This window comes from Salmo salar, chromosome ssa04 (assembly GCF_905237065.1).
Source record: "Salmo salar chromosome ssa04, Ssal_v3.1, whole genome shotgun sequence".
Lineage (NCBI taxonomy): Eukaryota > Metazoa > Chordata > Actinopteri > Salmoniformes > Salmonidae > Salmo > Salmo salar.
In genome coordinates, this window is record NC_059445.1 from 49,918,963 (window position 1) to 50,043,160 (window position 124,198).

The 124,198-nt window shown below is 42.5% G+C and overlaps 5 protein-coding genes across 11 annotated transcripts; all 5 read left to right on the forward strand.

Annotated features, from left to right (window-relative positions):
• The first annotated feature begins 14,898 nt into the window (after positions 1 to 14,898).
• Positions 14,899 to 65,230, forward strand: LOC106603335 (transcriptional regulator ATRX). Its single transcript, XM_014196883.2, has 35 exons — positions 14,899 to 15,156; positions 24,082 to 24,191; positions 24,277 to 24,332; positions 24,439 to 24,482; positions 24,789 to 24,910; positions 25,045 to 25,161; positions 36,422 to 36,531; positions 39,002 to 39,069; positions 39,186 to 41,005; positions 41,154 to 41,220; positions 43,979 to 44,130; positions 44,372 to 44,536; positions 44,657 to 44,771; positions 44,898 to 44,997; positions 45,224 to 45,406; positions 47,146 to 47,290; positions 47,399 to 47,508; positions 49,382 to 49,525; positions 50,100 to 50,277; positions 50,389 to 50,526; positions 50,721 to 50,896; positions 51,032 to 51,149; positions 51,272 to 51,402; positions 51,511 to 51,548; positions 55,561 to 55,706; positions 55,868 to 56,024; positions 56,156 to 56,256; positions 56,371 to 56,479; positions 56,686 to 56,863; positions 60,487 to 60,681; positions 62,891 to 63,034; positions 63,274 to 63,396; positions 63,527 to 63,622; positions 63,748 to 63,876; positions 63,982 to 65,230. The coding sequence occupies exons 1-35, from the start codon at positions 15,137 to 15,139 to the stop codon at positions 64,096 to 64,098; spliced, it is 5,922 nt and encodes a 1,973-aa protein (XP_014052358.2). The 5' UTR covers positions 14,899 to 15,136; the 3' UTR covers positions 64,099 to 65,230.
• A 4,822-nt stretch (positions 65,231 to 70,052) lies between these two features.
• Positions 70,053 to 72,103, forward strand: LOC106603409 (cysteinyl leukotriene receptor 2-like). The gene is made up of 2 exons (XM_014197046.2): positions 70,053 to 70,359; positions 70,730 to 72,103. Exons 1-2 carry the CDS (start codon positions 70,323 to 70,325, stop codon positions 71,782 to 71,784), a joined length of 1,092 nt encoding a protein of 363 aa, XP_014052521.1. The 5' UTR covers positions 70,053 to 70,322; the 3' UTR covers positions 71,785 to 72,103.
• A 9,613-nt stretch (positions 72,104 to 81,716) lies between these two features.
• On the forward strand, positions 81,717 to 89,149 carry ccdc61 (coiled-coil domain containing 61). 3 transcript variants are annotated; one of them, XM_014196885.2, is made up of 13 exons: positions 81,717 to 81,909; positions 82,355 to 82,532; positions 82,624 to 82,706; positions 83,134 to 83,294; positions 83,393 to 83,545; positions 85,051 to 85,258; positions 85,512 to 85,612; positions 85,733 to 85,962; positions 86,240 to 86,318; positions 86,565 to 86,768; positions 87,065 to 87,098; positions 87,182 to 87,251; positions 87,415 to 89,149. In XM_014196885.2, the coding sequence occupies exons 2-13, from the start codon at positions 82,385 to 82,387 to the stop codon at positions 87,504 to 87,506; spliced, it is 1,563 nt and encodes a 520-aa protein (XP_014052360.1). In that variant the 5' UTR covers positions 81,717 to 81,909; positions 82,355 to 82,384; the 3' UTR covers positions 87,507 to 89,149. The 3 variants fall into 3 exon arrangements, with proteins under 3 accessions (XP_014052360.1, XP_014052363.1, XP_014052361.1); XM_014196888.2 differs by having other exon boundaries at positions 86,565 to 86,574; XM_014196886.2 differs by having other exon boundaries at positions 85,512 to 85,594.
• A 1,216-nt stretch (positions 89,150 to 90,365) lies between these two features.
• On the forward strand, positions 90,366 to 110,295 carry itpkca (inositol-trisphosphate 3-kinase Ca). Of its 2 annotated transcripts, none has more exons than XM_014196889.2 (7): positions 90,366 to 91,248; positions 93,571 to 93,670; positions 94,088 to 94,301; positions 97,253 to 97,457; positions 108,944 to 109,045; positions 109,394 to 109,465; positions 109,566 to 110,295. In XM_014196889.2, exons 1-7 carry the CDS (start codon positions 90,883 to 90,885, stop codon positions 109,770 to 109,772), a joined length of 1,266 nt encoding a protein of 421 aa, XP_014052364.1. In that variant the 5' UTR covers positions 90,366 to 90,882; the 3' UTR covers positions 109,773 to 110,295. The 2 variants fall into 2 exon arrangements, with proteins under 2 accessions (XP_014052364.1, XP_014052365.1); XM_014196890.2 differs by having other exon boundaries at positions 90,373 to 91,242.
• Positions 110,296 to 116,651: 6,356 nt separating this feature from the next.
• LOC106603339 (signal-induced proliferation-associated 1-like protein 3) lies at positions 116,652 to 123,085 on the forward strand. Of its 4 annotated transcripts, none has more exons than XM_014196894.2 (8): positions 116,652 to 116,935; positions 118,009 to 118,466; positions 118,955 to 119,314; positions 119,570 to 119,729; positions 121,550 to 121,778; positions 121,929 to 122,055; positions 122,336 to 122,411; positions 122,527 to 123,085. In XM_014196894.2, the coding sequence occupies exons 2-8, from the start codon at positions 118,135 to 118,137 to the stop codon at positions 122,683 to 122,685; spliced, it is 1,443 nt and encodes a 480-aa protein (XP_014052369.2). In that variant the 5' UTR covers positions 116,652 to 116,935; positions 118,009 to 118,134; the 3' UTR covers positions 122,686 to 123,085. The 4 variants fall into 4 exon arrangements, with proteins under 4 accessions (XP_014052369.2, XP_014052370.2, XP_014052371.2 ...); XM_014196895.2 differs by having other exon boundaries at positions 118,032 to 118,466; XM_014196896.2 differs by having other exon boundaries at positions 118,085 to 118,466.
• Positions 123,086 to 124,198: the final 1,113 nt, after the last annotated feature.

Sequence of the window (124,198 nt, forward strand, 5' to 3'; positions counted from 1 at the left end):
ATTACTTTTCATTACCTGGGAAATACCTGTTATATTTGATTCAATAAACGAATTTGCATAATTTTGTGGAATGAAATTGGCACGTGTACAGTATATTCATTATGTATCTTATTTATCACAAGCGTACAGAATACAGATAGAGAGCCCTTTGAGCGGAAAATGTGTCAGACAAAGCAAGAGCTGATGCTGGAGTATTTTGTGGGGCTTTCAAGGCAACTGGGAACTTGGAAAAATACGAGGTCAAATCATGACGTCAGTGATCTTCAGGTCGAAAAGTTGGAGCTCTAGAAAGAGTCAGAGATTTCCGAGTTCCCAGTTGTTAACTCAGCATCAAACGGCAACGGAAGGAAGGCTTCATCAGCGTGTCACACACCACTTTGCAATGAGCTGGAGGCAGTACTACTCATTTTGAAAACATATAATTAATTGTTTGAAACCTGAACGTTTGAATACATATTATGAGGCATGTCTTACCTTGCTTCAAAGTAGCCTATTAGAACTCCTCTCCTTCTAAATTTCGAACAGTTATTTTAATCTCTGTCACATGAAACTGCTCGCATGTGCAGTGTCCTTTTGAAAATGCTGTTTTCCTGCTAACTACATTATGGAACGAATATTCGGGCATAGCCTACTGCCTTGTGTGCATTGCTGCGCTTATGTGAAAAAAATTATAGTTTATCAACATTTAAAGTTAAACGTTCTGATCTGTTGCATCAAACTCATTGCTTTTTAAAAAATGGTTTATGTAGCATAGGTTGTACGAATTTGGGATCTATCGCCCGACAACTGTCCCAGAGTCGGTTTGGAATAGGCTAGTTCTTTCTCAACAAGCTGACCAATAAAGTAGGTAGCCTAAACTTTTCTACTATAATAGATTGATATAGGCTAATGATTTTGCTGTTTGTTACTCATCTTATTGGCTGATGAAAAGTAAGTGTGGGCAGTTATTCTAACATGTTTAAAGTACACATTAGAATTCAGTAAGAAGGCCAGCAGATCATTGCATCCATGACTTGCATGTTCTGTTAATATGAATTACGATATTCTAAATGTGATTTTTGTCATTCTTAGCACCGTGGATGGACGCCCTAATCAGGTTACACCCAATGCATATGGCTCCGGTAAATTTCTCAAATGTCTGGTAAATTAAAATGTTGCTGCTCAAATGTCCGGCGCCACATTTTCCTAATTGAAACCCTGCTCCCAAGTGGGAAACTCTGGATCCGACTTCCGCCTAGGTTAGCAAGTCTGACATATTTTCAGAGTTTCCGACATGACGTGAACTCGGCATCAATCTAACCATCATGGCTTTCCGACCCCAGAGCAGCTCAGTGTAAACAAGCGTAATGGTAGGGTCCAAATCTTCTGGCTAGTGAGAGCAAATTAATGGCAGTCTGCCCATCACATAGAAGTCATGTTCCCCTGCTCAGGCCAGGCAAGGCCCCGGGCAAAGATGGTGGAAAAATGAAGTTCACTCAGGCCGTTTACCTTTTTTTTTACGGTAAATTCCGGTCTACTTAAATGGGTGTGTCTCCCATAGACACCAAAGCAATCAAGGGGGTGGTTGTTTAGCAACAAAATCGATGCCTGCACAACTATAGGTCAAAAATACGGGGTTGGCTTCGATTGTTGACAACATGTAAACTATATTTCATCGCCAATGTTTATTGAAAACATAAATAAATCCGCACAATGAGCAATTGTCTCTCAAATACATCATTACAGTTGTTGGTTAGTTAGCTAGCGAATTTTAGCCATATTTGTATAGACATGACATCAGTCAACACACCTCAAAACAAGACATGGTATCAAGAACAAGATCAAACTAGCTGAAACGAGCCACCTTTGAGTCCCCACATGGCAGCTTGTTGTTATTAGCTAGGATTCCATCCATTTGGCGACAGATTTTCATACAAATATTCTAAAATGTGCATAAAGAAAATATGTGTGGTGTTTCCACCAAATGGACTTGGTGCAGATAAAAATGCGTGATGACATAGTACACACAAAAAGTAATTTTCATGTACCGAATAAAAATCTCAAGTTTAATGTGTTTCCATCGCATTTTCAACTCTACCGATAGTTTTGTCTCAAAAACGGTTTCATTAAATAGCAAATGTGCCTACCCTGGTCTTGACATGTGCGCTTTAGCCAAAAGCTTGCAGATACAGTGCGGGTAGGCTATCCTACATGATGAGATTATTATGGATATTTGTATTTGTCAAACGGCAGTCAAGCATCGATCCTCATGCCACCAAAATCAGACCCTCGATATTTATTGGAAAGGAGCATCAAGATCACTGTGCACTTTCATCACCCTGTGAAATTCATCATAAATGATTTAGTCTGTAGCCTAATTAACTGCATGGTTTCCCGAGTGGTAGTGGGAGGACCACACCATCATATCGAATTAAACTTCGAGTCACGCGATGATATATCATCGCGTGACTCGAAGTTTAATTCGATATGATGGTTATTATATCAATATTTACGCATAAAGGCATTTCCACCAACATTTCTGTCATTGTTAATTTTACCGACACAAAAAGACTCCACCATGTCGATCGAACAAATTATCTTTAGGTATTTAGACAATTGTACCAAAACTTCCTGTTTCCATAACTGCTGTCGTGATTTTTATTTCATATGGTATGACTTTACTCGCATAAAAACTGGATGGAAACGTGGTTAAGAGTTGCTAGCTATCTGGCCATCCAGAATCCCAGCAACACAAGGGCTTCTGCCCTATTGAATCGTGCGCCTCGTTTTCGTGACATTGTCAGCTAACCCGTCTATATTGCAGCTGGGTCTGGTCTTCTTCACTGACTTGAATTGAACCAGAAAAAAACAAAGTGGGATGTCTCGCTTCCTCAACCGTCTGGCCCAAGGGTGTAACATTAGTCATAAAAAATATATATTCTGTATTTGGAAGAGATGCCTGCCCTTAGTGACTCAAGTCCACTGCTCCTGCCACCTCTGCACCACCACTGTCCATATCAGGCTCTTAGCCTCTGCCTTGCTAATGGAAACCTCAACATCCTACATCGCTAACGGCCTGCTACGATAGTACATCAGATCTGCCTCATTTCACTCCGTCCCACATGAGCTGGGATCAAAGTAAATCTAGCCTATATATCCATCTATATTAGTCGACCATGGGTTAGGATACTCTCATATAGCCGGTTTTGTCTGCTACATGAGCTAAATGATAACTACTCTGTTTGGCTTGATTTCCTCCACCGACTGCAAAGCCAACCTTACGGCCATCAACTCTGTCGTGTATACAGCCAGGTGGTCTGTCATACCCCAGTCAATACGGTGGGTTCGGAACTATTCCGTTTGAGACCCGGGGGACTCGGCATCGACTCGGACTCGGGGGTGGGGCTTCATACGGACAGAGCTCTTCCCGAGTCCGGGAGATTCATATTACTCTGAGTTCCGGCTAATGGTACTTGGGCCGAGTCCACTTCAGCATATCTGTCTGTCCCGACGAATTTTTTCAGAAGTAGGCCATATGAAGTTTTTATTTTGCAGGTGATAGAAGAATAAAAAAACTAATTAATGTCATAATTTCACCTCGAAAATCTAAAATTGGTCCCATTAAGCTATTAGATGGAGAAGGACCCTATGCTATAAATTAATTAGATTTTACTAGATATTTTTTTTGGAACCCCACTCACACTAATTCTATTCATTTCAGTGCTTTGGCCATTCCTGGCTAAATATAATGTTATTAGCGATATTTATGCATATGCTGGTGGCTATGTTAATTAAAAGACGACTTGGGATAGATGATCCACGACAAACGGCACATCTCAGTGTCATAGGCCTATTTTTCTAAGGTAGACCTATCTGTAAACGACGATACATCATAACAAAATACACCATATGAGTGGCCTAATGTAATTTTCTGGACCTTCTAAACTGTCGAGAATAAACCCATAACTGATACAAATGGTTGTATTATCAGGGCTTTATTTCGGCGTGAAACACAAAAGGCAGTTTGAGTGGTTATTCAAATTAGCCTAAATCGCTGCAGTTTACAGCCTAGACAATAATTGTGTACTAAACGCTCAAAACGTCATGATTGGGTTTGATTCCCGGGTGAACGGAAAATGAATGCATGCATACTGTCGCTTAGGATAAAAGCGTCTGTTGATGTCACATTTATTATTTTTGCACACCTCATATTTGTGATGCATCGAACATTTACCTGCATGGAACTTTTGACATTCTGCACATTCTGAAATTAGAAATTCTCATGTATTGTTTATGTTTATGTTGTTCATAGTTCGGTTGATAGCTGCAATATTACTACCTACGTTTAATATAATATTACTACCTACATTTAATATTCATCTTTTTTTTGGGGGGGGGGGGGTCATTGCTGGGCTGATTCTGTCCCTAAAATTGCAGCTTTGGCTCAGTTCAGGCTGCCAGATCCGGGCCTAGTCTGTACTGTATTTCATTTCGGACTCGGGCTAGCAGTTTTAGATCTGGCATGCCGGAATCAGGCCAGGTGAGGGCCAGACCTTTTGTGCTACCTGGGATGTTTCCTAACTGCAACCCCACTTTCCTAAACAACAAAGGCTATCCCAGTCCGACCGGTCCTTGGGTCTTTTGATCCATCTGTGTATATGGGCATAAAATCCTGATATACAGTATCCAGTCATCTTTTAAATAACTTGGATGGATCAAACCCCTCCCTGTCTTTCGGTAATCTCTCCAACACTTGTAAATCAACTACTGGAGGTGGGAGTAGCCATGGTGGTGGACTCACAGGGATAGGTACCATGGGGCTGAACTCCCTGCCAAACAGTCCCATCTGCCTTGCCTGGGTATCAGCCACCCATCCAAAGCTTGTATTCTGTCCACAACCCATGTCCCTGTAAGTTAACCCAATAGTTAATTGCCAGCTGTTGTTTTCTAATATGTAATGGCGTCTCCCCCATCCCCACCTGTAGAGCTGACTCTGGAGAGGTCTGAAAGGCCTCACTACATATTCTGAATCCTTGCGTCTGTGTGACATCAAGCCTTTTCAGTGATGTCCAGGCTGCCACATCATACACTATACTTCCTTACAGTCTATTACAGATTGAATCAAAGCAACATACATGGTCCTCAGTGAGAAATGCCCAGCCACTAACTCCATCCCTGTCAGACAGTGCATCACATTTAGAACTTTTTTTTACATTTTCCTACTACTCCCTCAATGTGTTCTGCCTACGTCCCGGTTTCCCGATAGCGATGGAATTTAGGCTTAAGAGTGTTTTAAAGAGGCATATTTCCTACAACTGCTGAAGAAATAACATGCATTTATGTCCCAAAACACCACAGAAAGCAGCCTGGTTTCATAGACTAGACGTAACATAGTAGATGTAAAGCCAAGACAATCATATTAGTATGATATGTTACGTTTGGGATGGTTACATAAGACTGAGATTTACTTAGGGTGGTTCCTCAGGATGGAGGGGTGGGTGTATAACTAATGCAAATGTCCAGCAACCCAAAGGTTGTGAGTTCAAATCTCATCATGAACAACTTTAGCATTTTAGCTAATTAGCAACTTTTCAACTACTTACTACTTTGTAACTACTTAGCATGTTAGCTAACCCTAATCCTAACTCTAACACCTAACCCTAACTTTAACCCCTAACCCTAACCTCTAGCCTAGCTAACGTTAGCCAGCTAGCTAGTATTCGTAACATATATGTTTTGCAAATTCGTAACATATAGTACATTTTGCACATTCATATCATACGAAATGAGTGATGAACATCCGCAAATGAATACATACCAGACGAAACATAACATATCATACAAAATGGAGTGTCACGGATTTACATACAGAATAATACGAAATGCTCTGAGACCATTGTACATTTTGTTAATTCATAACATATAATATGAATTGTAATTTGTAACATATTATAACAAATGGTTGATGGACAACCACAAATTAATACATACCAATAAGAAACGCAACATATCATACTAAATGATGGATCTCTGATTTATGTACAGAATGATAGGAAATGTTCTGAGACCAGTGTTGTGCAGAGAGAACGTTCGCTAAGTGCGTCGTTGATGCATGATGTGTCGATACTGATAGGATCGAAAGAAAGGCAGCTCTGGTCTCAGCTTTCTCCTTTAAAATTTTACTTAACATTAGAATTATTCCACAATACTGAGGGCGGATCAGCGCCTACCTGGAGAGATATTATCACCTATGGCTGCAAATATTGTGACAGCTTATTCTATTGCTTACTCTATAATAATGCACTAAATCAAGGTTTAGCACATCATTGCGCCGACTTTTTCCACCCATATCGACTTTCGGTGGCTACAGCAAAGATGCAGATGTCATTTGGTTAGCGTGCAAGAAATGTAAATCACTTTGCTAGATAGCTATGCTGAACTTCGATCGACTATCCACAGTTAGCGTATTTCTTAGTTGTCAATCAAATGTATTTGGCATCGATTAAATGGCTGTTCAGGCAGGCAAGTTCCCACTCCGTTGTCAAAATCTGGGTTGGGAAAAACATGCATTGGCAGACAAGCTGCAGAAGAGTGAGCAGGCTACTATTTCCCATCGTCTATCTGTGCAATTTTGACTGCCAACGACAAACTGAAAAAGTTTGAGAGGGTTTATCTACTGTTCCCTCGTTAGATTACTGTGGTCAAGCCACCCACTCTTACGTTTCCTTCAGAATTGTTACATTTTTTTATCAAAATAATATTTTAAAAAATGTTTCGTCTCCTGAATTTAGTGAGCGAATACACAACACCTTACGGTATCGCGTGTTTTCTGGTAGGGAAACTGAGTCAGATGCACGCAGAGATAGAGTAGAGAAGACAGCTACAAATCATTCGAAGCAAACAGTTTGAATCACACTTATTCAATCATCCATAATAAAAAGTATACTAAATCGTTTATTTCAGCCTAACGGGGGTGCCTTTCAGCAAATGTTAAATTCTTAAAGCAAGATGTAAATACAGTCATGACATACAAACACTACAAACAGCACACAAAGTAGATTTGTTTAAGACTACGAAAAAACACTGTGTGACCCTCATTTAGCCCACTGCAGTAAAAAGGTAATGGATTTTATTGTCATTGTTTGTCAACACTCTACACTTCAAAAATCTTCAAACTCTGCCAAATTGACAGCAGCATATCACCCTGCTGGCTTGCCTCTTAACCTAATCAGGGTTGCTCCTGGTCAGTTGCTGGATGGGAGACCAGCTGCTGCTGGAAGTGGTGTTGGAGGGCCAGTAGGAGGCACTCTTTCCTCTGGTCAAAATAATACAATTACAATATCTGCCCCAGGGCAGTGATTGGGGACATTGCCCTGTGTTGCGGGATATCTTTCGGATGGGAAGTTAAATGGGTTTCCTGACTCTCTGTGGTCGCTAAAGACCCCATGTCACTTATTGTAAGAATAGAGATGTTAACCCTGGTGTCCTGGCTAAATTCCTAATCTGTCCCTCATACCATCATGGCCACCTAATCATCCCCAGCTTCCAATTGGCTCATTCATCGTTGTAACTATTCCCCAAGTCATTGCTATAAATTAGATTGTGCTCTCAGTCAACTTACCTGGTAAAAAAAATGGTCGTTGATCATGGCTAGACAACCATTTTCAAGTCTTGCCATAGATTTTCAAGCAGATTTAAGTCAAAACTGTAACTCGGCCACCACTATGCTTGAAAATATGGAGAGTTGTACTCAGTAATGTGTTGTATTGGATTTGCCCCAAACATAACACTTGCATCAGGACAAAAGTGAATTTGTTTGCTTTACCACATTTATTTGCAGTATTATTATCATTCAATCAATCACATTTATTTACATCAGCCGATGTCACAAAGTGCTATATAGAAACCCAGCATAAAACCCCAAACAGCAAGCAATGCAGATGTAGAAGCACAGTGGATAGGAAAAACTCCCTAGAAAGGCAGAAACCTAGGAAGGAACCTAGAGAGGAAGCAGGCTCTGAGGGGTGGCCAGTCCTCTTCTGGCTGTGCCAGGTTGAGATTATAACAGTACATGGCCAAGATGTTCAAACGTTCATAGATGACCAGCAGGGTCAAATAATAATAATCACAGTGGTTGTAGAGGGTGCAACAGGTCAGCACCTCAGGAGTAAATGTCAATTGGCTTTTCATAGCCAAGCATTCAGAGTTAGAGACAGCAGGTGCGGTAGAGAGAGAGTTTGCCTTGTTGCAAACAGGATGCATGTTTTGGAATCTTTTTATTCTGTTACAGGCTTCCTTCTTTTCACTCTGTCAATTAGTTTAGTATTGTGGAGTAACTACAATGTTGTTGATACATCCTCAGTTTTCTTCTATCACAGACATCAATCTCTGTAACTGTTTTAAAGTCACTATTGGTCTCATGGTGAAATCCTTGAGCAGTTTCCTTCCTCTCCAGCAACTGAGTTAGGAAGGATGCCTGTATCTTTGTTGTGACTGGGTGTATTGGTACACCATCCAACGTGTAAAGGGATATTCAATGTCTGCTTTTTTATTTTTACCCATCTACCAATATGTTCCCTTCTTTGCATGGCATTGGAAAACCTCCCTGGTCTTTGTAGTTGAATCTGTGTTTGAAAATCACTGCTCAACTGAGGGACCTTAGTCATTCAAAAATCATGTTAAACACTATTATTGCACACAGTGTGAGTTCATGCAACTTATGTGACTTGTTAAGCACATTTTTACTCCTGAACTTACCATAAGTGTTTGATTACTTATTGACTCAAGACGTTTCAGCTTTTCATTTTTTTTATAATAAAAAATTATAATAAAACATAATTCCACTTTTATATTATGGGATATTGTGGGTATAGGCCAGTGACAAAAAATATAAATGTAATGAATTTTAATACAGATTTAACACAGTAAAATAGGATGGTAAACACTCCCACTAGTACATCACAGTGAACTTTGAGTGATTTTAATTAATGCATTCATTCATGCAGACATGTGACAATGTTTACCATCCAATTTTACTGTGTTAAAATTAAAATGATAGTCCATCAAATTGCACCGTAATATAAAGTAAACTAGTGTTTTTTCTATCTTGTGGCTGGCATTTGGATTAGTGACAATGGATTAGTGATCTACTAGTTGAAGACGTGTGACCAATTGTTTAACATCCATTTTTACTGTTTTAAAATTGAATTATGTTCCCTCAAAGTTCTCTGTAATATACTGTAAACTAGTGTTTTTCCAATGTTGAAGCTGTCCTAGTATGGGCATGTTATACTGAATCAATAAGGCAGGAAAGGGTGTGATATATGGCCAATATACCAAGGCCAAGGGCTGTTCTTATTCACGATGCAATGCGGAGTGCTTGGACACAGCCCTTAGCCGTGGCATATTGACCACAAATCACAAACACCCAAGGTGCCTTATTGCTATTATAAACTGGTTGCCAACGTAATTTGATCAGTAAAAACAAATATTTTGTCACACCCATGGAATATGGTCTGAAATACCATGGCTGTCAGCCAATCAGCATTCAGGTCTCAAACCACAAAGTTTATAATTTGCAATGTTAATGTCAATGGATTAGTGATGTACTAGTGGCAGACGTGACAAAATGTTTACCATCCATTTGTACTGTTTTCGAATGTATTTGAAATCACTGAAAGTTCACTATAATATACAGTAAACTAGTGTTTTTCCAATGTTGTAGCTGGCATAATATGGGTATGTAATGCTTTGCATTAAAAATGACAATGGATTAGTGATCTACTAGCGGCAGACACAGGGATTGGAACCAAAATTATTTTCCAATCGTTTCGTTCTAAACAGAACCATTATTGTTTTTGTTCCATTCCACTGTTCCAGCAAAATAATGTTCTGAACCGGTTCGAAACCCCCAAAAAGTATCAGTTTATATTGTTCCTTTTTAAACCTGAAATATATTCTTTGACATTAAGCTCAATATTAAATTACTTCACTAATCAGTGCAGATAGAGCAGCTTGCTGTGGCGCGGGTAACCAATTTAATCTGTATAGGAAAGTCATTAAGAACAAATTGTATTTTGCAGTAACTGCATGATTTAATCATAATGAAAGACAAACAATTTTGAGGGTGAGGAGAGAGCGAGTGACAATGGGGGAAGCTTGAGTTGAAGTGCTGGACATCTTGTTATGACATGCATTATTTGAATTAGGCCCCAAAAATTATACCTACGGCGGAGCGGCTTCTATGGAGGAACTTTTAATGTCTATGAACTTCCGAGTTGGTTAAACATTGCACTAGAGAAAATGTTAGCTAGCTAGCGAGCTAACAAGCTTGTGTGTTCAGAGTAGCGCTAGAATAAAAAAAACGTCTTACTAATAAATCCATGTGAACCGTGATAACTATAGGATCCTTAACTTGCATTGAAAAAGTAAATCCATTCTTCTGTAATCTCTCCCTAATTTATGAATTACGCTTTTAACATCCTCAGGAGGCTACAGTAACATATGGTTCAGAGGGGAGGGGCAGGTAGCCTACTCACATGCACACCCACTGGCAAAGATTTCGGTCTGGAAAGCAGACACAGTTGTGGGTGAACAGGGCGTACAGGAGGGGACTAAGCATGCACCCCTGGAGGGCCCCGTGTTGAGGGTCAGCATGGCGGATGTGTTGTTGCCTAACCTCACCACCTGGGGGTGGCCTGTCAGGAAGTCCAGGATCCAATTGCAGAGCGAGGTGTTTAATCCCGGGGGGGGTCCAGTGTGTCTGGGAAGGTTGTGTTGTGAGCCATGACCAGCCTTTCAAAGCTTTTCATGGCTACAGATGTGAGTGCAAGGGGGCGATAGTCATTTAGACAGGTTATCATGGCGTTCTCAGGCACAGGGGCTATGGTGGCCTGCTTGAAACATGTAGGTATTACAGACTGGGTCAGAGAGATGTTGAAATTGTCAGTGAAGACACTTGCCAGCTGGTCAGCCCATGCTCTGAGTACGCTTCCTGGTAATCAGTTTTACCCTGCAGCCTTTTGAATGTTACCTGTTTAAAGGTCTTACATTGGCTATGGAGAGCGTGATCACACAGTCATCCGGAACAGCTGGTGAACTCATGCATAGTTCAGTGTTGCTCGCCTCGAAGCGCACATAGAAGGTATTCAATCAAATCAATCAAATGTATTTATAAAGCCCTTTTTCCATCAGCAGATGTCACAAAGTGTTATACAGAAACCCAGCCTAAAACACCAAACAGCAAGCAATGCAGATGTAGAAGCACGGTGGCTAGGAAAAAGTCCCCAGGAAGGCAGGAACCTAGGAAAAAACCTAGAGAGGAACCAGGCTTTGAGGGGTGGCCAGTCCTCTTCTGGCTGTGCCAGATGGAGATTATAAGAGTACATGGCCATTTAAGGCCAAATTGTTCAAACGTTCATAGATGACCAGCAGGGTCAAATAATAATCAGTGGTTGTAGAGGGTGCAACAGGTCAGTACCTCAGGAGTAAATGTCAGTTGGCTTTCCATAGCCAAGCATTCAGAGGTTGAGGCAGCAGGTGCGGTAGAGAGAGAAAGAGAGTTGAAAACAGCAGGTCCGGAACAAGGTAGCACATCCGGTGAAGAGGTCAGGGTTCCATAGCCACAAGCAGAACAGTTGAAACTGGAGCAGCAGCACAACCAGGTGGACTGGGGACAGCCAGGAGTCATCAGTCCAGGTTGTCCTGAGGCATGATCCTAGGGCTCAGGTCCTCCGGGAAGGAGGGAGAGCGGGAGAGCGAGAGAATTAGAGGGAGCATACTTAAATTCACACAGGACACCAGATAAGACAGGAGAATTACACCAGATAACAGATTTTAGCTCGTCTGGTAGGCTCTTGTCACTGGACAGATCGCGGCTGGGTTTCCCTTTGTAATGCGTAATAGTTTGCAAGCCCTGCCACATCCGACGGGCGTCAGAGACGGTGTAGTAGGATTTGATCTTTGTCCTGTATTGACCAGGTCTAACCTTTAGCTCAGTGTGGGTGTTGCCTGTAATCCATGGTTTCTGGTTGGGATACATACGTATGGTCACTGTAGGGACAATGTCATCTATGCACTTATTAATATAGCCGATGACTGATGTGGTAAACTCCTCAATGCCATCGGATGAGTTCTGGAACATATTCCAGTCTGTGCTAGCAAAACTGTCCAGTAGCTTAGCATCCGCTTCTTGAGCGCGTCACTGGTACTTCCTGATAGAGTTTTTGCTTGTAAGCGGGAATCAGGAGGATAGAGTTATGGTCAGATTTGCCTAATGGAGGGAGAGGGCGAGCTTTTTATGCATCTCTGTGTGTGGAGTAAAAGTGATCTAGAGTTTTTTTGCCTCTAGTTCACAGGTGACATGCTGGTAGAAATGAGGTTAAACAGATTTCAGTTTTCCTGCATTAAAGTCAGTCACCGGCCATTAGGATTGCCACCTGTTGGTTATCATTTTCTTGTTTGCTAATGGCCCTATCACAGCTCTTTGAGTGCAGTCTTAGTGCCAGCATCGGTTTGTGGTGGTAAATAGTCAGCTACAAAAAATATAAACTCTCTTGGTAAATAGTGTGGTTACAATTTATCATGAGGTATTCTAACTCAGGCGAGCAAAACCTCAAGACTTCCTTAATATTAGAGATTGTGCACAAGTTGTTGTTAACAAAGAGACACACACCACCTCTGACCTTCTCCGATGCAGCCGTTCTGTCCTGTTGATATATAAGAAAACCATCTAAATTTACATTTACCATGTCCTTGTTCAGCCACGACTCTGAGAAACATAGGATATTACAGTTCTTCACATCACATCGATAGGATAGTCTCGAACCGAGCTCATGCAGTTTATTCTCCAGTGGTTGCACAGGTGACATGCCAATAGATCGAAGGGTAGAGGCGATTTATCCACTCTCCAACATAGTCTTTTCAGGTATCCCGCACACCGGCCTCTATAGGCCCGCCTCATCCATCCTTATTTGAGTGTCGGGATTTGGGCCTGGTCCACAATAATCAATATGTCTCTGACTCATTGAATTAGAACTCTTTGTCCAAATGGAGGTCAGTGATAGCTGTTCTGATGTCCAGAAGCTCTTTTCGGTCATAGGAAACGATGGCAGAAACATTATGTAGAAACAGGAAAAAGTCTCTGCACACTTCCAGTCAGGTGCAAATGTTTTTAATTATAGCGGAGCTTTCGGTCAGTCGACCTTCATCAGAGCATATCTCCACAAACAATAGTGGGACAGATAAGGCCACACAGCAAGCCAGAGGTAATTGCAGACACCTGTGGTAATTTAAAGTACCCAAAAGGTCCACAAGGTGTCATAATATCACATACAGGATAAAATAGAACATGTTATAGATGTATTTCTACTAGAACAAAAACATATGTACACAGGGAATGTGGTTAGTATAATTAATCCATACTCTGAAAGATAGCAATAAAGGTGAAAAATGACAAAAAAATACAACACTATATACATATGCAGAACCAGGAGAAATCTAGAAAACAACCAGATAAAGGTGAAGGTAACCTGTCGGGGAAGTATCGGGCCACTAGGGCTGTCATGAATACAGGACACCCTAATACCAGGGAGGGTGTGTGTGTGAAGCTAAGATGATGTAAAGATTATGTACAAAAAAGTTAAGATCAGCCCAACACAAAAACACAGAAACCAGGCCCTGATCATGTGCAAGTTAGTAAATTTACATACACAAGCCCATCCCCTTACCAAGATGAACAGTCATTGGTCTATTACAATCAAATCATGTTGTGGGCCAATAGTTCCATCCCACCTGAAATTCCCTTTAAGTGTAGTTTAGTAATTGGTAGCTTGGAAGACTATATTTTCAGAGTAGCTTCCCCAGTGCTAACCACTGCTCCTATAGGGTTAACCCACTTGGGGGGAGATTGTAACCCTAGGCACGGGTTGTTACTTGTTCCACTACCTACCCTCTTCATTCAGGAGAGTGTGGCTGTGGCCACAAACGCCTTTCCAATGGCACCATCCTACTTATGATACCAGTGCAGTGAACAAAGAGCAAGGTGCACTGCCTCTTTCGGGTATTGAACTTGGGTCTCCCAGAGGTTAACCTTAGGTTGTTGCTAACGTGCGCTAATGTGACTAGAATGACGTTGTAAGTAACATTAAACTTTCCAGGACATAGACATGTCTTATATGGGCAGAAAGCTTAAATTCTTGTTAATCTAACTGAAGTGTCTAATTTACAGTAGCTATTTTAGTGAAAAAAGACCATGCTATTGTTTGAGGAGAGTGCATAACAACAAAAACTTTTATCATGGCAACTGGTTTGATACATTCACCTCTGAAGGTAAATAATGTACTTACATTCAGTAATCTTGCTCTGATTAGCAGCATAGTTTTGTTTGATAAAATCCATTTTTATATTCAAATGTAGGAACTGGGTTCTACAGTTTGAACCCCTGCACATACACTGCTGCCATCTGGTGGCCAAAATCTAAATGGCCCCTAAACTCCTATGTGATTTAATGGCCTTTCTCTTGCATTTCAAAGATAATGGAACAAAAACAATATAGAAAACGCATGTTTTTTTGTTTGTATTATCTTTTACCAGATCTAATGTATTATATTCTCCAATCTTAATTTCACATTTCCACAAACTTCAAAGTGTTTCCTTTCAAATGGTATCAAGAATATGCATATCCTTGCTTCAGGTCCTGAGCTACAGGCAGTTCGATTTGGGTGTCATTTTAGTCGAACATTGAAAACAGGGTTCCGATCCTTATTAACCCACTTAGGGGATATGGTAAGGATGACCCAAGGGTCTTTACAATACTAATGTGGCTCCCAGGCGTTGTGACTGAGATCATCTGCGCAACTCGAGTAGCCTACTATAAAAAGATGTCCAGGAAGCAGCCAAATTAACATTTGAACTCAAAATGACTGCAGCTCCGACCACACAGGACAGACTGGAACGCGCCCATTTTCAAATTTGCGCAGTCGCAATGATGAAAGCATTCGAGAAACACCGCCATTATTGCGTAGCTAGTGTGACTATTGCATTGTGTTGGCGACGTAAACAAAAATTACCTGCAATAATGAGGGCAATTGTGGAATTTGGTGGGAGTAAGACCATATAGTGCGCGCCGTTTGCATAGGGTGCCTTTGACCAGCTCAAGATGTCCGCAGAGATGCTCAGGTAACAAACATATCGACCGTTCAGCTGCCTGAGCAAACTACTGTAGCTAGTAGGGCAAGCCGTAGATCGCTAACCATAACTAGCTAGCTTATTTGCTGCCTGCTAGCTTCCTAAAGTCCTAAAGTAGTCAGTCCTCACATTCAAGCTACTAGTCCGACTTGAACTTGTGACATTTACATAATTAGTACATACATCAAGAGAGACCTAGCTATGTTTGCCCAACGTTATTGTTTGATATTTATCTAGCTAGGTAACACACTTTACTGCTAGCTAGCTAGCTATAAATTAGTTGAATGACGTACATTAACGTTAGCGAGCTAGATAGCTAACTAGCTAATTGATGTGTCAATGATCTGAGCCCGGTTTCCCAAAGGCATCTTAAGGCTAAGTTCAACGTTAGGAAAATATGGTGAACTTAGTCTTAAGATACCTTTGGGAAAACAGGCCATGGTATTTTTTTAGTGTAGCTCTCATGAAAAACCTTAAGGGTTTAAATGCAATAATTTCAAAAATGTTACTAAGTTAGTTCATATAAGGAAATCAGTATGGTGAGTTAAATTCATTAGGCCCTGGATTTCACATGACAGGGCAGGGATGGAAGTCATGGGCTGGCGTGGTTGCACATAGTCTGCGCTTGTGAGGCTGGGTGGATGTACTGTCAAATTCTCTGAAATGAAGTTGGAGGTGGCTTATGGTAGAGAACTTAACATTCAATTCTCTAGCAACAGTTCTGTTGGACATTCCTGCAGTCAGCATGCCAATTGCACACTCCCTCAAAGCATGAGATGTCTGTGGCGTTGTGACAAAACTGCACATTTTAGTGTCCTTTTAGTCCCCAGCACAAGGTGCACCAGTGTATTGATCATGTTGTTTAATCATCTATTTGATATGCCACACCAGTCAGGTGGATGGATTATCTTGGAAAAGGAGGAATGTAAACTAATTTTGTGCACAAAATTTGAAAGAAATAAGCTGTGTGTGTATTGAACATTTCTGGGATCTTTTATTTCAGCAGATGAAACATGGGACCAACACTTTACATGTTGCGTTTTATTTTTGTTCAGTATACAATTCCGACACTGTTTTAACGTTTAGAAAAGTCAATCATCGCTCGCGAGACGATTTTCGAAAATGCGTGAGCCTTCCATATCAGCCAGAAAGAAACTTTCAAATAAAAATATATACTTAGCGTAGCAGATTTGTACAGATCATATGCTGTGTGCCTCCAGTTGGAAAACTACACTTCCTCCCCAGTTACTTACACACAGGTGTTTGAGCAGATATCTAATTGGCACAGGTGGTCGCATAGCACAAGTCATTTTTCCAACAATTATTTACAGACAGATTAAACTTATAACTCACTATCACAATTCCAGTGGGTCAGAAGTTTACATACACTAAGTTGACTGTGCCTTTAAACAGCTTGGAAAATTCCAGAAAATGATGTCATGGCTTTAGAAGCTTCTGATAGGCTAATTGACATAATTTGAGTCAATTGGAGGTGTACCTGTGGATATATTTCAAGGCCTACTTTCAAACTCAGTGCCTCTTTGCTTGACATCATGGGAAAATCCAAATAAATTGTAGACCTCCAAGTCTGCTTCATCCTTGGGAGCAATTTCCAAATGCCTGGAGGTACCATGTTCATCTGTAAAAACAATAGTACGCAAGTATAAACACCATGGGACCACGCAGCTGTCATACCGCTCAGGTAGAGATGAATGTACTTTGACGCAAAAAGGGGAAATCAATCCCAGAACAACTGCAAAGGACCTTGTGAAGATGCTGGAGCAAACAGATACAAAGTATCTATGTCCACAGTAAAATGAGTCCTATATCGACATAACCTGAAAGGCTGCTCAGCAAGGAAGAAGCCACTGCTCCAGAACCGCCATAAAAAAGCCAGACTACAGTTTGCAACTGCACATGAGGACAAAATTTGTATTTTTTGTAGAAATGTCCTCTGGTCTGATGAAACAAAAATAGAACTGTTTGACCATAATGACCATTGTTATGTTTGGAGGAAAAAGGGGGGGGGCTTGCAAGCCGAAGAACATCATCCCAACCGTGAAGCACGGGGGTGGCAGCGTCATGTTGTGGGGGTGCTTTGCTGCATGAGGGACTTGTGCACTTCACAAAATAGATGGCATCATGAGGCAGAAAAATTATGTGGATATATTGAAGCAACATCTCAAGACATCAGTCAGGAAGTTAAAGCTTGGTCGGAAATGGGTCTTCCAAATGGACAATGACCCCAAGGATACTTCCAAAGTTGTGGCAAAATGGCTTAAGGACAACAAAGTCAAGGTATTGGACTGGCCATCACAAAGCCCTGCCCTCAATCCTATAGAAAATCTGTGGGCAGTACTAAAGGTGTGTGCGAGCAAGGAGGCCTACAAACCTGACTCCGTTACACCAGCTCTGTCAGGAGGAATGGGCCAAAATTCACAACTTATTGTGGGAAGCTTGTGGAAGGCTACCCAAAACATTTGACCCAAGTTAAACAATTTAAAGGCAATGCTACCAAATACTAATTGAGTGTATGTAAACTTCTGACCCACTGGGAATGTGTTGAAAGAAATAAAAGCTGAAATAAATAATTCTCTCTACTATTATTCTGACATGTCACATTCTTAAAATAAAATGGTGATCCTAACTGACCTAAGACAGGGAATTTTTACTCTGATTAAATGTCAGGAATTGTGAAAAACTGAGTTTAAATGTATTTGGCTAAGGTGTATGTAAACTGCCGACTTCAACTGTATGGCTGTGTGGAAACGCTAACCCTATAAAGGTGCTACACATAGGATGTTTTTGAATATTTGCATTTTAATTTCTGAATTTACATAATATATCTGGCACTAATAGTGGAATGATTGTGTTTCACAGTATTACTTACCCACAATAGTTGTGATATTCGCCTATTGATTTCTCCCTACGGAGCGTCATCTGTTGTCAAACTGGGAAAGCTGTTTTGACTTTGGCTGTGTTATCTAGTGGAAAACTCAAGTTTTCTGGTTTCTAAAATTCTACGCTGTTAGTTCAATTTCAGTTAGAGAACAAGCACTGGGTAATGTTGGGAATCATTGTATCGTCTAAATCGCTGTGAAATACACTACATGACCACCAAAAGTATGTGGACACCTGCTCGTCAACATCTCATTTTAAAATCATGGGCATTAATATAGAGTTGATCCCCTTTGCTGCTATAACAGCCTCAACTCTTCTGGGAGGGCTTTCCCGTAGATGTGGGGACTTGCTTCCATTCAGCCACGAGCGTTAGTGAGGTCAGGCACTGATGTTGGGAAATTAGGCGTGGCTTGCAGTCGGTGCTCCAATTCATCCCAAAGGTTTTCGAAGGGGTTGAGGTCAGGGCTCTGTGCAGGCCAGTCAAGTTCTTCCACGCCGATCTTGACAAACCATTTCTGTATGGACCTCGCTTTGCGCACGGGGGCATTGTCATGCTGAAACAGGAAAGGGCCTTCCCTAAACTGTTGCCACTAAGTGGGAAGCACAGCCACTTCTAGAATGTAATTGTATGCTGTAGCATTTCCCTTCACTGGAACTACGGGGCCTACGACCCATGAAAAACAGCCCTAGTCCATTATTCCTCCTCCACTTTACATTTGGCACTATGCATTGGTGCAGGTAGCATTCTCCTTGTATCCGCCAAACCTAGATTTGTCCATCGGACTGCAAGATAGTGAAGCCAGATGGTGAAGCTTGTTTTTGTTACTCCAGAGAACACGTTTCTACTGCTCCAGAGTCCAATGGCGGCGAGCTTTAACCTCTCCAGCCGACGCTTGGCATTGCACAAGGTGATCTTAGGCTTGTGTGCAGCTGCTCGGCCATGTTCTTGTGCTGACTTTGCTTCCAGAGGTAGTGAGTGTTGCAACTGAGGACAGACAATTTTTGCGCGCTTCAGCACTGTGATCCCATTCTGTAAGCTTGTGTGGCCTACCACTTCGCAGCTGAACTGTTGTTGTTCCTTGACATTTCCACTTCACAGTAACATCACCGCCTGGTATGGCATCTGACCGTAAGGCGCTATAGAGGGTAGTGCGAACGGCCCAGTACATCACTGGGACCAAGCTTCCTGCCATCAAGGATAAATATAATAGGCGGTGTCAGAGGAAAGCCCATAAAATTGTCGGACTCCAGTCACCCAAGTTATAGACTGTTTTCTCTGCTACCGCACGGCAACCGGTACCGGAGTGCCAAGTCTAGGACTAAAAGGCTCCTCAACAGCTTCTACCCCCAATCCATTAGACTGCTGAACAATTCAAAAAAATTTGCCACCGGGCAATTTACATTGACTTCCCCCCCCCCTTTTTGTACACTGCTGCTACTTGCTGTTTGTTTGTTAACTATGCATAGTAGAGGTTGACCGATTATGATTTTTCAATACCGATTTATTGGAGGACCAAAAAAAAGCCGATACCGATTAATCGGCTGGTATTTATTTATTTGTTTGTAATAATGACAATTACAACAATACTGAATGAACACTTTTAACTTAATATAATACATCAAAATCAATTTAGCCTCAAATAAATAATGAAACATGTTCAATTTGGTTTAAATAATGCAAAAAAAAGTGTTGGAGAAGAAAGTAAAAGTGCAATATGTGCCATGTAAAAAAGCTAATGTTTAACTGCCTTGCTCAGAACATGGGAACATATGAAAGCTGGTGGTTCCTTTTAACATGATTCTTCAATATTCCCAGGTAAGAAGTTTTAGGTTGTAGTTATTATAGGACTATTTCTCTCTATACGATTTGTATTTCATATACCTTTCACTATTGGATGTTCTTATAGGCACTTTAGTATTGCCAGTGTAACAGTATAGCTTCCGTCCCTCTCCTCGCTCCTACCTGGGCTCGAACCAGGAACACATCGACAACAGCCACCCTCGAAGCAGCGTTACCCATGTAGAGCAAGGGGAACAACTACTCCAAGTCTCAGAGCGAGTGACGTTTGAAACGCTATTAGCGCGCACCCGCTAACTAGCTAGCCAATTCACATCGGTTACACCAGCCTAATCTTGGGAGTTGACAGGCTTGAAGTCATAAACAGCGCAATGCATTGCGAAGAGCTGCTGGCAAAACGCACAAAAGTGCTGTTTGAATGAATGTTTACGAGCCTGCTGGTGCCTACCACCGCTCAGTCAGACTGCTCTATCAAATCATAGACTTAATTATAATATAATAAACACACAGAAATACGAGCCTTAGGTCATTATTATGGTCGAATCCGGAAACTGTCATCTCGAAAACAAGTTTTTTTCTTTCAGTGAAATACGGAACTGGTCCGTATTTTATCTAACGGGTGGCATCCCTGTCTAAATATTCCTGTTACATTGCACAACCTTTAATGGTATGTCATAATTACGTAAAATTCTGGCAAATTAGTTCGCAACGAGCCAGGCAATGAACGCAAGAGCAGTGACACAATTTCATGTTAGCAGGCAATATTAACTAAATATGCAGGTTTAAAAATATATACTTGTGTATTGATTTTAAAGAAAGGCATTGATGTTTATGGTTAGGTACATTGGTGCAACAACAGTACTTTTTTCGCAAATGCGCTTGTTAAATCATCACCCGTTTGTCGAAGTAGGCTGTGATTTGATGAGAAATTAACAGGCACCGCGTCGATTAAATGCAACGCAGGACACGTTAGATAATCTAGTAATATCATCAACCATATGTAGTTAACTAGTGATTATGTTAAGATTGATAGTTTTTTATAAGGTAAGTTTAATGCTAGCTAGCAACTTACCTTGGCTTCTTGCTGCCTTCGCGTAACAGGTAGTCAGCCTGCCATGCAGGCTCCTCGTGGAGTGCAATGTAAGGCAGGTGGTTAGAGCGTTGGACTAGTAACCAGAAGGTTGCAAAAACGAATCCCCCCTGAACAAGGCAGTTAACCCCCGTTCCTAGGCCGTCATTGAAAATAAGAATGTGTTCTTAATCTGACTTGCCTAGTTAAATAAAGGTGGGAAAAAAATCAAAATCGGCAAATCGGTGGCCAAAAATACCGATTGTTATGAAAACGTGAAATCGGCCCTAATTAATCGGCCATTCCGATTAATCGGTCGACCTCTAATGCATAGTCACTTCGCCCCCACCTACATGTACAGATTACCTCAACTAGCCTGCACACTGACTCGGTACTGGTACCCCCTGTATATAGCCTCGTTATTTTTATTGTATTACTTTATTACTTTTTATTTTAGTCGACTTGATAAATATTTTCTTCTTGAACTGCACTGTTGGTTAAGGGCTTGTAAGTCGGAATTTCATGGTAAAGTCTACACTTGTTGTATTCGGCGCATGTGACACAGTTTGATTTGACTTACAATTGACTTGGGCAGCTCTAACAGGGCAGAAATTCGACAAACTGACTTGTTGGAAAGGTGGCATTCTACGAGGGTGCCATGTTGAAAGTCGCTAAGCTCCTCAGTGAGGCCAATCTACTGTCAATGTTTGTCTATGGAGATTGCATGGCTGTGTGCTCAGCAACGGGTGTGGCTGAAATAGCTGACTCCACTAATTTGAAGGGGTGTCCAGATGCTTTTGTATATAAAGTTTATTCGGAAAGTATTCAGACCCTTTGACTTTTTCCACATTTTGTTACGTTACAGCCTTGTTTTAAAAACAAAGCAAAAATAGGTTATCATTTTTTGAAAATATATAGAAAATATGTAAATGTAATATTTCATTTTTTAAGACCCTTTACTCAGTACTTTGAAGCACCTTTGGCAACGATTACAGCCTCAAGTCTTTTTGGGTACGACACTACAAGCTCTATTTGTGGAGTTTCTCCCATTCTTCTCTGCAGATCCTCTCAAGCTGTCTCAGTTTAGATGGGGAGCGTCACTGCACAGCTATTTGCAGGTCTCTCCAGAGCTGTTTGATCGGGTTCATGTCCAGGCTCTGGCTGAGCCACTCAAGGACATTGAGACTTGTCCCGAAGCCACTCCTGTGTTGTCTTGGCTGTGTGCTTGGTGTCGTTGTCCTGTTGGAAGGTGAACAGTCGCCCCACTCTAAGGTCCTGAGCACTCTGGATTAGGTTTTCACCAAGGATCTCTCTGTACTTTGCACCGTCCATCTTTCCTTCAATCCTGACTAGTCTCCCAGTCCCTGCCACTGAAAAACATGATGCTGCCACCATGCTTCATTGTAGGGATGGTGCAAGTTTTCCTCCAGACATGACGCTTGGCATTCAGGCCAAAGAGTTCAATCTTGGTTTCATCAGACCAGAGAATCTTGTTTCTCATGGTCTGAGAGTCTTTGGTTGCCTTTTGGCAAACTCCAAGTGGGCGGTTATGTGCCTTGTACTGAGGAGTGGCTTCCGTCTGGCCACTTTACCATAAAGGCCTAATTGGTGGAGTGCTGCGGAGAAGGTTGTCCTTCTGGAAGGTTCTCCCATCTCCACAGAAGAACTCTGGAGCTCTTTCAGTGACCATTGGGTTCTTGGTCACCTCCCTGACCAAGGCCCTTCTCCCCCGATTGCTCAGTTTGGCCAGGCGGCCAGCTCTAAGAAGAGTCTTGGTGGTTCCAAACTTCTTCCATTGAAGAATGATGGAGGCCACTGTTCTTGGGGATCTTCAATGCTGCAGAAATGTTTTGGTACTCTTCCCCAGATCTGTGCCTCGACACAATCCTGTCTAGGGGTTCTACGGACAATTCCTTTGACCTCATGGCTTTCTTTTTGCTCTGACATGCACTGTCAACTGTGGGACCTTACATAAACACTTGTGTGCCTTTCGAAATCATGTCCAATCAATTGAATTTACCACACGTGGACTCCAGGTTGTAGAAACATCTCCAGGATGATCATTGGAAACAACATGATGCACTTGAGCTCAGTTTTCGAGTCTCATAGCAAAGGGTCTGAATACTTATGTAAATAAGGTATTTATGTTTTGAATTAATAAATTAGCAAACATTTGTAAACCTGTTTTTGCTTTGTCTTTATGGGGTACTGTGTGTAGATTGGTATTTTTTTTAAAGTCCATTTTAGAATAAGGCTGTAACATAAAATGTGGAAAAGGTCAAGGAGTCTTAATACTTTCCGACTGCACTGTATAGTTTGTTATTGATAAGATACACTATCGTTTTTACAGCTGTTTGAAGCTGGTGGAACAACCTAAAGTAACCAGCATCAAACAGCTGTAAAACTTTTTTTTGTTATTTGTAAGATATTTCACAGCGATTTAGATGGTACAGTGATTCACTACACTATTCAGTGCTTGTTTACACATATACTGAAATTCAGTAGACAATGTAGAATTTTAGCAACCAGGTAATGACAGCGCGATTTCCACTAGATAACGCGGCCACAAAGCCAGAACAGCTTCCCATTTTGACAATAGATGCTGTTCCCGGCGAGAGAAATCAGTCGGCGAATATCACAGCTAGTCACAACACGTGATTTAAGTAATACTTTGAAATACTAGCGCAAGATATATTTGGACATTTTCTGAAATTACAATGCCAAAAGGCAAACTAATCCTACTGTATATGTACCTTTAAAAAAATATATATTTGTCACTGATATGAAATGCGTTCCTTATGTTTCCAAAACGCGTATTGCTTGCGGTTCGCTTAACGTTTAGAGCAAGCGTTGGAGCTCTTAACAAAATTCTTCCAGCAAGAAGATGCCTTCATCAATAGGCACTTAAAGTAGTTAACGTCTATGAATGGGCTAGCATTAGGGTAAAATAGCTAGCTAGCCTATTGAATCGTGACTGTTTCTGAAGTAAAGGGACAGAGCAGGACAAGGACATATGTTCACATCTTACCGGTAGCTATGGCATATCCACATACTTTGGTTAGGAATTTAAACAAAGGTTTATAGCTTTCTAGAAAGAAACTCATGAGGTATGCTGCATTGTTATTAATTTGGCTGTCATTCATCTTAGCATTCCTCTTGGCACGAGCAAGCTCAATGTGTTGGTGACCAAACTGCATGGGTTCTTGGCTCATGCTCCAGAGGAAGATGATGACACACTGGTGACTGAAAGTCCTGAGGGTGAGAACTGTAATAAGTGCACCTTTAACTCAGTTGGTATAGTGGTGTTGTCTGGCCATTATTGTCTGCTGATTTTAATTCACAGGTATAACGAACAAGGACTGTGTGGAGCCACACTCAACAGACCGAAACTCCCTTGAGGTATTGACATGAAAAATATCAGTATTGGCTGTTCTAGACCAAAGAGTATTTAGTATTGATGCAGATCTAGAAGATGTAGTTATTACATATTTCTTGTTGAATACAGACCTCAACAGACGCCTTGAAGCAGTCCAGATGTGGTTCCAGGAGGTGGGCTTTCTTCTGATATGTGACAGTTTGTACATGTTGTTTATGGACAGGAAACACATAAAAACATTATTTATCCTCTAATGCAGAGGTTTTCAAACTTTTTGACTGGGACCCCAAGCCATTCCATATATTTGAACTATTCCTGAGTTAGCATGCCCAATTCAACTTGTCAAGTAATTACACACCATTATTGAGCTCAATCAGGTGAGCTTGTTCAGTGCTACAACAAAATTGTGAAATGTCTGGAGGTCACTGAGGAGGTTTGAAAAACCACTGCTCTAATCGATGTCACTTGTTGTATTACAGAAAACCTTCCGTTGTGATTAAACACAGTGGACTGGATGAATCTGGTGCTTCAAATGAAAGTGATGATGACTGCTTGATCGTCAATTCAAACGGTTATCCTGATGTAACAAGATTGCCTAAAGGTTTGTTTTTCTGCTACTTCTTTCAATACTGTAACGGGATATTAACACTGGAAATGCATAATGTATGACTGGATTTATAAACAGAAAATGCCTTTGTTTCCATGCGTGTGTTTTTACATGTCTTATGCACAAAGGTACTGCACTGGTGAGGCCTGAGCCGGTGGATAATGTCAGAGATGACTTCCGAGGTACAGAATTCCATTGTGGAAAATCTGGTAATCTGAGGAGAGTTTTTTCCAGGAGACGTGGAGGTGAGCTTTCATGAATTAATATGAAAATGCATATCCTTTACCCTAAAATAGTGTGCCGCAGAATGACAATGAATTAAGGTTTGTAATCAATCAAATCAAATTTGTACATGAGCAGATGTCATGAAGTGCTATACAGAAACCCAGCCTAAAACAGCAAGCAATGCAGATGTAGAAGCACGGTGGATAAGGAAAACTCCCTAGGAAGGCAGGAACCTAGGAAAAAACCTAGAGAGGAACAAGGCTCTGAGGGGTGGCCAGTCCTCTTCTGGCTGTGCCAGGTGGAGATTATAAGAGTACATGGCCATTAACCTGTTGAGGACAGACGTTCCGCCTGCGGAACTCCTAGCCAATGGCATCGCACGGCGCAAAATACAAAACCAACTAAAATACCACAATTACATTTTCTCAAACAATCAACTATTTTACACCATTTTAAAGATAAGACTCTCGTTAATCTAACCACATTGTCCGATTTCAAAAAGGCTTTACAGCGAAAGCAAAACATTAGATTATGTTAGGAGGGTACATAGACACAAATAATCACACAGCCATTTTCCAAGCAAGCATATATGTCACATAAACCCAAACCACAGCTAAATGCAGCACTAACCTTTGATCTTCATCAGATGACACTCCTAGGACATTATGTTATACAATACATGCATGTTTTGTTCAATCAAGTTCATATTTATATCAAAACCAGCTTTTTACATTAGCATGTGATGTTCAGAACTAGCATACCCACCGCAAACTTCCGGTGAATTTACTAAATTACTCACGATAAACGTTCACAAAATACATAACAATTATTTTAAGAATTATAGATACAGAACTCCTTTATGCAATCGCGGTGTCAGATTTTAAAATAGCTTTTCGGCGAAAGCACATTTTGCAATATTCTGAGTAGATAGCCCGGCCATCACGGCTAGCTATTTTGACACCCACCAAGTTTGGCCCTCACTAAACTCAGAATTACTATTAGACAAATTGGATTACCTTTGCTGTTCTTCGTCAGAATGCACTCCCAGGACTTCTACTTCAACAACAAATGTTGTTTTGGTTCCAAATAATCCATAGTTATATTCAAATAGCTCCGTTTTGTTCGTGCGTTCAGGTCACTATCCGAAGGGTGACGCGCGAGCGCATTTTGTGACAAAAAAATGCAAAATATTCCATTACCGTACTTAGAAGCATGTCAAACGCTGTTTAAAATCAATTTTTATGCTATTTTTCTCGTAAAATAGCGTTAATATTCCAACCGGGCAACGTTGTATTCATTCAAAGGCTGAAAGAAAAAAATGGAGTTGTCTCGTGAACGCGCATCTCACTCTCACTGTCCCCAGGCTGACCACTTACAAACAGAGCTGTTGTACTTTGCCCAGAGACAGCAGACACCCCATTCCACTTTCTGGCGGCTTTAGAGAGCCAATGGAAGCCTTAGAAAATGTCACGTTACAGCACAGATGCTGTATTTTCAATAGAGATGCAACAGAAGGACAACAAATTGTCAGACAGGGCACTTCCTGTATGGAATCTTCTCAGGTTTTGGCCTGCCATTTGAGTTCTGTTATACGCACAGACACCATTCAAACAGTTTTAGAAACTTTAGAGTGTTTTCTATCCAAATCTACTAATTATATGCATATTCTAGTTTCTGGGCAGGAGTAGTAACCAGATTAAATCGGGTACGTTTTTTTTTTATCCGGCCGTGAAAATACTGCCCCCTATCCCAAAGAAGTTAAGGCCAGATTGTTCTTCAAAATGTTCATCGATGACCAGCAGGGTCAAATAATAATCAGTGGTTGTAGAGGGTGCAACAGGTCGGTACCTCAGGAGTAAATGTCAGTTGGCTTTTCATAGCCAAGCATTCAGAGGTTGAGACAGCAGGTGCAGTAGAGGGCAAGAAAGTTAAAAAAATAAACAGCAGGTCTGGGACAAGGTAGCACGTCCTGTGAAGAGGTCAGGGTTCCATAGCCTCAGGCAGAACAGTTGGAACTGGAGCTGCAGTACGACCAGGTGGACTGGGGACAGCTAGGAGTCATCAGTCCAGGTAGTCCTGAGCCATGGTCCTAGGGCTCAGGTCCTCCAGGAGGGGGGGGGAGAATTAGAGGGAGCGTGCTTAATTTCACACAGGACACTAGATGATAAGGCAGGAGAATTACACCAGATATAACCCTGGCCCCCCCAGCACATAGACTATTGCAGCATAGATAGTGGAGGCTGAGACAGCGGGAAGTCATCCAACAATACCCCCGGACAGGGCCAACCAGGCAGGATATAACCTCACCCACTTTGCCAAAGCACAGCCCTACACCACTAGAGGGATATCAACAGACCACTGACTTACTCAGCCTTGTCTCAGGGTAGTATAGCCCACAAAGATCTCCACCACACAAGCCTGAGGGGATGCCAAACCCAGACAGGAAGATCACATCAGTGACTCAACCCACTCAAGTGATGCACCTCTCCTAGGGACTGCATGGAAGAGCACTAGTGACTCAGCCTCCGTAATAGGGTCAGAGAATCCCAATGGAGAGAAGGGCGCCGGCCAGGCAGAGACGGCAAGGGCGGTTCGTCGCTCCAGTATCTTGCCATTCACCTTCGGATCCCTGGGCCAGGTTAGCTTTGTAGGTTAGTAGTAAAACCTTTAAAATCAGCCCTTGCCTTAACAGGAAGTCAGTGTAGAGACGAAATTCTAGTCAAGCTACAAGCAGCTGTGTGTATCACTAACGGAAGTTTATTTAGTCCTTTAGCCGGGTAATGGGAGAGTAGAGCTTTACAGTCATTTAATCTAGAAGTGACAAAAGCATGGATTAGCTTTTTCTGCATAATCTTTTGACAAAAAGTTATATTTTTGCAATATTACGAAGATGGAAAAAGCTGTCCTATAAATATTCTTGATATGTTCGTCAAAAGAGAGATCAGGTTCTAGAGTAACGCTGAGGTCCTTCAGTTTTAATTGAGACGACTGTACAACCATCAAGATTAATTGTCAGATCCAACAGCAGATCTCTTTGTTTCTTGGGATCTAGAACAAGCATCTCTGTTTTGTCAGAGTTTTAAAGTAAAACATTTGCCGCCATCCACTTCCTTATGTCTAAGACACAGGCTTTCAGGGTAGGCAATTTTGGGGCTTCACCATGTTCCCTCGAAATGTACAGCTGTGTGTTGTCTGCATTGCAGTGAATGATGACATTGGGTGCATCTCCAAGAGGTAGGGGGTGTTTGTGTGTGTGTGTGTATATATATACATATACAGTTGAAGTCGGAAGTTTACATACACCTTAGCCAAATACATTTAACCTGTTAGGGCTAGGGGGCAGTATTGACACGGCCGGATTAAAAACGTACCCGATTTAATCTGGTTACTACTCCTGCCCAGTAACTAGAATATGCATATAATTATTGGCTTTGGATAGAAAACACCCTAAAGTTTCTAAAACTGTTTGAATGGTGTCTGTGAGTATAACAGAACTCATATGGCAGGCCAAAACCTGAGAAGATTCCATGCAGGAAGTGGCCTGTCTGACAAGGTGTTGTTTATCTTGGCTCTTTTTATTGAAGTCTGAGGATCTTTGCTATAACGTGACACTTCCTACGGCTCCCATAGGCTCTCGGAGCCCGGGAAAAGCTGAACGATATCGAGGCAGCCTCTGGCTGAAACACACTATCGCGTTTGGCAAGTGGCCGATCAGAGTACTATTGGCTTAGGCGCGTGCCCGAGTCGACCCCATGCTTTATTTTCTTTCGTCTGTTTACCTAAACGCAGATTCCCGGTTGGAATATTATCGCTTTTTTATGAGAAAAATGGCATAAAAATTGATTTTAAACAGCGGTTGACATGCTTCGAAGGACGGTAATGGAATATTTAGGAAAAAAATTGTCACGAATTGCGCCATGCTCGTCACCCTTATTTACCCTTTCGGATAGTGTCTTGAACGCACGAACAAAACGCCGCTATTTGGATATAACAATGGATTATTTGGGACCAAACCAACATTTGTTATTGAAGTAGAAGTCCTGGGAGTGCATTCTGACGAAGACAGCAAAGTTAATAACATTTTTCTTATAGTAAATCTGACTTTGGTGAGTGCTAAACTTGCTGGGTGTCTAAATAGCTAGCCCTGTGATGCCGGGCTATCTACTGAGAATATTGCAAAATGTGCTTTCACCGAAAAGCTATTTTAAAATCGGACATATCGAGTGCATAGAGGAGTTCTGTATCTATAATTCTTTAAATAATTGTTATGCTTTTTGTGAACGTTTATCGTGAGTAATTTAGTAAATTCACCGGCAGTGTTCGGTGGGAATGCTAGTCACATGCTAGTCACATGCTAATGTAAAAAGCTGGTTTTTGATATAAATATGAACTTGATTGAACAAAACATGCATGTATTGTATAACATAATGTCCTAGGGTTGTCATCTGATGAAGATCATCAAAGGTTAGTGCTGCATTTAGCTGTGGTTTGGGTTTTTGTGACATTATATGCTAGCTTGAAAAATGGGTGTCTGATTATTTCTGGCTGGGTACTCTGCTGACATAATCTAATGTTTTGCTTTCGTTGAAAAGCCTTTTTGAAATCGGACAGTGTGGTTAGATTAACGAGGGTCTTGTCTTTAAAATGGTGTAAAATAGTCATAGGTTTGAAAAATTGAAGTTTTTGCATTTGAGGTATTTGAATAACGCGCCACGGGATTACACTGGCTGTTGAGTAGGCAAGCGTCCCACCTAGCCCATAGAGGTTAAACTCAGTTTTTCACAATTCCTGACATTTAATCCTAGTAAAAATACCTGTCTTAGGTCAGTTAGGATCACCACTTTATTTTAAGAATGTGAAATGTCAGAATAATGGTAGAGAATGATTTATTTCAGCTTTTATTTCTTTCATAACATTCCCAGTGGGTCAGCAGTTTACATACACTCAATTAGTATTTGGTAGCATTGCCTTTAAATTGTTTAACTTGGGTCAAATTTTTTGGGTAGCCTTCCACAAGTTTCCTACAATAAGTTGGGTGAATTATGGCCCATTCCTCCTGACAGAGCTGGTGTAACTGAGTCAGGTTTGTAGACCTCCTTGCTCGCACACGCTTTTTCAGTTCTGCCCACAAATGTTCTATAGGATTGAGGTCAGGGCTTTGTGATGGCCACTCCAATACCTTGACTTTGTTGTCCTTAAGCCATTTTGCCACAACTTTGTAAGTATGCCTGGGGTCATTGTCCATTTGCGACCAAGCTTTAACTTCCTGACTGATGTCTTGAGATGTTGAGTCCCTCCTGCAGCAAAGCACCCCCACAACATGATGCTGCCACCCCCGTGCTTCATGGTTGGGATGGTGTTCTTCGGCTTGCAAGCCTCCCCCTTTTTCCTACCCTTTTCGCACCAAAGTACGTTCACCTCTAGGAGACACGCATCTCCTTCCTGAGCGGTATGACAGCTGCATGGTCCCGTGGTGTTTATACTTGCGTACTATTGTTTGTACAGATGAACATGGTATGTTCAGGCGTTTGGAAATTGCTCCCAAGGATGAAGCAGACTTGTGGAGGTCTACAATTTTTTTTCTGGGGTCTTGGTTGATTTCTTTTGATTTTCCCATGATGACAAGCAAAGAGGCACTGAGTTTGAAGGTAGGCCTTGAAATACATCCACAGGTACACCTCCAATTGACTCAAATGATATCAATTAGCCTATCAGAAGCTTCTAAAGCTGTGACATAATTTTCTGGAATTTTCCAAGCTGTCTGTAAACAATTGTTGAAAAAATTACTTGTCATGCACAAAGTAATGTCCTAACCGACTTGCCAAAACTATAGTTTGTTTACAAGAAATTTGTGGAGTGGTAGAAAAACAAATTTTAATGACTCCAACCTAAGTGTATGTAAACTTCCAACTTCAACTATATGTTTGTGTGCGTGTATGTGGTCCTAAAACAGAACCTTGAGGGACACCGACACGTACAATTGATTTGTCAGAGGACAAACCATTAATAGAGACTAATATCTCTCCGACAAATAAGATCTAAACCTGGCAAGAACTTGTCAGTGTAGACCAATTAGGGGTTTCAATCTCTCAAAAAGAATGTGGTGATCGATGGTGTCAAAAGCAGCACTAAGGTCTAGGAGCATGTGGACAGATGCTATTAAAAGGTAATTTACCACCTTCACGAGTGCAGTCTCAGTGCTTTGATTGGGTCGAAAACCAGACTGAAGCGTTTCCAAGATGGCGTAGCAGTCAGGCGTCTTTTGTCTTGTCGTGTTTCGTGTATATATCTTTTCTCTTAGCATATATTTTTCTTAACCCCAACTTCAACGTACTCTCTTGCAACCCGCCTCACCCAATGTGGTATGGATCTGCTATTTTCTTTACTTCAGAACCGGAACCCCCAACAGAAGCTAGCCAGCTAACTAGCTAGTAGTCAGCTAGCCACTGCTAGCGGTCATCAGCTAAACTTTAGCCCGGACACCTCCTACCAGTCTGCACAACGTGATTCAACCCAGAGCGTATCGGACTTCTTACTCTCCATATCCCTGGATTCCTACTGCATGCTCTGAACCTCTTCACCTGGATCATCATAGCTAGCTATTGGCTTCTCCTGGCTAACCTCTCTGTCCCAAAGAAAGCACCAATTAGCCTGGAGCTAGCCTATGCTAGGCCCATCTCCTGGCTAGCTGAAGAGGTCCATCAGCCACTCCTTGGGCTACAATACCTATTTTGCCAATTGGCCTGGACAATTGGCCCCTTTTATTGCTGATACGGAGCCCCGCCAATCCATCACAACTGGACTACCGACGTAATCTGCCCTAAGGGATTTTAACTGGCTCCCCCATCATGACGTCCCCTCAAGGCCCATCTGCTAGCCTGCTAGCCGTGGCCCACTAGCTCTCTAGAGCACACCGGACTGTTAGCTGAAGAGGTCCAAAAGCCAATTTTCTTGGGCTACAATACCTATTTTGCCAATTGGCCAGGACCCTTTTACTACACGGAGCCCTGCTGATCCGTCACGACGGATCTTGCTGACGTAACCACATGAAGGGGCTACAACTGACTTCTTCCGTACCGACATCCCTCTTAGGCCCTTCTGCTAGCCTGCCAGCCCCAGCCCGCTAGCTGTCTGAATCGCTGTGTCTCCAGCTCGCCCAGTTAGTCACTGGACCCAATGATCACTCCGCTACGCATGCCTCTCCCTAATGTCAATATGCCTCGTCCATTGCTGTTTTGGTTAGTTATTATTGCCTTATTTCACTCTGTAGCCTCTAGCCCTGCTCAATATGCCTTAGATAACCCTTTAGATCCACCTCCCACACTTGCGGTGACCTCACCTGGTTTAAATGATGTTTCTAGAGACACTATCTCATCGTCACTCAATGCCTAGGTTTACCTTCACTGTATTCACATCCTACCATACCCTTGTCTGTACATTATGACTTGAATCTATTCTACTGTGCCCAGAAACCTCCTTTTACTCTCTGTTCCGAACATACTAGACAACCAGTTCTTATAGTCTTTAGCCGTACCCTTATCCTACTCCTCCTCCTTTGTTCCTCTGGTGATGTAGAGGTTAATCCAGGCCCCGCAGTGCCTAGCTCCACTCCCATTCCCCAGGCGCTCTCACTTCTGTAACCGTAAAAGCCTTGGTTTCATGCATGTTTACATTAGAAGCCTCCTCTCTAAGTTTGTTTTATTCACTGCTTTAGCACACTCTGCCAACCCGAATGTCCTAGCCGTGTCTAAATTCTGGCTTAGGAAGACCACCAAAAACCCTGAAATTTCCATCCCTAACTATAACATTTTCCGACAAGATAGAACTGCCAGAGTTCTGTCTTACTATCCAGGTATGTGCCCAAACAATTTGAGCTTCTACTTTAAAAAAATTCACCTTTCCAGAAAAAAGTCTCTCTCTGTTGCCCCCTGCTGTGCTCTGGACACCATATGTGAATTGATTGCCCCCCATCTATGATCAGAGCTTGTACTGTTAGGTGACCTAAACTGTGACATGCTTAACACCCCGGCCATCCTACAATCTATGCTTGATGCCCTCAATCTCACACAAATTATCAATGAACCTACCAGGTACAATCCCAAATCCGTAAACATGGGCACCCTCATATCATCCTAACCAACCTGCCCTCCAAATATACCTCTGCTCTCTTCAACCAGGATCTCAGCGATCACTGCCTCATTGCCTGCGTCCGTGATGGGTCTGCAGTCAAACGACCACCCCTCATCAATGTCAAACGCTCCCTAAAACACTAAAGCGAACAGGCCTTTCTAATCGACCTGGCCCGGGTATCCTGGAAGGATATTGACCTCATTCCGTCAGTAGACGAAGCCTGGTTACTCTTTAAAAGTGCTTTCCTCACCATCTTAAATAAGCATGCCCCATTCAATTTTTTTTAAATGTTTTTTACCAGGAACAGATATAGCCCTTGGTTCACTCCAGACCTGACTGCCCTTGACCAGCACCAAAACATCCTGTGGCGTACTGCATTAGCATCAAAAAGCCCCCAGCAATATGCAACTTTTCAGGAAGTTAGGAACCAATATACACAGGCAGTTAGGAAAGCAAACGCTAGCTTTTTCAAACAAATTTGCATCCTGTAGCACAAACTCCAAAAAGTTCTAGGACACTGTAAAGTCTACAGTAATTGAGAATTTCAATAAGCATTTTTCTACGGCTGGCCATGCTTTCCACCTGGCTACCCCTATCCCGGTCAACAGCCCTGCACCCCCCACAGCAACTTGCCCAAGCCTCCCCATTTTCTCTTTCACCCAAATCCAGACAGCTGATGTTCTGAAAGAGCTGCAAAATCTGGGTCCCAACAAATCAGCCGCGCTAGACAATCTGGACCTTCTCTTTCTAAAATTATCTGCCGAAATTGTTGCAACCCCTATTACTAGCCTATTCAACCCCTCTTTCGTATCGTCTGAGATCCCCAAAGATTGGAATGCTGCCACGGTCATCCCCCTCTTCAAAGGGGGAGACACTCTAGACCCAAACTGTTACCTATATCTATCCTACCCTGCCTTTCTAAGGTCTTCGAAAGTCAAGTTAACAAACAGATCACCGACCATTTCGAATCCCACTGTACCTTCTCCGCTACGCAATCTGATTTCCGAGCTGGTCATGGGTGCACTTCAGCCACGCTCAAGTTCCTAAACGACATCATAACCGCCATTGATAAGAGACAATACTGTGCAGCTGTATTCATCGACTTGGCCAAGGCTTTCGACTCTGTCAATCACCACATTCTTATCGGCAGACTCGACAGCCTTGGTTTCTCAAATGACTGCCTCCCCTGGTTCACAAACTACTTCTGACAGAATTCAGTGTCAAATGGGAGGGCCTGTTTTCCGAACCTCTGGCAGTCTCTATGGGGTTGCCACAGGGTTCAATTCTTAGGCCGACTCTTTTCTCTGTATACATCAACGATGTCGCTCTTGCTGCTGGTGATTTTCTGATCCACCTCTACACAGGCGACACCATTTTGTATACTTCTGGCCCTTCTTTGGACACTGTGTTAACTAACCTCCAGACGAGCTTCAATGCCATACAACTCTCCTTCTGTGGCCTCCAACTGCTCTTAAATGCAAGTAAAACTAAATGCATGCTCTTCAACCGATTGCTGCCCACACCCGCCCGACTAGCATCACTACTCTGGACGGTTCTGACTTAGAATATGTGGACAAATACCTAGGTGTCTGGTTAGACTGTAAACTCTCCTTCTAGATTCACATTAAGCATCTCCAATCCAAAATTAAATCTAGACTCTGCTTCCTATTTCGCAACACAGCATCCTTCACTCATGCTGCCAAACATACCCTCGTAAAGCTGACTATCCTACCGATCCTTGACTTCAGCGATGTCATTTACAAAATAGCCTCCAACACTACTCAGCAAATTGGATGCAGTCTATCACAGTGCCATCCGTTTTGTCACCAAAGCCCCATATACTACACACCACTATGACCTGTATGCTCTCGTTGGCTGGCCCTCGCTTCATATTCGTCGCCAAACCCACTGGCTCCAGGTCATCTATAAGTCTTTGCTAGGTAAAACCCCGCCTTATCTCAGCTCACTGGTCACCATATTAACATCCATCCATAGCACGTGCTCCAGCAGGTATATCTCACTGGTCACCCCCAAAGCAACTCCCCCTTTGGCTGCCTTTCCTTCCAGTTCTCTGCTGCCAATGACTGGAACGAACTGCAAAAATCGCTGAAGCTGGAGACTCATATCTCCCTCACTAACTTTAAGCTCCAGCTGTCAGAGCAGCTCACAGATCACTGCACCTGTAAATAGCCCATCTCTAAATAGCCATCCAACTACCTCATCCCCCATACTGTTTTTTATTTTGCTTTTTTGCACCCCAGTATCTCTGCTTGCACACTCATCTTCTGCACATCCATCTTTCCAGTGTTTAATTGACATTTTGTAATTTTTTTGCCACCATGCCCTATTTATTGCCTTACCCCTCTTATCCTACCTCATTTGCACACACTCTATAGACTTTTTCTATTGTATTATTGACTGCATGTTTGTTTATTCCATGTGTAACTCTGTTGTTTTTGTTGCACTGCTCTGCTTTATCTTGGCCAGGTCACAGTTGTAAATGAGAACTTGTTCTCAACTAGCCTACCTGGTCAAATAAAGGTGAAATAAATAAAAATTAATTAGTTGTCTTCAGGAAGGCAGTGAGTTGCTGCCAACAGCTTTCTCAATCTTTATTTTGAGGAATCGGAGATATAGGCCAATTATTTAATTTGTTTTTTGTGTCAAGATTTGGCTTTTTGTGGAGAGGCTTTATTACTGCCACTTTAAGTGAGTTTGGTACACATCCGGAGGATAGGGTGCAATTTACTATGTTCAACATAGGAGGGCCAAGCTCAGGAAGTAGCTCTTAGTAGTTTAGTTGGAATAGGGTCCAGTATGCAGCTTGATGGTTTAGAGGCCGTTACTATTTTCATGAATGTGTCAAGAGATACAGGATTAAAAAAACTTGAGTGTCTCCTTGATCCTAGGTCCTGGCAGTTCTGTGCAAACAACTGAGCATTAGAGAAATATGCAGATTCAAAGAGGAGTCCATGATTTTCTTTCTAATGATCATGATCTTTTCATGAAAGAAGTTCATGAATTCATCACTGCTGAAGTTGAAAGCCATCCTCTCTTGGGGAATGATGCTTTTTCTTAGCCAGCCTAAAACCCCAAAGAGCAAGCAATGCAGATTTAGAAGCATTGATTGATCGGTTGTGTGTTTCGTAGGAGGTGAACACTTGGAGATTGTCAGCTGTACAGCCTGTGGCCAGCAAGTTAACCACTTCCAGAGGGACTCCTTCAATCAGCATCCGGTACTCAAAGTACTTATTTGCAAGGTGAGGTGATCCTGGGTCTGTCAAAGATTGGGACAATTATAGTGAACACAAATATAAACGCAACATGCAACAATGTCAAAGATTTTACTGCGCTACAGTTCATATAAGGAAATAAGTCAATTTAAATAAATTCATTAAGCCCTAATCTATGGATTTCACATGACTGGGAGTCCGTATGTTGGTCAGAGATACCTTAAAAGAAAATCATGGATCATAAAACCAGTCAGTATCTGGTGTGACCACCACTTTGCGTCATGCAGCGCGACACATCTCCTTCACGTTGAGTTTCAGGCTGTTGATTTTGGCCTGTGGAATGTTGTCCCACTCCTCTTTAATAGCTGTGTGAAGTTCCTGGATATTGGCGTGAAATGGAACACGCTGTCAAACGCGTCAATCCAGAGCATCCCAAACATGCCCAATGTCTGGTGATTATGCAGGCCATGGAAGAACTGGGTCATTTTCAGCTTGCAGGAATCAGGAACAGATCCTTAAGACATGAGGCTGTGCATTATCATGCACGACAGTGGCCCTCAGGATCTTGTCATGGTATCTCTGCATTTAAATTGCTGTCTATAAAATGCTATTGTTTGATGTCCGTAGCTTATACTGCCCATACCATAACGCCACCATGGGGCACTCTGTTCACAACGTTGACATCAGCAAACCGCTCACCCACACAACGCCGTACACGTGGTCTGGTTGTGAGCCAGTTGGACGTACTGCTAAATTCTCTAAAACCACATTGGAGGAGGCTTATGGTAGCGAAATTAACATTCAATTCTCTGGCAACATCTGTTGGACATTCCTGCAGTCAGCATGCCAATTGCACACTCCATCTACTCGAGACATCTGTGGCATTGTGTTGTGTGATAAAACTGCACATTTTAGAGTGGGTTAACTGCCTTGTTCAGGGGCAGAACGACAAATTTGTACCTTTGTCAGCTCGGGGATTTGATCTTGCAACCTTTCGGTTACTAGTCCAATGCTCTAACCACTAGGCTACGCTGCCGCCCCAATATTTCAGTTCAAGTCCAGCACTGACATTTCCACTGGATCACAGAATGACATTTTTCCTTTCACGCTGAGTGGTTATCGAAAGGGAGAGCACTGGAAAGATTTTCAAATATATTGAGGAACTATTGTCATTCTCAATGGATAGAAAAATGGACTTTGCTTGCTGTTTGAGGTGAAGAAAACATTACTTTGAGGAGCTCCGCAGGTCATTAGTGGTGGCGCGTTAAGCCAATCATAAATGTGCCCGTTTGGGGATCCGATAGTATTTCTATACCTGCATTTGTGCGCAGGCCATTTGTGCGCAGGCCACTTCTATTTGTATGCGTCCTTACTCAACATTGACAGGGGTGCTCCAAACAAAAGACGACGACTAAATTGACAGAACTCATAAATGGAATTAAATAAACCAAAAGTTGTTTCTCACAGGTATAGCATAGGTTGTGGACTTTGTATACAATGTGTCCACTCCTACAATGAGAACAAGACTGGAATAATATTGAATGCATTAAAAGAAGTGACCGTATCCAAAGTAACAAACATTAGATTAGGAATTAACGGGAAATTTACTACTGGTGATATGTCATGGGGAATTGATATACACTAATAATCAAACGCAAACAATTCACACAATGAAGTTATGAATCAATGAATGTGCACATATTGGTGGGAGAGTGAATTTTGGAGGGAGAGAAGTGCATTGTGCATCTGGGTGCAGGGTCAGTCACACGTCTGCATTGGCCATGCAGGATTTATGGTGATATGGCCTCAGCAGAAGTCAGGGCATTCATACTTCTTGCGCTTTGCGGAGCAGGATGTGCCCCCTTCACCTACCGTCAACCCATCATGTCAATGGGGAGCTATACAGAGCCCTCCGCATTGTTAAAACATTTGGGAGGCGCATGGCGACGTGGTATAGAGCTTGATTTGGCCTCTGCATGCCTCTGGAGGCTCCGCAATTGCGTCACACCCGCAATATGGAGCCGCCGACCACATTTTCGAATCGAGTATAAATTGGCTTTTAGTCTAAGACTCCAATGGATTAGTTCACTGAGATGGGCGCATATATACATGTGTTACTGCTCGACTAAAACAATCTATGTCGACCAACAGCCTAGCGACCAAACAATCAACCAGTCGACTAATTGGGGTCAACCCTAGTAATGATCATGCTGTTTAATCAGCTTCTTCATATGCCACACGTGTCAAGTGGATGGATTATCTTGGCAAAGGGGAAATGGTCACTAAATGTAAACACATTGGTGCACAACATTTTAGGGAAATAAGCTTTTTGTGTGTGTGGAACATTTCTGGGATATTTTATTTCAGCTCATGAAACATGGGACCAACACTACATGTTGCGTTTAATATTTTTGTTCAGTGTGTCATTTTCCAATAATATTTTGTTGCGCTCAGCTACATTTTTGGAGGCTCTGTCCTTATTGTCTTATTTTCTCAGTCTTGTTTCAAGTATTACTCAAGTGATGACATCAGCAAGGATTGTGATGGCATGGACGAACAGTGCAGGTACGATGGGGTGGTTCTCCTATACAACAAGATGCTGCAAGCAAATCCTGAAACGTTAAGAAACATACAGGTTGTTACGTTAATCATTACTTCAAACTATTATTTGTTTCTTACAGATGGTGTGCAGAGGGGGGAAACCTGATCTGCTGTGACTTTTGTCCCAACGCCTTCTGTAAGAAATGCATTTTGCGCAATCTGGGGCGAAAGGAGCTGTCTGCCATCCTGGATGAGGAGAGTAAGTGGTACTGCTACGTATGCAGCCCAGAGCCTCTTCTGGACCTGGTTGTCGCCTGTGACAACGTCCTTGACAACCTGGGGAGTTTGTGGCAAGACCACCGCAAGAGGGGCAGAGGTGATGGCAAATCTGGACATTGTGACTCCCATCCCAGGCATTCTCAAAACATTCCCACTGGTCATTGGAACCATAGTGGCATGGATGGTCATGTGGTGTTCAACTACAACACCCTTCAAATTCCAGAGGAGATGGCCAAAAAGGCAAAAAACCTTGTGGACTCTACAAACACTGTAAACACAACTTTCGTGAAGTTCATTCAAGGTGGAATGGATTTTAAGCGACAATACTTGAAGACTTTCCAGTCAGTACTGAAGGGTCTAAAGCAGTCCCACACAGCTCTGGAGGAAGCCCTTTGGGAGGAGTTCAAGGAGATTGGTCTGCTAAATGATGGGGGAAACCCCACTTTTGATACTGATGCACCTCAACAAGCACAAGAGGGTTGTGTGGAAATGGACATTGTTGATAAAAATTGCCTGCATTACTTAAAGAAAATTGCAGCTGAACATTTGGAAGAGAATGATTCAGACTCTAAGGGCTTTACGGATGATGAAAGGCCTTCGTCCTCAAGTGAAATGAAAGGTGTCCTTGGCACAGAAATAATGCCCCGTCGAGGTAGAGGCAGGCCACGGAAAAACTCCAAACCCGGAGAAGATCCTTCCAACATGACAAAACAACTGGTGGTGCAACTTACACCTGTCCCTGTTGAAAAACAGCCACCCTCTGGCCCCCCAGAGTTGGAGGTGGAGTTGGAGGAGAAAAAGGAGTTGCAGGAAGAAATAAAAGAAGTGGATGAACGGAAGGGACACTGTGATTCTATTGAACCTGCAACAGAAGGGGAGTATGAATCTGCTGAGGAGGGAAACGAATCTCTGGTGCTGGAACTGGAAGATGAACCAGAGAATAGACGCTCACCTCGGGTAAAGACCACGCCCTTACGCAGGCCAGGTGAGGGCAAGACCAAGCCTACCCCCTCAGGCGCTGACAGTGAGGGTGACTCCGACCCTGACACCAGCCCCAATGTTGAAGTCCCTCAAGGAGCTGATGAGGGAGGGCTTGGGAGAGGAATTGAAGACTCGGACTCCGATGAGGTCCCTGCTGTCCTTCAGCGGGCAGCCATGGCTCGCAGTTCAGACGAAGCCGGGAGTGACAATGGAGACCATCGGAGCGTGACCAAGAAATGCCTCTTCGGCCTGAAGAAGAACACGCCCCTCTCTCCAGAAAGAGTGGTCCGCAAACGCAAGGTGCAAGACCGCTCCTCTGACTCTGACTCCTCCAGTTACAATCCAGACCTGCAGAAGGAGATCAAGATTATGAGCAGGCCCAGGGGGAGGCCTCGGAAGGCTAAGAGAGAGGATGAACCTACCCCCAGCAAGGATAGTCCACAACATAGGCCCCCGGGCAGACCTCGGAAGGTCAAGAAAGAGAATGAATCCGCATCCAGCAAGGAGGGTAATACCCAGATAACCAAGCCTAAAAGCACACCTCGGTCCCAGCAGAGAACAAAGCAGTCGCCATCCTCTTCCAGTCAAGAAGAGGGAGACCAGGATTCTGAGTCTAGCGACGACAGTGGTGACCAGAAGATTAAGCCCATCACTGAGGAGATGGCCTTACTGGGGTCAGCAGCTTTCCACCAGTCATCTGGTGAGTTGGTCTCTCACTTTCTCTGCACTTTTGAGGTAAACCACTGCATTCATGAGCTGTATTTCAACCCTTTTCAGGTAGCCATGTAGATTTCCTCATTGGCAAATGTTGAACTAACCTTTGTTTTTTTTGTACTCTTACCCTGTAGGCGATGAAGAGCAGACCCGGTCTGGGCCTTCTTGGGAAGCAGAAGATGATGACGATCCAGAAAATAGGTATGGTTCCGAACGAACGGACTTAGCGTTTGTAACACACCCTAGGCGCGGGAGAAAGGCCACGCCACGGAACTCTAAGTCGGGTGCTAATAGTGGTGACTCCTCCGTTGTCAAGACCCCTTCACAATCAATCCCGTCTCGTCCAACCCGCAGCTGCAGTAAACCAGCAGCTATCCCATACAATTTCTAGTGTAGAGCAGATGTACCGTGTCAAGCACAGGGAGAAACCCCTCTCACACCTTGCTAAGGCTGTGTTATGAATGATAGGCTATTTATGCCACTGTTTTCATTTACCTTTTTCTTAATTTTTTTTGAAAATGTAATTTAAAGTTAAATGTGAGTTGTCTATTAGCAGAATGTGGCATCATTTGTCCATGTCTGTGCATTTCAAGGTGATTAAGAGGGGAAAATGCTGGTTATCGTATTAGTTTGCTCAAAAGCCTGATGCACTTATTAAAACAGATTAAACAAATTATTTTATACCTCATAGTTTCTCATTGGTCAACAATACTGTAAGTCATCCTTATTTCTTCCACATATAGTATTCTAGTTTTTACCAAAAATAACAGTACACTGTATATTAACTATTTTAAGCCATGTTAAAGGTATTGATTGCGTTATTTGTTAATAGTGTGATTATACTTTTTTTTTTTAATAAAAGCTAATGAACCACACCAGGGTACTGAATACACATCTGAATGTACCCTTAGACTTAATTTACAGGTCTGGATATATTTATCTTTCACTATACTAGGGGTGAATTACATTCCTGTCACTGGGAATTGGTCATCATGGAGTTTGATGTCATTTCTTAAGTGACTGGAATTTGGACCGCAACCCTCATATTATACATCCCCTAATGGTCAGTTCATGATCAGGCTTTCTTTAGGGTGACTGTATTGTACATGACTGCACCCTTGTGGCTGCTGGATGTTGCCCATTTCTCTAAGGCACTGTAAAAGCATACACATTACTGCTAGTATTAGGTAATTGTGTTGGTGTATGGTTACTGTATGGAAGATTTTTTTTCTTGATATATTTGAAGTGCATGTGCAATATGCCAGTGGTGTAGTGGCTGTATTTAGCACTGCTATTCTGACACAGTTGAGTACTAATACGATGGGTTGACTATCCAATGATTCTCTGAACAGACTGGAAAACTCTATATTCTGCTTGATTGAATCTTTAACATTTATATGATTTATTGCTTCTGACCAGGTTGAGGGCTTAGCCGAGAAAGAGGACTTGTGATGCTAAACAGCAGTATACCAAAGACACTGATTATAAGACTGTACTGTATTTGACATACTTTCTTTGTGCCTTTTTTCACCACAGGCACCTAGCTGAATTTCTTGTATGCTTTGTTTGTGATACTAATTGCATAATCATATTTAGAGTATTTTCATGTTTGTTTTGCATGCAAGGCCATATTTATTGGCCATTTACCTAGATTTTAAATTATTTAAAAACTGCTAATTTAATGCATTTGCATTTTACTTTGGAGGAGCTCGATGCCTAAAGGCAACCGCTCTTCAAGCTGGTCCTGTAGAAGGGTTGTAATGCATTTTATTCAACCACCACTTTGTCCTCTTGTGACCTCGGAGGTCAGCCTTACAACATTGCTGTGAGACGAGGAGGCATGTTGTCTTATGTAGTGAGGTGTCTCTTTTTTCTTCCATCTTCTCTCTTCCTAGTTTAAACACTTGCGGTAAGGCCTCAGGCCCAGGCTGTTGCCGGCCACTGCTGTTTGATACTGCCTCATATGAGGGGCCCACCTCATGTACACTTATTTCTCGCTGAGGCTTCATCCGATGCTTCATTCAACTATTATTATCTGCCAAAAGGATTGTTTCTTAAAAACATATTCATGTGTAAGTAGATACATGTATTTCACTGAATATTGAACTTCGTAAAAAGCCCAACAAAACCTTTATTTTTATTTTATTTTTTTTATTTTTTTATCCTTCACAAACTGTTTCCTGCATACCACCTAAAAAAAAAAGTGGTTGTAAGAACTTATTTTCAAATTGAACTAATAATTATGCTGTCATTAGCTCTAAGGTGCTGTAGTGTTAGCCTTGTTAAAGGCCTGTTGTAGAGCATGCGTTAAACCAAGGATATGTTCTTACTTTTGTCATTGACTGAACTCTGTAAGAGAAACTATCCGTTGTAATAAATGAATACCCTTTATAATGTCTCGTATGTCTTCATTATTCTATATAGGACCAGCTTTGTTCATCTTGTGAGTGATACGTCTTAGATGTTTGTTATGGAGGGGAGGGGTTGATTCAAATGTGCTTACAAAGTCGTTAGGTTATCTGGCCTTTGACTCCTCAATGTGTTGCGTTAAGATTAAATTAAGTGAAACTGTCTTTGACAGAGCATTTCAGCTGTCTATTTGGTCACAACAGATATTTACATCAGTAAAAAAAGAAAAACATTCAACCGCTTAATGCAATGGCCTCTTCCCCCTCATAATTACTTTAAAACTGTATTGTCGGTTGTTTACAGGTCAAGAAATGCAAAGCGGTATTAGAATAGCTAGCATGATCATTTTCATTAATTTTTTAGGAAATGTATCTCCTGGTGATATTGCTACGTTTAAGGTGATATCCTGCGTCTTGATTGTAAATTCCTATGTAAGACAAGTTCCTTTAGAGAATAAACCTATTAAGCAGGCAGGGCTTGTTGGATTTGATGTGATGATCATTAAAATGATCCTCCGGTCCCTTTTCCCTCTCTTCCTTGCTTCTGAAAGAATCGCTAAGAAAATGCTCTTGGCCCAAATCAAAGCCAACTACTCATCGGGGGAGGATTTCTCTTCAGACGTGGAGTCATCACAGGATGATGAATCTGACAGGGAAGAGAAGGCGCAGGAAGATGGGAAAGATGAAAGCTCAGATGAGAATGGTAAGTGATCCCTCCTTTCCTCCACTACAATGTCTTTTTTTTTTTTTTTTGTCATTAAGCTGAAATACTGTCCTGACATGACCTGTTTCTTATTAACTGGGCATTTTAAAGTAGGCCCATATTTGAATTGTAGTGATCTAAGACATCGCCATGTGTCACTGCTTATTCGTGTACAGGTTGAATTAACATTTGCTATAGGAATATGATGTCCTCCTAACATTATACCATGTTTCTGCTGCAGGGGAGACCTCCAGTTTGACCTCTGACTCTGAGTCCAGTAAAACTCGTCACAGACACTGTCTGCTACGCCACAAGCTCAGCCTTGACGATGGAAATCCAAGTGATCAGAAAAGAGCTGAAGAAAATGGGAACGCGCTGAAAGTCAAGAAGTCTAGAAGAACCGAAGGTCTGTGTGGGATGGGTTCTGTGGATGACTTTATGATTGGATACCATCAGTGCCCTAGACTAGTTTTGGAGTTGGTCCAATTACTCTGAACTTATTTTCTGCTTTCTTCCATCGCCTCAGGTGAGACATGGGAGAGCCAGAGTAGTGATGATAGCCAATCAGAACAGGAAGAGTCTGGTATGAGTGAAGAGCTGAGCCAATCTGAGAACGAGGGCAATGAACAGAAGCCCAAAAGGTAAGAAGACTCATTTGTTTTGTCAATGCTGCTAACCAGGAAGGAAACCATGTTTTCTGTCATCGTTACATGTAATTGTGGTTGCATTCTTTATTTGTGAAATATTTTGCTCTTTTGTCTCCTTAGCTCATCTACTTCAAGAGTCGAGAGGGAATCAGTCCGTAGTTATCTACAGAAGAAGCAGCAACCCTCATATATTGTGCTGTCTGACTCCAGCGTCGATAAGGTAATAACGAGTGGACGTCACCATCTCACTTTACCTTTGCATTGTCAGTCGCCCTTTTATATTTTTCTTAATAACTTCATGAAGTGCAACTATTTGATTTCTGAGAGGTATGATCATCATTCTGCTATTCTTGTTTACTGTTTGTGTATCAGGTGCTAAATGGTATGTTTTTACTGGTAAAAGCGTTGTTGTGCTGGTGACCTTCCGGATCTGTCTATCTAAACAGAGTGAAGATGACGAGAAGGACAACGAGGAAGGGGACAACAAAGGTACACCTAAGGGCCGCAAGAAGATCCGCAGAATCATCATAGATGAGCACCTTCGCTCAGAGACCCAGAGAGCCCTGAAGGACGAGGAGGATAGATGCAGACGCCTGGCAGAAAGAGAGCAGAGGGAGGACTTCAGAGAGGTACACTACACACAGCTGACCCTCTCATTCACACTCACTGTAGAAACCATGCTCTCTCAGAAATGTCATACTGTTAGTCTATTTTATTTGAATACGTTATATACACTGCTCAAAAAAATAAAGGCAACACTTAAACAACACAATGTAACTCCAAGTTAATCACACTGCTGTGAAATCAAACTGTCCACTTAGGAAGCAACACTGATTGACAATACATTTCACATGCTGTTGTGCAAATGGAATAGACAACAGGTGGAAATTATAGGCAATTAGCAAGACACGCCCAATAAAGGAGTGGTTCTGCAGGTGGGGACCACAGACCACTTCTCAGTTCCTATGCTTCCTGGCTGATGTTTTGGTCACTTTTGAATGCTGGTGGTGCTTTCACTCTAGTGGTAGCATGAGACGGAGTCTACAACCCACACAAGTGGCTCAGGTAGTGCAGCTCATCCAGGATGGCACATCAATGCGAGCTGTGGCAAGAAGGTTTGCTGTGTCTGTCAGCGTAGTGTCCAGAGCATGGAGGCGCTACCAGGAGACAGGCCAGTACATCAGGAGACGTGGAGGAGGCCGTAGGAGGACAACCCAGCAGCAGGACCGCTACCTCCGCCTTTGTGCAAGGAGGAGCAGGAGAAGCACTGCCAGAGCCCTGCAAAATGACCTCCAGCAGGCCACAAATGTTCATGTGTCTGCTCAAACGGTCAGAAACAGACTCCATGAGGGTGGTATGAGGGCCCGACGTTCACAGGTGGGGGTTGTGCTTACTTCCCAACACCGTGCAGGACGTTTAGCATTTGCCAGAGAACACCAAGATTGGCAAATTCGCCACTGGTGCCCTGTGCTCTTCACAGATGAAAGCAGGTTCACACTGAGCACGTGACAGACGTGACAGAGTCTGGAGATGCCGTGGAGAACGTTCTGCTGCCTGCAACATCCTCCAGCATGACCGGTTTGGCGGTGGGTCAGTCATGGTGTGGGGTGGCATTTCTTTGGGGGGGCCGCACAGCCCTCCATGTGCTCGCCAGAGTTAGACTGACTGCCATTAGGTACCGAGATGAGATCCTCAGACCACTTGTGAGACCATATGCTGGTGCGGTTGGCCCTGGGTTCCTCCTAATGCAAGACAATGTTAGACCTCATGTGGCTGGAGTGTGTCAGCAGTTCCTGCAAGAGGAAGGCATTGATGCTATGGACTGGCCCGCCCGTTCCCCAGACCTGAATCCAATTGATCACATCTGGGACATCATGTCTCGTTCCATCCACCAACGCCACGTTGCACCACAGACTGTCCAGGAGTTGGCGGATGCTTTAGTCCAGGTCTGGGAGGAGATCCCTCAGGAGACCATCCGCCACCTCATCAGGAGCATGCCCAGGCGTTGTAGGGAGGTCATACAGGCACGTGGAGGCCACACACATTACTGAGCCTCATTTTGACTTGTTTTAAGGACATTACATCAAAGTTGGATCAGTCTGTAGTGAGGTTTTCCACTTTAATTTTGAGTGTGACTCCAAATCCAGACCTCCATGGGTTGATAAATTGGATTTCCATTGATTATTTTTGTGTGATTTTGTTGTCAGCACATTCAACTATGTAAAGAAAAAAGTATTTAGTAAGATTATTTCTTTCATTCAGATCTAGGATGTGTTATTTAAGTGTTCCCTTTATTTTTTTGAGCAGTATATTATACCTATATATGGTTTATATGATCAGTTTTGGTCTAATGGTGGTTTCCTTGCAGGTGATTGTTATTGACGATGAGGTGTCTCAAGTGGCCTGTCCAATCACCACTAAGCTGGTCTTGGATCAGGATGAGGGGACCAGGGAGCCACTTATTCAGGTGCACAGGAACCTGGTGACCAGGCTCAAGCCTCACCAGGTGGATGGTAAGTCTTGGTTTTTATTTCAGTTGTACAAGTCCAATACATACAATAATTAACAGAGTGGCAAATACAGCAAATCGAAGTGACACTGCTGTATTTCTTTTTTGATAGGTGTGCAGTTTATCTGGGACTGTTGTTGTGAGTCAGTGAAGAAGGCCAATTCAACCCCTGGATCAGGTTGCTTACTGGCCCACTGCATGGGCCTAGGGAAGACACTGCAGGTAAGAGGAAGGGAAGAGAGAACAAAATGAGTGTTTAGGATTTTATATGGATCCCCACTACTCTTCCTGGGGTCCAAAAATAATAATAAAACATGGCATAATACAGAATAATAATAGACATGATCAGCTCAAGAACAGCGCAACGTACCAGTTGTTTGGACACACCTACTCATAAAATGTTTTACATTGTAGAATAATAGTGAAGACATCAAAACTATGAAATAACACATATGGAATCACGTAGTAACCAAAAAAGTGTTAAACAAATCAAAATATATTTTAGATTCTTCAAATTAGCCACCCTTTGCCTTGATGACAGCTTTGCACACTCTTGGCATTCTTTCAACCAGTCTTGAAGGAGTTCCCACATATACTGAGCACTTGTTGGCTGCTTTTCCTTCACTCTGTGGTCTAACTCATCCCAAACCATCTCATTTGGGTTGAGGTCGGGTGATTGTGGAGACCAGGTAATCTGATGTAGCACTCATCACTCTCCTTGGTCAAATAGCCCATATATAGCCTGGAGGTGTGTTCGGTCATTGTCCTGTTGAAAAACAAATGATGGTCCCACTAAGAGCCAACCAGATGGGATGGCGTATTTCTGCAGAATGCTGTGGTAGCCATGCTGGTTAAGTGTGCTTTGAATTCTAAATAAACCACAGTGTCACCAGCAAAGCACCATTACACCTCATCGTCCTTGCTACACTCTGCGTCTCACAAAGATGCGGTGGCTGGAACCCAAAATCTCGAATTTGAACAGATTTCCACCGGTCTAATGTCCATTGCTTGTGTTTCTTGGCCCAAGCAAGTCTCTTCTTCTTATTGGTGTCCTTTAGTCGTGGTTTCTTTGCAGCAATGCGACCTTGAAGGCCTGATTCATGCAGTCTCCTCTGAACAGTTGATGTGTCTGTTACTTGAGCTCTGAAGCATTTATTTGGGCTGCAATTTCTGAGGCTAGTAACTCTAATGAACTTATCCTCTGCAGCAGAGGTAACTCTGGATTTTCCGTTCCTGTGGCGGTCCTCATGGGAGCCAGTTGCATCATAGCGCTTGATGGTTTTTGCGACTGCACTTGAAGAAACTTTCAAAGTACTTCATATTCCGGATTGACTGACCTTCATGTCTTAAAGTAATGGACTGTCGTTTCTCTTTGCTTATTTGATTTGTTCTTGCCATAATATGGACTTGGTCTTTTACCAAATAGGGCTATATTCTGTATACCAACCCTACCTTGTAACAACACAACTGATTGGCTAAAACGCATTAGGAAGGAAAGAAATTCCACAAATTAACTTTTAACAAGGCACACGTTAATTGAAATACATTCCAGGTGACCACCTCGTGAAGCTAGTTGAGAGAATGCCAAGAGTGCAATGCTGTCATCAAGGCAAAGGGTGGCTACTTTGAAGAAACTCAATATAAAATATATTTTGATTTAACACTTTTTTTTGGTTACTACATGATTCCATGTGTTATTTCATAGTTTTGATGTCTTTGCTATTATTCTATTCAAAATAATGAAAAACCCTTGAATGAGGTTGTCCAAACTTTTGCTATACAAGTTATTTAGGTATGGGCGTTGTGCTGTGAGATGTTTTATTCGTTATATATATATATATATATTTAGCTGTTTGCTTTGGTAATTTGAGATGGAAGGGCGTTCCATGTAACCATGGCTCTGTACAATACTATGCGTTGCCTTAAATTTGTTTTGGACTTGGGGATTGTGAAGAGACCCTTGGTGGCATGTCTGGCAGGGTATCTATGTCTGTCAGAGCTGTGACAGACGTGTTGTCGTATGCATGTGTCATTAACAAAACAGTATATTTTGTTAATGATACTAGTCTCTTGCTGAAATATTTTTCTCATTTAGGTGGTGACATTCCTCCACACAATGCTGCAGTCAAGGTGCCTGAACTTCAGGACTGCCTTGGTGGTGTGTCCACTCAACACTATCCTTAACTGGGTCAACGAGTTTGACAAGTGGCAAGTTAACATGGGAGCTGACAAAGTCAAGGTAGTTGGAGATTAGATTGTTTTCTTTGAAGGTAAATACATGCAGAGGTTATTCATATACAATGTAGTATCAAGAAATGGCAATGCCGTCTTTTTGTAGGCACTAACTCTGCCATGGTTCGTTGGACAAAGCCTATGTGGAAATAAATTGTGTTTTTGGATAAACACCGACAATAAGGCTTCAGAGATTTTATACGTTTTCTTCTATGAGATCAGCTAATGTCACTTTTTGTGAATTTTGAGCACATAAAAAAAGCACAAATGCGTCATAATTCATGAAGGCCATGTTGACTGACTGACATCTCATAGAACAAAACATATAAGATCTCGTAAGCTTGTGTTGACCTCGGACCTTGTTTTCGGCGTTTATCCCAAAACCATGTTCTTTCCCCGTTAATTGTCGCCATAGGAATGGCTGAATGAACCAGAGGTAACTAATTTCAGTTTTTTTGGACTACAAGCTGGCGAGCTCTATATTCAAAGTATTTAATGTTTCTTTCATCTCCCTGTCTCGACCTCTTCATTTCTCTCACCATTTTTCTCTCGGTCTCTATACACTAACATACACCTCGTAGGTGACAGAGTTGGCAACACTGAAGCGACCTCAGGAGCGTTATATTGCCCTGCAGAAATGGCAGAAGGATGGTGGTGTTATGATCATGGGCTATGAGATGTACCGCAACCTCACACTAGGCCTCAAAGTCACCCACAGACAATTCAAAAAGACCTTTAACAGCACACTGGTCGATCCAGGTACATCCTCTACTAAATCTATGCATGTAGTGTTGAGAGGTATGCACCATTAATTTGTTTGTTTATTGTGTTGAAACTCTAATACACTCCACTACATTTGTTGTACTCCAGGTCCAGACTTTGTGATCTGCGATGAGGGGCACATCCTTAAGAACGAGGCGTCCAACATCTCCAAAGCTATGAGTGCCATTAAGACCAAACGGAGAGTGGTACTGACAGGCACACCACTGCAGAACAACCTCAATGAGTGTAAGGAGGCCTGTTTCAGTCTATGACAACCTTTCCATTTAAAACTGTACTCTGACCAGTATCCCAACATTTGGCCAAGTTAATTCATATTTCAGTTTTAATATATCTCAAAACTGATTTTAGGAGAACATAATTTGCATGATCATTTCCTTGTTAATGTTCAAGTCTAGTCATATATATTTTGGTTCTTTCAGACCACTGCATGGTGAACTTCATCAAGGAGAACCTTCTGGGTTCAATCAAGGAGTTCCGGAATCGGTTTATCAACCCCATTCAGAATGGCCAGTGTGCAGACTCCACCCCCAGAGATGTCCGCATCATGAAGAATCGCGCCCATGTCCTTCATGCAATGTTGGCGGGATGTGTACAGGTGAGATGGCTCAATTACTAGGAGTGTATGGCACTTTCATTTGTAGTTTCAGAACCACTGACTACTTTTTGCAAGTATTTGTTATTCTTTGTCAGTCTCCAGTGGATACACTTTAGTGTGTTTTTCCTTTCTTAGAGGAGAGACTACTCAGCCTTGACCAAGTTCCTGCCCCCTAAACATGAGTATGTTATGGCGGTGAGGGTGACCCCCCTACAGTACAGACTGTATCGCTACTACCTGGACAACTTCACTGGTAAGAACCTCCATCTTTAGCCAGTTAGCTCAGAAAGCTCTCTAATGAAATGTGTATGATATTTAGAGACATTTTGGCTTTTACTGAGAATATAGGGGGAAAAAAGCTGTGTGTCTCTGTAGGAGCAGGATCCGTAGTTGAGGGAGCCAGGGGCAAAACTGGAACCAGCCTCTTTAAGGACTTCCAGATTCTCAGCCGAATCTGGACGCATCCCTGGTGTCTGCAGCTCAACTATATCAGTAAAGAAAATAAGGTAAAGACCCATCAGATGCAGATTTGACCAAAACCTATTTTCTCATCACCAGACAGATCCTGATGCATCAGTCAAACTGTCACCAACTGAGATTCTCTTTGTTTTCAGGGCCATTTTGATGGAAAGCACCAGGGGAAAGCTGAGAGGTGTGTAAGCATGAATATTCAGGCTACCCCTTGTCACTCTAAAGTAGGCTTGCACCGTATCCGTATTGTCATACCTTCATACTTAACTTGGCCCATACCGGTATATTCCGTAATACCAGCACTGAACACAAGGGGTGCTATTCTCAAACCCCACTGGGCCTCTGTAATCCGGAGGTTAGCAATGCTAACAAGTAAATGTGAAGTCCCATAGAGAATGCTAACTAAATGCTAACGAGTGCATTGCTAACATTTTATACTGTCTCTGACCTAAACTACTTGTAGGACAGACATCCCTGCTCATAAAGATATACAAGTAACTAAAAAATACTACTTACAGTTTGCTGCACGCACAAAATAAATATTAGACAGCGAGGCTCTTGATCCAGGAGGGGATTCTCTGCTGTTACCAAGTGAAGCTTGATTTAGGAAAAAACTAACCACTTATCTAACTAGCTACTAAGTTAGCAAATCAAATGCACAACTGCAGAGCATTAGAGCATTTGACAGTTAACTTATTTGTTAAAAGATATCTAGCTGGAAAACATTTACCATAATTTCTGGACTATTAAGCGCACCTGAATTAAAAAATATATATTATTTTGAACATAAATAAGCCGCACATGTCTATAAGCCGCAGGTGCCTACCGGTACATTGAAACAAATTAACTTTACACAGGCTTTAACGAAACACGGCTTGTAACAAAAATAAATAGGCTTTAACAAAACACGGCTTGTAATAAAAAATTAGCAGGAAGCTTTAGTTCTTTTTGCACTGAGTCAATTCCTCACGCTGCTGTTTCCAACGTCTTATCATCGACTCATTAAGACCAAGCTCCCGTGCAGCAGCTCTATTTCCTTTACCAACAGCCAGATCAATCGCCTTCAACTTGAAAGCTGCATCGTATGCATTTCTCTGTGTCTTTGCCATGATGAGGGTGACAAATGACTACCGTAATCAGAATGATGGGAAGTTTGAGAGTGCTCGGTTTAAACTAAACAGTAAACAAAAAAGTTGTTTGACCTTAACCCGTTCGGCAATTTCATTGGTCTAATGAAAGCTTCATGCCGGCAAAAAACTGAGCACGTCACAGAATGTGTTTTTTGGAAAAAGAAAAAAATTGAAAGCAGATAAAATCCATATATTAGCCGCGTCATTGTTTAAGCCGTGAGTTTCAAAGCCTGGGAAAAAAGTTGCGGCTTATAGTCCGGAATTTACGGTAGTTATGAATTCCATACTGTAACTAGATCACCTGTCACATGCTTCACAATAGTAAGTGACTCAAGGCTACGGTCTCTTGACTGGGAACTACTATGTGACTGGGAACTACTGGTAAGCGCTTGATAATGAAACATTTATGTGACAGGTGAAATTAACACTGTTTCTTTATCTCCTAATGTATTGCGCAAGTTGACTGCAGGTAAAACTTAAACCGTTTCAATGGTATCGACGGTACTGGAAAAACCATCCTGTGGCTATTTCCAAATAGCCCAGTATACGGTATATATGGTATACTGCTAAAGCCTACTCTTAAGCGGTCCTCAAAGTTCATGCGTGTCTATGTACGCTTGGGTGGAGTCCAATTTTTTTATTTCACTTTTAGTTTTTTTTAGCAATGCACACCTTTTGGTAACATAATACCTCGCCTGTCAATTAGTTTCTAGACTCCCAAAAAGCAAATTTCACAAGAAGGCGATAGCAGAGGTTTTCTTTTTGTGGTGAAGGAAAAGAAGAATCACATTGAAAACATCACCGCAAGCTAATTTGAATGAAAACCAACTACATATGTAAATAATACCTACATGTAATGAAAGTTTTTTTTTAAAATATTATTTATTTATTTTATTTAACCTTTTATTTAACTAGGCAAGTCTGTTAAGAACAAATTCTTATTTACAATGACGGCCTAGGAATAGTGGGTTAACTGCCTTGTTTGTGTAGAACGACAGATTTTTACCTTGTCAGCTCAGGGATTCGATCTAGCAACCTTTCGGTTACTGGCCCAACGCTCTAACCACTACCTGCTGTTTTACATTTACTTAGTTTTGTGCCTTCCAGTAGACATCTTGCTAGCTACACTACATGACCAATAGTATGTGGACATCTGCTCGTCAAATCTCATTCCAAAATCATGGGCATTAATATGACATTGGTCCCCCCTTTGCTGCTATAACAGCTTCCACTCTTCTGGGAAGGCTTTCCACTAGATGTTGGAACATTGCTGCGGGGACTTGCTTCCATTCAGCCACAAGAGCATTAGTGAGGTCGGGCACTGATGTTGGCCATTAGGCCTGGCTCGCAGTCTCTGTTCCATTTCACCCCAAAGGTGTTCGATGGGGTTGAGGTCCGGGCTCTGTGCATGCCAGTCCAGTTCTTCCACACCGATCTTGACAAACCATTTCGGTATGGACCTCGCTTTGTAAACGGGGGCGTTGTCATACTGAAACAGGAAAGGGCCTTCCCCAAACTGTTGCCATTAAGTTGGAAGCACAGAATTGTCTAGAATGTCATTGTGTGCTGTAGCGTTAAGATTTTCCTTCACTGGAACGAAGGGGCCTAGCCCGAACCATGAAAAACAGCCCCAGACTATTATTCCTCCACCAAACGTTAGTTGGAACTATGCATTGGGGCAGGTAGCGTTCTTCTGGCATCTGTCAAACCCAGATTCATCCGTCGGACTGCCAGATTGTGAAGCGTGATTCTTCACTCCAGAGAATGCATTTTCACTGCTCCAGAGTCGAATGGCGGGGACCTTTACACCACTCCAGCTGACACTTGGCATTGCATATGGTGATCTTAGGCTTGTGTGTGGCTGCTCGCCCATGGAAACTCATTTCATGAAGCTCCCAATGAACAGTTCTTGTGCTGATGTTCTTTTAGAGGCAGTTTAGAACTCGGTAGTGAGTGTTGCAACCGAGGACAGATTTATACGCTATGCGCTTCAGCACTCGGCGATCCCGTTCTGTGCGCTTGTGTGGCCTATCATCTCGCGGTGAACCGTTGTTGCTCCTAGACGTTTCCACTTCACAATAACAGCACTTAGAGCTGCCCCGGTCAACTGTATCAGGGCAGAAATTTGACGATCTGACTTGTTGGAAAGGTGGCATCCTATGACAGTACCACGTTGAAAGTCCCTGAGCTCTTCAGTAAGGCCATTCTACTGCCTATGTTTGTCTATGGAGATTGCATGGCGGTGTGCTCAATTTTATACACCTGTCATCAACGAGTGTGGCTGAAATAGCCAAATCCACTAATTTGAAGGGGTGTATATATATATCACACACACACACACACACACACGTATCTGGCTAAAAACAGCAAGCAAGCTAGCCTTTTAGCTTCCCACATCAATGTCATGTGAAATAATCTGATTTATAAATAATATGCCCTGGCACATACTTGCCAGTATAATTTATACCAGTTTGATATGCTGCTTGAATGTATTCGCTCCCTTATCAGATAAGCATAGAATGTGCCTATTTACTCCATGAGGAAAAATTACATGGCTACAACTGTTTTCACTGTTTCCAAATGGCCTACAATCACGTAGGTATTACTTCTAAACAAAATACATTTTGCAGGTGTTTCTAATAAGGCTACATCGTTTGAACTGTCGCTGAGATTATATTTGGTTATCGTTGCAAAACAGACTGCTTATTTATTTTTGATGCATAGCCTATTGATCAGCTCAGGAACTAAGCAAGTTGGTTCAGCCTCATCTACACAACACTGCCACCAGCGCAACGTAAGGAATAATACATTGCGTTTAAAAATGTGTGTATCTAGCAACATAGGCGCCAGGACTTCATACTACAAGGAGCTGTTCATTTTGTGACACAAAACAGAATTCACGTACAGCATTGCTTAGCGTTTGCGTTAACTGCGTAACGTCTGCCGAGCTCTTTAATTACTACGACAGTGTGATGCTTGAAGTGGGTTATCTATCACCATCAAAAGGTAATCTCATGCAAATAATAGATTGTTGCCTTTCATCCTTTCCTTTGTCCCACTCAGTAAAGAGAAGGAGAACAAGGGAAAATTGCGTAATGCTGATGAAAAAAGCAATGATGTGGAAGTGATCATGGTGTGGAACAGCTCATCAAAGGGTGTCAATGTGGAAGGAGACCAGCGAGCAGGTCCACTGGTTCCAGTGGTAGATGGTAGTAGTCTCTCTTAAATTAAGGAAATTACTTTACCATGTATTTTACTTTAGCGTCTTGTGTTACAATTGAACATTTTAAATGATTTACAATTAAGTCATTAATATAAGGTGAACATATTAATGTGAGCTCAATGGTGATATTGTATGCTCTGTGTTCAGCGGTGAGAGCGTCCACCAGTTTCAGGCCTGACAGTCCGGCTGCAGACTGGTACAAGGATATGCTGAGTGATTCTGACGCCACCATCCTGGGACACTCAGGGAAGATGGTGCTGCTGTTTGAGATTCTCCGAATGGCAGAGGAACTGGACGACAAACTGTAAGTGTGCTTGAGAAATGCATTCAGGCACCGGGGGGTATTTCAAAAAAGGATCGAGTTAGCCAGAGGTTTATAGAGCAGATTTGTTGAATTAACCTTTTCTTCATCCATTTTTGTTTGTATATTCACAGGTTGGTGTTCAGTCAATCCTTGATCTCATTAGACATGATTGAAGATTTCTTGGACCTCGCTAACAAAGCCAAAGACAACGGACAATCATCCCTATACAAAGGTACCGTTCCCATTGGCTTTTCACATATTCAAACATATGTTATAGTATTACAAAACAATTGTTTTCTTCAGAGAGTCTATAATTGTGTCATTTGTTTCCTTTCCCAAACTGTAGGTGATGGCAGCTGGATCAGAAACATTGACTATTACCGTATTGATGGGTCCACCAGTGCCACATCCAGGAAGAAATGGGCTGAAGAGTTCAATGATGCCACCAATGAGCGGTACGTCTCTGACTGCTGTACTATTCTACATCTCAAATTTCACTGTGCCAAACCTCAACACAGTATGTAGCATAACACTTAGTATTGTATTATTATTCATGACAAAGCATCAGTAATTGTAGACCGTGTGATTTCTTGAGATGGTCTGTTTAAGATTCTACTCACACTCACTCCTTTGATTTCATTTCTTACCAATTTACTTTCAGAGGTCGTCTATTTCTCATCTCGACAAGAGCTGGGTCCCTTGGGATCAACCTGGTAGCAGCTAACAGGGTCATAATTTTTGACGCTTCGTGGAACCCCTCCTATGACATCCAGAGCATCTTCAGGGTGTACCGTTTTGGCCAGCTGAAGGCAGTGTTTGTCTACCGCTTCTTGGCACAGGTAATGACATCTCGTATGCACCCCATCTTCTGTAATATGATTGTGGGACACATTTTGTGTTTTTTACATATACAGTCACATCCAAAATTGTTGATAAGATTAGCAAAAAATACTATTAAATAAGTACAAATACGAGCTATATTGTATGCAAAACATTTTACAAAATAGCTGAGATTCTGTTAATAAAAAAAGGTCAATTATTGGCATCCCTAATGATTCTTATAAATATAATCAAACAATGTGATCTGCATTAACATTCTACTATTTAAAGTTAAAGGCCAGGCACCAGACCCTAATAGGGGATTTTTTTCCCCCCTTAATCATATCACAGTCAACTTTTACCAGTTGAATGTAGATATGCATAATACTTTAAAAATATACATGCAAATGAGGTGATATTTCATTAAATATGCACATTTTGCATATCCCGCCCAAAAAAATTTGGTTCACTGGATTAAGTCGGCGTAAATACTTAAAATGAACAGTTGGATAGAAAGATCGTGGGACTGACAATGCGCTCTGGCACATGCTCAGTTATGTATGACAAGTCAACAGGAAATGGGTGGATAGTGTGCAATAAGCAATGAATTATGAATAGCATGAGGACCGATGTGATGGAGAGTTACTATGGTCATGGCTAATGGCTGTATTCGCCATACAACCAATGAATTCAGTGCCACATTTTAATGTTATTTAACAAAGTTTTTTGTATTATAATAATTACTTGGTCCTGAAACCTTCATACACACGTGAAGGGGAACCAATAGTATCGATTCAAGTTATAAAAAAAAATGAAAATCACCACTTTTTGAGTTACGAGGTTTGCATCCGACATTGACTATTTGCATATCCCGCAAATCCATTTTTCAGGACACTGGATTAAGTCTGCGTAAATATTTTAGTTTCATTTTGTTAAGACACTCCGGTACGTAAAATGCATTTTTGGCAAATTTTTCTAAACAAAATGTTACCTAGAATAACAAATTGACAACATATCAACAATAACATCTGGGAAAGTCTTGAATATATCCAAGGATAACCACACAATCTGGTGAATGTAGATTCTTCTGAAACTGAGGAAAATAAGTTGGCATGTGGGAAGAGTCTGACTTTCGGTAAATGGCAGTTAAAGACAAGTACACTGAATTTAGACGACCAAACATCTATTTAGATCCAATCACTATCTCTTCAAAGTAAGTTACTACATATAGTCCAGTTTGTTACATTCTCTATTCTCTAAAATAAAATATACATTTTCATCAAGATTTTGACATTTTTATGTTCACTTTTTGAAAATACTAATATTTATGGGCCAAAATACCAACAAATCTAAAAATTGATAGGTACTGTAGATGCAAAAATGTCATTTCAGTCTGTGGTGCCTTGCGTCAAGGAACTTTGTGGCCTTTCATGGCTTCCTGTTTCACTGGGATTAAAAATGGGGTAACATGCATGTTGTTAGGTTCTGAACAAACGGAGTAAAAACTAAAACGGACGACTAGATAAAGCTCAAACCAAGTTTATTCACCCACTGGTTCATGCAGCTGCAAAGACGAAGCATGATTACACAAGCACATTTATTTATAACTTCCTCTTTGGCGGGGGTCAACTTCTACACCTCTAGACAGCCAATACATATCTGTTGCTAGGCAGGAACTTAATTGGTTCCTCTCACTGGTGTAGTCATGGCCCTGCCTGATGCTAGAACCTTTGTGGGCGTTGACGTGTACAGTGCATTCGGAAAGATTTCAGACCCCTTGACTTTTTCCAAATTTTGTTACGTTAGTCTCAATTGTTTTGCTAATGTAATTTTTTTTTTTAATGACATTTCACATAAGTATTCAGATCCTTTACTCAGTACATTGTTGAAGCACCTTTGGCAGCGATTACATCCTCGAGTCTTCTTGGGTATGACGCTACAAGCTTGGCACACCTGTATTTGGGGAGTTTCTCCCACTCAACTGCAATCCTCTCAAGCTCTGTCAGGTTAGATGGGGAGTGTCGCTGCACAAGTTATTTTCAGGTCTCTACAGAGAATTTCGATCAGGTTCATGACCCGGCTCTGGCTGGGTCACTAAGGACATTCAGAGATGCGGAGAGATCACTCACTATTAGGGCAAAACATTTTGAAGGTTAAAACCACTGGTACAGTGGTAAACTTTCCTGGTAGAGGACCCAAGTGTATCTTGTCCCCACGCACAGTGAGGAAGATGGTTCCGGAGGCACAGAAAAGTCCAAGGGCCACAGTTGGAGAGCTGAGAACTTGGTTGCATCTTGGGCTCACCATGTCTCCAAATCTACAGTTACACGGCACCTCCATGTCAATAGGCAATTTGGAAGGGTTGTCATAAAAAAGCCCTTTATTGAGGGCAACCAACAAATGTGAACGCTCAGTTAGCTGAACGGCATTGTTCTATTGGAACCAGGTGCTATGGTCAGATGAGACAATATTAGAGCTCATACATATTGTAAAATATGGTGGTGTATATTTGATCTTATGGGGCTGTTTTATTTCCACTGGTCCTGAGGCACTTGTTGTGGCGCCCTCATGCTTCCCAGACGGAACAGTTTGTGCGTATGTTATGACGACATTTTGTGATGTTTTTGTTCGTTATGGACTTCGGCAAGTGTTCTTTAGGCTGTTCGAGCACACATTGTTTTTCTCTAGGCAAGCTGAAGTCGGTAGCCGAAGTCTACGCCCCCTCGTCGGCGATTGGTCAACAGTAGGTATTCTTTAATGAAGTGCCTTTTGTCATTTTTTCACTTGAGAAATATTACACCAAACATCCTAATCAGATGCAAGATTGTGCAGAAGATCTCTTCTGCTTAAACATCAAAATGAATGACAGATTTCTTGAGAGATTAATTCTGATTAATTGTGTATACTGGCTACGGCATCTCAAGATGGACAAATAGTACTATTGCCTGCTGCTTTTTTCTTGTTTTTCATGCAAAGGTTTTTTTAAGGGAATATGTGACCACACTCATTTGGTTTGGCTAGCTGAGGTCGGCTAGGCGCCAGCCGAATTGATGCATGCTGATGCCTTTAAGGTCCACGGCATCATGACATGAACTCTACCAAGTATCAGGACATTTTAGCCAAAAACCTGGTTGCCTCTGCCAGGATGCTGACACTGGGCCGCAAGTGGATCATCCAGCAAGACGATGACCCTAAGCACACACACATCCACAAAGTAATGGCTAATTGACCACAAAATCAACATTTTGCATTGGCCATCTCAAACCTGTGGTTTGAATTGAAGAGGGCAGCCCATAAGCGCAGACCGAAGGTTATCAATAATCTGGAAGGATTCTGTATGGAGGAATGGTCTAAGATCCCTCCCAATGTGTTCTTCAATCTCATAAAACATTATAGAAAAGGTTAAGTGCTGTTATCCTCACAATGGGAGGGTGAACAAAGTATTGAAAATAGGGGTGGCAATAATTTTGACACTCTTTTTCTATTACTTGTTAAAGAAAATATTTTTTGTATTAGTACAATATCACTCAGTATTTGTATAATTTATATATCTATTTTTTTTGTTCATCTTTATCAAGGGTGACAATTTTGGATGTGACTGTAATTCTGTAGTCACTGATATTAAATTGATGTTTCTTTCCAGGGCACCATGGAGGAGAAGATCTACGACCGGCAGGTGGCCAAGCAATCTCTATCGTTCCGGGTGGTGGACCAGCAGCAGATACAGAGACACTTCACTCTGTTTGAACTGACAGAGCTTTACATGTTTGAGCCAGACCTGCTGGATGACCCCAACTCTGAGAAGAAGAGCAAGAGGATCACACCCCTGCTGCCCAAGGTGACCAAAGCTACAAATTAAACACACAAGACCATTACATTCTCAATTGACCCTTTGCTAAGCCCCGCCTCCCTTGGTTAATGTCGCAACCTCTGACAACATTTTCCCGGGAAGCTCAATTCCCCATTCAAGAAATCACCTCACAATATTCCCAAACTGTGTTCCAAAAACACAATGAAATTTAACACAGACTACCCCTTGCTCATCAGGAGACATTGTGTATGTTGTGGTGAACTGTCATGGAAATTGCTTCACGGGAACCTGGTGAAATTATGCTTGTAGTGTAGCTAGCCACTGAATAGCTCTGAATTCACCATCAGCATATACTGCTACAGTTGAAGTCGGAAGTTTACATACACCTTAGCCAAATACATTTAAACTCGGTTTTTCACAATTCCTGACATTTAATCCTAGTAAAAATTCCCTGTCTTAGGTCAGTTAGGATCACCATTTTATTTTAAGAATGTGAAATGTCAGAATAATAGTAGAGTGATTTATTTTAGGGCTTTGGATTTAGGTCAGGGCTTTGTGATGGACACTCCAATACCTTGACTTTGTTGTCCTTAAGCCATTTTGCAACAACTTTGTAAGTATGCTTGGGGTCATTGTCCATTTGGAAGACCCATTTGTGACCAAGCTTTAACTTCCTGACTGATGTCTTGAGATGTTGCTTCAATATATCCACATAATTTTCCTCCCACGTGATGCCATCTATTTTGTGAAGTGCACCAGTCCCTCATGCAGCAAAGCACCCCCACAACATGATGCTTCCACCCCAGTGCTTCATGGTTGGGATGGTGTTCTTCGGGTTGCAAGCCTCCCCCTTTTTCCTCCAAACATAACGATGGTCATTATGGTCAAACAGTTCTATTTTTGTTTCATCAGACCAGAGGACATTTCTACAAAAAGAACAATCTTTGTCCCCATGTGCAGTTGCAAACCGTAGTCTGGCTTTTTTATGGTGGTTTTGGAGCAGTGGCTTCTTCCTTGCTGAGCGGCCTTTCAGGTTATGTTGATATAGGACTTTACTGTGGATATAGATACTTTTGTACCTGTTTCCTCCAGCATCTTCACAAGGTCCTTTGCTGTTGTTCTGGGATTGGTTTGCACTTTTCGCACCAAAGTACCTTCATCTCTAGGAGACAGAATGCGTCTCCTTCATGAGCGGTGTGACGGCTGCGTGGTCCAATGGTGTTTATACTTGCGTACTATTGTTTGTACAGATGAACGTGGTACCTTCAGGCATTTGGAAATTGCTCCCAAGGATGAACCAGACTTGTGGAGGTCTACAATCTTTTTTCTGAGGTCTTGGCTGATTTCTTTTGATTTTCCCATGATGTCAAGCAAAGAGGCACTGAGTTTGAAGGTAGGCCTTGAAATACATCCACAGGTACACCTCCAATTGACTCAAATTATATCAATTGGCCTATCGGAGGTTTCTAAAGCCATGACATAATTTTCTGGAATTTTCCAAGCTGTTTAAAGGCACAGTCAACTTAGTGTATGTAACTTCTGACTCACTGGAATTGTGATAGTGAAATAATCTGTCTGTAAACAATTGTTGGAAAAATTACTTGTCATGCAAAGTAGATGTCCTAACCGACTTGCCAGAATTATAGTTTGTTAACAAGAAATCTGTGGAGTGGTTGAAAAACACGTTTTATTGACTCCAACCTAAGTATGTAAACTTCCAACTTCAACTGTATATACACTTTTGGAGCGAACTAGTGCTCTCAAATTGTATCCTGATGTCAATAGCAATGTTATGAATACCACTCATAACATAGCTTGCTAACAAGGTGTATTAAGTGGCTAGCTAGCTAGCGTTTGAAACGTTTGGTAGTCAATGAGACTGAGAGCTAGCTAACCTGCTGAGCTATCAAACAATATAACACAAGTATAATTTCGGATTCGAAAAATACTCCAACAGGCTCTGCATTTCAGAAATCACCTTACGAAGTACTCCTGGTAAATTGTTCAATTATTTAGCCATAAAAAGTAAATCTATAAAAACTGTTTTTGCCATAGCCCTCATTGGCTTTCATGCGATTTAAACGTGAGCTTGTCTGAGGTGTTGGACACGACGACAGTTTCTGTCCATTGGCGCGCTGTGATTGGTTGACCAAAATTCTAGGGCTTGGCGAAGGGTGAATTAGTATTTTTACTTGAACAGTAGAGTAGGGATTGACATTGTGTGCCTGTTTCCCAGGACATGGTGCTGGCAGAGCTGCTGCAGATCTGTAAGGAGCAGATTGTCCGCTACCATGAACACGAGTCCCTGCTGGACCACAAAGAGGAGGAGGAGCTCAGTGAGGCTGACCGCAAAGCTGCCTGGGCTGAGTACGAGGCAGAGGTAAAGAGGAACTACTACACACATTCTCTGACAAAACGGCTAAATATGTTTTAATAGACCGTGGTGAGCAGCCTCTAGTAATCTCACTCTATCCTGCTCTCGCCTATAAACACTGAGAAAGTATGGTTTTGAATCAATTCAACATCCTTACTTGAATTCTCGTTTATCAAGAAGTAAAGTAGTAATGATATATGCATGATGTGTAAAAACAGGTGTATGTTTATCTCTCCTCTACAAAGGGTGCATTCTTCTTGAATAAGGCAGCACACAACAGCACCAGCACCAACGTTCCCATCTCCTCCACCTCTCGTATGGCCAACAGTCTGTCATCCCTGTACAAGAAGACTAATGAGCAGCTGAAGGTATTAGCCATGTCTCCCACCAGACCTGTGTGGAAATCAGTTGCTTTTCTCTAAAGTTTGTTTGAGATTATCTCTCAATAGATAGATGCCTCTCACATCAACATGTGAATGCGTCTCTCCTGAATGACAGAACATGATTAATGCCAGCCGTGACGAGGTCAGCGAGGCCATCAAGTCCCTGCATTCCTTAAAGAACCTCTCCGTGGATGACTATGTGTTGCGCTTGGTTAGTCCCTCGTATTATATTACATTAATATGATTGTAATCTTTCAAATTACACTTATGTCTCCCTGAAGTGATGTGTGGAAAAAAATGTAATGTGCATTACGATGACATGACTTGTTTTTACAGTGGCACGATAACCCAAGTCTAGATGAGAAGCAGGTGAAAGTCCTGGCCCAGACCTGGAAAACCAGCAATGACAAGGAGCGGGAGCGAAGACGGGCCTTATATCATGACCTTCTCTCAAAACAACAATCAGTAAGTTTCAATTGTCAACAACAACATTGTTCTAATTTTCTTTCTGCTTTTGATATTCCTTTTTAACTACTTAACCCTGCATCTTTCCCTTACTCCCCTTGACAGCTTACAATGTGCATCCAGACCATTTTGACCAGTAGAATAACTGAAGTGACACAGACTGCCACGGTCACCAATCAGTCACCAGCCTTGACAGACTCCGTTAAGAAACCCATGCAGTGAGGCAGCAGAGACGTCTCTAGCCTCAGTCCCGTTCCACTAGAGGACACACTAGTCTAACCGCAGTAACTATAGAGGGTACTTGATCCCCCCTAAGGGGTGATAGATGTAACATTTCCGTTAAGGATTTCCTTTATTTTACATTGAAAATGAATGTATGTGGCGGCAGGTAACCTAGTGGTTAGAGCGTTGGGCCAATAACCGAAAGGTTGCTGGTTCGAATCCCCGTCATCAATGGCTGATCCCTAGCTTTGAACCCACTCTCCGAGGGTGTCTTATGGGGAGTGGGATATGCAAAACAATTACTATGTACATGTGTGAAATAGGACAAATGTAAGCACCCACCCTATTATTATTATGTTCTATAGCAGGGGTGTTAAACCCTTACCCTACGAGGTCCAGAGCCTGCTGGTTTTCTGTTCTACCTGATAATTAATTGCACGCACCTGGTGCGCCAGGTTCTAAATCAGTCCCTGATTAGAGGAAACAATAAAAACAAGCAGTGGAACTGGCTTTGAGGTCCAGAGTTGAGTTTGAGGGTTCTATAGCAAAGATATTATGTTAAAGGGGCAGTGCAGTGAAATTTGATTTTCAAGTTTTTATGTATTTCCACACTGAGGTTGGAAAAACACTCTGAAATTGTGAAAATTATGATAATGCCCTTATACTGTAGTTTAAGAGCTTTTTAAAAGAAAACGTTGAATTTCAGTCTGTTCAGGTGGGATTGAGTTTTTGGTCCACGTCGTGACATCACAATCTGATCTGATTATTCTGCCAATGACCAGTCATCTTTGCATATGTATCCTCCTACTTTAAAAGGGTAAGCGGGGTAGGCTCCAGAGTGTAGACGATCCTATCCGTCAATAAGGGCTGTGTATGTAAATATATTTATATTTGTATCAACACACCCACACGATCAGACTGAGCATTTCAATGGCAAAATGAGGCTCAGGGAAATAAATTATACAAAATATATTTTGGAGTTATTTTCGTGATAAACACAGTGATGATTTATTCCATTTAAAGGCTGCATGGGGGCTTTAAATAAATATTCTGCCTTGGAAAAGGTTTTCCTATGTGATTAATGGTATAATTGTCTGTTTCTCTGATGCTATAATAAAAATCTGTTAATTCGTTTTGTCTAAAATGTTGTGGTTTTTGTTATGGTGAATTTTTTGCATTGGTTATTACACTTTATTTTATGGTTAGTCAGAAATTACCAGGCATATACTTTAAAATGAGATTGTAACAATGATTGGTAGTTTTTGGTACTACATTTAAGTAATTCAAAAAATACTTAATTTGTAACAGATTTGGGTTATAAAAATTGTTTCGGTTATAGAGTTGGAGAGATATTTTTCATGAGAATAAGTGTTTGCGCTCAGCAGTTTTTGTTACTTTAGTGCAGAGCGGAGGCTAAACTCATGCTCTAGAAAGGTTTAATCAAATGGGCGAAAACCGGTTAGAGCCTATAGATGGATATGTTTATTTACACAAATACATGTGCCACAATGGAGCACTTTGGCAGTTTACAATAACTAAAACTGAATTGCAGTGCATCTTACATAAGAACATTAAAAGAGAAACTCAATAAAAAAACTACCGCATCTAGTGTGTTTAAAAGCCTAAATAAGGATGGTTTTGTTTTGTAGCATTCAGTGTTACGTCTGATCTCCAGTAGTTGCTCGTCCTGCCTTTTCCTTACTCCTGGTTGCTTATCCCTTGTAGGTGGCAGCCAGCTGGAGAATTTGTTTGAACCCTGCAGCTTGAGAGGACAATTTCAGACAAAGCTCATCTGTAGGGTTTGGCAGGCCACCGAGTATGTTGAATAGTCAGAACCTAGGATGAACTTGAGGGCTCTCTGGACTCTGTCTGGCAGCACACACACACTTACACGCACCAACTTATTAATGGACTGCTGAATCGTTTTTCCTCTCGCTTTGTTTGCTCTTTTCCATATGTTTATCTCTAAGCTACCCAGGAAAGGGCAAAAAATAGCCCATTTTAATATATGTTGCCTTAGAAATAAGGTTCATAAAATAAATAACTTGCTAACATCAGATTACATTCATATATTAGCCATTTCTGAGACTCGCTTATATAATTCCTTTGATACAGTAGTAGCAATACGAAGATATATAACATATTTTCGACCAGGAAGGCCTGATTCACGCAGTCTCCTTTGAACATTTGATGTTGAGATGTCTGTTACTTAAACTCCAAAGCATTTATTTGGGCTTCTGAAGTGCAGTTACCTCTAATGAACTTATCCTCTGCAGTATAGGTACTCTGAGTCTTTCTTTCCTTTGGCGGTCCTCATGAGAGCATTGCATGTATTTCTTGGCCCAAGCAAGTCTCTTCTTCTTATTGGTGTCCTTTAGTCGTGGTTTCTTTGCAGCAATGCGACCTTGAAGGCCTGATTCATGCAGTCTCCTCTGAACAGTTGATGTGTCTGTTACTTGAGCTCTGAAGCATTTATTTGGGCTGCAATTTTTGAGGCGAGTAACTCTAATGAACTTATCCTCTGCGGCAGAGGTAACTCTGGATTTTCCGTTCCTGTGGCGGTCTTCATGAGAGCCAGTTGCATCATAGCGCTTGATGGTTTTTGCGACTGCACTTGAAGAAACTTTCAAAGTACTTCATATTCCGGTTTGACTGACCTTCATGTCTTAAAGTAATGGGCTGTCGTTTCTCTTTGCTTATTTGTGCTATTCTTGCCGTAATATGGACTTGGTCTTTTACCAAATAGGGATATCTTCTGTATACCACCCCTACCTTGTCACAACACAACTGATTGGCTAAAACGCATTAGGAAGGAAAGAAATTCCACAAATTAACTTCTAACAAGTCACACGTTAATTGAAATCCATTCCAGGTGACTACCTCGTGAAGCTAGTTGAGAGAATGTCAAGAGCATGCAATGCTGTCATCAAGGCAAAGGGTGGCTACTTTGAAGAATCTCAAATATAACATATATTTTGATTTAACACTTTTTTGGTTACTACATGATTCCATGTGTTATTTCATAGTTTTTGATGTCTTCACTATTATTCGACAATGTAGAAAATAGTATAAATAAAGAAAAGCCCTTGAATGAATAGGTGTGTCCAAACTTTTAACTGGTACTATAGACCAGTCAGACGAGTCCCAAGACCCTTGTGGGGGTCGTTGCAAAAACGGAGAACACCATTGTGTTCATGAGCGTCTCATCTTTCAATAGAGAGGTCATAATAGTTTTGTAGGCCAAACCGCTTAGACGATGCAGACAGGATGTCTTATGGTATGATAAACAACACTCTAGCTCTGTCACCTTTCACCGCAGATGCAGAAGGGCGACATCGGCGGATGTGGTGGTTTGAGATGCATCCAATGCAACAAAAAAAAAACATTAAACTGACAGATTTTTATGGGGCTATTTTATTATTATGCAAATTCTATTTTTACGGGGGGGGGCATCGACTCTGGAAATTCCAAATTGTTTGCATAGTCAACTTACACACAGCACTGACACACACACTTACCCCACCAGACATGCCACCAGGGGTCTTTTCAGAGACCCCAGGTCCAGATCAAATTCAAAGAAACGTACAGTATTTTACAGAGCCATGAGTGCATGGAACACCCTTCCATCTCATACAGCGCACGTGAACAGCAAACCTGGTTTCAAAAACAAATAAAGCAACACCTCGCAGCACGCCTCTCCCCCATGGGACCTACTTGTTGTGTGTATGTACTGACATGTTTGTGTAACTGATAGATACACGCACACTACATGTTTTTAAATGTATGTAAAGTATTTTGTCTGTAATGTATTTTTCATTATATGTCGGACCCCAGTCAGACTAGCTGTTGCCATTGGCGTCGTCTAATGGGGATCCTAATAAATCAAGTCACTGGGTAAAAACTGGTTGAATCAACCCACTGTGCACACACTGGTTAAATCAATGTTTCCACATCCTTTCAACAAAATGACGTTGAAGCAACGTGGAATAAACATGGAACTGACGTATGCGCCGAGTAGGAACCTCATTTGAACCCCAAAAATAAATGAGATGATGTAAAATCAACCTGGGAAACTAATTGGATTTGCAAAAAGTCATCAACTTAAATGACCTGGTGATTTTGTTGTTGTTGAATTCATGTTTGTTGTTACCCTACCACTGGTTGGCTATTGAATGAGCGATGGATAAATGGTAGCCTAATATTTGCTGTGTAGCAGGAATAAATCAGTCATGTCAGATAACTGGCGCACGCAAGTTTAAGAGTATTTTGGATAAATGAGGCCCCAGGACATTTTAGCCAAAAACCTGGTTGCCTCTGCCAGGAGGATGAAACTTGGCTGAAAATAGATCTTCCAGCAAGACAATAACCCCAAGCACACATCAAAATCCACAAAGAAATGGTGAATTGACCACAAAATCAACATTTTGCAATGGCCATCTCAGTTTCCGGACATGAACCCCATTGTAAAGCTGTAGTTTGTATTGAAGAGGGCAGTTCATGTCCTTAACCGCAGATGAAGGATATCAAGGATCTGGAAAGATTCTGTATGGAGGAAATTCAAGATCCCTCCCAATGTGTTCTTCAATCTCATAAAACATTTTAGAAAAAGGCTCTGTGTCGTTATCCTCGCAAGGGGAGGGTGCTGGAGTAGGGGATCCAATAATTTAGAACAACTTTTTTTTAAATATTTTTATTTTTATTACTTGTTAAACTAAATCTCATTCTCTGAGCAATTGTATAAGTATTTTTATTTGTTGTTACAAACAATATATTTCAGTATTTGTATTATTTATTTTATACAGTCTATTTTGTTTTATTTTTAGCACCTTACATGGATTAAATTAAGTATATTATTTTTGCATCTCGGCCTCTTTGGGCTATTCCTTTTCATTATTCCGTTTTATTATTCCTTTTCGTGGTTTGTGCAAGTACCTTTTGAACTGTATTTTTCTCCTACGCACCGCCCACCTTTTCTTTTTAGCCTGAGCGCAAACCATCATACTGGCTTTCTACCAGTGGTGTAAAGTACTTAAGTAAAAAATCTAGTACTACTTAAGTAGTTTTTAGGGTACAGTATCTGTACTCTACTTTACTATTTATATTTTTGGCAACTTTTACTTTTACTTCACTACATTCTCAAAGAACATTATGTACTTTTTACTCCTACATTTTCCCTGACACCCAAAAGTATTCGTTACATTTTGAATGCTTAGCAGGACAGGAAAATTGTCTAATTTATCAAGAGAGCATCCCTGGTCATCCCTACTGCCTCTGATATGGTGGACTCACTAAACACATGCTTGGTTTGTAAATGAAGTCTGAGTGTTGGAGCGTGCTCCTGACTATCTGTAAATAAAAAAAAATAGAAAATGTGGCTGTCTGCTTTGCTTAATATAAGGAATTTTTTATTATTTATACTCTTACTTTTGATACTTAAGTATATTTTAGCATTTACATTTACTTTTGATACTTAAGTATATTTAAAACCAAATATTTTTTGACTTTTACTCAAGTAGCATTTTACTGAGTGACTTTCACTTTTACTCGAGTCCTTTTCTATTAAGGTATCTCTAGTTTATGTACTGATTGACTATTGGGTAATTTTTCCACCACTGCTTCATACAGTCTTTTTTTCTCATCTTTATCAAGGGATCCATTAATTGTGCACCTCACTGCAGGTCAGTATTTGTATAATGTATTTTATACAGTCTTTTTTTGGTCAGTTTTATCAAGGGGTCCAATAAATCCGGACCCCACTGTATTTAAAGGGAAGTGAGAAAAAGTGTAAACAATAAATGTGCACGAATTGGCGGGAGTCGGTGCGTAGTGGAGAGAGACCTTACTCAAGCATGTCTTCCCCACACAATGACAACTGTATAGTCATTCCATTTATAAACTGTCTCAACCATGTATCAGATGTTATCTTAACTTCTCCAAAGCCACACAGCCTTGTCATAAAAACATAATTGAACAAAAAGTTGCATAGCAGTTGAATAGCCTCAGTGAACTGTTTAAAATAGGAAATTAGGTACATTTGGACTTGGAGAGCAGCAGTGGTAGAATTGTGAACCAGCAGAGGAAGTCACGCCCTGAGTGAACACTGAAGGCATTGTAGAGGTAAATTGCACTCATTTTTCTTTGGCTTCCTCTAAACATAGCTCAAACACACATCTCTCAGTGGACACGGCCATCAGAAAACTGATTCAACAGGGTTCACTGGACTGATGACAAGTATGCAACAGTATTGGACCACAGAGAGAGGTACTGTCAACTTTCTCATGTTTATTTTTGTTCTACTATAAATTGAACATGGTAGCCACGGGACCAACACAGCGGAGAAGTTGAGCCTCACACTTAGTTGTTGTGGAAATTGACCTACTATGCTGTTTACTTTCTGCATCTACATTATATCGATGAGTCTACCTGTAATAAAATGTGAAAAATCCTTCCTGTAAAGTGACTCTGGCTATTTTTGTTAGATTTTTACATGGATTGAAAATGACCAATTAATGAAATGCCTTAACATAATGTAGTGTTAGTTTTCCCTTTTCAGTCTCTCTATGCTGTCTTTTTACCTTCCAGCACATGCAGTACATTTTCCATATCTTTGTCTCCCTCCCTTTATTCAAAGGTCTAACTGGAGGCACAGACAATATGAGTCTGGAGTCAGGGATGAGTAATCTGGCATGTGATTGTCCCATCGACAGCTTCAAGCGCAGTGTGTTTCCTGCTGCATACCTGATCATCTTCTTCCTGGGCCTAATAGCCAACAGTGCCTCCCTCTGGGTCTTTCTGAGCATGTACAGGAGGAGGAGGAGCATCACCATGGTCAACCTGTACATGGTGAACCTGCTGATGTCTGACCTCATGCTGGTGTGCTCTCTGCCCCTCAGATCAGCATACTACCTGCTGGACTCCCATTGGCCGTTTGGGGACCTCACCTGCCGCCTGGTCTCCTACGTATTCTATATCAACATGTATGGCTCTGTCTACTTCCTGCTGGCCCTGAGTGTCCTCCGTTACCTGGCCGTATCACACCCCTACACCTTCATGAGTCTGGAGGGTGGATCCTGTGGTTGGGGAGGGTGTCTACTCATCTGGATCTTTGTGTCCCTGGCCTCTACACCCCTACTGAGTATTGGGACTAGCCAGGAGGGGGAAGAGCAGACCCGCTGTCTGGAGCTGGGCAGCAGCTTGGGCACCATCATCCTTCTGAACCGTGCTGCCCTGGTGGTGGGCTTCGCCCTGCCCTTCACTATCATCTCTGTTTGCTACATGTGTGTGCTGCTCAGCCTGAGGCAGTGTAGGGCTGGGGTGGAGGGGATGAGGAAGCCCTCTACAAGAAAGTCTTGTGCCCTTGTCATCCTCGGTCTCTGCATCTTCCTGATCTGCTTCCTGCCTTATCATGTGGTGCGAACCCTCTTCCTGGCAGCAGAGCGGAATGCTCAACTAAATGGCTGTGAGGATTCTTGCCGCTACCTCCAGGGTATTCGGAAGGCTGCCGTGGTAACGCTCTGTCTTGCAGCGGGTAACAGCTGCCTGGACCCGTTCCTTTTCTTCTTTGTGGGAGAAAACTTCAGAGATTTCTGCACGAAAAATTGTGGGAGGCAGAGGAGAGTTATTAACAACACAGAGAGACCAAGGATTCAAGAGCTGCAGCCCATAGAATTAACAGTCAATTTATAATAAACTTGATACTTTAAGCTTATCAAAAATGTTGCATTCACTTTCACATTCAAATAAAATGTACACCTAGTCTATGGATGGGTGATTTGTAGTTCCTGTAGAGCCAAATTGTTTGTGGATTTATAATTATGGGACCATTGAAAATAGGTTTATGATGAGACTAGGCCTGGGTCTTCTTCAAAAATGGTGGCTTTTTGACCAGCCAACTTTTTAAAATGATTGAACTTATTTTTTTAGTTAAAACCCCTTAACATTATAAATCAACATATATTACAGCTTAATGTATTTGGATATTTTTACTACATTAAATAAAAAATGAATAAATAAATGCTTGCCTGCTGAAAATCTTTGCCAGTGCGTGTGTAGGCAACCTGCCCCTCCGAAGCATAATCTAGTACAGTGGTTCCCAGCCTTTTTCGTTTACTGTACCACCAACGGAATTTTGCTCTGCCTGGAGTACCCCTGAAGTACCCCCTAATGTGCATTTAACCAGTAAGCCTATAGTCTCATGAGTCTTCTCAAGTACCTAGTACCCCTGGTTGGGAACCACTGGTTTAGTAGTATGATTCTGAAATTAGGGAGAGAGATTTTTTTAGAGAAAAATTGATTAACCTTTTCAAGTTAAGGAAACTATAGTTATCACGTTTCACATTGGATTTATTAACTACAAAAAGGTAAGACGTGTTTTTATTTCATTTCTGGTGCTGCTCTGCACACACATGCTTGTTAGCTAGCTGGTCCAACATTAAGCTAACTCTAGGAAGTTCAAAGACATTCAACGTTTTTTCATAGAAGCCGCTCTTCTGTAGGTATAATTCTGTGAGCCTAATTTAGATAATGCATGTCATAACAACAAGATGCCCAACGCTTCAAGCCAAGCCTCCTCTACCCTCTCTCTGTCTCTCCCAACCCGCAAAATGTCACTTGCATCTCGCACCCTACACTCGTCTGTCTAATTCATGTTAATAGCTTGCCTGCTTCATAGCAAGCTGCTCTATCTGAACTGATTGGTGAAGTAATTTAATGTTGAGCTCAATGTCATTTTTTAAAATTGATTTCAGAGATTTGAAAAGGAAGATTTAGCAACGATATAAACCGTTACTTCTTTGGGGTTCAAATCGGTTCAGAACTTTATTTTGCTGGTCAAAACAGTGGAACTGAATAAAAAAATATATATTTTCACAACGAAATGATTGGAAAATAACTTGGGTTCCAACCCATGAACACCAGTGACACATCTTAAGGCCTCACATGAAATGATCAAATGAATCATCAAATTGTTAACATTTGAAGAGAAAGTGCAGACTCTCCACGGGGTTTTCAAAACAGCCCCACCAACCTGGACTAACATAATAAATGTAAATCCGTTGACACTCCAATTAGTCTGGTATGTTCGTTTCGTCAGTGGTGGAAAAGGCACTCAATTGTCATGCTTGAGTAAAAGTAAAGATACCTTACTAGAAAATATATCCTGCCTATTGGTACGTTCCGTTGAGTTTTGGCATATGAGAAAAAAATAAGCGACTTTTTAGCTTCAGCTAACCATCCTAAAATCTCATTAGAAATTAGGTGTAGACAAGCACCATTGTGAGAAGTGATAATCTATTTGTAATAATCATCATAATATGTGATCAGTATGACTATTAGACATAGGCAACAGATCTTGATGAGATCTGCGCCCTTCGTGGTGCTGAAAGGACAGCTCCAGGATCGTGCAATGATGTTAAAGAAGTTCAATGGAACTGTAGGCTGTCCCAGTAGTCATAGGCCTGCATCTGTTTGCATTTGTTTCATTGGAGAATTATATGGAGAGTTGAACAAATTTCTCTCTTTAATACTGGACAAAAATATAAACGCAATAAGTAAAGTGTTGGTCCCATGTTTCATGAGCTGAAATAAAAGATCCCAGAAATGTTCCATACGCACAAAAAGCGTATTACTCCTAAAATGTGTTTACATCCCTGTTAGTGAGCACTTATCCTTTGTCAAGATAATCCATCCACCTGACAGGTGTGGCATATCAATAAGCTAATTAAACATTACACAGGTGCACCTATGGCACTGTGCTGGGGACAATAAAAGGACACTCCAAAATGTGTAGTTTTGCCACATAACACAATGCCACAGATGTCTCAAATTTTGAAGGAGCGTGCAATTGGCATGCTGACTGCAGGAATGTCCACCAGACCTGTTGCCAGATCATTTAATGTTAACTTCTCTACCATAAGTCGCCTCCAACATTGTTTTAGAGAATTTGGCAGCACGTCCAACTGGCCTCACAACCGCTGACCACGTGTAACCACGCCAGCCCAGGACCTTTGACATCCGGCTTCATCACCTGCAGGATCGTCTGAGACATGCCACGCCAACAAGTGATGAAACTGTGGGTTTACATAACCGAAGAATTTCTGCACAAACTGTCAGAAACCGTCTCAAGGAAGCTCATCTGCATGCTCATCATCCTCACCAGGTTTTTGCCCTGACTGCAGTTCGGCGTTGTAACCGACTTCAGTAGGCAAATGCTCACCTTCGATGGTCACTGGCAAGCTGGAGAAGTGTGCTCTTCATGGATTAATCCCAGTTTCAACTGTACCGAGCAAACGGCAGACCGCCTGTATGGCGTTGTGTGTGCGAGCGGTTTGCTGATGTCAAGGTTGTGAACAGAGTGCCCCATGGTGGCAGTGAGGTTATGGTGTGGCCAGGCATAAGCTACGAACACAACTGCATTTTATCGATGGCAATTTGAATTAACAGAGATACCGTGTCGAGATCCTGAGGCCCATTGTTGTGTCATTCATCTGCCGCCATCACCTCATGTTTCAGCATGATAATGCACGGCCCCATGCCACAAGGATCTGTACACAATTCCTGGAAGCTGAAAACATCCCAGTTTTCCCATGGCCTGCATACTCACCAAACATGTCAGGGCTGTGAGCTTAGTATCGAGCTTATAGTGCACTATGGTATTGAAGTCTGAGCTGTAGTCGATGAACAGCATCCTCACATATGCATTCCTTTTGTCCAGGTGGGTAAGGTCAGTGTGCATTGCAATGGCGATTGCGTAGTTTGTGGATCTCTCAGGGCGGTAGACAAATTGGAGATGGTCGGGGGGGAGGAGGTGATATGGCCTTTGATTAGCCTCTCGAAGCACTTCATGATGACGTAAGTGAGTGCTACTGGTCAGTAGTCATTCAGTTCAGTTACTTTCCTTTTCTTGGGCACGGGGATGATAGTGGACATCTTGAAGCAGGTGTGTATAGATGCCTGAGCTAGGGAGAGATTGAAAATGTCAGAGATCACAACAGCCAGCTGGTCTGCACATGCTGTTGCTTCTTTTTGTAATCCATAATCGTTAGGAGCCCCTGCCACATTCGCCTTGTGTCCTACCCGCTGAATTGCTCCTCCACTTTGTCTCTGTACTTATGTTTTTCCATCTTGATGGATCTGTGTAGTCATATTTGTACTGTTTAATTAAGGATGGGGCCCTTTTTTTCAATGTTTGCCTAAAATGACATACCCAAACTGCCTGTAGCGCAAGACCTTAAGCAAGGATATGCATATTCTTGATACCATATGAAAGGAAACACTTTGAAGTTTGTGGACATGTGAAATTAATGTAGAAAAAAAATATAACACATTAGATCTGCTAAAAGATAATACAAAGAAAAAACGTTTTTTTAAATCATCTTTGAAATGCAACAGAAAGGCCATAATGTACTATTCCAGGTTCGGTGCAATCTCGATTTTGGCCACTAGATGGCAGCAGTGTACGTGCAAAGTTTTAGACTGATTCAATGAACCATTGTATTTCTGTTCAAGATTTTGACCAAATGCCCAAATGTGCCTAATTGGTTTATTAATACATTTTCAAGTTCATAACTGTGCACTCTCCTCAAACAATAGCATGGTATTATTTCACTGTAATAGCTACTGTAAATTGGACAGTGCAGTTAGATTAACAAGAATTTAAGCTTTCTGCCCATATCAGATATGTCTATGTCCTGGGAAATGTTCTTGTTACTTACAACCTCATGCTAATAACATTAGCCTACGTTAGCTCAACCGTCCCGCGGAGTGGACACTGATCCTGTGGAGGTTACTATTATCCTCGGTCTCCTTGCCCTGTCACTCTCTTTCAGTTTCCTACAAGGCTATTATTAATCCACGGTTAATTCACCGTTAATCCATTTTTTTATGAATCCGGTGACTGAGTCGACGTATTCATTGACATTTTCTCTAGAGGCAACATATTCCAGTCCATGTGATCAAAACAGTCTTAGAGCATGAATTCTGATTGGTCGGACCAATACTGTATAGCCCTGATCACCAGAACTTCCCACTTGAGTCTTTGTTTGTAGGCAGGGAGAAGCAAGATGGAGTCATGGTCGGATTTTCTGAAAGGAGGACGGGAGAGGGCCTTATACCTGTGTCAAAAAGGCATGTAGCAGTGGTCAAGAATATAATTTCGATGTGTTGGCAATATTTTTGGAGCACAGTTCTCAAATTACGTATGTTGAAGTCCCCCGCAACAACGAATGCTGCTTCCGGGAATGCAGTCTCCAGTTTGTTCAGGGTCCAATGAAGATCTTTGAGAGCCTTTGTGGTGTCGGTTTGGGGCGGGATGTACACAGTCATGGCGATAATCCCGGTGAACTCTCTCAGAAGGTAAAAAGGACAACATTTTATGACCAAGTATTCCAAGTCGGCAGAGCAGAAACTCACAAGTTACTGTATGTTTCCCCTGTCACACCATGTATTGAAGTAGGGTCATGAAGTAAAGCCCCCCACCCTTGCTCTTGCCAGAGAGAGCCCACTTCCTAACCCACTGGTTGTATAAAATCCATCTGGATGTCGGAGGAATGCCAAGTCTCAGAAGAACAGAGTATGTTGCAGGATCTAATGTCCCTCTGGAAGGAGATCCTCGCTCTGAGTTCCTCAAGTTTGTTGATTAATGATTGAACATTGGCGAGTAGTATACTCGGTAGTGGAGGACGGGTCATCCGGCATCTTAATCTTACTAAGATCCCGCCACATCTGCTTCTCCATCTGCATCTTCGCTTCCTACTCTCCGGTAGGACTCCTAAGCAGCTTGGCTCCTCGTCGAAGAAGCTAGCCCATTGTTCTGCTGTCTCAGGGAATTCGGGGAGGTCGGGTGGACGGTGAGTACCCAAAGGTACTCTGTATTCCAAAGGTTCTACCCGGGTGTGTGTAGTAATGCAGGAAACAAACTGATTAAGAAAATGAGAGAAAAACACTAGAAAAAACACTAGAAAAAATAGAAACCTGCAATGTTTTATTGGAGCTCAAGGTGAGGTCCCTCTGTCGGCGCCATCTTAGCTCATAGATCTGTTCCTATTCTTAAGTTTAGTTTTTGCATCTTTTGTACATCAGCTTCAAAATGATAAAAATATAATATTTGTGATTATTGAAAATATATTTCACAGCGGTTTAGATGGTACAATGATTCTCTACATTATACTTGCTTGTTTTGTCACATAAACTGAAATTAGGCAAACTATTAGAATTTTAGCAATCAGGAAACGGTGGAGAAATTTCTGCATATTGCATCTTTAAACACTTTTATATATAAGCACCATGGCATGAGATTGAGGTTCCATCTTGAAACAGGCATATATCTTAGTTTACATGAATGAAATCCAATATGCATTCATATCTATTCCTGTACTGCATGGAGAGTTGGCCCTGAATGCATAACTGACACCGCAAAAGTACCTGAGCTCAGTATTCTCTAGCAATACAATTCCGATTCATTGTATTTTATGAGTATGCATCCAATAGCTTATGTGACGAAAAAAAAAGCTAATTACATTGACATTTTGGTCATTTAGCAGAGACTCTTATCTAGAGCAACTTACTAGTCAGTGTGATATTGGTGATATGGATTTATCATTATTATATTATCATTATCCATTTTGACAGCTTATCAAATAAAGTCAAACTTTATTTGTCACATGCGCCGAATACAACAAGTGTAGACTTCACCGTGAAATGCTTACTTACAAGCCCTTAACCAACAGTACAGTTCAAGAAGAAGAAAATATTTACCAAGTAGGCAAAAATAAAAAGTAATAATAAAAAGTAACACAATAAGAATAACAATAATGAGGCTATATACAGTGGGCACCGGTACCGAGTCAATGTAAATTGTCCGGTGGCGATTTTTATGAATTGTCCAGCAATCTAATGGATTGGGGGTAGAAGCTGTTGAGGAGCCTTTTGGTCCTAGACTTGGTGCGCCGGTACCGCTTGCCGTGAGGTAGCAGAGAAAAAAGTCTATAACTTGGGTCTGACAATTTTCTAGGCTTTCCTCTGACACCACCTATTATATTTGTCCTGGATGGCAGGAAGCTTGGCCCCAGTGATGTACTAGGCCATCCGCACTACCCTATGTAGCGCCTTACGGTCAGATGCCGAGCAGTTGCCATACCAGGCTGTGATGCAACCGGTCAGGATGCTCTCGATGGTGCAGCTTTTTCTCCAAAAAGAAGGCGACTCAATTAACACCCCATCGACAGGGCAATTGTGCGATAAACTCCTGGTAGACGCTGCACTTCCCAAGAGTCACGTGTATCCCCTCTCACAGGCGGAGACGGCGGCTATGGAAACATATGTCTCCGAATCCCTGTGTCAGAGGTACATTCGGTCCTCCACTTCACCCGCCTCCTCCAGTTTCTTTTTTGTGAAGAAGGAGGGAGGTCTGCGCCCGTGTATTGACTACCAAGGCCTAAATCAGATCACAGTGAGGTACAGTTACCCGCTATCGCTTATCGCCAGTGCGATCGAGTCAATGCACGGGGCGCAAACTTCACAAAATTGGATCTCAGGAGCGCTTACAACCTGGTGCGTATCCGAGAGAGGGACGAGTGGAAGACGGCACTATGAGTACCTCGTCATGCCGTACGGGTTGATGAATGCTACATCAGTCTCCCAGGCCTTTGTTGACGAGATTTTCCGGGACCTGCACGGGCAGGGGGTAGTGGTGTATATCGACGACATTCTGATATACTCCGCTACACGCGCCGAGCATGTGTCCCTGGTGCGCAGGGTGCATGGTCGACTGTTGGAGCATGACCTGACCATCAAGGCTGAGAAATGTCTGTTCTTCCAACAGTCCGTCTCCTTCCTAGGGTACCGCATTTCCACGTCAGGGGTGGAAATGGAGAATGACCGCATTTCAGCCGTGCGTAATTGGCCGACTCCCACCAGGGTAAAGGAAGTGCAGCGGTTTCTAGGGTTTGCCAACTACTACCGGAGGTTTATCCGGGGTTTTGGTCAGGTAGCAGTTCCCATTACCTCACTGCTGAAGGGGGGACCGGTGTGGCTGCAGTGGTCGGCTGAGGCGGACAGGGCTTTTGGTCACCTGAAGGCTCTGTTGACCTCGGCTCCCATGCTGGCTCATCCGGATCCCTCTTTGGTGTTCATAGTGGAGGTGGACGCGTCTGAGGCTGGGATAGGAGCCGTGCTCTCTCAGCGCTCGGGCACGCCACCAAAGCTCCGCCCCTGTGCTTTCTTTTCAAAGAAACTCAGCCCGGCGGAGCGTAACTATGATGTGGGGGACCGGGAGCTGTTGGCTGTTGTCAAGGCTCTGAAGGCTTGGAGACATTGGCTTGAGGGGGCTAAACACCCTTTTCTCATCTGGACTGACCACCGCAATCTGGAGTACATCTGGGTGGTGAGGAGACTGAACCCTCGCCAGGCAAGGTGGGCTATGTTCTTTACCCGTTTTGTTTTCACTCTATCCTACAGACCAGGTTCCCAGAAAGCTAAGGCAGACGCACTGTCCCGGATGTATGACACAGAGGAGCGGTCCATGGATCAAACTCCCATACTTCCGGTCTCTTGCCTGTTGGCACCGGTGGTGTGGGAGCTGGACGCGAACATCGAGCGGGCGTTACGCACAGACCGTTTGATCTATTGGATCTTAGTGGGAAGTACTGGTGGCCCACCTTGGCCAAGGATGTGAGGGTTTATGTTTCCTCCTGCTCGGTCTGCGCCCAGTGCAAGGCTCCCAGGCACTTGTAAAAAGTGAGCGCCGACCGCCACCGCAGCGAGGCCCCGGTGTTTGCACCGGGGGACCGGGTCTGGCTCTCGACCCGAAACCTGCCCCTTCGCCTGCCCTGCCGGAAGCTGGGTCTGCGGTTTGTGGGGCCATTTAAAGTCCTGAGGAGACTGAACGAGGTATGCTACAGGTTACAGCTTCCCCCAGATTATCGTATTAACCCCTCGTTCCATGTGCCTCTCCTCAGGCCGGTGGTGGCTGGTCCACTCCAGGAAGCTGAGGTGCGGGAGGTTCCTCCGCCCCCTGTGGACATTGAGGGGGCCCCGGCGTATGCTGTTCGAGCCATCCTGGACTCGAGGCGTCGGCAGAGGGGCCTTCAGTACCTCGTGGAGTGGGAGGGGTATGGCCCGGAGGAGAGATGCTGGGTGCCGGTGGAGGACGCCCTGGACCCTTCGTTGCTGCGGGATTTCCACCGTCTCCATCCGGATCGCCCTGCGCCTCGTCCTCCGGGTCGTCCCCGAGGTCGGTGTCGGCACACTGCTGGAGCCGCGCGTCAAGGAGGGGGGGTACTGTCACGACTTCCGCCGAAGTCGGTCCCTCTCCTTGTTCGGGCGGCGTTCGGCGGTCGACGTCACCAGCTTTTCTAGCCGTCGCCGATCCATTTTTCATTTTCCATTTATTCTGTCTTTGTCTTACACACCTGGCTTCACTCAACTAATTACTTGTTTATTATTTACCCTCTGTTCCCCATGTTGTGTTTGTGAGTGATTGTTCGTTGTATTCGGTCCGTCTTTGTGGGCTCGTGATTTTCCTTGTATATTTGTCTTTTTTGAGTAAAGACTTTGATTACGCATATCTGCTGTCCTGAGCCTGACTCTCTACACCAGCTACACATAGGGCCGTTACACAATGATAGATTCTTGCAATGCTTTTACTGTAATAGAGATGTTTCCACCCCTACTGTACTCTTGTCCACGCTGGTCTGCGAACCCACAATTTTCTGGCCCACAGCCCTGTGCGCTTTTAAAATTAATGCATTCCCATGTAATTCCTACAGGGCGAAAAACTGTTTCTAAAACTGCATAACTAAGGCTTCCGTCTGTCCAATAAGTGAGGGTAAATGGTAGACATGTTCTCTGCCATCCACTTTATGTTTTAGTTATTAGTAACCAAAAACCTGATCTAATTTGCATAGTCATACTGAGTTTGCAGCAAATTTGCAGCAAACAGTAGAATGTTCTCCACTAGTTTCCCAGAATTGTTTGCCAGAAGTTCACAAGTTGCTGCAAATCTGCCCGCAACAGTTGGCAACAAAACTAATTTGCATGTGATAATATGAACTCGTAGCAAATTGGCCAAATGTTTGCCACAACTGTTTGCCAGAAGTCAGTTTTCTCTGCTCTAGGCCTACTTTAGTTCAAGGACAGCGTGCCTGCCTGGTGATCCAGATACACTCACTTTGGAGGACTGACTCATTCTAGTTCTGTGCTTGTATCACAGTATTAAACACACACAAATACAATAACAACTAAGAGACTCATGAATTATTAACATGTTTATTAATTCACTCTTCACTTCCCTGACATGAGCTGCAGGTATTACAGGGTTATAATAAGATGTGTGCGTGTTGCAATGAAGTAATTCCTACTGGCCAAAAGTGCCCCAACCGCTAACTGCATATTTTCTGGTTGAACATACTACTACAGTTTAGCTCGTTGAGGATTTACTTTAACAAAGCCGTGTCGTTACCATGGGGCTCAGCATCACATCCACTGAAGGGCCTCGGAGCTGATGTTGAGCACGGGCGACACCGTCACAGCTTTTACATATTGACGGTAGCTCCACCCAATCAGACTTCCTTGTATCTTATTTTCGACCAATACATTCAGTTGACATTGTGTAGGGGGCGGTAGTTATAGATTCTCGGTTATTGAACCGCTACATTCAACAGTGGCGGCGGCTTCCAATCTGTCAGGTGTCGAAAAGAGGTGTACTCGTTCATGTCAGAGACACGATTTGACTTCATTGGATATATTTTATTTTAAGAATTATAATGCTCTCCAAGGTGTAGGAATTGGGTTCCGTTTTCGAGCACATCACCACAGGTATGTCTCTAACCTTAGCAGAGTACTGTAAGCTAACGTTAACACGTTACTTAGCTAGCTACGTGATATAGAAGCTAGCTAGCTAACAAGCATTTACCAACACAGAATAGCCAACGTGCCAGTTTGTAGTGGAATTATGCTATCATACGGTATGATAGTTAGCACTGCAGAAAACATAATTTTGTTTCCTAGCCATATCGCTAGCTAGTGTGTAGCTAACCAGATGCTGTTGGCTAACTAAGGTCTTGCCGGCTAAACTAGCCATCGTTAATGCAAAGAGACACTCTTATCTTCATCTGTGGTTTCAGTACCTGAAGCGCACTGATTATAGCTCAAGTTAGTTACTCAGTACTTACTAGGCCTACATTTAGTTTGTCGACATTGATGGCTGTGGTGTGCATGTGTAAGATGTTGTGATTGATGGACTGTCTCTCTTGTAACTTAGGTCTGTGGACATTGCGACCCAAGCAGAGAGATGGAGGCGGGCTCAGTGGTGCAGGAGGACATTACATTCCGAGGAGTGGAGTTTGCTGTGAAGATAGAACTTAAAGAAGGATTGCTAATAGTCGAGATCTCTGATGCAATGACAGCTGACCAGTGGAGGGGAGGGTTTGACCCAGCATGTAAGTGAAGCATTGTGAAATGACATAGTTAATTTACATGGATATTATAGACATTACTATTTATTATTATAATGTTTTCATTGTGTCCCAGACATCGAAGACCTAACTCGCAAAACAGGCAACTTCAAGCAGTTTCCCATCTTCTGCAGCATGTTGGAATCTGCTGTTAGTAAGGTGAGTCTGCGAGGCAGTAAAGGAAGCTAAAACATGTTTAAAAGTGTTCTGATTAGGGTGAGTATAATTTGTGGAACATTCCAACAGGAATCGGTTCAAAAAACATTGTAAAGTACTTGATTGCCAACAAAATTTGCCTAGCTAACTAGCTGCCGAATAGGCATCAACTCACCACGTAGCTTATTCTTGATGTTTGTCCACCGGCTACCAGAGTGAGGACAGACATTTTTTGGGATAAACGTTGGGAGTGAAAAAAGTATTTAAATAGCCCACGCCCTACCCGGTATCTTATTCTGCAGCTATACAACTTTGTATGCGTTGTTTGTTGGCAGCCTTGTTATTTACAACGTTTTTGCAACAGATTCCTGTTGGAACGTTCCACAAATTATACCCACCCTTCTGATTATGGTGCATGCTTTTTCTTCAGACTAGTGAGTCTGTTACCCTTGACCTCTTGACCTATGCTGACCTGGAGCTCTTGCGGAACCGGAAGGCTGGAGTCGTTGGTCGTCCCCGAGCCCAACAGCAATCTCCTAACCTCAGTGCCAAAAGATACCTAATTCTTATCTACACTGTGGAATTTGACAGGTTAGTCTCTCTTTTAGTGATATCACTACCATAAGCTTGACTCAAACTCTGCTTGAAATGTACAACTGCGAAATTGCCATGTTAACCTTTCCCTGTAGAATCCACTACCCCCTGCCCCTGCCCTACCATGGCAAGCCTGACCCTGCCGCCCTGCAGAAGGAGATCAGAGCCCTGAAGACTGAGCTAAACACCCTGGCCAACCATGCAGGTCACAAACCAGCAGAGCCAGAGATACGCCGGCTACGGGCAGAGTAAGTTATGATTTATTACACTGTATCAATCAGGACAGTCTGTGTTGTTTTCTTCAGGTTGTGGATAGGGGGCAGTATTTTCACGGCCGGATAAAAAACGTACCCGATTTAATCGGGTTACTACTCTTGCCCAGAAACTAGAATATGCATATAATTGGTAGATTTGGATAGAAAACACTCTAAAGTTTCTAAAACTGTTTGAATGGTGTCTGTGAGTATAACAGAACTCATATGGCAGGCAAAAACCTGAGAAGATTCCAGGCATGAAGTGGCCTGTCTGACAATTTGTAGTCCTTCTGTTGCATCTCTATCGAAATTACAGCATCTGTGCTGTTACGTGACACTTTCTAAGGCTTCCATTGGCTCTCTAAAGCCTTCAGAAAGCGGAATGACGTGTCTCCTGTCTCTGGGCAAAGTACAGCAGCAGAGTTTGCAACTGGTCTGCCTGGGGACAGTGCGCGTTTACGAGACCTCGCCATTTTTTTCTTTCACTCTTTGAATGAATACAACGTTGTCCGGTTGGAATATTATCGCTATTTTACGAGAAAAATAGCATAAAAATTGATTTTAAACAGCGTTTGACATGCTTCTAAGTACGGTAATGGAGTATTTTGAATTTTTTTGTCACGAAATGCGCTCGCGCGTTACCCTTCGGATAGTGACCTGAACGCACGAACAAAACGGAGGTATTTAGATATAACTATGGATTATTTGGAACCAAAACAACATTTGTTGTTGAAGTAGAAGTCCTGGGAGTGCATTCTGATGAAGAACAGCAAAGGTAATCCAATTTTTCTAATAGTAATTCTGAGTTTAGGCTGCCCCGACGTTGGCGGGTCTGAATAGCTAGCCTGTGATGGCTGAGCTATGCACTCAGAATATTGCAAAATGTGCTTTTGCCGAAAAGCTATTTTAAAATCTGACATAGCGTTTGCATAAAGGAGTTCTGTATCTATAATTCTTAAAATAATTGTTATGTATTTTGTAAACGTTTATCATGAGTAATTTAGTAAATTCACCAGAAGTTTTCGGTGGGTATGCTAGTTCTGAACATCACATGCTAATGTAAAAAGCTGGTTTTTGATATAAATATGAACTTGATTGAACAAAACATGCATGTATTGTATAACATAATGTCCTAGGAGTGTCATCTGATGAAGATCATCAAAGGTTAGTGCTGCATTTAGCTGTGGTTTTGGTTTTTGTGACATATATGCTTGCTTTGAAAATGGCTGTGTGACTTTTTGGCTGGGTACTCTCCTGACATAATCTAATGTTTTGCTTTCGCTGTAAAGTCTTTTTGAAATCGGACAATGTGGTTGGATTAACGAGAGTCTTATCTTTCAAATGGTGTAAAATAGTCATATGTTTGAGAAATTGAGGTTATAGCATTTTTAAGGTTTTTGTATTTCGCGCCACGCTCTACCATTGGATATTTGGCGAGGCGTTCCGCTAGCGGAACGTCTGTCCTCAATAAGGGCCCTGACTGTTCTGTCTGTTGTTAGACTCACGTTGGTGAGAGAGGAGAAGGAGGCCCTGGTCAAGGCTCTGGAGCGTCTGCAGTTAGTGGGGTCTGGTTCCACCCCTGGAGGAGGGGCTCAGGGGCTGAGAGAGGTGGTCAGGAGTTTAGAGGACCAGCTCCTCAGAGAGAGGGCCAAGAGTCAGCGCTCAGCCAGCAAGAGGAGCCAGGAGCAGCACCTCCTACTGGAGCAGGTTGGTCCTTGTTTGCATCATATTTCAAATAAGTATGTACTCTAACTTTTATAACTTTGAATAATTTAGAATGCCTGGCCTTCAGTTGATGCAAATCATGTAGTAACATAGATTCCTGCATATCAAAAAAATTTATTGTGTGCATGTCAACACTTGGAAGTAGTCATTTTTGCGCCATTATAAGTAGGATTGCTTGGAGCTGATTCCATTGTTCAGCTGGTAGGCTAATTCTGACGTTTCCTGTCTCTCCTAGTTGGAGGAGCTAAGGGCATCGGAGCGAGCTCTACGGATTCGCGTTAAGAGTTTGACCAATGAACTGGCGTTGCTAAGACGAGGGTTAGTCAATCTAAGCATGTATGTCTTTCCTTTTTCTTTCTCTCTTTCACTTTCACTCACTCCCACTTACTCACTCACTCACTCCTTACAATACTCTCCCTGTGGCTAATGTTGTATACTATGTGTGTCTGTTTTTAGTAGGGTGACCAGTGGGGTGACCCCTGCCCTCTCTGGGTGCAGTGCCTCACGGGGTGATGGGGAGATCAGGCGTTCACTGTCCCGGGAACGTAGTTTGGGACGTGTTGTAGTTCGGGCTCGCTCCGGGTCCAGAGAGAGGACAGAAGAGAGGGGTCGGAGGTCAGAAGGCCAGAGGCCAGACTCATCAGGGCCCCGCACGTATGTCTCCAGACCCTCACCTTCTCCCACAGGTATCTTGTTTTTTCTGTCTCTATAGGAGTTTGGAGTTGACCCGTAATTCAGCTTCATTGTATTGATTGTTTTGACTTTGTGTAAATTTGGTAATGAAAAGGATACAATTAAGGTTGACACCACCAAGTATGAGTAAAGCTATCAGGGTTTGATTAACTGCTTGATCTGCTATCTTCAAGGAAAAATCCACTCAATCTTTTGGTAACAAAATATAGTTTGAGTGGATTTTCCCTTTACGTATGAGCTCCCAGCCAATCCTATCGTTCCTGTTTCCAGGTTCGCGGACGCCACGCTTTGACCCCACTGCATATATCCAGGACAGACAGCGCCGACTGAGAGAGGCGGAACTCAAAAAGTCAGTCTCATCTCCCTCTATCCATTTCACTGTCATAACTGTATCTGCAGTGCAAGCTTCTGCCAATTATAACAGTGTATTTTGCATGTGAGACACTGGTATAGTGATTTTCATGTGTTGAAATGCTCAAGGATTTCAAATGGCAACACATTTTATCTTATGCTAATAGGAAAACCAATACTGAGTGAAATGTTTCCTGTAATCATGACTTAACTTGGCCTCCTGTGTTCTCTCTCTCTCTGTCAGCCAGAGAAAGGTCAGAAGAGAAATGTTAGCGTCACCTGTTCTGGAGAGGGGCCTAGAGAGGGGGCGGTCTCGGTCCAGGGAGGCTTATCCCCAGCTGACCAGGGCAGGCAGTGGGAGCAGAGGGAGGAGCTTATCAATTGAGAGTAGGAGAAGCAGACAGTCCTCTGAGAATTCATTGGTGGAGTTGGATGAGTTGACATTCAGGTAATTTATTACATTTTAGTCATTTAGCAGACGCTCTTATCCAGAGCGACTTACAGTAGTGAGTGCATACATTTCATACATTTTTTTCCGTACTGGTCCCCCGTGGGAATCGAACCCACAACCCTGGCGTTGCAAACACCATGCTCTACCAACTGAGCCACATGGGACCACTTATGCTTTACCATGCTATATCACATGGTATTACAGTCCAAACTGGGTTTGTTTAAGTAAGTGAGAGATGTTCTGTTGCTTTACTGCGTGTCTCAGACAGTTCCTAATTTTGTTCTATGTTTCAGAGGAAGGAAGCAGACCTACAATGGTCCAACCATGGTGAGTGTGGTGTTATTTTTACAGCTTGTGATAGACCTTGATTTAACATCTTTGTGTTGAGTGACAGTTATTTATTTTTGTAGCCCAGAGGAAGACATTTGACCAGGAAGCCCCATTGTAGCACTCCCACACACAGGATACGATCAGACAAAGGTAACCAATCAATGCCTACTCTTCAATCTAAAGTTTAATCAGAGTCAGTTAGCTAAAGAAATGAATGTACTTTTAATATGAGCCCTGGTGACACATTCTGTGTGTGAACCTTGCGGAAACCAATGATTTACCATTGTCTGTGCCATGCTTGTCCTTTACCCAGAAGGCTCCATAGATGGGGCTGACCTGTCAGAGATCGATGTCCGGCTGCAGGCCCTACAGGACTACATGAGGGACCTGGACACGGGACACTAACCCCTAGGCAGGAAAATTTGTTCAACGACTTCCCTGTGCTGCAAACTTAGACCAAGGACTACTACTATTGGAGTCGACACTGTGACTAAACAAGATCACTGCACTACACTGTGATATTTTAGCACACAAGCACACATCATCAGCCGATAGGCTTATGCAAGTGCAAACACAGATGAATGCACACACTGCTTATTTTGTCGCCCTCTGGGAGACGGTGCCTGATCTGTGGATAAAGATACCACTGTGAAGGCTGTTAAGCCACTGTTAGTGTATTGAACTGAGGAGTGACTGGTTTTATACTATGGTTTTATAATTTATGCATTGTCTGTTGATGTGACCGTAATACCCCATTTCCCCCCCTTTTTTTTAACGAGTGATTGATGAATGTGATTTGAGATGTTTTAGTCTGTAAATATAACTTTATTTGAAACATTCTGGGGGGGTAGTTGCTTTTGGTGAGAAGTATCTTTTTTTGAAAAATGTTTTTATATATAAATTAAATCTTGTTTCTCATTTAATTTTATTGAAGAAATGTCCACCCATGTTCTATTATCATTACTTCCTGTCTAGCTGTGTGTTATGACTTGATGATGGGGGTAATGCTGAGTGTCTGTTCAAGTGTTTTGGCCCATTGGATCAGAGATGGATTTTCACCAAGTGCTGCATGAGGATTTATTGCATTGTTTTTGTGCCATTACTTTTGTAATTGGTATTTAGCCAAAATCTTTGTATTTTTTTCTACTTTTACTAGACATATCATCTCTATTAATCATCACTGCAGCAGCTTTGTCTCTCAGTAATGTGGTGTGAGTGAGTGCACCGTGTCCTCCCCCTCTGCAGTAGAGTTAGTTGGTTGGGCTAAAGGTTCCTCCCTAGGGCTTTACTCAAAGGGCTGCAGTTCCACTACAGCTGACTGAGTCTCATTAATTAATAGCTAACCTACCCGGCCTGGACCCTTCCTCTCCGGGGTGAGCAACTGGGCTGCAGGAACAGCTGCTTCCATCTGCCCTACTGTAGGAGGATGAGAATACTGGAGGGAGCTGAGAGGCTTTTTGTGCTGTTTATAGATTTTTACCTCCGCTGCTAATAAAATGTAAGATGATTTCCACTTAACTAAACACCATCTATCAGAATTAAAGCCAGGCACCAGAGGCTGAAATGTACCTATCAGTTTTGGGATTTGTTGGTATTTTGTTACATTAATAGTATTTCCAAAATGTAAAAAACGTAATGTATATTTTCTTTAGATTATCAAACTGCTGTCAACAGTTTTATGAATTCTAACCACTTTGAAATGGACATGCATCAATACTTTCAAAGCTCACTATGTTGAATTACACATAATTTCAAAGTCCATTTCATAGAGAATTTACAAATTGGACTACATTTAGTAACTTACTTTGAAGAAATGAGGATGTGTCTACATAAGCTTTTAGTGTTTGGTAGGCATAATTCAGTGTACTTGTCTTTAACTGCCATTTCCCGAAAGTCAGACTTCCCACACGCCAACAAATTTTTCTCAGCTTCAGAAGCATCTGCTTTTACCAAATTTATATGGGGGGGTGTGTTTCCACAATCTGCTGAACAAGTCTGGTCCTGGAGTGTCTTAACAAAATTAAACAAATATAGTTAGGCTGACTTCATCCAGTGTCCAGAAAAATTTATTTGTGTTGTTTGAAAATATGCACATATTTAATGAGATCGCCTCATTTGCATATTTTAATAAACATTTTCTGAAATATTATACAAAAAGGTATTATACTTGTCTACATTCAACTGGGACAAGTTTGTGATATGATTGAGTGAAAAAAATCCCTATTAGGGTTTCGTGCCTGGCCTTAAAAGGATCAAATCACAACTTTACACTTTCAATCTGTCATTGTTATGAAGGCAAAATGTTGTGGTTGTGTAGCACTTGCTAAATACTTTATATTGTAACCAAAGATATACTAACCCAAGATAGTTGATCTGTGTCGTTTCGAATGGGAGCAAATTAAGCATAGTGGGCAGAACAAGCATGGAGGTGGGCAAAGCCAAACACGAGTTAGCGAGATCCTATTGGCGCGTTGTAGCGTTATGATCATTTTCCGTTTTAAAAACTTTGGCAAAGCGTCATGTATATGAAACGTAGCTGTGTTCGTAACAGATTTTAGTTTTGGGAACAGAACATTTGAGATCCGATGTTTCATCGATGAGAAAATTAGCAGAATCTCGGCCCAGTTTCTCCCTCTCCAACTACCCGCGACTGGACTTCCTCTCACTACCATATTTGGTGGTTCTAAACGCATGTTTCAGTTTATAGGCCCTGTGACTTGTCTCTGGGTTTCCCCTTTATGTCTGTGCTAAAATTGCTTCTCCAATAGAAATCCCCGATCACACTTGTAGGCGATGTCATGGCGAGGTGGGTTCGTTTAGCGCATGCGTAGAAACACGTATTGAAGTCTTACGTCATCTCGCGCCGAACTGCGCATGTGCAAACCGTCAAATCAGATACACTCTGTATATCTAGTTGTTTTTTTTGGACGAAAATGAAAAACGTTTTGGGGTTTAACAAATCAATGAGAGAAGTGAAACATTCTTCCTTAGTTGTTCATTTTCTCGAAATCTTAAAGCCCAACCTAGATTCGAGCAAATGTCTTAAGTAGTTGAACATTTTACTACTCCAACCTCATGAAAGTGACAAACTGACTCGTTCAACTATCGATGGCCTTTGATTTGACGGCGTGCACACGCGCAGTTCGGCGCAAGACGACCGTTATACCGGATGACCTTTCTGCCCATGAGCTTAGCTAGCCAACGTTGCCATGGCGTGATCGGGGATTTCTATTGGAAAAGCAGTTTCTGCCCATCTTCATACTGTACTGTCTTTGCTACAGCTACTCCTCGATGATTGACATATACATATTGATTAACGGACACAAATCGTTGTCGTTTATGGGTGGGGTTAACAATAACTAATGCAATTCTATCCCCCCCATGTGGTGAGGAAGTATTATTGCAAGCACCTGGTTGAAAATATTTGGTCGCGGTTTGGTAATGGCGTTAGAAATTAAAACTTATCGGAGACTGGCATATCTGCATTATCGCACGGGCAAAAGGTAATGTAACTAGCTATTGACTGCATTGGTGGTTAGACTGGTTTGAACGGTTAAAAAGGTGCATCAAGTTGCGCAGATCAACCAGGGTATTGTCCGTTCAATTATTGCTTCCATCCGAGATGAAACGTACGGTGGGCGTGGCTCCCTATTTTCGTTTGGACTAACTAACCTCGGCAGCAGCTAAATCAGGTGAGGCTGCACTCATTCACCACACAAATTCTGATGAGGATGACTAAAACTCCAGTGACCACAGTTCGAGCCCGAGGAGAAAGGGGGATATGAACCACAGTTGCACAAACGCGTCGGAGGAGCCAGTGTGGTCGACGAACGGGAAGACAGACTCCGCAAAACATGCTGCTGATTTCCCCTCACATTGCGAAACCGTACACGAAAACGTCCCACAACTGGTGGTCACATGTGACTCGAGCCGAATTGAATTGGAGGCCATGAGGATTAGCGGGCTCTCTATTGGATCTCATCCCGACGAGGAGTCGATTTGCTCGGACAGTGGGTTCGGAGGCTCCCCCGCGTCTCTTCTCCTCAGAAAACTGTCAAACGCCTCATCGTCTGTGTTGTCACCAGCCTCGTCTTTTGAAGAAAATGAGGACGACCGCAGCTGTCTTGATGAGGTCCCCCGGGTGAGTGTAGGTTGTCATGATAATGATTATAATGCTCTATCAGCTGCCATATGATTGGACCAATCGGCCTGAGTCTATGTAACGTTCTGCTCAGGAAGATGCATGTGTCATTAGAATACATCATACCAAAACATCTTTGATTGTATGATAACAACTGGTTTTGGTTCAACAGTTCTGCTTAGTTTAGTCTGAACTGATGGAAATGAGGGCAAAGTGTGTGACTTCTGCAGTCCCAGTAAATTTCCATCTGTCATAATGCCTGTAAATCTTATGTTTTTTTTTTTTACTGCTGTGGAAGCACTAGTGCTGGGTGGATCTGTAAACACTGACACAGAAACTGTAAACACTTGTATCCCTACCCCCTCTCGTCATCCCTCTATACACAGACAGAGGCTCAAAGCCTGACACTCTATAGGCTGAGCTGGGGATAGGATAGGTTTACCCCAGAACAAGGAGCCACGGGCCTCCCGAGTGGAGCAGCGTTCTAAGGCACTGTTAGAGGCGTCACTACAGACCCGGGTTCGACCCAGGGCTGTGTCGCAGCCGGCCACGACCGGGAGACCCATGAGGCGGCACACAATTGACCCAGCGTGGTGCGGCTGGCTTCCGGGTTAAGCGACCAGTGTCAAGAAGCAGTGCGGCGTTTCAGGGGACGCATGGCTCTCGGCCTTTGCCTCTCCTGAGTCCGTACGGGAGTTGCAACGATGGGACAAGACTCTAACTACCAATTAGGTATCACGAAATTCGGGAGAAAAAGGGGTAAAAAAAAAGAACAATGAGCCAGATATTCCACTGGATGTGTAAGTGTGAAGCATCCGATTGGTGTTTCCACTCACTACCAGATATAGTGATGAGAGAAAGCCCAGTGGCGGCAGTGGGAGAAGATGGCGTGAGATGGATTTTTGGCTGACATTATTCTCATTGATGAAACATTGGATCTGTTTTCTGTTCCCCGAACTATAATCTGTTAAGAACAGAGTAAATTTGTAGATTTGACCCTTTGCCCCAAATTTTTTAAATTGCTTTGTTTAGAAGAAGCGCAAGGGGAATTGAGTTACTGTTCACTTCACAGAGTAGGCGCCAATAGGATCTTGCTAGCTCGTGCTTGGCTCTGCCTTTCTCCTTGCTTGTTCTGCCCACTGACTAATTTGTTCCTATTGGAAATGACAGGCTGTGTTCTGTCTTGGGTTAGTTATAACACATCTTTGGGTTTGTCATGCTAGTAGGCCTTTTAGGGCATTAGAGTATTAGACTATATGGATAATATTAGAGACTGGACAAAGATGGGACAATCATTCTTTGAAATCTCATTGTATTTATATGGTAAACATGTAGTCTAGGCAACTAAGGTTTGAAGTCCAATAAGGTTTGTTCAACTCAACTTGAGGTGTAGCCTGTCCTTGCCAGGGGGCTTTGTAATGTTTAGTTTCAGGTGTAGCTGCAGGCCACTGCATACATAGAGAACAGGTCGAGCAAGTATTTCCACAGATCTCCATCTGTACATATTTCCAGGGGACATGTTTAGAGTATTGTCAAACTACAGAGACATAGAGCAGAAGAAACTCAATAAGAGAGAGAGACATGTTAGCACCTTTTATTAAAAAAAAATTGGAAAAAAAGACAACTTTGGTGATGTAATAATGCCAGAGTGCTGCTGACATTCCCTATGAAGTGACCTGCTGTAAAGAAGCAAACAATAACAGCGAATCTAACAGATGGTTTTATTGATTAGCGTTTAAGATAATGTTAATCCAAGTCTGTGTTGTGGTGTCAACAAATTGCATGTCTGCTTTCACTGGACATCTTCATAGGTTTTGAAAACCATGAGAAATAAGCAGCACAATGCGGAAGCGTCAATTATCACTTAGCAACGGCCATGGAGGAAAAAGTGACGCTCTCGGAACATTCAGACAGAAACAGCATTGGCCGGTCTGTCCTGTTTGTCTATCTGTGAATGACTCTGCACATACTCACTGGGGTACTTTAACGTGTGTTGTGGTCCAGACTTTTCTCAAGTTCATCACAGCTTTCAACAAAACAAGTCCAGCAGCCTGTAAATGATTGAATGTGTGCAGCTGTTACACAAGATCCCAGCCCAACCCCTCCTACATGTCTTGGCTCAGTCTGGTGGCCAATGGTTGTTTCCATAGAGACGCTCGGCCATAGGTCAGAAAGTTGTGTGATGGAGTTTGAGGTTGTCGCTCTCATGACAGTGTCAGTAAAGTCACAAGGGAGCAGGACAGACGGGAGTGAATGTAAGCTACAGGTGTTGTACTGTACACTAAGGAATGAGGTGTAATTGCACGATTGAATGCTCTCCCCATGCAGAGTGTCACATGGAAGAAACCCAGAAGCACAGGGACCTCGTCTCCCCTCTCAGTGCCCCCCAAGAAGCCACAGCCCTGGGTGCAAGTGGTCGGGCATGCAGGTTGGTTCTTTCTGTCTGACTTTTTCTTTAATTGATCAACTTTTTTTTAACCTTTATTTAACTAGGCAAGTCAGTTAAGAACAAATTCTTATTTTACGATGACGGCCTACCCCGGCCAAACCCTCCCCTAACCCGGATGACGCTGGGCCAATTGTGCGCCGCCCCATGGGACTCCCGATCACGGCAGGTTGTGATACAGTCCGGGATCGAACCAGGCTCTTTAGTGACACCTGTAGTACTGAGATGCAGTGCCTTAGATTGCTGCGCCACTCGGGGGCTGACTTCTGCCTTTCTGTATAGTGAAGTTAGTCTTTCTTGCTGGCTTACTGCTAATAGAAGATGGCTGTGTAGTACCAATGTGTTGTGAGAGTATAACATGCCTCGCCCCTTGCCCCCCTCTCGTGGCTCGTGGTCCAGGGAGCTTCCATGCAGGGGACTATGGGATGCTGCTGAAGCGCTACACTGAGGGAGAGCAAAAGTGCCTGCAGAGGCTAATGGAGGACTCTCTGAGACCCTTTGTGCCAGGCTACCATGGAGTGGTGCAGCGGGCCGAGCAGGACTACAACATGATGGACGACCTGCTCACACACTTCAACTCCCCTGCCATCATGGATTGCAAGATGGGCACCCGGTGAGTGAGACTGTGATTTAGAGACACTGGGAGCTGGAAATGTTTGCAAAAAAAACCAGATACCTTATTTACGTAAGTATTCAGACCCTTTGCTATGAGACTCGAAATTGAGCTCCGGTGCATTCTGTTTCCGTTGATCATCCTTGAGATGTTTCTACAACTTGATTGGAGTCCACCTTTGGTAAGTTCAGTTGATTGGACATAATTTGGAAAGGCGCACACACACACACACACAGGTCCCACAGTTGACAGTGCATGTCAGAGCAAAAACCGAGCCATGAGGTTGAAGGAATTGTCCGTAGAGTTCCGAGACAGGATTGTGTCAGCACAAATCTGGAATAAGGTACAAAAAAAATGTCTGCAGTATTTAAGGGCCCCAGGAACACAGTGGCCTCCATCATTCTTAAATGAAGGAAGTTTGGAACAGAGAAGGTCCTTGGTCAGCCAGGTGACCAAGAACCTGATGGTCACTCTGACAGAGCTCCTCTGTGGAGATGGAGAACCTTCCAGAAGGACAACCACCTCTGCAGCACTCCACCAATCAGGCCTTATGGTAGAGTGGCCAGACAAGTCACTCTTAGGTAAAAGGCACACGATAGCCCGCTTGGAGTTTGCCTAAAGGACTCTGACCATGAGAAACCAGATTCTCTGGTTTGATGAAACCAAAATTGAGCTCTTTGGCCTGAATGGGGAAAAATGAACGTACAAAGAGATCCTTAATGAAAACCTGTTCCAGAGTGCTCAGGACCTCAGACTGGGGCGAAGGTTCACCTTCCAACAGGACAACGACTCTGAGCACACAGCCAAGACAATGCAGGAGTGGCTTCGGGACAAGTCTCTGAATGTACTTGAGTGGCCCAGCCAGAGCCCGGAATAGAACCCAATCCAACATCTCTGGAGAGACCTGAGAATAGCTGTACAGCGACGCTCCCCATCCAACCTGATTGAGCTTGAGAGGATCTGCAGAGAAGAGTGGGAGAAACTCCCCAAATACAGGTGTGCCAAGATTGTAGCGTCATACCCAAGAAGACTCGAGGCTGCAATCTCTGCCCGAAGATGCTTCAACAAAGTACTGAGTAAAGGGTCTGAATACTCATGTAAATGTGATATTTCAGTTTAAATTTTTTAAATTTGTAAATTTGTCTAAACCAGTTTTTGCTTTGTTGCTATTGTGTGTAGATTGAGAGGGGAAAAACCGATTGAATCCATTTTAGAATAAGGCTGTAATGTAACAAAATGTGGAAAAAGTCAAGGTGTCTGAATACTTTCCGAATGCACTGTATAAACCAAAATGTATGATATTTTTAGAACTATTGTTTGATTGCATTTTCATGCAGGTCTGTAGGGAAGGCCTAATGTCATTTCTGGTAGTTAAAAAGGACACAAAATGCACATCAGGTCACCCTCCCAAATGAGTTAATTTGGACTGGACACTAGAAAAGTCCAGAAAAATAGGATGTGGAGATGTTTTCTTTTAATTCATTTTCTTAGTATCTCATGTGAGCTGCACTGCAACTCAGTTTTCTGTATTGTAAAGTGCACCAGTGTATAGGCCCATAGTTGAGTCTAAAATGTAGTTCACTAAACCCATTTAAAGAGAAACAAGTTATTCATGTGTTTGATAAGATTACAGATTCTCTCAGGGTACCCACATGGGTCCCTGTCCCCAAGTTTGGGAACCACTGCAATAACCTCTCTCTGCTTGCTTCCTCTCTCTGTGTATCTCCTTTGCCTCCTGCATTGCAGCCTGCCACTGGCTTTCTCACTGCTCTCTGTAAAGAAAAGTTATTTTGTGAGAATTTATAGTAGCCTATTTTTTTTAAAGATTATAGCTAGCTTAAATTCTGTCAACTGCTCCTGCTGAGGTCAGGCTCCGTTTAACGTTAACTTGTAACTTCATCCTTCTAGCCAGCTAGTTATACAGTGAACTATCTGACTAACAGTAGCCAGGGCACCTTTAGCTAGCCGTCTGACTGAAATATCAGCGACTATTTACCACTCATTCCCTGAGAGTCAGGTTTTTTGTTTGTTTGGGGGATGTTTGTTGACACGGCAGGAGTCAAGTGACGTTAAAAAAATCGCCTTAGATCGCTGCGCTACTTGGGAGGCTAAAGGTGCTTGAGACGTCACTACAGACCCAGGTTCGATCTCGGGCTGTGTCGCAGCCGGCTGCAACCAGGAGACGGCACACAATTGGCCCAGCGTTGTCCGGGTTAGGGGAGGGTTTGTCCGGTTGGCATGTCCTTGTCACATCGTGCTCTAGTGACTCCTGTGGCGGGCCGGGCGCATGCACGCTGACCCGGTCGCCAGGTGTACGGTGTTTCCTCCAACACATTGGTGCGGATGGCTTCCAGGTTTAGCGAGCAGTGTGTCAAGAAGCAGTGCGGCGTGGCAGAGTCGTGTTTCGGGGGACGCGTGGCTCTCGACCTTCGCCTCTCCCGAGTCCCATCGCTCCAACTTCCGTACGGACAAGACTAACTACCAATTGGGGAAGAAAAAATAAAAAACGTATGTCCGGCATTTTGCAGACCATTGTCAGCAGCGTCTCGCTCTGCCACTTGCCAGCGTTGGTCTGGGCAGAGGTAGTTTGTTTCACATCTTGGCCTGTGCCTTGGGCGGAGTTTGCCGTTGGGCAGAGTGGTAAATGAATGCGCTACTGACAAGACACATCCCGGGGGAGCAGGCGACCATAACGAGCATACCTGAATTATGATTTCACTCGTTCGCAGAGGCAGGCGCGCGCGGTTAGAATATTAGCGTTCTGAGCTTTGATCAACGCTGGGAACGCAATAATAATAAGTGGGTAAACTATAATTAACAAAATAAAAAGGTTAGTAAACACTTTCACAAATTAAAAAAAGTGCGGAAATGGTGATTACATGCGTTTACCCTCTAGTACATCCCTGCTTGTGATGAGTATGTATGTGATATTGAGCTGTCTGCTCTGTTAGGACATACTTGGAAGAGGAGCTGGTGAAGGCTCGGGAGCGGCCCCAGCCTCGTCAGGACATGTATGAGAAGATGGTGGACGTGGACCCAGAGGCCCCCACTGCAGAGGAGCGAGCACTACAGGCAGTACTCAAGACCAGATACATGCAGTGGAGAGAGACCCTAAGCTCCACCACCACTCTGGGCTTCCGCATCGAGGGACTCAAGGCACGGACGCACGCACGCACAGACACACACACACAGACACACAGACAGTCTGGGGCAAGTGAACTGAGCAAGTTGAGCCTGCTCTGAGGTTGCCCAGGTGTAAAAATCCCCATTGTTTAAGTCACATGTGTCAAACACAAGGACACATTTCTATCAGGCAGCAAGCACTGCCAACTGGCTGTGTGCCAAATGGCAGCGCATTGCCACACATGCCCCTCCTCCCAGACCCACACACACATGAGCCAGCCAGTGTGCCGTTTCATATCATTACTAATGACACAGACCGAATCTTCTACCGGCTAAATGTCAATGCTTAGTTTCATTTCCGTGTGAATAAAGGATTCACACGCTAGTATAAATTACTACTAAAGGATTCACACGCTAGTATAAATTACTACTTAAATGACCCACGCTAGTATAAATTACTACTAAAGGACACACGCTAGCATAAATTACTACTAAAGGACACACGCTAGTATAAATTACTACTAAAGGACACACGCTAGTATAAATTACTACTAAATGACACACGCTAGTATAAATTACTACTAAATGACACACGCTAGTATAAATTACACACACGCGAGTATTAAGGAGTCGTAAATTGTCATCTACTTTATGAAATTACAGCCTGAATTCAGCCTGAATTCAATGTGGCTTTCACTCTCCGTGGAGCGGAAAGTGCACAGACATGCCACAGTCCTAGGCTACTAAAATGTTGGGGTCTGGTATCGGTTTCTAAAGCTTGACAATGAATAACCAAAAGAACAAACCTACAACAAAACACCATTGTGAAGGAGAATCATGTAGGCCTATTACAGCAACACTTGAGCAGTAGCCTAGGCTGACTAACTGCAAGAATTTGAGCGCACCATGATCCATGCAGTGCAAAAAAACAATTAGAACATGTTTTAAGTTAATGTTATAACAACCTAGCTATGTTTTTATATCGAGTCTTTTTAAATACATTTTGATTAGGGTCGCAGTATATTATGCAAAGCTAATAGTTGTCCGGCCTTTGCAGCTAATCTGCATTTTAAAATGTATGTTAAAATGCTATATACAGTGTCCTATGTATGTTTATAAGACATTGTAAGGGGCATTTTTTTTTAATTTTTATGAAACAATGGCCAGTTTGGGTAGCAGCTGTATGCACGTTTATATGTAAAAACAAACTGGCTATGTCTGGCCAGCGAATTCGTAGTTTTTGTTCAATATGGCCTGATTTGAGTTTGACACCCCCGGTTTAAGTAAAGGATGGAAAAGTTGGGACGACTCTGTGGTTTCCCCCATTAGGCTGATGATTTCTTTTAAAACTGAAAACAACCAAACTGCAAAGAATTTCAGTAGCCTAATAGACTCACTCCCCTGCGTATTTATTTAGATGGTGAAGCTAAAATGTTTAATTTGACTCTATACTGCAGAATTTTGGATTTGAGAATGTTTCATATTAGGCGACATTACAGAATGTCACCTTTTTTATTTTAGTGTATTTTCATACATATCCATTTTACCGTTATATAAAACATTTCATTTCTATACTAGCTACCATTTCTAAGGAGGAGACGGTACATGTACATCAAAGTTGGTATCAAGAGACTGATAAACAGTCACCACTAGCCGGCCAACGCCCAGTACGCTGTCCTGAACCTTATTCACTGTTACTAGCCGGCTACCTCCCGGTACTCAACCCTGCACAGGAGACTGCTTTGCCCTATTTACATAGTCCTTGAACACTGGTCACTTTTTAATAATGTTTACATACCGTTTTACCCACTTTATATGTATATATATTGTATTCTAGTCATGGCTCACCCTATATAACTACTGCTGTACACACCTTTTCTATTCATATACTGTCCATACTCTCTGTACAGTACCTTCAAAGTATAAATACCCCTTGACTTATAGCACATTTTGTTACAGCCTGAATTCAAAATTGCTTAAAATAAAATAAAGTAGCACCCATCTACACACAATACTCCATAATGACAAAAGTGAAAATATGTTTTTACAAATTTGATAAATCAAATACAGAAATATTTAATTTACGTAAGTATTCACACTGCCTGAGTCAATACATGTTAGAATCACCTTTGGCAGCGGTTACAGCTGTGAGTCTTTCTGGGCAAATCTCTAAGCGCTTTGCACACCTGGACTGTACAATATTAGACCATTTATCCTTTAAAACATTTTTTCAAGCTCTGTGAAGTTGGTTGTTGATCATCACTAGACAGCCATTTTCAAGCCTTGTCATAGATTTTCAAGCAGATTTAAGTAAACTGTAACTAGGCCACTCGAACATTCAATGTTGTCTTGGTTAGCAACTCCAGTGTATATTTGGCCTTGTGTTTTAGGTTATTGTCCTGCTGAAAGGTGAATATGTCTTCAGACTGAACCAGGCTTTCCTCTAGGCCTTTTCCTGTGCTTAGCTCTAATCTGTTTCTTTTTATCCCCCAAAAAAACTCCCTAGTCCTTGCCGATGACAATCATACCCATAACATGATGCAGCCACCAACCATGTATGAAAATATGAAGTGGTACTCAGTGGTGTTGGATTTTCCCCAAACATAACGCTTTGTATTCAGGACATAATGTTCATTTCTTCGCCACATTTCTGCAGTTTATTTCAGTGCCTTATTGCAAACAGGATGCATGTTTTGTAATATTTTATTATTCTGTACAAGCTTCCTTTTAACTCTCTCGTTTAGGTTAGTACTGTGGAGTATTCTGTTGATCTATCCTCTGTTTTCTCCTATCACAGCCATTAAACTCTGTAACTGTTTTAAATTCACCATTGGATTTGTGGTGAAATCCCTGAGTGGTTTCCTTCCTCTCGGGCAACTGAGTTAGGAAGGACGCCTGTATCCTTGTAGTGACTAGGTGTGTTTATACACCATACAAAGTGTAATTAATAACTTCACCATGCTCAAAGGGATATTTAGTTATCTGCTTTTTTATTTTTACCCATCTACCAATGGGTGTCGTCCTTTGTGATGGATTGGATTGGATTGGAAAACCACCCTGGTCTTTGTGGTTGAATCTGTGTTTGAAATTCACTGCTCGACTGGGGGACCTTACAGATATATTAATTGTATGTGTGGGGTACAGAGATGCTGCAGACATTTTTTTTGGTACCCTTCCCCAGATCTGTGCCTCGACATAATCCTGTCTCGGTGCTCTACGGACAATTCCTTCGACCTCATGGCTTGGTTTTTGCTCTGACATGCACTGTCAACTTTGGGACCTTATATAGAAAGGTTTGTGTGCCTTTCCAAATCATGTCCAATCAATTTAATTTACCACAGGTGGACTCCAAGTTGTAGAAACATCTCAAGGATGAAAAATGGAAACAGAGCTCAATTTCGAGTCTGGTAGCAACAGGTCTGAATACTTATGTAAATAAGGTATTTGTGTTTTTTATTTGTAAAAAATTTGCACACATTTCTAAAAACCTGTTTATGCTTTGTCATTGTGGGGTATTGTATAATTGAAGGGGGGAAAAAATGATGTAATCAATTTTAGAATAAGGCTGTAACGTATCAAAATGTGGAAAAGGGGAAGGGGTCTGAATACTTTCCACATTTTGTGGTCACTGGCCTACACGCAATACCCCATGTTGTCAAAGTGGAGTTATGTTTTTAGAAATTAAACATTTTAAAAGCTGGAATATCAAGTATTCAACCCCTTTGTTATGGCAAGTCTAAATATGTTATGGAGAAAAAATGTGCTTAACAAATCACATAAGTTGTGTGGACTCACTCTGTGTGCAATATTACTGTTTAACATGATTTTTTTGAATGACTCCCTTATCTCTGTACCCCAAACATATAATTATCTGTAAGGTCCCTCAGTCGAGCAGTGAATTTCAAACACCGATTCAATCACAGACCAGTGAGATTTTCCAATGCCTCGCAAAGAAGGGAACATATTGGTAGATGGGTAAAAATAAAAAAGCAGACATTGAATATCCCTTTGAGCATGGTGAAGTTATAAATTACATTTTGGATGGTGTACCAATACACCCAGTCACTACAAAGATACAGGCGTCCTTCCTAACTCAGTTGCCGGACAGAAAGGAAACCACTCAGGGATTTCACCATGAGGCCAATGGTGACAGATTTTGAGTGTATGAACAATACTCCACCTATTCTGCCTTCCTCTTGTGATGATTTAGTTGAACTTTAATAGCAAATTAAGGGTAACCATTGATGCCATAGCTCCAGTATAGTTGGAAAAAGGCCACATCCAAACAGAGAGGCCCTTGGATGAGTGAGGAAACTAGTACGTTGAAGAGCAATTGCAGAAAGGCAGAGATGAAGTGGAGAAAGGAAAAAGTTGCAGGTCCATTATGATATTCTGAGACAGCAACTTGGCATATATAACAAGACCATTAGAAATGCCAGACGGGCTCATTTTTCTCACTTGAACACTAATAATCAGAATAATATGAAAGTGCTTTTCTCGACCATTGGTCTGATAAATCCTACCCCCGCAAACCTATGTGAACTTTCCTCCACATCTGAATGTGATGAGTTTGCGGCATATTTCAGAGATAAGAAACATTAGGCTGGTTATCAGTCAAACGAGACCTGATGAGGAGTTTGACCTGTGCCCTACCCTACCACGCAAAGGCTCTATGGATTTATTTTCCCTGGTTGACAGACATGCTCAGGAAAATATCACAATTTAAGCCTTTTACCTGCCTTCTCGATCCTACCCCCACCACCTTTAAAACAGTTTTTAATTGCATATCTGAAGAAATGCAAGCTTTTGTTAATCACTCCCTGTTCACAGGCCCTTTCCACACTGCACAAAAAACTGCTATGGTGAAACACCTTCTGAAGAAAATCTAAATTCTCCAGCCTTAATGTGGTAAATGATCTTAGAGCCAACACAGATGCCAAACAGCTCTCTGTCCTTGTCCTTTTGGATTTATGTGCTGCATTCGCCACTGTTGACCATGATGTCCTTCTGGACACACTGGAGAGGTGGGTTGGCTTCTCCGGTCTAGTTCTAAATTGTTTTAGGACCTATTTAACTGGTCAAGAGTTTTTGTCACCAACATAACTCAGAAAATACATATCGTGTGGCGTTCCACAAGGTTTGATTTTTGGTCCGGTACTGTTCAGTTTATACATGTTACTTATTGACAGCGTTATCAGACAGCACAGCACTGATTTTCACTGCTACGCTGATACACAGCTTTACAGTTCTGTGTCACCAGAGGATTTTAGCTCCACAGATAAATGATTAGACTGTATTATTAGTGATTTAAATACTTGGATGGCTCACAACTTCCTACAGCTAAATCTAGACAAGGCCGAGGTATATATTGTTGGAGCCAAAGCACAGCGAGATAATCTGTCCGCACATTTTAATTCATGGGCAATAAAGATAAAACCCCATGTAAAAAAATACAACAAAAAAACCCTAGGTGTAAATTTAATCACACATTAGGAAAATGACCAAAATAGCTTTTTACCACCTGAGGAACATTGCCACGGTGTGTCCGTTTCTCTCTCAGGCTGATACAGAGAGACTCATCCATGTTTTTATTACAAGCAGGCTTGACTACTGTAATACTCTCCTGTCTGGTCTACCCAAGAAAACCATGGGTCAACTGCAAAACATACAGAATGCTGCAGCATGGGTACTGAGCAAGACCAGACGGAGTGCACACATCACACTGGTTTTAAGGTCTCTGCACTGACTGCTTGTGAGTTTTAGAATTAATTGTAAGATTCTTCTATTGATTTTTAAATCAATCCACGATTGGCACCCCAATATGTCAAACAGGCTTTTAAGTTATGTACCCAGTAGGTCTCACAGGTCCTCTGGCACTGGCCTTTTAACTATCCCAAAGCCTAGGACCAAGAGGCATGGAGAGGCAGCCTTTAGTTACTATGCCCCCAGCCTCTGGAATAGTCTACCAGAGAACCTGAGGGTGGACGAAACTGTGAACATAGTTAAATGAGATCTTAAAACACACCTTTTCTGCTTTGTTTTTCCTTAGGGTGCTTTAAGTTGTTCAGTTTGTATTTATCTTGTTTTATCCTCATGTTTGTTGTATAGTAAATATTTCAGTTTATTTTCATTGTTTTGTATGTGTTTTTTTCCCTGTGACGCACCTTTTGTTGCATTCCATGTCTGAAATGTGCTGTGTAAATAAAGCTTGATTTGACTTTAAAACAGTTAGTTTAATAGCTGTGATAGGGGAACATAGGATGGATCAACATTTTAGTTACTCCACAATACTAACCTAAATGACTGACAAGAAGGAAGCCTGTACAGAATACAAATATACTAAAATCCTGTTTGCAGTAAGACACTAAAGTAAAACTGCAAGAAATGTGGTAAAGAAATTATCTTTTTAGGATAAAAATAAACTTAATAGAGCTCAGCACAGGCAAAAAATCCTAGTGGAAAACTTGGTTCAGTCTGCTTTCCACCAGCCACTGCAGAATGAATTTACCTTTCAGCAGGACAATAACCTAAAACACAAGGCCATGTGTTGCTTACCAAGATGACATTGAATGTTCCTGAGTGGCCTAGTTACAGTTTTGACTTAAATCATATTGGAAAATCTGTCAAGACATGAAAATGGCTGTCTGGCAATGATCAACAAACAACATGACAGAGCTTGGAGAATTTTAAAAGAATAATGTGCAAATATTGCACAATCTAGGTGAGCAAAGCTCTTAGAGACTTACCCAGAAAGAGTCACGGCTGTAAACCCTGCCAAAGGTGATTCTAACATGTATTGACTCAGGGGTGTGAATACTAATGTAAAGGAGATATTTCTGTATTTGATGTTCATTAAATTTGCAAAAATGTCTAAACATGTTTTCACTTTGTCATTATGGGGTGTTATGTGTAGATGGGTGAGAAGAAAATCTATATGAATCCGTTTTGAATTCCGTCTGTAACACAGCAAAATATGGATTAAGTCTAGGGGTAGGAATACTTTCTGAAGGCACTGTAGAGATAATATGGACAGTATATTAATATAAAAGGTGTGCAGTAGTTTTTAGAGTGAGTCATGACTAGAATACGGTATATACATATAAAGTGGGTAAAATGGTATGTAAACATTTATTAAAGTGACCAGTGTTCAATGACTATAGGGCATAGCCGTCTCTAAGGTGCAGGGTAAAGTACCGGGTGCTAGCAGGCTAGTAACAGTGACTAAGGTTCCGGGTAGTGTACTGGGCATAGGCCCGGCTAGTGGTCAATGTTTAACAGTCTGATCTCCTGGAGTTAGAAGCTGTTTATCAGTCTCTTGATCCCAACTTTGATGCACATGTAGTCTCCTCCTTCCTAGATGGTAGTGGGGTGAACAGGCCGTGGCTCTGGTGGCTGAGGTCTTGTGATGATCTTCTTGGCCTTCATGTGACACTGGGTGTTGTAGATGTCCTGGAGGGCAGGCACTGTGCTTTGATGATAATTTGGGCTGACCGCACCGCACTCTGGAGAGCCCTGCGGTTGAGGACGGTGCAATTTGTCTTTTTTTATTTAACTAGGCAAGTCAGTTAGGAACAAATTCTTATTTACAATGACGGCCTACACCGGCCAAACCCGGACGACGCTGGGCCAATGTTGTGCCGCCCTATGGGACTCCCAATCATGGCCGGTTGTGATACAGCCTGGAATCGAACCAGGGTGTCTGTAGTGACGCCTCAAGCACTGAGATGCAGTGCCTTAGACTTTAGAATTGCTGTACCAGGCGGTGATACAGCCCGTCATGATGCTCTCACTGGTGCCTACCTTCACCACTTGGGGTCAGCTCCTCAGGAAGTTCCTGGCCCAGATTCACAAAACCTTCTTAAGAAGAAATGTCTTCTTAACTGCAATTCTTTCCTTAACTATAGTTTTATGAAAGAAGTTAAGCAAAGTTGCTATACTTTAAAAAGGTTATTGGAAATGTTCTTGAACTATTTCATATGTTTCTCCTTAATCAAGAAGTTAGATTCTTGAAAATAAAATTATTTGATTTGTTCTTTATTCCAATATAGCTAAACCCTTAAACTCAGGGTCATAAGGTCATGAAAGCAATTGAACATTTTTATATTAACCCACAAACTTCGTCTGAAAGTTTCAGTATTGATTATTATAAACCCAAGAACATGTTTTAGAACAGTAATCTCAGTACAATATATGCTAAAATGATTGCCATTGCTAGCTAAGAAGATGGTTAAGAAGATATTTGAGAAGTTCATAAGAAAATCATTAAATCTTAGGATATTGATGAATTGCACTTAAACTATCTTTTTCTTAAGAAGCATCTTAAGTTTTTGGTTTTCTGTGAGTCTGGGCCCAGGACCCAGTTCCACAGGGATGGGTTCAGACCCAGGCCCCTTAGCTTAGTGATGAGTTTGGAGGGAACTATGGTGATGAAGGTTGAGCTGTAGTCAATGAACAGCATTATTACATAGGTATTTATATTGTCCAGGTGGGATAGAGCAGTGTGCTGTGCAGCGGCGATTGTGTCGTCCGTGGATCTGTTGAGGTGGTATGCGAATTGTAGGTTGTCGGGTAAGATGGAGGTGATATCCTTAACTAGCCTCTTAAAGCACTTCGTGATGACAGAAGTGAGTGCTACGGGGCGATAGTCATTTAGTTCAGTTACCTTCGCCTTCTTTGGTATAGGAACAATGGTGGACATCTTAAAGCAAGTGGGTACTACAGACTGGGATATGGAGATATTGAATATGTCTGTAAACACTCCAGCCAGCTGGACTGCACATGCTCTGAGGACGCAGCTTGAGATGCCGTCTGGGCCGGCAGTCTTGCGAGGGTTAAAATGCTTAAATGACTTACGTCGGGCAAGGAGAACGAGAGCACACCGTCCTCGTTAGTGGAGGGGGCCCGCGTTGGTGGCTCCATGTTTTCCTCGAAGCAGGCAAAGGTGTTTAGCTTATCCGGGAGCAAGGCGTCGGTGTCCGAGGTGGCTGGCTTTCCCTTTATAATCCATGATTGTCTGGAGTTCCTGCCACATGTCTCGTGTCATTTTGCCTCTAGATGGAATGCTGCCATCTGTCCAGGGTTGTTGGTTGGGATAAGTTGTAATCGTCACAGTGGCAACAACATCCTGTATGCACTTCCTGATGAACACAGTGTATACGTCGATACTATTCTCAGAGGCCACCCGGGAAAATGTTCCAGTCCGCGTGATCAAAACAATTTTGAAGCATAGATTCCAATTGGTCAGACCAATGTTAAACAGTCCTTACCACGGGTGCTTCCTGTTGGAAGTTTCTGCCTGTAGGTGTGATATGATTTTCCGAAGAGAGTGCGGGGGAGGGCCTTGTAGCTGTCTCGGAAGAGAGTAGCAATGATCATGAGTTTGTGAGTGTAGCCCATGAGATGTGTTGACAGAATTTTGGTAGCGTTTTCCTCAGATTTCCTTTGGTAAAGTCCCCAGCTGCAATATGCGGTTTCCAGACTTAAATGTCATTCCCTGAGGATGTGTAGCCTAAAGACTGGTGTATATAAAGTTACCCGTTTGGGCTCGAATGTCTAATCCAGTTTGCACATAGTGATGATGACCAAAGAAAATGATCTCTGGAGGTAATGCGGTCGTCATTTGATGGTGAGATTACAGATCGGGAGAACAAAAGGACTTGAGTCCCTGTATGTTACCACAATGCTATTGGTCTTTCTCACTCATTATTCACGATTCATTCATGATTATCCGTAATCATGGTAGCATCCACATTAGTGTATGTGTTCAGAAACATATTCTATTCTTATTTACAATACAATTAACTCCAAAATGGCACAATACATTATTTACCATTCATTTCTATTGGGCACAACATCATATGAAACACAACCAAAACAACCTGCAAATGCATCCAATAAGTTTGTACAGTCACAATCTTGATGTAGCCATTGTGTGCTAGGAATATGTGACCAAATATTAAACTTTTGACTACTTTAATATACATTCTAGTGAATTTGTCCAAATACTTATGACAAATTTAAAATGCATTCATTTCTAAATGGTAAAACGTGTATGAAAATGCCCTCAAATAAAAAGTGACATTCTGTAATGTCGCCTCATATGGAAACATTTGAAACAACATCCAAAATGCTGTAGTATAGAGGTAAATTAAAAGTTTTAGCTGCACTTTTCAAATAAATATGTAGGGGAGTGTATCACAAAAGTTTTACCTGCTGTACTGGAAGTGTAACTTTTGTTCAGCGTGAGCCACTATCTTGTTTCTCTCCAGCGTGAGCTGCTATCTTATTTCTCTCCAGCATGAGCTGCTATCTTATTTCTCCAGCGTGAGCTGTTATCTTATTTCTCTCCAGCGTGAGCTGCTATCTTATTTCTCCAGCGTGAGCTGCTATCTTATTTCTCTCCAGCATGAGCTGCTATGTTATTTCTCTCCAGCATGAGCTGCTATCTTATTTCTCCAGCGTGAGCTGTTATCTTATTTCTCTCCAGCGTGAGCTGCTATCTTATTTCTCCAGCGTGAGCTGCTATCTTATTTCTCTCCAGCGTGAGCTGCTATGTTATTTCTCTCCAGCATGAGCTGCTATCTTATTTCTCTCCAGCATGAGCTGCTATCTTATTTCTCCAGCGTGAGCTGTTATCTTATTTCTCTCCAGCGTGAGCTGTTATCTTATATCTCTCCAGCATGAGCTGTTATCTTATTTCTCTCCAGCATGAGCTGTTATCTTATTTCTCTCCAGCGTGAGCTGTTATCTTATATCTCTCCAGCATGAGCTGCTATCTTATTTCTCTCCAGCGTGAGCTGTTATCTTATTTCTCTCCAGCGTGAGCTGCTATGTTATTTCTCTCCAGCGTGAGCTGCTATCTTATTTCTCTCCAGCGTGAGCTGCTATGTTATTTCTCTCCAGCGTGAGCTGCTATGTTATTTCTCTCCAGCGTGAGCTGCTATGTTATTTCTCTCCAGCGTGAGCTGCTATCTTATTTCTCTCCAGCGTGAGCTGCTATGTTATTTCTCTCCAGCGTGAGCTGCTATCTTATTTCTCTCCAGCGTGAGCTGCTATGTTATTTCTCTCCAGCGTGAGCTGCTATGTTATTTCTCTCCAGCGTGAGCTGCTATCTTATTTCTCTCCAGCGTGAGCTGCGCGTCAGTCTTGAAAATGGAACCAGAGTTTAGTTATATGTTCGGGCAGCGGAAGAATTGTAGGATTTTATGGAGCTGACCTGCTCACCGCCAGGTTTCGTTGAAATTAATAAAAGCATCTCATGCGCTGCAAAAGTTGCAGGTCCAATGTTAGCAAGCCAGTCAAACTGTTTGTGACCGTGTTATGGTGTTTTTTTTGCATATAAACAACTATTTTCACATTTTGTAACTATAGTCTTCGGGCATCCCAAAAATACTCCGGACTTGCCTGTTGGGCAAGTGCCTTTCAGACCTAAATGTCATTCCCTGTAGCCAAAAGACTTGTGTATATAAAGTTACCCGTTTGTGCACGCATGTCTAAACCATTGTTAAATCCTTGTGTAGAAGGCTGATGGTGTGTGCAACACAAACTTTAAAAGGACCAAGAGCAGAGAAGAGGTGATGCAGGCACTGCAGGACTTTGTGGGTTGCAGCGCTCTAATTCTGGTGAGTGTGTCTCTTTCTCTTAAAGCTGAAATTTGCTTAAGGTGAAACAGAGCCACTGTTCCCCCCCAGGCGTCTATTTGTTTTGTTTGTTAATTAAACAGAAGAGCGGAACATCCAGCATTGTGGTCAAAAATATTTGCAGTACCTTCTCTGTTGTTCTATTGTGCATATAATGATGTGCAGGGATGTCAACGGGGGAGAAAGTGTTTGTTGTTTGGAGTAACGTCTTTTTTGTAATATGGCAAATGGACGTGGCAGTTTTACCAAGTATATATTCCAGCTTTAATCTTACCCCCTTTATCCCCCTTCCTCTCTCAGGATTATAGTTGCCTTTCTCTTCTCTTTCAGAAGGGTTATCTGAGACGAATGAAGGATCTTCGGCTGGTGTTGGAGACATCCATCTTCTTCAGAACACACGAGGTAAGCCGTTTTCCACTGCTTTCATGGTATAATTCTTTGCATGTCTTGATGCTGGTCTGAGTGTGCACCTCGCCATTCAAACATCTGTTTCTCTCTGCAGGTGGTGGGCAGCTCCCTACTATTTGTGCATGACAGTACAGGGAAGACAGGAGTATGGATGATTGATTTTGGGAGGACTGTCCCCCTGCCGCCGCCTCTCACCCTGGACCACCGCACCCCCTGGATAGAGGGCAACCGAGAGGATGGGTACCTGTGGGGGCTGGATAACCTCATTGATATCCTGACCGATATGCTGCATCTCACCTGAACTGAACCTCACTCTTGAATGACTGACACAGGACCTCATCCCATCCAGAACACCCTTTCCCACCTGAACCAAATCCGAATGGCCATTTCAACTTTTACCTGAGAGGGTTGACAAACGAGACTGTTCACATATTGGACTCGGGTTGTGTGTTGGGGTTTAGGGGTTACTGGACTACCGTCTGTGGCTATAATGAAGGCAATGGGAGATGAACAGAGGTGTATGTGATGGACAAAGGAAAATAGTAGCACAAGTTCCTCAGAAGAACTAGACAACAGCAATGCAAAATGAAACACTGCCCTTTTATCATCTTCCACATAATCCCCCCAAACAAATGCCGCCATTTTGTTCTATTACAATTGTACTTAATAATCATCAGCTCTAAGTGTTTCTTACTCCAGGTTTGAGGGCTGTAGGACCTAAACAGTTAATGTTGATACTATACTATTATGCTCCACATAATGGAGTGACCCTTAATAGAGGACTCATAAAACCTAGTAAAACATTTGCGAACTGTGTTAATGAACACTGCCTTCAAGTTTGTTTATTAGTCATATACTCATGATATACAGTGCATTCGGGAAGTATGCAGACCCCTTGACCTTTTTCCACATTCTGTTACATTACAGCCTTATTCTAAGATGGATTAAATCTTTTTTCCCCGCATCAATCTACACACAATGCCCCCTAATGACAACAAAGCAAAAACAGGTATTTAGAATTATTTACAAATATATACAAAATAAAAACCGATATCACATTTACTCAGTACTTTGAAGTACCTTTGGCAGAGATTACAGCCTCGAGTCTTCTTGGGTATGACGCTACAAGCTTGGCACACCTGTATTTAGGGAGTTTCTCCCATTCTTCTCTGCAGATCCTCTTAAGCTCTGTAAGGTTGGATGGAGTGCATGGCTGCACAGATATTTTCAGGTCTCTCCAGAGATGTTCGATCAGGTTCAAGTCCGTGCTCTGGCTGGGCCACTCAAGGACTTTCAGAGACTTGTCCCGAAGCCACTCCTGCGTTGTCTTGGTTGTGTGTTTCGGGTTGTTGTCCTGTTGGAAGGTGAACCTTCGCCCCAGTCTGAGGTCCTGAGCGCTCTGGAGCAGGTTTTCATCAAGGATCTCTCTGTACTTTGCTCCGTTAATCTTTCCCTCGATCCTGACTAGTCTCCCAGTCCCTGCTGCTGAAAAACATCCCCACAGTATGTTGCTGCCACTACCATGCTTCACCTTAGGGATGGTGCCAGGTTTCCTCCAGACGTGACACTTGGCATTCAGGCCAAAGAGTTCAGTCTTGGTTTCATCAGACCGGAAAATATTGTTTCTCATGGTCCGAGAGTCCTTTAGGTGCCTTTTGGCAAACTCCAAGCAGGCTGTCATGTGCCTTTTACTGAGGAGTGACTTCGGTCAGGCCACTCTACCATAAAGACCTATTGGTTGAGTGCTGCGGAGATGGTTGTCCTTCTGGAAGTTTCTCCCATCTCCATAGAGGTACTCTTGAGCTCTGTCAGAGTGACCATCGGGTTCTTGGGCACTTCCCTGACAATTCCTTCGACCTCATGGCTTGGTTTTTGCTCTGACATGCACTGTCAACTGTGGGACCTTATATAGACAGGTGTGTGCCTTTCCAAATAATTTCCAATCAATTGAATTTACCACAGGTGGACTTCAATCAAGTTGTAGAAACATCTCAAGGATGATCAATGGAAACAGGATGCACCTGAGCTCAATTTCGAGTCTCCTAGCAAAGGGTCTGAATACTTATGTAAATAAGGTATTTCTGTTTTTTATTTTTAGTAAATGTGTCGTCATGGGGTATAGCATGTAGATTAATGATGGAAAAACATTTTATTTAATACATTTTTAAATAATGCTGTAACGTAACAAAATGTGTAAAAAGGAAAGGGTTCTGAATATGTTCTGAATGCACCGTACATAGTGCAACGAAATACTTACTTGCAGGTTCAGCTCACGACAATAGAAAATTAAGTGAAGAAAAATATTTGGGGCCATAACTATAATTCAAGGCGGCACTCAGACAAATTGTGAATTTACATGTGCCAGGGAATTGTGCAATAATAAATAGACATTGTGCAGTAATATAAATGTGTGTGTGTGTGTGTGTGTGTGTGTGTGTGTGTGTGTGTGTGTGTGTGTGTGTGTGTGTGTGTGTGTGTGTGTGTGTGTGTGTGTGTGTGTGTGTGTGTGTGAGAGAGTCCATGTGTGGTAGGGTGCAGGGAGTCTGTTGTTCCGGCAGTCAGTCCCGGTTAAAGAGTTAAGTTGGCTTGTGGGTAAAAACTGTCTCTGAGATGGTGGTCTGGGAACAGACGGTAACAGAGTGAGTAGTCCATGGCTGGGCTGAGCGGGGTCCTTGTCCTGTATGGTGGGGAGCACGGTTCCAGTGATGTACTGGGCCGTCTTCACCCCCCTCTGAAGGGCCTTGCGGTCGTGAATGGAGCAGTTTCTGTACCAAGCCGGGATGCAGCCGGTCAGGACGCTGTCGATGTTGCTGCGGTAGAATTAGGAGAGGACCCGGGGGAGCGTGCCGATTTTCTTCAGCCACCTGAGAAAGTAGAGACGCAGTTGCGCCTTCTTGACCAGGGCTGTGGTGTTGTCTGTCACTGTGAGGTTCTCTATGATGTGGATGCAGAGGAACCTGAAGCTGCTGACTCCACTGCAGTGTCGTTGATATGGATTGGGGCGTAATCCCTGCTTCCTGAAGTCGGCAATCAACTCCTTTGTTTTGCACCACAAATTTATCCCCTTCTTTGAGAGAGAAACAGTCTAGTTATCCTGTAAGAATGTATGACTTTAGAGGGCAATATAGGACCCAAACAACATGCTTCCAGGGATTGAGCCTAGTGGGGTATCCTGCAGGCTGAAACAATGACAGGATTTGTGAATCTTAAATATCCCAAATATAATCCGACAAGGAGTTCTTCACTTGCACAAAGTGCCACTGCACAAATACTTTTCTATTGATGAGACTGTTATGGTCCCCCCCCCCACCTTTACTATACAGTACAACTAAGATATGAAGGCAAAGGCCAAATGTACAACTATAAGTGTGTTGATGGATTTAGTAATATTATGTGAGTAGCAGTTCATCAAATTGGCAGATTAAGATGTCCTGGAACTGAGTTGAACAACTGATATTTTGAGCAACGTCTGCACCTGGTTTCTTAGACCAGGCCACTCAAATGGAAGCCATTAAAATGTGGACCAACTCTTGTCTTGCGGTAATTTCTGTCCTGTGTTATTTGTCAGACTCACACCAGTTTCAGTCAGCTGCTATGACAAAGGCATACTGAAGAGGTTGCTGTACAACAATATTTTTGTTTGTAACTGGTGCTAAATGAAAAATAATGCTAGTTAACTTTGGTAAGAGATGAGGGCGTTGCTGCCGCTGAAGCCGGACAGGATGTCGCCCGCGCTTTAGCAAAACACCTGGCCAAGCCCAGCCTAATTTCACTCAGCATGTTGTCACAGCAGTCCCAGATCTCCACTTTCCTCCCAGGCCATTGGCTCATTGGCTGGGCATGGGCCTCAAAACTTATTTAGCAGGCTGCCTATGTCCAGGCTCCATGTCTACACGTAGCCTGTGGCATTACCTGTGTAGTGGTAGCGTTGCAGCCAGTCTGTTGATACAGCGCAGCATAGCCCTGCTGCAGTCAGTCTTTTATGGTACAGTGCAGCATAGCCCTGCTGCAGCCGCTGAACTGTAGCAGCTCACGCTGGCCCGTGAGCTCAAAGCTCTTGACGTGGCAGTTGCACAGGTCGTAGATGGAGGTCTGGCGCTATGTCACTAGGGCCCCACCAGGGTATCTATGCAGGGAGCAGCCGTTTCAGTCCAGCACTCTCACCAGCCCCAGGGGGGTCTGAGGGGACGTCCAGAAGCCCCAGAAGGCAATGAGGCCCATGCTTCTGGTCAGCAGCTCGTTGGTCTCGGGGCAGAAGTGCATGCAGACTCCAGAAGCAGGGCAGGTGGCGCGGTGAAACACGGTCATCTCCTGGGGGGGTGTCAGTGAAGACACACAGAGACAGATCACTGCAGGCCCCCACCAGAATACGCTGGGTCGGCACAAACACCAGGTGCTCTACCCGGTACATCAGCTGGCCCTACCCATAGTCTCAGCAGGTGACTCACTTTATGTCTGAGCAGTGGTGGAAAAAGTACCCAATTGTCATACTTGAGTAAATGTACAGAACTTTATTTAAAATGACTCAAGTAAAAGTGAGTCACCCAGTAAAATACTACTTGAGTAAAAGTATTTGGTTTTAAAAGTAAGTATAATTGCTAAAATATCAAAAGTAAAAGTATAAATCATTTCAAATTCCTTATATTAAGCAAATCATATGGCACCATTTCATTTATGGATAGCCAGGGGCACCCTCCAACTCTCAGACACCATTTATTAACGAAGAATGTGTGTTTAGTGAGTCTGCCAGATCAGAGGCAGTAGGGATGACCAGGGATGTTCTTTTGATCAGTGTGTGAATTGGACCATTTTCCTGTCCTGCTAAGCATTCAAAATGTAACGAGTACTTTTGGGTGTCAGGGAAAATGTATGTAAAAAGTACATTCTTTTCTTTAGGAATGTAGTGAAGTAAAAGTTGTCAGAAATATAAATAGTAAAGTACAGATACCCCCCCAAAACAACTTAAATAGTACTTTAAAGTATTTTTACTTAAATACACCATTGCCTGAGCAGGGTGTGTCCCCACATAGGTCCCACCACTGTGCCACCTCACCCAGAGAAAGTTGTGAGGCAATGTAGGTAGTTAGGGGCACAGGTGTACTTGGAGATGCATCCAAGTACAGTGGAGCTTCTTGCTCCTCATCTTTAGATTAACCTACAAAATAGGACTGAGATTCCTGACTCTCTGCTCTTTCTCCTTTAGAATTCAAATAGAATGGATGGTTTAAAACAAAATCGGAAATATGTCCTCAAATATATTTATATATACAATCCTTAGTTGCTACATCCATTTTTGGACTTAAAAATGAATGACATACTGAACAAAAATATAAAAGCAACATGTAAAGTGTTGCATTTAAGATCCTAGAAATATTTCAGACGCAAAAAAACCTTAGTTCACTAAAAGTTTTTGCATTCATTTGTTTACATCCCTGTTAGTGAGCATTCTCCTTTTCCAAGATAATCCATCCACCTGACAGGTGCCGCATATCAAGAAGCTGATTAAACAGCATGATCATTACACAGGTGCACTTTGTGCTGGGGACAATAAAAGACCACTCTAAAATGTGCAGTTTTGTCACACAGCACAATGACACAGATGTATCAAGTTTTGAGGGAGCGTGCAATTGGCATGCTGACTGCAGGAATGTCCATCAGAGATGTTGCCAGAGAACTGAATGTTCATTTCTCTACCATAAGCCGCCTCCAATGTCGTTTTAGAGAATTTTGCAGTACATCCAACCGTCCACACAAACGCAGACCTTGTGTAACCACGCCAGCCCAGGACCTCCACATCCGGCTTCTTCACCTGCGGAATCGTATGAGACCCGCCACCCGGACAGCTGGTGAAGCTGAGGAGTATTTCTGTCTGTAATAAAGCCCTTTTGTAGGGAAAACTCATTCTGAATGGCTGGGCCTGGCTCCCAAGTGAGTAGGTCTATGCCCTCCCAGGCCCACCTATGGCTGCACCCCTGCCCAGTCATGTGAAATCCATAGCTTTGGGCCTAATGAATTTATGTCAATTGACTAATTTCCTTATATGAACTGTAACTTAGTAAAATCATTGCATGTTGCATTTACATTTTTTTGTTCAGTATATTTACCCACTGATTCTTGAAGAATATCACTTATAAATGCCTCATAAGCATAGTCAAACTCATACCCCATCAGAACCCAAAATGTAAGCTTGTTTTACTCTGTAAACAATGTAACTGTAAACAAACACTTTATAGCCTCAAAACATTGTTAAAACTATCATTTTCATATCATGAATGGTCAGTCCGTATCCATAGCTCTGTCTATGAATTTGAGAGTGGTCACATTTCTCCAGGCCCATCCCATAGCTTTTTACCAAAATAGAGGTTGGGTGACCGCTTTGTTATTGTTTCAGCTAAGGACTCTAGCTTTAAGCTTTAAACTTTTTACCTGTATGGTTTGTTTCAGTTGTGATATAAAGGTCTTCCAGTCTGGTATAATTATTTTAATTGATCCCATCAGAGGAGGCTGGTGGGAGGAGCTATAGGAGGACGGGCTCATTCTAATGCTGGAATGGAATATATGGAACGGAGTCAAATGGGGTTTCTAGATGTTTGAATCCTTGCCATTTATTCCATTCCAGCCATTACAATCAGCCCGTCCTCCTATAGCGCATTCCCACCAGCCTCCTCTGCATCCCATATTTACTCTAATTTGAGCTCTCCTACGCATATCCTAAGCGACTAGTCACATGCTTTCCCATACAAAATTATGCTTTATCCACGTTCCTTTTCATGAATTGATACATTTTATCGCGTCATGATGGTCATACAGAATCATTGCGACAAAGAATGTGTAATTGGAATGCTATTGTTGAGGGTTTGATAGCATAGACAATGGATAGGTTTTGTGGATTAGTGAAGTAAACTTTATTGGAAGAGAGGAAGAAAATGAATGGACATTGCAAATTTAGAAAATTAAAACAACAGACAGATCTGTTTAATAGCTCTGCGCCAACAATCTTGTTTTTAAATAAATGGACTTCAAAGAATTTGATGCTACTATATGAATTTTAATTTTAATTTTACAATGACGGCCTACCCCAGCCAAACCCTCCCTTAACCCGGACGACACTGGACCAATTGTGCGCTGTCCTATGGGACTCCCGATTACGGCCGGTTGTGATATAGCCCGGGATTGAACCAAGGTCTGTAGTGACGCCTCTAGCACTGAGATGCAGTGCCTTAGACCGCTGCACCACTCGGGAGCCCACTCGGGAATGAATACATGGTTTACTCAGCAAATATTTAGAGCCAAAATAGCATGTCATGAAATGTGTGACACGCGCTCACTCACGCACACACACACTCGCACGCACACACTCGCGCACACACTCTCACACACACACACTCACAAACACAAACACACACACAGAGCACTGTGAGCCCATTGAGGATATGTGAACTAGCTCATTGACACTGGGGAGAGGTAAGTATTCCGTTTTTCCTCTACAAGTTATACCCTGATTTCTTTGGAATGTATTTTAGCATGTGCAGGTGAGGGCTGACAAATTGTCTGTTGTATTTTGTTGCCTTGCATTCAACCGCAGATCATCAGTGGTGACAGATTACATAGTCTATGTACTTGACAATAGGGACAGATCACATAGTCTATGTACTTGACAAAAGGGACAGATCACATAGTCTATGTACTTGACAAAAGGGACAGATCACATAGTCTATGTACTTGACAATAGGGACAGATCACATAGTCTATGTACTTGACAATAGGGACAGATCACATACTCTATGTACTTGACGAAAGGGACTGATTACATAGTATATGTACTTCACAAAAGCTATTCTGCTGTTTTGTGAGTGGTCATGATTGAGGGATGCTTTGGGGAATTTTGCTGATAGTCTTGACCACCTGCTATTTGTTATGTGCTGCCATCAGGCCTGTGGGCACTAACCTGTGGGGGTTAGTCAATACACTTTTGCAACAATAAGTTTTACAACCTGTTCTCTAAAAATGACCAGAAGAATGGTCATTGATTTGGTTGATACATGCTTTGTGGTTGGAATGTTAAAATGAACTGGAAAATAATGGAGTGATAATAATGCAAAATACAATGTTTTGCAGAAAAAAGCAATTGGTGACATTGTATGAACAAATTCCTTAAACATTGATTTGTTCAATCTGTGCTATTCAGTGCAATCCAGAGCTGTGAATCCAAGTGCAGTACAATGCAGCTTGGTGTGAACAAAGGGAGCACTGACTACACTCACATGAACAATCAGCCCTTTATTCCTCAGGCCCAGAGCATATAGCCGTGCCTTTTCTAGGGTGGCTCTGGACAGCCCCTCCTCTCATATAGCAAATGAGACGGGTATATGAGACTCCTAAAGACAGTACAAGGTCAGGGCTGAACAAGGGTGCTTCGTACTGGCACACACACACATTGTTACCGGTTATAATGTACATGCAGGTTTTACATTTTACCGTTGACTTTTGCTTATGTATTTCTCTTTCCCTCACTCTGTTTTACACTTTCAACCCAGTCTGGTCGTACATTCCCCCATAGGTGCTGTGGAACATACCAACCATTACCTCTGTCAAACCCTCACTCTTTCTCAGTTGGAGGTGCTGTACTACCCCCACCCCCACCCAGCAGTGACTCTCTCTCCATGATGGCCTCCTATAGCCCTACCCACAATGGCTGGTTTGGTGAGAGGGGGGTTCACCAGGGGATTGGGCTGGACATCCTCTTCAGTGACAGAGACTTTGACACATCTAATCTGTACTCCCAAAATGACACTCAACAACTTCAGGAGGCCAAGTCCCATTATGCCTGTCCCAGGGCCCCCCAGAGGTCCCTGCATGGCTGGGGCACATACAGCCCCCCTCCACAGAGACCCAGCACTGGGAGCAGAGCGGGGACCAACCAGTGCCAGGGCTACCACGCCCATACCCTGCCCCTGCCCTTGCCCCACAGAGCACTGCCTGTCTTCAGACCCTGGTGAGTAACAGACAGGGGGAGTGAGGGTGGGAAGGGAGGGAGCGAGGAAAGGGACACATCGGTGGGAGACAGGCGTAGTGAGACAGAGATTTATAGATTTATATGTATAGATTTATATGTGTGCGGATTCCGGGTCAGCTGAGAGCCGCAGGGTCCCAGGGAGGGGAGGATTAGGGGAAATGTGAGACTCACCCTCCCCTCCACCATCACCATGTGACACATAACTTATAAAAACACACTGGGTGGGGCATCGTGCAGAAATAAATTATTGGATTAATGCTTGGGTAAGTCTCAATGCTGTTGAAATTTGATTAGAAAATGTCTATGCATGCCATGTGTGAGTTTGCACGTCTGCACTGTGTGTGCATTTATTTGGTGTGTGTCTGTCTGCTGTGTGTTTGTTTGTTTGGTGTGTTTTTGTATGTGCTGCTGTGTGTGTCTGTACTGTACCCGTGGATATGGTATGTGTGTGTTTGTTTTGCCTTCAGTGTCTACAGCAGCCCTCAGGGATATAACACTACCACAGTGGACAAACCTCGCATGCTTAGAGCCACTATTACATCCAGCCCCTCGGATTCCAACCACCCTGTCCAGCACCAGAGCCAGCAACCCAGACCAAACCAGCAGCAGGTCATCAAGCAGCAGCACCAGAGCCAGCAACCCAGACCAAACCAGCAGCAGGTCATCAAGCAGCAGCACCAGCCAAGTCTCAGTCAAAAGCCTGTCTACCAGCCAAGCCTCAGTCCCACTCCAATCTATAGGAGACTCACAACCTGGCAGCACAAGGACAACACCAATACAGACAACACCATCAAGACTAACAGCCCTCACAGTAACAGAATCAAGAGGTGAGTGTTTGTGTAAGTTTGAGCATGAGGAGAGAGTTATTCTATATTAATGCAGTTGTTGTATAGTGCCTGTACCAAGTACTTCATTAATGTGTAATTCATTGATTTAGAATAATTCTAGTTCTGTAATATTTAGAGAAAAGGGTCTTTGAGATCTGAGTTGACAGGAGTATTTCTATTGAGTTGATCCAGACAGGATTTGCAGTGTGTTGAGAGTGATTACTGAGTAACTGTACGGTACCACTCTGTAATCAGACAGGTGGACATGACGTCCCAGAACGTGTTTGGTCAGCCGCGTGTCCTGGCCTCTCTGCGCGGCCTGCCCTCTCCACGACAGACCCACAAGACAACTAACCTAGAGGAGGAACTGAGGAGGCTCATCTTACTGGACACAGAGGACTCAGGGAGGGATGCAGTGAGTTAGGCACACATCGGCTGCGTTTACACAGGCTGTCCAATTCTGATATTTCTTCCACTAATTGGTCTTTTGACCAATCACGTCAGATCTTTTCACAGCAAAAAAATATTCTGAGCTGACCTGATTGGTCAAAAGACCAATTAGTGAAAAAGATCAGAATTGGGCTGCCTGTGTAAAGGCAGCCATCTAGAAACATCATAGATGCACAAGTGAGGCGATAGAAAAATAAATGTAGCCAATTCTACACCACAGGTTTAGTTAAACAAGAGCATTGGGAGCTCTGCCTCCAATAAAGATGTCAACAGGTTTTATTTTCTCCTCCACCATTAGTCAAAACCACAGACTTCTCTTTAAAACCTAGTTAAAGGACAAGCACCACACAATGAAATATACAAACAAAAACAGGTTCTGGACTGGTGCAGGGTCGAGGGAGAACTACCTAAACATTAATTCATATTCAAATCAAGAATAATCAAATATATTTTCTCAACGTAGTCAGACAGTAAAAACTAACAACAAGCCACATGACAAGTCACCCTCTTACCTGCACCTTCCCTGGTGGATGCACCTCAAACAAAAAGAGACAGTATTTAAAGAAATAGAAATTACTTTATTTTTCCAGAAGGAACTTCAGTTGTGGCAAGTTGGAAAAGATAAAGATATACTGTATAGTAAACATATTAACAGCAACATTCACATACAAATGCTTACAAAGTATATACACACACACGCCTTCGGAAAGTATTCAGACCCCTTGACTTTTTCCACATTTTATTACGTTACAGCCTTATTCTAAAATTGATTTCAATAGTTTTTTCCCCCTCATCAATCTACACACAATACCCCATAATGACAAAGCAAAAACAGGTTTAGAAATGTTTGCCAATTCATTAAAAATAAAATACTTAAATATCACATTAACGTAAGTTTTCAGACACTTTACTCAGTACTTTGTTGAAGCACCTTTGGCAGTGATTACTGCCTCAAGTCTTCTTTGGTATGACGCTACAAGCTTGGCACAATCATGTCTCTGAGCTCTACGGACAATGCTTGGTTTTTGCTCTGACATGCACTGTCAACTGTGGAACCTTATATAGACAGGTGTGTGCGTTTCCAAATCATGTCCAATATATTGAATTTACCACAGGTGGACTCCAATCAAGTTGTAGAAACATGTCAAGGATGATCAATAGAAACAGGATGCACCTGAGCTCAATTTCGAGTCACATAGCAAAGGGTCTGAATACTTATGTAAATAAGGTATTTCTTCTTTTTATTTGTTTAAATTAGCAAAAATGTATAAAAACCAGTTTTCACTTTGTCATTCTATTGGTATTGTGTATAGATTGATGAGGAAAAATGTAATTTAATACATTTTAGAATAAGGCTGTAACGTAACAAATTGTGGAAAAAGTCAAAGTGTCTGAATACTTTCCGAACGCACCGTGTATGTGTATAATTATATATATATATATATATATATATATATACAAGATAAATGTAAGTCACAAGAATCTATTTTAATTTATGAGCTGTGCTGATGATGGTACAAAACCTTTAGTGGCTCTTGCTTTTTGGAGGTGAAGACCTGAGTCTGTACCCTCAGTCAGCCAATGAAATTACAGGATCAATCATTCAATTAGACGTTTTTTTCTCAAAGCAAGGTAGGGTGCGCAAGAAAATAGAGGCTCATTGTCAGACCTGTGACACACAGATGTTGAATATTCTAACGTACTCATATTCAATATGAGTACTAACCTTAAAGTTACAGAGTATGTCCATATACTCATTTAACTGACCACAGCTCTGTCCCCTAGTCCTGCCGTCATAGCCTCTCTACAGAGATCAGCCTCGGCAGTGGTCCCCTGGACTTCAGTCTGGCATGTTCCCCAGTCTCTGACTGCACAGAGTTGGAGGGGCTAGAGGACCTGTCTGCCTCTGAGCTGTCCCTAACAGAGGGCTGGGACCCTGGGCACATCCCCTTACTGGACCCTGCCTGGAGCCTGGAGTGGAGCAAACTTGTCAACGCTGCCAAGGCCTATGAAGGTAGGAGACTGTGTGTGCAAGAAGCACGTCTATGTGCCTGAGTTTGCCTATGAATGTTTGTGAGGAGCATGGCATTTTAGACCGAATTATAATATGCAATGATTTTTTGTGATATCAGTGTATGTTGTGTTAATTTTTTTATGCTTGTAGCAAAGAGGACAGTGGAGCCCATTCCTCCCAACAAGTCCAAGAAGCATGGATCAGAGGGTGGACCTGCTGCTTGCCCACCTAATCACTACCCTCCTCAGGGCTACAATGCCCAGCCCACATTAAGAAGGTACAGTACACTCTCTCTCTCTCTCTCTCTCTCTCTCTCTCTCTCTCTCTCTCTCTACGGTCCCATTCCCTTTACTGGACAAACACTCATAATAGCTGTACTCCGACTTAATGACCCTAAGTCCTGTAAGATATTCATTCTCAAACAGACATGGATAAGTTTGGAGTGTGCCATTTATAGAGTTATGCATTTTAATTCAGCTTCAGCACATTTGTTTTTTCCCTCGTGAAGTTTGTGTTGAAGTTATTCTTTATTAACAAGATGTTTTGCTTCTCTACAGTGAAGTGCCCAGTGATCTGTCTAGACTTCACCACCTGGAAGCGCTGCTGAGACACTTGGAGAGCAACCTGGAGAAGGTGCGACACTTCCGCCTCAGATACACAACCCCCATCTCTCATAATTAAATCAATTTCAACCACTTCACCATCTCTTTTTAAATAACCCCATGACCTCTCTCTCTGTGACGGTCAGGAAAGGGAGGATAAAGTAGCCCTGATGGAGGAAGTGACGATTCTGAGAGAGACCAACCAGCGCCTGTGGGAGGAGTCTCTTTCATCCAACGAACAGCTCCGTAAACTCAGCCTGTTGTTCAACATGGCCCCAGGAATGATGCCTAGAGAGAGAGAATGACCAGTGACACTAAGAGGAGAGAGAGAGATGATTTGAAAAGAGGAGTAGGGGAAAAAATGGTTTCAACAAAGATAGTACCTTGAAACAGGGTTTTCAAATGTAAATTGTCTTCAAAATGTGATCAGAGAAAGAGGACAGATCACGGCGAGTTACCAGAGTTTGCTTGTAGAGGTTACTTATGCTGGGACAGTGACATGTACAAGCTGGCTAAATGCTTGAGTTGTTAGCCAGTTCAGCTTTACACAGTTGGTACGTTTTAACTCCATGACATTGGAATATTTCAGTTGTGTAATCCTCACATCCTCTCGCCTCTCCTGCTTGTCAAAACCTATTGGATGAGAAAACCAGAGGTCCTCTGACCTTCTCCACCAATGGGTACAATAAAATATTTAAGAAGGCACTGCTGAGATTTGAACTCAGGATCTCTTGTTTACTAGACAGGTACTTTAACCAACTAAGCCATAGCACCCATAGCTGTAATTTCTATTGCGGGTATGAAAACCCACAACTATTTTGAATCAACCCAGTCATGTTCATTTAACCCATAACTCTGTCTAGCAAAATTACATGTAAAAAAAACAGATGTAATTTCCTAATATTGGAATCGATACAGACACCGTAAATTGACTAGCAAAAGGGTTTCTTAAACTATGGTTTGGGAACAAAAGTGGGCCCTGAGCATGTGAGAGTTGGGTCGTGAGTTATGAGTAAACATTTAGAATCATACACTATTTCTTCTTCATTTGGGTTGTTCGAGGACAGTACATTTCCCATTTAGGTCTTGATTTTAAAAACCATAAGAACATTTGAAATAGCAGATGAATCAGTTTGTGTAAGTCATTAAGCTACAATGAGCTGGGGGACTTCATCAAATGGCAGAGTTGTTGAGTTTCTTAGTTTACACAGTAAATTTAAACTCATTCAAAGTAAGGGCATTTCGCCATGACCGGGATTTGAACCAGGATTTCCGAGGCCACAACGCAGAGTACTGACCACTATAAGATCACGGCGAGCTACAAGAGTTTGCTTGGAGGGGATATTTATGCTGGGACAGTGACGTGTACAAGCTGGCTAAATGCTTGAGTTGTTTGCCAGTTCAACTTTACACAGTTGGTACGTTTTAACTCTTTCAAAAAGTGCCCTTTATCTCAATCGCATATTCCTCACATCCTCTCCCCTCTCGCCCTGCCTACTTCTCTAAACCCATTGGATGAGAAAACCAGAGATCCCTCCCCTCTGACCTTCTCCACCAATGGGTAAAAAGAAATGCAGGAAAAGGCACTGCTGCGATTTGAACTCCGGATCTCCAGTTTACTAGACCAGCTAAACCACAGCCCCACGCGGCGGAGATAGACGTCATTTCTATCGCGGGTATGAAAATCTGTCTAATTCATTCATTTAACCCATATCTCTGTCTAGCGACATAACATGTCACAAAACAGATGTCATTTCCTAGTATTGGAATCGATACGACACCTTGAATTGACTAGCTACAGGGTTTCTTAATAAACTA

Excerpts from the sequence above, each read along its gene's own strand:
- LOC106603335 (XM_014196883.2), top strand. The coding sequence starts at position 15,137 with ATGTCCGCAGAGATGCTCAG. Across the intron at positions 63,397-63,526 it reads AGACTAATGAGCAGCTGAAG|AACATGATTAATGCCAGCCG; the intron begins GTATTAGCCATG and ends CCTGAATGACAG. Across the intron at positions 63,623-63,747 it reads ATGACTATGTGTTGCGCTTG|TGGCACGATAACCCAAGTCT; the intron begins GTTAGTCCCTCG and ends TTGTTTTTACAG.
- LOC106603409 (XM_014197046.2), top strand. The coding sequence starts at position 70,323 with ATGACAAGTATGCAACAGTATTGGACCACAGAGAGAG. Across the intron at positions 70,360-70,729 it reads GTATTGGACCACAGAGAGAG|GTCTAACTGGAGGCACAGAC; the intron begins GTACTGTCAACT and ends CTTTATTCAAAG.
- ccdc61 (XM_014196885.2), top strand. The coding sequence starts at position 82,385 with ATGGAGGCGGGCTCAGTGGTGCAGGAGGACATTACATTCCGAGGAGTG. Across the intron at positions 82,533-82,623 it reads GGGAGGGTTTGACCCAGCAT|ACATCGAAGACCTAACTCGC; the intron begins GTAAGTGAAGCA and ends ATTGTGTCCCAG. Across the intron at positions 87,252-87,414 it reads CAGGATACGATCAGACAAAG|AAGGCTCCATAGATGGGGCT; the intron begins GTAACCAATCAA and ends TCCTTTACCCAG.
- itpkca (XM_014196889.2), top strand. The coding sequence starts at position 90,883 with ATGAACCACAGTTGCACAAACGCGTCGGAGGAGCCAGTGTGGTCGACG. Across the intron at positions 91,249-93,570 it reads ATGAGGTCCCCCGGGTGAGT|AGTGTCACATGGAAGAAACC; the intron begins GTAGGTTGTCAT and ends CTCCCCATGCAG. Across the intron at positions 93,671-94,087 it reads GCAAGTGGTCGGGCATGCAG|GGAGCTTCCATGCAGGGGAC; the intron begins GTTGGTTCTTTC and ends CTCGTGGTCCAG.
- LOC106603339 (XM_014196894.2), top strand. The coding sequence starts at position 118,135 with ATGATGGCCTCCTATAGCCCTACCCACAATGGCTGGTTTGGTGAGAGG. Across the intron at positions 121,779-121,928 it reads CGCTGCCAAGGCCTATGAAG|CAAAGAGGACAGTGGAGCCC; the intron begins GTAGGAGACTGT and ends TTATGCTTGTAG. Across the intron at positions 122,056-122,335 it reads GCCCAGCCCACATTAAGAAG|TGAAGTGCCCAGTGATCTGT; the intron begins GTACAGTACACT and ends GCTTCTCTACAG.